At 36.4% G+C, this 126,835-nt stretch overlaps 22 protein-coding genes, 2 non-coding genes and 1 pseudogene across 35 annotated transcripts; 14 read left to right on the plus strand and 11 right to left on the minus strand.

The window, feature by feature from the left end:
* The first annotated feature begins 19,970 nt into the window (after positions 1–19,970).
* On the plus strand, positions 19,971–21,671 carry LOC125219554 (cytokinin riboside 5'-monophosphate phosphoribohydrolase LOG1-like). The gene is made up of 7 exons (XM_048121565.2): positions 19,971–20,231; positions 20,304–20,401; positions 20,475–20,505; positions 20,580–20,679; positions 20,824–20,894; positions 21,039–21,182; positions 21,344–21,671. Exons 1-7 carry the CDS (start codon positions 20,118–20,120, stop codon positions 21,437–21,439), a joined length of 654 nt encoding a protein of 217 aa, XP_047977522.1. The 5' UTR covers positions 19,971–20,117; the 3' UTR covers positions 21,440–21,671.
* A 1,493-nt stretch (positions 21,672–23,164) lies between these two features.
* LOC125218256 (endoglucanase 10-like) lies at positions 23,165–26,242 on the minus strand. The gene is made up of 6 exons (XM_048119892.2): positions 25,841–26,242; positions 25,135–25,418; positions 24,339–24,776; positions 24,114–24,255; positions 23,831–23,997; positions 23,165–23,704 (listed from the first exon to the last, which is right to left on the minus strand). The coding sequence occupies exons 1-6, from the start codon at positions 26,055–26,057 to the stop codon at positions 23,372–23,374; spliced, it is 1,581 nt and encodes a 526-aa protein (XP_047975849.1). The 5' UTR covers positions 26,058–26,242; the 3' UTR covers positions 23,165–23,371.
* Positions 26,243–27,430: 1,188 nt separating this feature from the next.
* LOC125219019 (L10-interacting MYB domain-containing protein-like) lies at positions 27,431–30,107 on the plus strand. Of its 6 annotated transcripts, none has more exons than XM_048120862.2 (4): positions 27,431–27,581; positions 28,706–28,764; positions 28,922–29,263; positions 29,331–30,107. In XM_048120862.2, the coding sequence occupies exons 3-4, from the start codon at positions 28,922–28,924 to the stop codon at positions 29,904–29,906; spliced, it is 918 nt and encodes a 305-aa protein (XP_047976819.1). In that variant the 5' UTR covers positions 27,431–27,581; positions 28,706–28,764; the 3' UTR covers positions 29,907–30,107. The 6 variants fall into 6 exon arrangements, with proteins under 6 accessions (XP_047976819.1, XP_088919212.1, XP_047976816.1 ...); XM_089063086.1 differs by having other exon boundaries at positions 27,434–27,581; positions 28,640–28,764; XM_048120859.2 differs by having other exon boundaries at positions 27,434–27,581; positions 28,648–28,764.
* Positions 30,108–30,266: 159 nt separating this feature from the next.
* Positions 30,267–30,347, plus strand: TRNAL-AAG (transfer RNA leucine (anticodon AAG)). Its single transcript has one exon. It is a non-coding gene; the product is annotated as a tRNA-Leu (tRNA).
* A 292-nt stretch (positions 30,348–30,639) lies between these two features.
* Positions 30,640–32,248, plus strand: LOC125222887 (translationally-controlled tumor protein homolog). Its single transcript, XM_048125754.2, has 5 exons — positions 30,640–30,771; positions 31,217–31,290; positions 31,390–31,518; positions 31,601–31,758; positions 31,968–32,248. Exons 1-5 carry the CDS (start codon positions 30,744–30,746, stop codon positions 32,083–32,085), a joined length of 507 nt encoding a protein of 168 aa, XP_047981711.1. The 5' UTR covers positions 30,640–30,743; the 3' UTR covers positions 32,086–32,248.
* Positions 32,249–32,387: 139 nt separating this feature from the next.
* On the plus strand, positions 32,388–35,066 carry LOC125222886 (uncharacterized). The gene is made up of 2 exons (XM_048125753.2): positions 32,388–33,285; positions 34,427–35,066. Exons 1-2 carry the CDS (start codon positions 32,607–32,609, stop codon positions 35,029–35,031), a joined length of 1,284 nt encoding a protein of 427 aa, XP_047981710.1. The 5' UTR covers positions 32,388–32,606; the 3' UTR covers positions 35,032–35,066.
* A 5,000-nt stretch (positions 35,067–40,066) lies between these two features.
* Positions 40,067–42,712, plus strand: LOC125219581 (AP-2 complex subunit sigma). The gene is made up of 6 exons (XM_048121599.2): positions 40,067–40,227; positions 40,312–40,410; positions 40,500–40,550; positions 40,922–41,095; positions 41,838–41,897; positions 42,337–42,712. The coding sequence occupies exons 1-6, from the start codon at positions 40,225–40,227 to the stop codon at positions 42,376–42,378; spliced, it is 429 nt and encodes a 142-aa protein (XP_047977556.1). The 5' UTR covers positions 40,067–40,224; the 3' UTR covers positions 42,379–42,712.
* Positions 42,713–42,975: 263 nt separating this feature from the next.
* Positions 42,976–43,094, minus strand: LOC125185705 (U2 spliceosomal RNA; annotated as a pseudogene).
* Positions 43,095–43,246: 152 nt separating this feature from the next.
* On the minus strand, positions 43,247–43,974 carry LOC125218226 (cypmaclein-like). Its single transcript, XM_048119859.2, has 3 exons — positions 43,829–43,974; positions 43,702–43,753; positions 43,247–43,633 (listed from the first exon to the last, which is right to left on the minus strand). The coding sequence occupies exons 1-3, from the start codon at positions 43,904–43,906 to the stop codon at positions 43,452–43,454; spliced, it is 312 nt and encodes a 103-aa protein (XP_047975816.1). The 5' UTR covers positions 43,907–43,974; the 3' UTR covers positions 43,247–43,451.
* Positions 43,975–45,565: 1,591 nt separating this feature from the next.
* On the minus strand, positions 45,566–46,198 carry LOC148933760 (uncharacterized). The gene has a single exon (XM_089063087.1). It carries the CDS (start codon positions 46,160–46,162, stop codon positions 45,713–45,715), a length of 450 nt encoding a protein of 149 aa, XP_088919213.1. The 5' UTR covers positions 46,163–46,198; the 3' UTR covers positions 45,566–45,712.
* Positions 46,199–50,724: 4,526 nt separating this feature from the next.
* LOC125218225 (uncharacterized) lies at positions 50,725–51,972 on the plus strand. Of its 2 annotated transcripts, none has more exons than XM_048119857.2 (4): positions 50,725–51,151; positions 51,264–51,326; positions 51,410–51,484; positions 51,561–51,972. In XM_048119857.2, the coding sequence occupies exons 1-4, from the start codon at positions 50,828–50,830 to the stop codon at positions 51,756–51,758; spliced, it is 660 nt and encodes a 219-aa protein (XP_047975814.1). In that variant the 5' UTR covers positions 50,725–50,827; the 3' UTR covers positions 51,759–51,972. The 2 variants fall into 2 exon arrangements, with proteins under 2 accessions (XP_047975814.1, XP_047975815.1); XM_048119858.2 differs by having other exon boundaries at positions 51,413–51,484.
* Positions 51,973–52,149: 177 nt separating this feature from the next.
* LOC125223470 (tubulin beta-1 chain-like) lies at positions 52,150–54,474 on the minus strand. The gene is made up of 3 exons (XM_048126633.2): positions 53,995–54,474; positions 53,293–53,562; positions 52,150–52,992 (listed from the first exon to the last, which is right to left on the minus strand). Exons 1-3 carry the CDS (start codon positions 54,386–54,388, stop codon positions 52,316–52,318), a joined length of 1,341 nt encoding a protein of 446 aa, XP_047982590.1. The 5' UTR covers positions 54,389–54,474; the 3' UTR covers positions 52,150–52,315.
* Positions 54,475–59,140: 4,666 nt separating this feature from the next.
* On the plus strand, positions 59,141–59,238 carry LOC125185780 (small nucleolar RNA Z161/Z228). The gene has a single exon (XR_007170278.1). It is a non-coding gene; the product is annotated as a small nucleolar RNA Z161/Z228 (small nucleolar RNA).
* A 4,606-nt stretch (positions 59,239–63,844) lies between these two features.
* On the plus strand, positions 63,845–65,536 carry LOC125219342 (thaumatin-like protein 1). Its single transcript, XM_048121292.2, has 3 exons — positions 63,845–64,009; positions 64,087–64,762; positions 65,141–65,536. The coding sequence occupies exons 1-3, from the start codon at positions 63,961–63,963 to the stop codon at positions 65,352–65,354; spliced, it is 939 nt and encodes a 312-aa protein (XP_047977249.1). The 5' UTR covers positions 63,845–63,960; the 3' UTR covers positions 65,355–65,536.
* Positions 65,537–67,487: 1,951 nt separating this feature from the next.
* Positions 67,488–72,501, minus strand: SHD (Chaperone protein htpG family protein). Of its 2 annotated transcripts, none has more exons than XM_048124249.2 (15): positions 72,345–72,501; positions 72,036–72,156; positions 71,798–71,951; positions 71,621–71,701; positions 71,225–71,336; positions 70,977–71,103; positions 70,747–70,885; positions 69,944–70,061; positions 69,586–69,779; positions 69,288–69,503; positions 69,026–69,191; positions 68,766–68,904; positions 68,541–68,691; positions 68,072–68,476; positions 67,488–67,981 (listed from the first exon to the last, which is right to left on the minus strand). In XM_048124249.2, exons 1-15 carry the CDS (start codon positions 72,409–72,411, stop codon positions 67,715–67,717), a joined length of 2,457 nt encoding a protein of 818 aa, XP_047980206.1. In that variant the 5' UTR covers positions 72,412–72,501; the 3' UTR covers positions 67,488–67,714. The 2 variants fall into 2 exon arrangements, with proteins under 2 accessions (XP_047980206.1, XP_047980205.1); XM_048124248.2 differs by having other exon boundaries at positions 68,766–68,907.
* A 1,351-nt stretch (positions 72,502–73,852) lies between these two features.
* Positions 73,853–74,526, plus strand: LOC125224011 (uncharacterized). Its single transcript, XM_048127340.2, has one exon. The coding sequence runs from the start codon at positions 73,995–73,997 to the stop codon at positions 74,319–74,321; it is 327 nt and encodes a 108-aa protein (XP_047983297.1). The 5' UTR covers positions 73,853–73,994; the 3' UTR covers positions 74,322–74,526.
* Positions 74,527–81,109: 6,583 nt separating this feature from the next.
* Positions 81,110–89,076, plus strand: CIP8 (COP1-interacting protein 8). Of its 5 annotated transcripts, none has more exons than XM_048122303.2 (2): positions 81,110–82,406; positions 88,566–89,076. In XM_048122303.2, the coding sequence occupies exon 1, from the start codon at positions 81,228–81,230 to the stop codon at positions 82,395–82,397; it is 1,170 nt and encodes a 389-aa protein (XP_047978260.1). In that variant the 5' UTR covers positions 81,110–81,227; the 3' UTR covers positions 82,398–82,406; positions 88,566–89,076. The 5 variants fall into 5 exon arrangements, with proteins under 5 accessions (XP_047978260.1, XP_047978259.1, XP_047978261.1 ...); XM_048122302.2 differs by lacking the exon at positions 88,566–89,076 and adding an exon at positions 83,417–83,676; XM_048122304.2 differs by lacking the exon at positions 88,566–89,076 and adding an exon at positions 83,241–83,407.
* LOC125220738 (uncharacterized) lies at positions 84,636–87,986 on the minus strand. Its single transcript, XM_089063091.1, has 2 exons — positions 85,370–87,986; positions 84,636–85,219 (listed from the first exon to the last, which is right to left on the minus strand). The coding sequence occupies exons 1-2, from the start codon at positions 87,933–87,935 to the stop codon at positions 84,888–84,890; spliced, it is 2,898 nt and encodes a 965-aa protein (XP_088919217.1). The 5' UTR covers positions 87,936–87,986; the 3' UTR covers positions 84,636–84,887.
* A 385-nt stretch (positions 89,077–89,461) lies between the features above and the next one.
* On the minus strand, positions 89,462–91,958 carry LOC148933761 (uncharacterized). Its single transcript, XM_089065838.1, has 4 exons — positions 91,323–91,958; positions 90,983–91,258; positions 90,348–90,893; positions 89,462–90,037 (listed from the first exon to the last, which is right to left on the minus strand). Exons 2-4 carry the CDS (start codon positions 91,247–91,249, stop codon positions 89,693–89,695), a joined length of 1,158 nt encoding a protein of 385 aa, XP_088921964.1. The 5' UTR covers positions 91,250–91,258; positions 91,323–91,958; the 3' UTR covers positions 89,462–89,692.
* Positions 91,959–95,852: 3,894 nt separating this feature from the next.
* On the minus strand, positions 95,853–98,848 carry LOC125224084 (synaptotagmin-2-like). Its single transcript, XM_048127434.2, has 12 exons — positions 98,735–98,848; positions 98,339–98,437; positions 98,217–98,267; positions 98,025–98,148; positions 97,848–97,966; positions 97,660–97,761; positions 97,494–97,568; positions 97,319–97,395; positions 96,980–97,226; positions 96,553–96,903; positions 96,340–96,474; positions 95,853–96,259 (listed from the first exon to the last, which is right to left on the minus strand). Exons 1-12 carry the CDS (start codon positions 98,843–98,845, stop codon positions 96,128–96,130), a joined length of 1,623 nt encoding a protein of 540 aa, XP_047983391.1. The 5' UTR covers positions 98,846–98,848; the 3' UTR covers positions 95,853–96,127.
* Positions 98,849–102,839: 3,991 nt separating this feature from the next.
* LOC125223367 (TFIIB zinc-binding protein) lies at positions 102,840–104,568 on the minus strand. The gene is made up of 5 exons (XM_048126489.2): positions 104,305–104,568; positions 103,753–103,793; positions 103,296–103,364; positions 103,150–103,209; positions 102,840–103,051 (listed from the first exon to the last, which is right to left on the minus strand). The coding sequence occupies exons 1-5, from the start codon at positions 104,423–104,425 to the stop codon at positions 102,974–102,976; spliced, it is 369 nt and encodes a 122-aa protein (XP_047982446.1). The 5' UTR covers positions 104,426–104,568; the 3' UTR covers positions 102,840–102,973.
* Positions 104,569–105,426: 858 nt separating this feature from the next.
* Positions 105,427–109,807, plus strand: LOC125218089 (Glutathione S-transferase family protein). The gene is made up of 6 exons (XM_048119688.2): positions 105,427–105,842; positions 107,717–107,851; positions 107,958–108,042; positions 108,201–108,295; positions 109,183–109,350; positions 109,442–109,807. Exons 1-6 carry the CDS (start codon positions 105,512–105,514, stop codon positions 109,600–109,602), a joined length of 975 nt encoding a protein of 324 aa, XP_047975645.1. The 5' UTR covers positions 105,427–105,511; the 3' UTR covers positions 109,603–109,807.
* A 4,699-nt stretch (positions 109,808–114,506) lies between these two features.
* LOC125222819 (GDSL esterase/lipase EXL3-like) lies at positions 114,507–116,198 on the plus strand. The gene is made up of 5 exons (XM_048125649.2): positions 114,507–114,809; positions 114,908–115,038; positions 115,111–115,344; positions 115,526–115,781; positions 115,853–116,198. Exons 1-5 carry the CDS (start codon positions 114,554–114,556, stop codon positions 116,041–116,043), a joined length of 1,068 nt encoding a protein of 355 aa, XP_047981606.1. The 5' UTR covers positions 114,507–114,553; the 3' UTR covers positions 116,044–116,198.
* A 3,138-nt stretch (positions 116,199–119,336) lies between these two features.
* LOC125222818 (GDSL esterase/lipase EXL3-like) lies at positions 119,337–122,710 on the plus strand. Its single transcript, XM_048125648.2, has 6 exons — positions 119,337–119,461; positions 120,984–121,278; positions 121,499–121,629; positions 121,698–121,931; positions 121,998–122,253; positions 122,322–122,710. The coding sequence occupies exons 2-6, from the start codon at positions 121,014–121,016 to the stop codon at positions 122,510–122,512; spliced, it is 1,077 nt and encodes a 358-aa protein (XP_047981605.1). The 5' UTR covers positions 119,337–119,461; positions 120,984–121,013; the 3' UTR covers positions 122,513–122,710.
* A 113-nt stretch (positions 122,711–122,823) lies between these two features.
* Positions 122,824–124,330, minus strand: LOC125222820 (uncharacterized protein C594.04c-like). The gene is made up of 3 exons (XM_048125650.2): positions 123,996–124,330; positions 123,659–123,922; positions 122,824–123,438 (listed from the first exon to the last, which is right to left on the minus strand). Exons 1-3 carry the CDS (start codon positions 124,236–124,238, stop codon positions 122,959–122,961), a joined length of 987 nt encoding a protein of 328 aa, XP_047981607.1. The 5' UTR covers positions 124,239–124,330; the 3' UTR covers positions 122,824–122,958.
* Between the last annotated feature and the right edge of the window lie 2,505 nt (positions 124,331–126,835).

Below are 126,835 nucleotides of genomic sequence, written 5' to 3' on the forward strand. Positions count from 1 at the left end.
CAAAATGCATCTGACAGATCAATTTCTCAAGAATTATTTACACGGTTGTACATATAGTCATGTACTGTACTACTATATTTTATGAAATTTTAGAGTCGCAATTGAATTATAATCCCAATTTAATTTAATTTTGTTCTTTTTGTTCTCCACTTGGAGATGTATGTGGGTTGTTTTTTTTTTTTTTTTTTAAGGAATTTGTAAACAAATTTGATCTCTGGAATTGCAAATGAAGAGAGAAATGATTTTCGGAGAGAGAAAAATCTTATTGAGCTAAGAACTTGTGTATGGATTCAATTACAAAATCAAGAGCTCTGATTCAATCGGCTATATGAAAGGGGAAAACCAAAAACAAACTAAATTAATTGACAGATCTAACGGCTACAATTCGATCTATCAACTAACTAATCAACGGTCCAGATTTAACCAAGCTATTAAATCCATTCCTCACAATTTGACTAAGTATTGAGCTGGGTTTGACTTGAGCAAATACTTCTACAAATCTCCACCTTGCTCAAATCATCCAGCCGCATCACATGCCTTCAACATGATCAAGTCTCTGCATAGCTCCACCTTATCTCTTGGCAAAGCCTTTGTAAGCATATTAGCTGGATTGACCTTTGTGCTGATCTTGAGCACTTCAACCTCTCCATCTTCAATCTTCTCTCTGATGAAGTGCAAGCGCACATCAATGTGCTTGCTACGTTCATGATATACCTAATGTTTAGCAAGTGCTATTGCACTGCTACTGTCACAGCCAACAACGATGCATCTTTGATTGACTCCAAGTTCTGCAGCAAGACCCTTTAACCAAAAGCTTGTGGATAATGCTACCACACGTTGCTGACTTGACTTCCAACTTATCGCAGAGCCAAACATGGTGAAAACATACCCTGTTTGTGATCTTCTATTATCAGTATACCCAGCATAATCTGAGTCACAGAAACCCCTCAGAGCATCACCAATATGGCCCTTATTTCCTCCATACATGATTCCCAGATTTGCAGCTCCTTTTAGGTATCTCAAAAGCCATTTAAGTGCCAGCCAATGTTCCTTTCCATGGTCTGCCATGAACCTACTAGTCAGGCTTACAGCTTGTGCAATGTCTGGTCTTGTGCAGACCATTGCATACATTACACAGCCAATCATGTTAGCATAAGGGATTACCTCCATTTCCTTCTTTTCACTCTCACTTTGAGGCTTCTGGCTAGCTGACAACTTGAAGTGTTGTGCCATGGGTGTTGCACTTTCCTTCAAATTATCAATTTTGAATCTTTTCAACATTTTCAATATGTAATCATATTGACCAAGCCAAATACTCCCCTGCTTTCTATCTCTGACTATGCTCATTCCCAGAATTTTCTTGGCTGATCCAAGGTCTTTCATATCAAACCCAGACCTCAGATCCCCCTTCACCTGCTCCACCTCTTTCTTGCAAGCTCCAACAATGAGCATGTCATCTACATATAACAGTAGATAAGCCACTGGCACTCCACCTTTCTTCTTAAAGTAAACACAAGAATCATACTTGGATCTGGTGAAACCACAAGCTAGCATATGAGAGTTAAATTTTTTGTGCCACTGCCTGCTAGCTTGCTTGAGGCCATAGATACTTTTACTCAACTTACATACCTTCAACTCTTCTCCAGGTGCTACAAAGCCCTCAGGCTGGGCCATGTAAATAGTTTCCTCCAGCTCACCATTAAGAAAAGTTGTCTTCACATCCATTTGCTCCAGCTCCCAGTTGTTCTTTGCTACAACTACAATTAACATTCTGATGGAACTGTGTTTTACTACAAGTGAAAACACTTCATTGTAATCAATCCCATGCTCTTGAGTAAATCCTCTAGCCACCAGCTTAGCCTTAAATCTAATGGATCCATCTGCCTCTATCTTCCTTTTAAAGATCCATTTGCAAGTGACTAGCTTCCTGGCCTCCACCTTTTCCACAAGAGTCCAAGTTTTGTTTTTGATCAAGGAGTCCATCTCTTCTCTCATTTCCTGCATCCACTAATCTTTATCCTTACTTCTCATGGCCTCTTTATACGTGAGAGGCTCCTCACCTTCAATTTCCTCTGCAGCCACTAGTGCATAGAAAACCATTTCAGAGTCAGAGAATCTATTTGGTGGCTTCCTAGATCTTCTGCCTCTATCCCTTGTTAGCTGGTAGTTGCTAAGATCCTCTTGATTATTCACTGGAGCACCAGAACCATCATTAGAACTCCCAGCTTGTTCATTAAAAGTCTGACCAGTATCTGTATCAGAATCTTCTTCACTCTGATCCTGAGCTATAGGCTGACTATCTTCAAACTCTACCTCAAAATCAGTCCCATCATCTGCTATAACTCTAACTCCATCAGAAGGAACCCCCTTATTAAGAAATGGCATGTCATTTTCCAGAAATATAACATCTCTGCTTATCACTATCTTGTGGTTCTCAGGCTCTATGCACCACAATCTGTACCACTTTACTCCTCTTTGGTACCCCAACATTACACACATTAGAGCATCCGCAATGGTCGGCTAGCGACCGGCTAGCCGATTCGTCGCGCTGGCCGATCGGCTAGCCGAACCATTGCAATCGGCCAGCGCAAAATCGGCGAGCGGATCGGCGTGGGCTCGCCGATCGCTCGTCGCTGGCCGAAACGCTAGCCGATCGGCTAGCCGCCATTGTGGAGGCCCGATCGGCCAGCGATCGGCCAGCGCCGATTTTCGATATATTTTTTTTTTTTTAAATCATATATAAACGCGATTTTCGTTTCATTTTCATTTGCACCACTTGTTTTAACGAGTTTTCTCTTTCTCTAACTTTCTGTTCAAGAGCATCATCGAGTGATGGATCACAACAACGAGTCCAGTCCGGCGACGAGCGGCTCTCAGACTCCCACAGTACCCGTGGGATCTGGATGGGGGCAGATGGGCCCGGGATTTAATATCCCTTGGAATCAGATGATGGGGATGATGGCTGGTGCGCCAGGGGGGGCGATGGGGGGGAACCAGGGGGGTATGCCGGGGGGTATGCCGTGGGGGATGCCGGGCGGCGGGCAGGGGAGCGGCGGGCAGTCAGCGCCTGGGTGGGGGGGTATGCCCCAGATGCAGCAGCAGATGATGCTGCAGCAGATGATGGGGATGATGTGGCAGGGGGGGATGCCGGGGGGGATGCTGCACGGCATGTATCCCGGGATGCCGGGGGGGGGTGCAGGGGTCACCGGGAGGGGACGCGGTATATCGGCCCTCGCTTGATTTTTTGACGGCTTCGTCTCACACGTCGACCCCGGTGGAGACGCAGTTCTCTGGCGATGACCTTCTGTCATTGCATGATATGGGGATCGATCTCGGGGACGATGATACTCCCGTTCGAGCGACGCCGGCCGCGCCGAGGAAGAAGACGAGGGGGAAGGGGAAGGGCAAGGCGGTCGGCGAGTCATCGCAGCCCACTGCCACCGGCCGGAGGAAGTGGACGGAGGATGAGTACGCCGCGGTGGCCAAGGGGTGGTTGGAGGTGTGCGACGATCCACTGGTTGCGAACAACCAGCGAGTCGTCAACATGTGGGCGAAGATCAGGGCTGCCTATAAGAACCACTGCCCGCACGGGAAGGACTTCAGCAACGAGGAGGTCCGGAAAGGGTGGGAGCGCACCAGGGCCGCAGTAGGCCGTTTTGCGAATTTGTACGCCAACGCCCTCCGTCAGCTCAAAAGTGGGCAGACTGAGGACGACGCCCGGAGGATAGCCGCGAGTCAGTTCCCCTTGGAGGGGAAGTATAAGGAGTTCACCTTCTGGGAGTGCTTCTTGTTGCTGAAGGATTCGGAGAAGTTCCGGGCGGGGTGCGACGCTGGGTGGCCGAAGAAGCAGCGACTTAACTATAGCGGCGACTACACCGGCAGCAGCGGCGGATCCCACGACCTCCCCCCGGATGCTGAGGAGTTTCCATCCCCTCCTTCATTTACTGGTCGCCCCCGCCCGGTTGGACAGAAGCGGGCGCAGCGGGCTGCGAGGGGCGGATCCCCCCTATCGCCCCGCGAGGTCCAGTCCTCCGCCCTCCCAGCCGCCCCACTCGAGTACACTCTCCATTCGTGTAACCAAACGCGGGCTCAGATGTTACAGGTCTTTCGAGAGTGGAAGAACGCCACTGACCCCACGGAGAAGAGGATTCTTTTCGAGATGCTCGAGAGCATGCGTGCTGATTTAGTGATCGCGAGGTCACGGCTGGGGGGTTCCGACGTGGGCTCAGATACCACGGGTGGCGGCAGCGGCGGCGGCGACGGCGGCGGCGACGAGGAGGGCGACGGCGACGGCAATGAGGAGTAGAGAGTGGCGGGGCTCGGGTGTTGAAGCCCTTTTTTTTTTAAAAAAAGATCATGTACTTTTTTTTTAAAATCTTTGTACTTTTTTTTTAATGGAATGGATTATTTTTCCCGTATATGTGTCGTAAATTTAATTCCGTATATCGCAATTTTAATTCCGTAAGTGTAGTATATTTTGAATTGTTTTTATTGCGGCTGGCCTATGGCTGGCCTAAATCTGGCGTGGCAGGTGGTTTTTTTAGTGTTGCTGACGTGGCAGAGGAGAGAATGGCTGGCCTATTAACCATTGCGGATGCTCTTAAGGCCCTGGGATCCAATTTGCCTTGCCTTATATGGGCAAAGACCTTGCAGCCACAAGTCTTCAGATTGCCATAACTTGCGTGTCTGCCAAACCATCTATAGTCAGGGGTATCACCATCTATGCTGCTTGAAGGATACTTATTCATCAGATAAACAGCAGTAGAAGCTGCTTCCCCCCAGAACCTTTTTCCCAGCCCTGAAGAGAACAACATACACCTTATCCTCTCAACAATTGTTCTATTTGCTCTCTCAGCTACCCCATTCTGCTGAGGGTTCAAAGGAACCATTCTATGTCTTTTTATACCTCTTTGCTTGCAGAATTCATCAAAGCTCTTGGACAAATATTCAAGTCCATTGTCTGTTCTGAGGCATTTTACTTTGCAGCCTTTTCAAGCTCCACCTCAGTGCACCACTCCTTAAACTTAGAAAATGCTTCTGATTTCTCCTTTAAAATGTATATCCAAGTTTTCCTTGAATAATCATCAATGAATGTCATGTAGTATCTACCTCCTCCTATTGTATTCACTGATGCTGGTCCCCACAAGTCACTATGTATGTAATCCAGAGGAGATGAAGAGGTATGCTTACCAGTGGGATATGGCATCTTTGTTGCCTTTCCTTTGATGCAGTCTTGGCAAGGTTGAACTTCTTGTGATTCATCAGCCGAGATAATTTGTTTTTTCACCAACTCTTTTACACTCCCCATAGCTGGATGGCCTAATCTTTCATGCCAAACTTTCAGAGTTGAAGCCTTCACCAAATTTAGCTGCTCATCCTTCTGTATTTTAACAACAGAAGCATACAGATAGTACAAACTACCCCTCCTCTCAGCCATCATGACCACATCTTCACCTTTCTTGACCAACATCTTTCCCTCAGAAGAAAAGAAAGAACACCCCTTCTGCACCAGGGAACCCAAGGATATCAGATTTCTTTTAACCTCGGGTATATACCTCACTTCACTAAGTATCTTAACACATTGATTCTGCAGCTTGAGCCTAATGGATCCAATCCCCCTTATATCACACACTTGATTATTACCAAGAGTGACTGTGCCATCTGCATCAGCCAAGGTCTCAAACCATTCTTTATTAGGACAAATATGAAAGCTACAACCACTATCCATAATCCAAGATGCTCCATCAATAGTTTCAATTACATTTAACACCTCAGTTGTACTATTTGATTCAGTGTAGTCAGAGGTATTAATACCTTGATTTCCAGAAGTGGCTTGTTTCTTTTTCCACCCGTAGCAATCCTTCTTGAGATGTCCCGGTTTCTTGCACCAGAAACATACTCTGCTCTCCTTTTGATCGTTGCACGGTTGCTTGGTCCCCTCACCTTTCTTCTTGAACGGTTTCTTGGCCTTAGATCCTTTGATGTTAAGACTCTCAGATGCAACTTCCACCGTTTTGGTTGCAGCTCCTTCGCCCTTAAGTCAGATTGCACCTCCATACATAAATGCATCACGCAAATGATCATACACTTTGGGCAAAGCATTGAGGAGGAGAATTGCTTTGTCCTCATCGCCAATTGAGATGTCGATGTTCTCAAGATCATCGATTGCTTTGTTGAAATCTTCCAATTGCTCCATAACACCTTTTTCCTCCAAGAATTTGTAGGAGTATAGCCGTTGTTTCATACAGAGTCGATTAGCGAGGGATTTTGTGAGATAGAGATTCTCCAGTTTCTTGAGAATTCCGGCCGCCGTAGTTTCTTTGGCGACCTCTCTAAGAACCTTGTCACCAAGGCACAACACCACCACACTGTGTGCTTTCGCCGCAATTTCAGCTCGCTTTGCCACGGCCTTTTCGTCAAGATCCGCCGCGGCAGTTTCTTTCTCTCCATCAAGCGCCGCCGATAGCCCTTGTTGTATAAGCATCACGCGCATCTTCATCCGCCATAGACCGAAGTCATTTTTCCCGGTGAACTTTTCTGCTTCCAGCCTCGCAGCCATCTTTCTTCTACAAATGCGATTCCCGAACAAGAACACAATCCCTTCCAATTACAAACTTCCCACAGACGGCGCCAATTTGTAAACAAATGTGATCTCTGGAATTGCAAATGAAGAGAGAATTGATTTTCGGAGAGAGAAAAATCTTATTGAGCTAAGAACTTGTGTATGGATTCAATTACAAAATCAAGAGCCCTAATTCAATCGGCTATATGAAAGGGGAAAACCAAAAACAAACTAAACTAATTGACAGATCTAACGGCTACAATTCGATCTATCAACTAACTAATCAATGGTCCAAATTTAACCAAGCTATTAAATCCATTCCTCACAATTTGACTAAATATTGAGCTGGATTTGACTTGATCAAATACTTCTACAGAATTAATACGTGGGTTGTTGAAATCTCCATTTTCCACATGCTTTTGTGACCAGGTATGTGACACATAGTGCCGTGTAGACCATAACTCAATATTTTTATTTAATTTTATTTTATGAAAAAATCATGAATATAATATGTTTATGGTTTCTATGATAAAATAATAGTAGTACTACTTCGTATATACTCCATAAGACTAAGAGTTGTATATAGTGAGACTTTTGTCCCTTGTGCTTGAAGAGTGGTACGTCACAAGTAATGTCCCAAAAGAGTATGTCAAGAATGATTGGCCTTTTTCAATTGGATGAAGTGAAAAGCCTTTATATATTTGAAGTATTTGAGTGGCTGAGACATTGCATCACAATATCTAAATGTTTTGATCATACTAGGGATCATAGGTTTTACTATAATTGGAATGTTTTTCGTTCTTTCCAATAGATTCTTGAATTGGGGTTTCCATATGGGTAACCACATCAAGATTGCGAATATTTTCTCTTCTGAATATTTAAAAGATATTTTATGTGCACACTTGTGAAATATTTGAGGTACACATCTATAAGATCGTGCAATAGTCGTCTAAAAAAAGGAAACATTTAAAATACTCCTAAACTCCTAATGATATAATTTATCATACTATTCATACGTCACGTTAATTGTTTTTTAATGCTTTAGAATAAACACCGAGAATCATCAGATCAGTAATAATACCATATAGTATTAATTATCATAGTCTTGCCATTTATTGTTTAGTTTATCTTCATATATTAAAATTTTGATACTTTAGAAATTAAATTCATTAAAATTATAGAATTGAAATAAAAAATTATAGAATGAAATAGACTCTTTATAATATCTATAATTCGACTTTATGCAAATAAAGTACATGGAGACGACAAATTAACGAATTTAGAAAAGAAGTGAAAATCCAAACAATAAATGCTCGTGACAATTTAGCAGTGTTTTTTCATATTTTTTTTATAGAATATGTATGTACGTGTTTATTGAGTATTTTTGCTTAAATTAGATTTCAACCCATATGGTGCATGTTATAAAGTATAAACAACTAGCCCGATATATTATCATGTATACAAAACCAATTTATTAATGGATTGTAACAATATCATAATATAGTGGAGTATCAAAAAACTAATAAACTAAAAACATAAACATGTATTATAAGATTTTAAACACTATCCCTTTATGGCCCAAACCTTTTATTTTCTCTTAATTAAAATCCGTTGGGCCCAACGTAACTAACCTTCATAGTTTTAGTGTCTCATTTGATTATTTTTTCTTGTTGCCCAATAAATATTTCATTAGAAAATATGAGAAATTACGAGATCCACCACTACTTGGGCCGGTAGAATAAAATTAGATGACCACATAAAATTGTTTTTATAGATGTTTTCCAAAAATTAATTTTCTCCTATTCCTTTCCTTAGTATTGTTATTTCTGGAGTAGTATTAAATAAAGTTCCGCTATTTGATTTTCTATATAATAGTATTAGACATGAATAAGATGTATGAAGGCAAATTATTAGAGGCAAAGAAGGCTTTATAATATTTTGACGTGTTATCATATCATGTAATCTCATTATCTCTCCAAACATATGAGCTTCTAAAGTTCTAATATTGAACTACTCAAGGGAAGAGACAATGAGAAGCCACAAATATGGAAACAAATAACCGGAAGCCAAAAAATATGAATTCATATTTTAAATATATTCATTCTGAAAAAACATGAAAACATGAAGTTTAGTCATATTATAGTTTATCCTGCAATTCTTAAAATAGGTGAGTGTAGGGATCAGATCACTCGGGATTCGCCAATTACTGGGACCTCTTTATTGATTGATCTCTGAGATGGCTAATCTCAGAAGTTACAAGCCTTGTACAAACGGTGATACAAGATTACAAGTAATCTAACCCACTGAGATATCTAACTATTATAGGTATCGAACCCTAATTGAAGCCCTAACTATTCCAAGATTTCAACCAATCTTGAATACAAGTCCTTGCCCAATTAGTACCTGCACACTCAAGTAGATAGATCAGTAAATCAACACAAGATCCTTTCGGATCTAAGTAACAACAAATAAATGCAACAAAGACAGAACAGTAAGGATATGGCTCAGGTCACAACAGTGACTACACTAGGCCAAGGACCTCCCCACACGCTTCTACCACAAGTCACACGATGAGAAACCTTTGAATACTAGGTCAGAAAACCCTAGCCACACCGAATGTCACCCAGACTATTAGAACACCCCACAATCACCAGGAACTCACAAGATCCTCTTAAGTTCTCACTTCTTGACCGCCGACCTTCACCAGATTCTAACCCTAAGTAAGAATCCTTCCACCACTCTAATGGAAACCGAGAAAGTCTCCAAACTCAAGATCTAAACCGATAGAACCCACTAAAACAAGCGTTAATCGGTGTATGCCAAAGATCAGAGGAGTTCACCGGCGAAGTTGCCTGAAAAACCAGAGAGAGAGAACGAAGAGAGAAGGCAGAGAGTTCTAGAGTAAGAGAGAGAGAAAATATCGAATAGCAGCAAGTGAGAGGTCAGCCTCTCACTTAACAAATACAAACACAGATCAACGTGCAGCCTAGGTAAGTAATGGGTCAAGCCAGGTTGGGCCATCATTACACAAGCATTCGGCCACAACATTTAATCAATTGGGTCAGGCCCAATACCAGACTAAATACTTAAGGTCCAATTAAAGTAGACCACAAATATTCAACATTGAGAAAACCATTAATATTTGATGTTCCCGATTATCTCAGGACTAAATTTTTGGTGGATTTGTATTTGATATGACAATCGGAAAATCAAACGTGAGTGTCTATTCATGAAAAACAATATCGTTTGATGGTAAAAACATTAACAATGTATTGCATGTTGATGGCTAGATTTTATCATCGTTGAGTAATTACAAACGTATCAAGCTTCATGTTTTTTTCCTAATTAACTTTTAAATTTACAAAATGGATCAATATTTCTCCACACCCCATGATTTTTTTGACAATTCATAGTTAATCTTCATTATTTGGTAAAGCCCACCTTATCTATTTCATTCTTATCATCCAACCGTGTGCATATGCCTTGACAACTGAGGTTGGTCGGATGGTGGGAATTTTAGTGGGCCATTTTTTGTTTCCCTTTTATTATTTGATGTGAAATTTACTTGTCATGTCAATTTTTGGGGTTGTACACAAAATGGATCTGGCAACTTCAATCATTCTTTCTCCTCTTCCCATGTTTATTACAGATTTTAATTATATTTTATGATATGATTTTTTGTCGGTCTATAATGTTATACTCCCTCCGTTTCATTCACATTTTAAAAGTGGCATAGATTTTAAAAAGAGCTTTTAGATCCATTCCATTCAGAATATTCACATTTTAAAGTGGCATGAGATTTTAAAAAGAGTTTTTAGATGAAGTGCGTAGTGAGAAATAAATTTTCCAAGACATTCAAGAAAAAGGTCAAGCGTAGTCACTCCACTTTTGAGCCTCGAAAGCAGTCCTATTTACAGTGATGAATATAGCTAGTAGGAGCAGTCCTTCACAGATGGTGATTTATTTCCAAATATAGAAAATGAGCATATTGAGTGGAATAAACTAAAAATGGAAATGTAGACATCCTGAATGAGGCGAGGCGGGAGTATTAATAGTCAAATTATTGGGGTTATTGATTAATTAGTAACTAATTAGGATTAACAAATTAAGACTAAATCTTCACTATTAGATTAAGAGGTTTTAGAGGTTGAAATAATGCCAAGTGAATTATATTTTAAAGTGAATGATTATGTTCATATTTCAAAATTTATTTTAACAAAATATTTATGTAAATTGCTAAATTATATCCAACGGGTGGATAACATGCTATTTGTTAGGTAGTCCCACACCAATGGAGAGGACTTAGCTGTGATTGCATTATATCTCCACTCCACTGGAAGATATTTTATGGAGTATGTACCAACAACACTTGGTATTTTATATTGTGTAAAAAAACAAGTAAATAGAACTCAATATTTGCTTACATAATTACATTATTGAAGCATACAAATATATATTTATAATCTATATATTTAATAGCTTATATTATTTAATTAAATCGTTTAATAATATTTTATACAGACATGCATCAATTTTTTTAAAATTTATTTACAATAATCACCTTCCCCCTTTTTATAGAAATATTATTTATTATTGTTTACTTTATATATTATAAATATCAACATCGTATTATATATACACACAAAATAAAATAAAAGGAATATAGTAAAGAATGTGTACAACACCGTACATGCTATATAGAGAATAAAAGAATTGTTAGGCGATTAAATAAATTGCAAGCTTTCTAATTAAGTTTTGATGTTTGCATGAGGATGATAAGCATGATTTATTTAAAAGGTGTAATATCCATACGTCGGCAATCATCCTTACACACTATTTTATGACAAAAGAATTATAAAGAAAAACAATATTTAGTGTACTATATTTGTAGATTGAAGGCGTCTTTACCAGAAACAGTTATACGGAGTACTCCCTCCGTCCCAAGGTATTAGACCAACTTTCCTTTTTGGGATGTCCCAACATATTAGACTCATTTCCCTTTTTAGCAAAAAGCATCTATCTTATTTTATTCTCCACCTACTTTTTTCTCTCTTCTCTCCCCTACTTTTTCCCTCTCTCATATTTTACTCTCTCCACTTTAACTATTTAAATATCAATTCCTTAAATCATGTGCCCAAAAGAAGTGAGTCTAATACTGCGGGACGGAGGGAGTACTAAATTAAATAATTTTAATTATTTTACTTCCTTCTAGTATCTTGTTTGTCGCTCTCTCCCTTCAATCTCATTCTTTCATAAATAGAACTAAATCAATAAATGAAATTATTTAATTTTAATATAATACAATATTGTTTTACTAGCTATAATGTGACATTGTTTTAATTAATAAAATCATTACAAATCAATAGTTCATATAGATAAATTAGCCTATATAGAAAGTCTTATGTATATCTAGTTTCAATTAGAATAGTCACGACGTATATATACACTATGGTATAAACCCAATCAATGAAAATAATAGAGTACCACATAGGTCATACATGACGCATTTTACAGTAGTCACAATTAAATATTTTAATTTAGTATGACAAATACCGACATCTAGTAGTTTATTACTATATCATGAAAAGCGAGGAAGCCTAATTTATTTAATTATTGTTGCAAAGCTTGTATGACTTATAAATATGGGTATTGCAACGAATAGAAGTGGTTGCTTTCTTTCTATGCTCTTTAATTAACTACACTTTCTTTTCAATGGTCGTCGAAATATTTAAATAGCTTTGATTAGGTACAATAAGAAATACTATAGCTAGTTGTTAGTGTTCACTTACGTCATGATTTAATTTTATTTTTTCAGTTTTGATATGACCATATTGTACGTGCGAATGGTGTGGAATTATAAATTAAGGTTATTATCAGGAATTGGTAAATAAATGATGATAACAGTTTTTGAAAATTAAAATTGACTACGTTTCTTAACTGAAGAATGGAGGTGGGGTTGGGGCTGCGTGGGTCCCAGACCCCATCATCCCGTCGTAAAACTTTATTAATCTCGACAATCCATATTAGCTCTACATAATTTGACCTTTTGATAGTTATGAATTCTTCTTATTTCAATTCTATTAGAAATTATTTATTTTTAATAACGACTCTGAGCTTATTAATCTCTTCGTTTAGATTTTTCTAGCTGTTTCGTTTAGGGACATACTATATCTATATGGTTGCTTTTAGATTTACAAGATTCATAAATTTCTAATTCGACAGTCTCATAGCTTTTCCTTTGAATCAGAAAATTCGAAATTATCGTTTTTGTTTTCAATTGCAATCTTTTTATATTAGTTGTCAAACTATGAATTGTTTCTTCTATGAATTATTATAACCGAAAGTGTTATACTATGTGTTTTTTCTCCTTTTTTAAAGTCTAATTTTTTTGTTAATTTATTTTATTTTGCTTTGTGTAAAGACAGTGTACCTTAGTTTCAGGCGATTCTTTCATAATTTCTTATAAAACTATTATGCCATCTCCAACCATTTACACCAAACTCAAATTTATTTTTGAGTATATGTTAACACCAAAAGTAATTTTACTCCAATCATTTTCACCAAACTCAAACCCGAAAAAATATTTCATATCCATCTATTTTTTATACCTTTTCAATTACACCTACATACTTATTTAAATTACACATTAATCCTACAACATTATATCAAAAAGATAAATTAAATTAAATAATAAAATAAATTTTCTTATTATAGATTAAATATATTTTATATTAAAAAATACACTAACTTGAAAATTAACATACACTTCACATGCGATAAAATTAAAATATAAATAAAAACATATTTAAAAATATCACAATTACAAAAAAAAAAAAAAAAAAATTGAAAAAAATTCAAGACTCGAAATTTGTGTTTATTCCAACAACTGATCAACTAGTGCAAGTCCAGGAGAGCATTTCATTTCTTTTTGTGTCATGTCAAGTACTTTTGAAATCGAGCATCTATATTTGTTATTGAAGTTGTTTTTCGTACGTTAATTCACATAATGAAATAATTTTCCATAAATTTTTGCAGTAACACCATATTTGGTGTAAATCCGTAGAAAATATAAAAAATGGGTTTGACTTTGATGTATGGATGGAGATGATTTTTACAGAAAAAATAGGTTTTGGTGTATGGTTGGAGTTGGTCTTAGTATCGAAAATTGATGGTTGTTGGTGGAAAGAAATAGAGGGAAAAATTCATTTTCTAGATCCATCGATTATGGACCGATCAACATAGCTTTTCTTGAATTGCCACATATCCCGGCTACTACTATGCATTATCAGTTAAAACAAAATAAAATATGTGGAAACTTCCTAAATGGACATACTCAAATGTTATACACTAACAAGGAACTAAGAAATGGCCAAATAAAGTGCCATGCTTCGAAGAATAATTGATGTGCGAGTCTAATTAATTAAAGTTGTGTAGCACATGTGGTCACATGAGCAACTCTATGAATCAAGAATGAAGAATCTCACACTTTTAAGGGAAAATACATTCGTTCGATCCTATTTATAAATCGAGGTTTAAATAGTTTTTTTTTTAAATTTATTGTAGTATTATTTGATTTGTAGTAGGATATAAAGTGATTGAGGAAAGTTGAAACAGTGTGACACAACATGACACGTGCGTTCGATCTGGTCACGGAATTCGGCGATTGACAATTGATAAGATATTCGGATGTGAGGTGGAATATGCATGCATACATTTTTATCCATTTATTCCTACAATTTTTGATGCAAGTTACTACCACTACTACTCTTAATATAATTTTATTAAATTTTAGTTTATTCTATAAATTTAAAAAATTATTAGAAAAATTAAAATAATTAAAATTATTCACAATTATTTTATGATAAAAATACGAGATCATCTACGTGTAAAATACTGTTCATAATTTGAATCGTTGTTTTCTTTATGAGTAAAAAACATTGATTTATTTATTATCGATGTTCATATATGATTTATAGAAAATCAACTTTATCGAACAAATTCAAATTTCATAATTGTTCTAACTACTACTACTAATTTTTTAAAGTTACGGACATATGAGAATTTTACCAAACATCATAGTTTTGTGACCATTTGTCCTTTTTAATTATAAATATTACTAGTTGTTATTTTAAAAATAAAATCCCATTTCGACTTAAATGTGAGTTTCAAGAATATTATAGAGAGTGAGTAGGAATAAATTAGAGAAATAGTAAGAAGTAAAATGTTAAATACTACTGTATTTCCACAAAAGTAGGAATGTGACAATTCTCCGAAGATACATTTATTGCAATTATTTTTTTTTAAATAGGTATTTATTTATTTATTTATGTTAACATCGAGTGAGTTCGTCGGTTTGATAGTGAAGCCATGCACCAGAAGACAAATATTTTACTCCAAGCGTACAATTCTCGTGAAAAAGCTTTGGACGCAAATCAACCAACCATAAATATTCAACCCATAATATCTAAATATACCCCCACTCTCATAATTTAATTATTTTTTTACAAACTAAAACTATTATTATTGCTTTCAAAGGAGTATATATGGAGTAAAATATAAAAATGATTAATTAGATAGTTCCTTGCACACTACGATTTGATTGAGTCAGCTCAAAGTCGAAACGTTGCAATTAAAGTAGTATTAATGTAATAAGTTGATTAACTGAAAATTAATTAAATACGTATCAAAGTATGAAGTAAGCATTGATGTCATGAAAATTGAAAATTGGCACGAAGATCTTGTGTTCGTTTGGAACAATATAATAGGATTCAGAGGAACACAATCTTATTTTCGATCCACATATATATTAGACATGTTTGAAAGAGCTCGAACATATTTCGATAACATTTTTGTAAGTATTTATTAAAATTTGTATTTACAAATTTTCATGAAAGTTTAGGCCACTTCCTCTACTTTACAACTTTAGCGAAAGTTCATTACTTATTCTTTAAAGGGTGAGTATGTCATATTTGCAAATTTATGATACATAATTTATTTATTTTATGAAAATAAAGAAAGAATCTTATCCTAGTGGGAACATGCATGAATGAATATATGATAGTCTTCATCAACCAAAAAAACAATATTAATGGGGTAACGTTTGGTAAAACAACTATTCATTTTTTCCTTTTTCTTGATGCATCATTTTCCACTCTTCTTTATTTCTTTCTTTCCAATCCCATTTTCAAACTGAAATGCTATTTAAAATTCATATTCCATTCCCCCTATCCCCTTTTGGATATAAAGTTTACTATAATCTCACTTATTCTATTTCTTTTCGTTTTCTATGAAAATGAAATAAATATATATAGTCATAGTCGACATTTTGTGGATGGAATATTCCTCAAAACTTGAAAGTCTAACGTAGTAGACTAATAGCAGTTGTGGCAGGAAAACATATGCCGTTCTTCACGCTACTTTTATGTTACAATAAAATTGAAAATGCAAATTGTTTATAGATATGTTTAGCATAAAAGCATAACCAGTTCCTATCATTGTCTCTATCAATTCTCTTACCTTTAGTAATTTTGTGGATGAGAATAATTAAGGGAAAGATAAAGGGGAAATGTATATCCACATTGTCCTACGAGAATGATCGAACCAGAGAGAATTTGCAGAATTCCTAGTTTTTCTAAGACCTAGTTTATCATCAAATCCAAAAACTGACGATGATATTACATAGAAAAGTACAATAAAATTAAATCCTCTCTAAATGACCTATGGCAGTTAAAATCCCTTGAATTAATGTCAGCATTATGCCGTATCCAAGTTTTCGCACGAATTTGAAGTCATCCTGAGACTGAATATATATAATTTACGTATACTCCCTTTGTCCCATTAAATATGCAACGTTTGCTTTTGCGCCCTTGTTTTGAAAAAATTATACTCTCTTCGTTCCACAGTAATAGAGACATTTCATTTTCTGCACTCGTTTTAAAAAAAATGATAATAAATAGTTCAAGCGGAGAGAGAGTAAAGTAAGAGAAAGAGTAATGTAGAGAAGAGTCTTATCTACAATATTCTCTCTCTTACTTTACTTTTTCTTCACTTTAACTATTTATAATTATTTTTTCAAAACGAGCGCGCAAAATGAAATGTCTCTATTACTATGGAACGGAGGGAGTAATAAATAACTAAAGCGGTGAAAAATTAAAGTAAGAAAGAGAATAATGTAGAGGAGAATATCCCCTTTTACTTTTATTTTTTTCCACTATTCTCTTTTTTACTTTTATTTTTTTCCACTTTAATTATATATTATTATTTTTCTAAAATATGTATGTAAAAACAAACGTTTCGTAGTATTTAATAGGACAGGAGAGAGTATTTACTAAACCCAGTTAAATTTTGTTCTTACCTCAAGAAAGCCCCATGAATTTGCATGTAACTAAAATGGGAGTCATTAACAACGTGATGTCATCACCTACTAAGATTTCCCCATTTGGAAAGTGGAAGATGAAGAAGCAAATTGCTATTTGAACACTACTTGGTATCTTGTCTTTAACAAAAAAAGAAAGATAATAATACCATAAAAAATTAAACATCTTCAAAAAAAATATCCATTTTGTTGAAGAGAGTATCTTCTTGGAAGTAGCACTGATCATACCTTTATTTGGTCCACCTAATTATAGTCTAATCACTGAAATCAATGGTTAATATCCGTGACACGTCTATTAATTTATAGCAACATTGTGTAGAAAACTAAAAGTGGTGTTTTATTATATGCAAAATTACACATTATTGAAATAATGATAAGTATTATTGGTGTGAAATGTGTTGCCCCAGCAACTTTAAGCCAAGCCACCTGGAAACTTACAAGCTTGGTCTTTATCCACTTTTGATGAATTAATTGAGTGGTCAAATTATATTAAAAAATAAAAATAAATAATTGGTTGATTGTGGGGCCATTAGTAATATATGTATATACTCTACTCTACAGGTGTACGTTTAGAAAGAAATAAAAATATATCAAATTTTATAAATATTTTCAAGTTTACAAGGTTTAAATGCAGTGATTATAAACGGAAAAAAAATAGAGTATAAACAACAGCAAAACAATAATGAAAACAATATATATATAGATAAAAATAATCGATTTATTCATAACTAAGTACTACGGGGTACATAAGAAAAACAGTAGACGAATACAAGAAATCAAAAATAAAAGATTAATAGACACTTAGATGTTATCTACCAACTAAATCCGCTAAATAGAAGTGGTTTCACAACAACTTCAAGACATATGAAAAGTTTCAAACAACAGTCACAAAATCATACGGCAAAATAACGAATTTCGCAACCTTTGTTGATAGCCTTGTCGGGTCAAGTCATTCTGATTTTATCACCTCTAATAAGAGGTGGGCATACTTTGTGTGGCAATAGGTTTAAGTTCCTTCATTCTTTTTTATTTAAATTTTATATAAATTGTTATGCACAAGACTCTACAATTACACGCGCATTAAAAATATTTTTTTGAATAATATATGATTTTTTTTTGTAATCCAAATGTACTCTGAAATTTTCAAATATGGGTCTGAAATCAAATAGTAGTTCATTTAAGTTACTGTTAAGAACACATTTTTATTGAGAATAAATGTAGTGGTAGGGTTGAGTAAGAGAAGAATTTTGGTCTGAATAGTTAAATTAAATGATCCATGTGGATGGAGTCTAATTTCAATTTCAATAATTTCTCAATATTTGGAGTTTAGCACGTAAAAGGTGTGGCCTTCAGTCAACTGCACGTGCACTAACCTCAGTACGCCACCGTTTCACGAGCGGCATTCATTCCTTGCCCCCATCATTATTCTCTATAACACTTGTATTAAAATTTATAATTATAAATTGGGCAAATTCTCATCAAAATAATTATGTTTAATCAAATTTTAAAATTTCTACGTGTAATATATGGTACTGTAATATTTTCCAACATAATGACGGGTTGCAAATAATGACCGTGAGATAATTACAAATAAATTCAGATTTCATAATTTTTCTACATGATTTTATCAAAACGATGTCTGGTTTTCACAACTATCACAATTGCAAACAAATGCATAATACTAAGCAATTAAAGCTTGTACTTAAAAGTAGAGACATGGCCGGTGATGTTTAAAAAAACAAAAGGCACAAATTAAATGAATCGAAATAGACTGACTTATTTGATCATTTTAATTCGTAAATACGATATTCGGCGGAATATTTAATTGATCAATTTTGAATTCATTGTCACGTAGTATGTGTGTAGGTGAAGTGTAGGTGAACACGAGTATTAAAATATATATTTGGATATTTTGACCACGTATTAGATTATATTGAACGACGTTATATTAATAATATGGTATGACACAATATCGATAACCAAAGTCTTAATATGTATTTTATCATACTAAAGTAATCAATAAAGGCCCAAAGAACTCATTAAAAAGATCAACTATACTCTTATACATACATTTAAGAGGATTAATCCATATCGCGTGGAATTACATTATTCAGTTTGCCATTTTTAAAGTGCATATTTGACATAAGAAAATAGAAATTGACTTGGTCTAAATAATGTAAGCATGAAACAATAAAATTTACAAGCATCTAGTTTTTTTGGCTAATTATTTTAAGGATAATTTGTCCTTAAATTCTTAAAGTTTCATTAAATTTTAATTTTGCATATTAACTTAAAAAATTTACTTGTAAATTACTGCACTATTAATTTGTTCCAATTTTCAACCTATCAAGATTTGGATTTTGGCAGTGACACATAGCTTCATGAACTTTTGTGGCACTCTCAAATATCAATCAATACGATTTCACATTGTATAAAGCAAAATGGAGTCGTATTATATTAATTTACATAATTTCATTTATTAAATTAATGTTTATATTAATACATCAAGGATGAAGTAAAACATAAAAAGATCAATAGGCCATCACTCTGCAGACATATTTAATGTGATGTAATGAAAATTTAGAAATTTATAGGAAGATATATACAGTACCTTATTCAACTCAATATTTTAAAATTTGAGCAAAATTATTTTTAAAAAATTAGAAATTGAGTCGGGCTATTTCATCTTTCGTTTTCTTGTATAAATGTGTAACAATCAAAAGTACTATAAACATAGTAATTCCTATTAAGATAACAAAATAGGAAGTAAAACACTGGTACAAGACAGGTAGTTTAGATGATAACACATGGATTGCACACTTGCACTGCATCAAACAAAAAAAAAAGAAAAGAAAACATAGGCCCGTTTGTTAATTTCCTGCGGACTTTAGGCTGAAAACGACACCAAATTGGCAAATAATATAGTTTTATTTAATCCAAAGTAAAATAATAATAATAAAAAGTAGTGAGAAATGGTTGTAGAGGTGGATAGGAATTGGATATAAAAAGGGACCAATTGCTTCCCAATATTCCTATGCAATCTCCTCATTCCTTCCTTCCTATTCCTAAACCATTCATCATTCCACAATATATTTCCACAAAACTCAAAGAAACACAAACACCTCTTTATTAACTTCAATCTTTTTTCACACCAAAAAAAAATCAGTTTGAATTATTGCAATGGAAAAGAACACAAAGGCATCAAGATTCAACAGAATCTGTGTCTTCTGTGGAAGCAGTCCTGGTAAGAAGCCTAGCTACCAGCTTGCAGCTGTCCAGCTTGGAAAAGAAATGGTAATTAATTTATTTCATCATTATTTCATCATTATTTTGTAGTTTTTCTAATAAAAAAAAAATGTGTAAAAGGTTGAGAGGAACATAGACTTGGTGTATGGAGGTGGAAGCATAGGATTGATGGGTTTGATTTCTCAAGCTGTGTATAATGGCGGCCGCCACGTGTTGGGGTAATAATCAGATTATTTTTATTTATTTATTCTTTTTAATTCTTTAATTTATTTATATTTTGTTATTCCACAGGGTGATTCCCAAAACTCTGATGCCTAGAGAGGTAAGCATATTTTAAAAAAAATATTGTACTTATATAGTAAAATGGCATGTAATTAGAATAAATGGCGATATCAGATAACAGGAGAGCCAGTGGGAGAAGTAAGAGCTGTTTCTGGTATGCATCAAAGGAAGGCTGAGATGGCTAGACAAGCTGATGCTTTTATAGCCCTACCTGGTACGTCGGAATAATTATGAAATTAGATGAAATTCTAATTCGCCCCACAATTTCAAAAATCAATTGAAAAACATCACACGCAGGCCACCACATATTTTCATAAAATCCAAGCACGATTATTTTTCTGATTGATTGTGGATGAAGGTGGCTATGGTACATTGGAAGAATTGTTGGAAGTCATAACTTGGGCTCAACTTGGAATTCACGACAAACCGGTAATTTCTAACCATTTTATTCAATATTTGAAATGTGTGATGTGGTTATTTATGACAAATTATAATTCCTTTTGGTTCTTCTTTGTTAAAAAGGATAAATAGAAATATCAACAATATGATTCCAATATGAATTATAATTTACAGGTGGGTTTGCTCAATGTGGATGGCTACTACAATTCACTGTTGTCGTTCATAGACAAAGCTGTGGATGAAGGTTTCATTGCACCATCTGCCCGTCATATCATTGTGTCTGCCCAAACTGCCCATGAACTAATGTCAAAGCTCGAGGTACAACACACCCCATGCATCAACTATAAAACAAATTTATAAATATTTTATTAACACTATAAATTTTATTTCATCGATGATCATGGTGGAGTAGTATTATTTTGTGGTTGGTGTTGCACGTTTTGTTGCCTGTAATTAATAAATTGGCATTTAAAATGCAGGATTATGTTCCGAAACATAACGAGGATACACCAAAGCTTAGTTGGGAAATGGAACAACAATTGGGCTATACCACAAGATCAGATATTGCTCGTTGACTTGGAATTTATTAAGTCTTAATTTATTTAATTAGGCAAAGTACATATTTAATTTTGACACACATGCAACGTCACATGATGCTTAGCTAGGCCTAGGGATTTACATAGTTTAAAATACTCCATTGATTTTAAATTTAGTGGAATTTTTATTCCATTATTTTGTGCCTAGTGTTGCATTGTTCCTCTGTTTGATCCTTTTTTAAAGTGATAATCTCAATTAAATTTGTTAGAAGATGTTTATTGTGTGTACTTGTTGCAAGGTGTATTATTATAAATCAAATAAATTATCATTAGATACTACGGTGTGTATACATAGGGAATGCATGTGTTGCTACATTGTTATCACACTAAAATAATGAAATAAATCAAATCAAAATAATACCAAAAAGTTGGAGCAAAGTAATAGGGCATTAGCGCGACATAAGTGACACAACAAGATTAATATTGTCGCTCTAATCCTATGTTCATGTCCCCCATCTTATCCAATTAATGCATTAACTAATCGATCTTCTTCATGCTTTAAAAGTATTCACATTTATTATTTTATCTTATAGTTTCACAATTAAGAATGCTGTGGGAGAAAATCAATAAGTCTCGACAGTTGGACGTACGTTAGTATGATTCAAATTCTAATTTGTCTCGCAATTAATTATCTTTCTTTGTCTACTTGTTCGTACCAATTTTTCTTCTCTAATAATTCATTCGCCCATAAAAAATAGTCTGTTATTTGAAAATAAAAATTATTTCATTAAGAAGAAAACATATCATAAATAAATAGAGACTAATTTTTGGTTATGGATCAAATTGAAAAAAAAAAACACTTGGGGGGAGTATTACTAATTGGTCAATTTCATCCAAATTAACTTTTGCTATGTGAACAAAGGATTCAAACTACGAAAGATAAATAAAACTAAGGTGCAACTTAAACTTTATATTGGTCAATCCATGGGAGAGAGAAGTGTTGTCGACAGAAAGTGATGTTGAAGTTATAGATAAGAACTGAAATAGAGTGTTGATTAGCAAGTAGGCTCTCCACTTTGTTTCATACTCATGTAATAATTAATTTAATTATGTAGTTGATGCCACGCATGGTTACCACCACATATGTATGTCTTAAATGGTGTTGGAGGTTGGGTGGGTTGACAACACTATATGGATACTTTTGACTACTGCCGATAATTTTTGACATAATATATACGAACACATATAAAATTAAAAGATTAATGTCAATATTTATTGTTTTCATTTCCTTATCAAATTGATCCAATAAGAATAATACTATAATTATTTGATTCATGGTTTATGTTTTTATTGTTTCACTTTTCACATGTCATATTCTTTCCACCCCGCCTTGATCATCAATTCAGCAAGCCCCGCTAGTTCAAGCCATTATATTGTGTCAACACAGATAAGATCGTGTCACTATAAATTCGTGTAGTGTACTGATGGTGTTCGAGTTTGAATGTAGTAGATCAAATTCATATTCAAATTAAGAGTTTCCCTAATAGATCGTGATCGAATTGGACCTTAACAGGTGGGTCGTCATCAGATTGACCCGATAACAACCCAACCCACACAGGCCCTAGTTAGACACTCGAAATCCATCGTAGCATAACCAAAAAACATACGTTGGTGGAAACTTGGCGAAGGGTACCCATACCCGGATCCGAATGGGCTTGATCCAGGTAGAGGCACCGTCCGGCCAGACGGTCCAACACAAGTTCGTTTCAATAACAATTAGGCACTTGTATGCAATCAACTAGCATCCATGTAAGCATACATATATAGAACAAGACAACAAGTTCAAGCATTTACTACAAAATTTACACTCAAGATGGATAGATATGCACATAAAGCACATTCCCTAAGAAGCACTCTAAATATGAAAAAAATCTAAGCATGAAATGGTGCAGCAAGCGAACGAACGGTTTTCTACGTGAAAGATTGAGTGACGGACGATGTAGTCACCAGAGCTGAGAGAAGGCCAATTATAACTGCGCTGTTGTAGGTGCTCGGTTCAGTTTGCATCGAGTTGTTTCTTGAATCCACGAATGACTCGTTGAGAAATGGCCCACCGACTAGCGCCCCCATCGCAACGTTAGGGTTTGGCTGTTCCGACTCGAGCCATTTGAAACCGTCCTTGCAACCGGTCGTTGCATCAGTTGGAATTGAGGCTCCTCTGTGATGGACATATTGGGGATACTTATCTCCATAGCCCACAAGAAAACTCATTTTCAGAGGGTTGTTTCCCAATACAAAATCTGCCTGAAAATATCAATATATATGTAAGCAAATAATAGTCACATCTCAAATAATAACTAAGAACTATTAACATCCATTTGAGTTAGATAGTGCTGATATGTATATATACATAATATTGATATATTGTACCTGAGATATTGCGAACTTTCGCAGATCTGACGGCCTGAAATCTCTTCCGTTACAAGACAACTTTGCTGTTCGGGACGAGAGCATGTAATCGCTGTATATGACCGCAAGAAAGGCTGAGGCGACGGGATGCTGTAAGGCGTTCCATTGACTTATCCATACTAATCCACCTGCATAGATAAGATTGAGTTAACATTATAAGCTCACACAAGTTTGTATTTGCTCGAGACTCATCGATGAAACGAGTTCAAGAACAAAACAAGCATATGATCAGAAGGAAGATTACTGTGTGTTCTGCTAGTGGTAGCAGTTGGAGATTTGGGTAATAGACCACACATGACTGCTTCTGCCGACTCTCTATACTTGTTGAGAACGTTGGAATTGGAGACGTCCTTTGATCCGAAGAAGGAGACTCGAGACAGGAGAACCTGCAGTAAGGTGCTTCGTTACTTTTTGGACTGTCAATAAAGCCTATTGAAATGAGAAATCGGAAAGCAGAGATGAAACGTGCCTGCACTCCCGCCAGCTTGTTGTCCCAGCTAAACCACGTTGGGCCGCCCCAATCAGCGAAATCTTCGCCATTCTTTCCAGTCAGGTATTCCATGTATGATCGATCCCGTGTTGCATGAAAGAGCCAACTTGCTGCCCACAAGAGCTCATCACCGAAGCCAGTGGAGTTGTAGAATGTTTGCACTTCGGGAATGCTGGCACTATACGATCCTCTGTATTTGTCCGCGAAAGTAAATAATTGTTTAGCATGCTTGAGAAGTGTGGCTGAGTACGCAGAATCGCTGCTCCTAAACACCAGAGATGCTGATGCTAGAGCAGCTGCTGTTTCTGCAGCAACATCGGTTCCTGGAGCAGACGTGTTCACCTGCGTGAGAGGCCTTGCCTCGTTCATGTCCTCGGGTCTCTCCCAACAGCTATGGTCCATTTTAGGGCTCCCCACCTTCCAAACCATTTCAATATCAAGAAATGGCACATAGGTGTTTCAAAGTCGTAATGCACTATGTGTCACGAGCAAATCACAAAAACGCACGAAATTGGCTAGCCAATTCGACACCACACGACTACATTTGAGGGCGCTGACAAGCCAGGGACTTTTCGATAACATTTTTGGATATAAATACATGAGAAAAGACAGCTATTTATATTGAAAACACTGCACTATGAGAAGGAAAATACTGCAAGATAAACTATGCAAAAGCACCTAAAGCAATGAAAGCAACAGCATTACTCTAGTAAACAAACTTGAGATCTATCAGAATTAGGATGAACTATGCAAAGCAGGAAAAAAGGCAATTCACCTGAATGTATAACACATTATCAGTAGGATGAGCGTTAATGAGGAAGTCTGTGATCCACTTAAGAGAGCCTTGGACGGGCTCCAACTGATCTACAGCCTTCATTTGGTCGCCATACTCGAGGATGGACCACGACAACACTGTGGCAGTGAAAGCCATGGGAAATCCAAACTTCATATGATCACCGGCATCGTACATTCCCTTGGAAAGATCCAATTTTGCCTCACTCCCGTCATCCAAAGCCGAATCCCCCCTCCAAGTAATCCGATTATCCTCCAGCTTTCCAGCTTCAGAATTCAACAAGAAAACTCAAAAACTCCAGCATTATTTTTGCTTTAGCATTCTAACACAATTGATCAAAATTTCATCTTTCTCCACTCTTCAGAAATCTCACTGTTAACTAAGGATAACCTCAAATCTTAGGAAACTATTCCACTTCCAAACCCAGTTACAGCATTATCTTTTCTATAGCATATAAATCAAATTAGTCCAAATTTAATCACTCTCCAGCCTTGAAGCTTCATAACTAATCATTTCCCAATTCCCCAGTTATTTTTTCTTGAGCATATTAGTCAAATTATTCCAACCTTATTACTTTATTTCGACACAGAAGTAACTAATAAGGAGCTAAAACCACTATCATTTTTCCAACAAGAAATCAAAAAAAGACACACACAGAGAGAGAGAGAGAGAGAGAGAGAGAATGTACATTTTTGTATGTCGAGAAACTGGGTTGCAACCTTGAGAGCATCAGCATATTTCTTGTCAATGGCGCCGGGAGGGCCAGGAACAGGGGCAGGTCCAGAGTCAGATTTGTGAATCTTGGATCTAACAGTGAAGAAAACAGCCAAAGCCACAACACCCGAAACTATGAAGGCTATAAACCAACTGCACCAACCTCCTTTCGAACTACTCTTCTCCCCCATTTTCTTCCAGAGAGAGAGAGATATGAGAAATGTATGTCTTCCCGACTGCAAAAGATTAGATTTTGACAAGACCCAAGTTCTTGAAATCTCTAAAATTCAGCAAATATTTTATAATCGAGGGAAATGAAAATGCGTATGCACAAGTAGTAGTAATTTTTAGAGGAATATATTAAAGAACAGTAAAGGTAGAATCTTGTGTGTATGAAAATGATATCTTTGGATGGATTAGGCAAATTGTGTCAACCGACACTCGCAGTTGTTAAACATGTTAGTACTATATTCCTACAATTTTTTTTTTTATCATTTCTTTCAATAAATAACGAAAAATTCGGAAACATACTTATACTAATAAGTTTATTAATTTTCTCGATCGAAACCATGACAAGTTAATTTATACCAACCTTGATAATGTGATTAGCCATATGATTGAGATTGCATTTGGATATGTGTCGGTCTTCTTTCATCTATAGTACTCCGTCTCCACTTAAGATAACACGTTTTCCTTTTTAGTTTATCTCAATTAAGATGACACATTTCATTTTTTGGAAACTTTTTCTCTCCAATTAATACACTCAACTACTCTTTCTCATTCCTATTAAAATATCCATCTTTCTTTATCTCTATACTTTAATATTTACACTCACTTTTTTCTCTCCAATTAAACACCTTAATCACTAACTCCTAATATCTCGTGCCGGCTAAGCAATGTGTCATCTTAGCCGGGACGGAGGGAATATTTGTCATGTCACCTTTGTCAACAATAAATGATAATTTATTAATATATTAAATAGTACTCCCTTCGTTCTATAGTAATAGAGTCGTTTTGCTATTTTGGTACGTTCCATTATATTATAGTCATTTCCCTTTTATTAAAAGTCAACATACTTTTCCACACCTCTTTTACCTTCTCCTATTTTTTTCTCTCTTCATCTCTCTACCTTTTTCATTTTCCACTTTATTTTCTCTTTTACTTAATTCACCTAACACAATTTTTCTTAATCTTCATGCCGAAAAGAACGCTTTCATTACTATGGAACGGAAGGAGTAGAATTTTGAATTTAAAATATGAAAATAAACTGTATTTACTTTAGTAATAAATGATCATTTTCATAAATTTAAATTATACTCCTTCGTAAAAGTACTTTCTATAAATATTTATTGTTTTTTTTTCTATTTACTTTTTTAAATTACAGGACAACCTAAATATTTACCAAATTTGTTGATATTTTTGGTAATTTTCCTGCAAAAATATATCGGCATACACCATTTTTAATTAAAATAAAAGTAGGAAATGAAAGTAAATAAAGAAATCCTTAGATAGCATTTTAAGAAAAGTAGTTTAAATTTTAAAGATTAATTTGGCCCCTTTAAAATGAATGTGGTGTGAGTGTGAAAGCCCAGTAGCTTTTCAATGACTAATGAAATGTGATGAAAATTGCTCTCACTCAAATCCTAATGCTTCAATGTTGATGCTATGGTCTGATTCTGAATAGTCTCGCTCTCTGATTATTTTTTTCCGATCAGGTAGATTTTCTTCCCGCCATACCTTCGTCTCCATTTTCAGCTGAATGGCGTTTAATTTTATTTTTTAATTGTAAGCGATTTATAAAGGTTTGGAATTTGGTGGGAGAAGATGGATTTCTCTAATTTGAATGAATCGCGAAAGGGTCTGTGATTTAGGGTTTATGGTTGCAAAGCAATTTCGGATTTACTCGCTTTCTGATTTTCCGGCGTTGAATTGTTAATTTTCAATGGCGATTCTTTGTAATGAGGCATGTCGCTTGCTTGTGTGTGAATCAACTTGTTTGTTTTTGTGATGAAATAGTGTGACCATGTTAGTACCTTTGCTCGAAGTATCTACGCGTGTTGATTAGGAAGCAGCAGCTGAACCTCATCAGTATTCATTTTCCCTTTCCTCATAGATTTAGGGCACTTAGGTGAATTGATCATTTATCATAGATTAGTGAGCAGCAGCTGTATTTGGCGTGATTATAATTACAGTGGCTTCTCCTACTTTCCCTGAGTCCGATTCCGAGTCCTCATCGTCCTGTTATTATTCATCCCGTGCTCATCTATGCAAGTTTTAGAAGTAAAACGGACTTGGTGCATTGTCGAGCTCATGTTTGTTGCTTTCTAAGATGGAGAACTTTATGAGGAGCAATTTGGTAATAGTATATGTTTTATCAGTGTGCAATGTTTAAAAAGTAGATAGTGATCAATATGAGTCCATTATACTAGTAGTATTTTTCAAACTGTTTGAGAAGCTGAGATTGGAGATGTGGCACATTTGGAAAATAGTTCATAATGTAGTAAGCAGTGAAATATGAATTCTCCTTTTTCTTAAGCAGATCATTGGTTCCCGTCTGTATTAGCGGTATTGGCCACTATGTTTCTCAGTTTAAAAACTCATCGTACAGGAACTTGGCATGTCGTTATGATGGTTTTAGCATATCTGAACTTAATTTGACCTTATCAAGACATTAAACGAGCATTTGGCACAGTTGCTTACTCACCGAGCCTAATTTTGTTTCCTCAAAGAATGATTAGTTTTCCTTGCATTTGAAAATTACTGATTGTTGAAGCAACCCAGTCTAAGGTGTAAATTCTACTACTTAACTGAGACAGTGTGATGTGGGACACACTTGCAGAGGAACATAGCCAGCATTTCAATTACATTGGTGAAATCTGGGGTGAGGATCTAACCAAGGTAAGCTCATCTCTTGCATTCAACTGAAAACATATTGATGATCCTTAGTCTGCTGTTGAGTAGTACCAGATGAAAGTTTGGTTATCTTCTTCAAATGGTTTTCTTTCATGCCTTGCCGAAAATATTTTTCTGATGTTATTCCTGTCTGATGCTACAGATGGATGGTGAATCTAACGAGCAACAAACCAAGCGAGAACGATTGAGGACGAGATGGACACCTGCTCTTGATAAAATTTTCGCAGACATAGTTGTGGAACAGATTCGACAGGGAAAGAGACCAAACAATATTTTCGACAAGAAAACATGGACTCAGATCCGCGAGGAATTCAATAGACAGACTGGTCTCAGTTTTAATAACAAACAATTAAGAAAGCATCTTAATGTTCTACGTACTCGTTATCATAGTTTCCAATCCATTTATACGCAGAATGATGCAATGCCAGATCCCTGCTACGCAGGTTTTGAGATGTGGGAAGATATCGGGGTATCTCTCTTATCTGTATGTATCAAGATGATTTTGAAGTTCTCAAAGAAATCTTGTTTGATAAATCCCAACTTGCGTGCAGGCACAAGCAAAGATGGAACCAGCGAAGACAAAGGAATGCCCTATTTACGAGCAGCTATGCACAATATTTGCAGATTCAGGCGTGGATGGAAAATACGCCCAATCAAGCCACTACGGAGGATTGAACAAGTCAGCTGGAATTGATCAGTTTAGTTCGGAAGGTGCAAACCCAAGTCCTAAAACTCCATCCAAGTCGAAATCTATGCTAGGAAATGGATCTTCGCCCCAAAACGTTAGCAAGAGCATGGCTGACAAAAAGAGAAAGCGTACTTCTGAAGTTGGATCCATCTCTGATCAAAGTCACGGGCTAATTGACACTATGGCTACAGCCTTCTTAGATATGATCGAGTCCTCTAGGCTTCGAACAGCCACAAAGCCTCAAATGGATGAAAGATTCACCATCACTAACTGCATAAAAGCGCTGGACAAGATTGAAGGAGTTCATGACAAACTTTACTATGCTGCCTTGGATGTGTTTGAAGAGAATCCTAATTTCAGGGAGTTGTTCCTTTCTCTGCAGAACGACTACCTTCGACTAACATGGTTGCAGGGAAAATGTGCTCCATTTAGCTATTGAGTTCTGGTTCGATTCGTCTTTTTGACTAAGGGTGCAGTATCTCTTTTGCTTGTAAAGTACACAGATCTTTTGATCCCTTGAAGCAGTGTATAGGAATGGGATTTCGTAACATGCTCAGGTGTATATAGCCCTTAGTTTGTAGTAGTAATTTGAATTGCGCTTATTTTTATCAATGTTCAATCATTTAGTATTTAAAGTACATTTCATGATAGAGATATTTCCAACAGTATGCTGCAAGAAAATCTAATTCACATTTCACAGTTTTTGAATTATACTCAATTAGAATTTAAACTGTAATTAATTTGGTATGTTATATAATTACATAACAAAATAACAATGTGCGAGGTTTATAATATGCAAGTTGAGATGGCCGAGTTGGTCTAAGGCGCCAGATTAAGGTTCTGGTCCGAAAGGGCGTGGGTTCAAATCCCACTCTCAACATAAGTATTATTTTTTTAAAGTTAAAACTTATTATTGAATAATTATATTGGACAAATAAAACAATTCATATTTTTTGTCAAAATATAAACCGACAAGGATATTACCATAAAAAATAATTAATGTATTGTTTTGTAATTTGAGATGTGAATCTAAATATACTTGATGGAAATATTTAATGGGTAAAAATATAAAATGGAAAGGACATTACCATTAAAAAAAAAAACAATGCAGTAATTGTGTAAATATGAAAACTTAAAAGGATTCAAACGTAAATAATGAAAAATCCGAATGACCAAAACCCTCACTATATAAACACCCTTTACTAAATAAAGGCTCCCTTTCAGTCTCTCTCTCTCTGTACTCCCTCGATTGATTGAGAGCTGAAATTCTGCAATCATGTTGGTTTATCAAGATCTGCTCACCGGTAATTTGCTAGTTTTGGGTTAATTTAGTTTTAATTTAATGGTTGTTAATAATTGTGTGTAGATCTGCTTGTGAGTTATATCCTTTTCCATTACTAGGTTTTGATTATTTATTTAATTTGGTTTTGTTAGCGGGTGCTTGATCTGTAGTGTTATGATTCTGATCTAATTGAATTTTGTTTTTAGAGGCTGGTTTCTGGTTTGTGATTTAGGTTTTGATAAAAATTAGATTTATATATTGGAATATGAATTATGATGTTGCCTTTAGTTTAGTGAATTAGTTATGATATTTTGGATTTTGAATATGATAAATACTGTAATTAAGATTTATTTGGATTGCTCTTGAAGTTCATAGTGTATTTTTTAATTTTTGTTTGTTAGTTGGTTGGGTGATGGATTTGTTGTGGATTTTTAGTTGCTCTAAGAAATACATATGGTTGTTTGTAGGTGATGAACTCCTCTCTGACTCTTTCCCCTACACTGAAATCGAGAATGGAGCTCTGTGGGAAGTTAACGGAAAGGTTAGAATTTGCACTTTGTAGGTCGATGTAATGTCATTATCTGTGACTGTATGCAAGTTTATTCTGTTTCTCATCTGTCTGAATTTTCTGTTACCACAGTGGGTAGTTATGGGTGCAGTTGATGTCGACATCGGAGCTAACCCTTCGGCTGAAGGTGGAGGGGAAGATGAAGGAGTTGACGACCAAGCTGTGAAAGTGGTTGACATTGTCGACACATTCAGGCTGCAGGTTTGCTCCGTGTAGTTTTATGTGTTACTCGTGTCAAAAATGTGATTTTTGATGTTCATGGTTTGAGCCTATTCTTTTATAGGAGCAACCTCCATTCGACAAGAAGCAGTTTATTGCATATATCAAGAAGTATATCAAGACTTTGACTCCCAAGCTTGACGCGGAGAAACAAGACGAGTTTAAGAAGTCCATCGAGGGAGCAACCAAATATCTTGTCTCTAAACTCAAAGATCTCCAATTGTAAGAATCCTATCTCTCTGTTTTACCATCCTTATAGTTGTAAATTATGTTGACTGTTGGGATTTTTTGGTTCATGTTTACACCTATGTATTTATTCATAAATACATCATTTCTGATTTACCTTGTAGATCTTCTATGTTTATGATGAAATTGTAGCATTTGCAATTGAAATAGAATGATGAGTGTGTATACATTTTCTGTTATCACAGTTTTGTCGGGGAGAGCATGGCTGATGATAGCTCGTTGGTGTTTGCTTACTACAAGGAAGGTGCGACTGATCCAACATTTTTGTACTTCGCCCATGGCTTGAAGGAAATCAAGTGTTGAGTGTCTGGAAAACTAGTCACTTACCCGAGTGTTTCTCGTGTTTATCTATTATAGTACTCTTTAAGACATTATTCGTGTTCGTCCGGATTTAACTTCAAATTTTCGTTATGTAATTGCATTTTTGACCTAATTACTTATATTTTGGTTGAATGTTAATTTCTTATGATTGTGATCAAATTAATTAGGACTTAATTATTTAGAATGAAAGCTAATGCCATATGTTTGATTTTCTTCAACGTCTGCAGGCATCTTTGTTTTTCTTTGTAGATATAAGGTTTAGTAGTACCATCTTTTGATTGTGGTATAAAGGATAGAGACAATTTATTATTTGGCCGATCATTTTACTGCGATGATCAAATTAAATTAATTCGATTTCATAATTTTCATTGGACTAATTTATTTGCCTGAAACTTGCAGCCAACAGTGGGTCAGACAACTGTCAATCACTCTCGAGATATGGATTGATCAAAATTGTTCTAACAATATAGTACTAGTGATATGAGTTATTAAGGCTAGTAGTCATGGTAATTTGTTTGAGCAGTACATTTTCTTGCCCACTCCTGACTGCTTTTTATTACTCCATGTTGGTGGGTTTGCCTTCAATATATCCCTTTTGCCATAAATACCAAATGAATACAGTACCATTACATTGCAAAAATAGAAAAAAAAACAATACTCAGATTAAAATTTTAAGTACAAAAACAGATTGCTGTCTAACCAACTCCAACCACACCACAAATCTCTTCACTTCCAACAAATTCTCTCTCTCTCTCTCTCTCTCTCTCTCATTGATGGCGGTCATCAAAGCTCCGAAGAAGGAGACTTCTTGCAACGGCTCCAAACAGAAAAAGAGACAGCCGCCGCCGCCGCAATCCAAACAGCCTTCTTCATGGGATCAAATCAAAAACCTAGTAACTTGCAAACAAATGGAAAATGCCAAAATCCATCACCCCTGCGCCAGGATTTGCACCTTCATGGACGTCGCCGCCGCCGATAAGTCGCCGGAGAAAGTCAAGAGAAGCAGCTGCGGCCCCCCTCACGGCGGTGCCATGCAGCTGAGGAAACTGTCGGGCTGCTACGAGTGTCGCGCCATGGTCGATCTCCCGTTGCCGAGAGCCAACGTGTTCCCATGCTCTCAGTGTGGAGAGATTTTCCCCAAAATTGAAAGCTTGGAGCTTCATCAAGCTGTTAGGCATGCAGGTACATCTCTCTCTCTCTCATCACTCCTATTAAATTAAATGCAAATAGCTGCAAAAGTTTGGAAGTTTGATCGAATTCTGGTATGTCCCGCAACTTCAAGAATTAGTCATAAAAATCATAATATTTGGTGTTGTCTGCAATTATTCAATGTCGAAATTTTTTGGTGAAATTATCTACTCCATGATCACTGATAAACTATACATGTATGTCTTAGTGAGTTAAACAATGTCTTCTATTTATATTGAAAGTGGCGTCGTTCGACTGAAAAATGTTAGCAGTACAAGTAGACAAACAGTTTTTTTCGCCCTACTCAGATTGCGAACAAATCCAAACTCCATAATATTTCTGCCTTGATTTTTAAGATTGATTGTTAAAATTAGAGGGACAAAACAAAATTTGACGAAACATAATGATTTTTTGGGAAATTTATCCATTAATATACCATGCATCTGAATATACTAAGTGTGATAGTATAAATCTGTTAATTCTATGTAAAATATCTAATTTTGGAATAAGATTAATTTAGAATCCCATATTCAGTCCTTTCTATGTCCATGATTGATCATTTTTCTTTATGGTATACATATATGTATCTCTGTAGCACACATGAAGGTGTGGAAATGTTTGATCACTTTTATTAATTTACTAACCAATGATATGTTTAATTAACCAACATATATGTTTGTATTTCGGTTGTTGGAAAATTTAAATTTGAACTTGAACTAACTGTTGCTCTGCCATTTCATTTGTAAATGGACCAGCTTATGTTAGTAAAAATATGCAGCTGTCATATCATATAATGCATAAAGAAATACATGGATACACGTGGCATTTGGTGATTGGTTTTACATGATTAAATTTGTGTATAAAAAGGGATTATTTCGACCCAAGCCAATTCTGTTTTATCATAGACCCCACTATCATGTACATGTTGGTGATGCTTTATGCAAACTTTATTTCTTTTACTTTCTTCAATATTTTAAATATAATTTTATGATTCGTATCGTTTATTTAGATAGTATTAGCTGAACTTTTACCAAAGTTTTTAGAGAGTCTTTATCAGTTCAAATTGAAAATGGTTGAGCATACACTAAAAAGTTTGATTTGTAAATTTTATGATAAATTCATACACTATTTCCAGTGTCTGAGCTGAGTCCAGACGACTCGAGCCGCAACATAGTGGAAATAATATTCAAATCCAGCTGGCTCAAAATGGAAAATCCAATATGCAAGATCGAAAGGATATTAAAGGTCCACAACACCCATCGCACCATCCAACGGTTCGAGGGCTACCGTGACTCAATCAAGCTACGCGCCAAGCGGAGCGCAAGGTGCGCCGCCGATGGGAATGAGCTGCTGAGGTTCCACGCCGCCACCATCACGTGCGCACTCGGCGCACGCGGCTCCTCGAGCTTGTGTGGCTCCGCGCCAGCTTGTGGCATCTGCGCAATCATTCGACACGGGTTCAGATGCAACAAGACTATAGGTGTCTGCACGACCGCCAGCAGCGGTCGTGCCGACGACTGCCTCGCTGTGGGCGGTGGTGGCCCCCGCAGAGCCATGCTGGTGTGCCGCGTGATTGCAGGGAGGGTGAAGCCGCGCGTTGAGGATGACGCGCCGGCTGGCTCCTATGATTCTTTAGCCGCCTCAAATACGGCTTATCCGAATATGGAGGAATTGTATGTGTTTAGTTCAAGGGCAATTTTACCTTGTTTTGTGGTAATTTACAATTTACAAAACGCTTGAGTAATTAATAGCCATATTTTACACCTTCTATTTAATTTATGTTCAATATGTTTTAAATATAGTAGTTGCATAATAGTATAAAACCGGGATCATCCATGAATATAGATTACTAATAGGTTTAATTTGTATGTGTGTGTTGGCCTAGTAGTAGAGTGATTAATTTTTGAAGTTAATAGTCTCGAGTTCAAATTCATCGTGATACAATCTTCAAATTTCTGATCACATACGTGTAATATATTATTGATGTTTTTAAATTAAGTGATGTTGTTTTATATATGAGTAAAATATATCAGTTAGTGACATTATTTTATAATAGATGACAAATTTCTTGATTTTTTTGTACTTTTATAAATAGTAAAAACCTTTTGGACTGTACACAAAAATAGACATACTAAACGATTATAATACAACTTAAAAAAGAATGTATTTTATTTAATTCTGTTTTTAATCAATCCATTGAGTTATGGTAGTGGTCGTTAAGCTGAATTTGGACACCTATCTTCAAGACAAGGACGCAAGTTTCAAATCACTACCTAAACTACATTAACTAACACAGATTCATTCACTTGATCCTTTTTGTAATGTTACAAGTAAAATTGCTTTATTTTGCATTTGATAATATGATTGTTGAATTAATTTATTAGGCTGCTTAATTAGATTGTTTAATTAATGGGTTAGGATTAGGAAAGTGATAGTTAGGAGACATGTCGCTTCGACCAATCGTCTCCATTGTTTTATAGTCTAAAGAGTAGGTAATCAAGAATTATTGTTTTAAACATTAATTAACATGCTGGAAGAGGCATAATTTAAAATTTGTCTTTAATGACTTGGTATTTAACCAAATTTTATGATTTAAATGGTTATGAATCTCTTAAATTAATTATAAACAGATTAGTGAATTTTAGTTAGTGGAGTAGGCTCAGTCCATTTGGTATTTGGGCTAAATTCGGATAAAGCCCAGTTGAATACTTGTATTTGGGTCCATTTGGAATTAAGCAAGGAAACTAAAATAGCAACAAACAAGAAGAATTGAAAGATTTCCTAATTTCAAACATGAGTAGGTCAATTTTGGTCCTAAATATATGGTCGAAATACCAATTATGTTCAAAATATTCACTTTTTGAAAAAAGGTCCATAACATATGAAATTTGTGTCATTTACGTCCATTTTTTACGGCTCCGTCAAGTTTTGACGGTGAACCGTCAATTAGTGAAATTTTGACCCGATTATGCTTAATCTCGGATTATTAGTCATATAATTATTTTGCTAATTATTTTTCTAATTAAATTGTTTTTTAAGACTTTTTTAATTTTTTTTCTATTTCTAATTCAAAAATATTTCTTCACACTACACTCCAAATACTTGGAAATGGATCGACTCCCTCCCAAGTCTCAACTCTCCAACTCTCTCTTCTATCTATCTAACCTCTTTCTCTCCACACAAAAACCACAAAAAACACTAAGTTTGATTCCGACCTACAACGCCGTCGAAGCCGCCGATTTTATCTTGTTGCCCTGAGGAAGAAGACGACGCAGGGAGGACGATGACGAACCCTAGTTCTTCCTACCATGATCGTGGAGCTCCGCCGTTCAATTTTCTAGAAATCGATTTTCCAGAACCCTAGTTCTTCCGACCATGACCGTGGAGCTCCGTCGTTCAAATTTCTATGACCGTGGAGTACTTCTGACCATGACCGCGAGCTGCCGCCATTGCCGGAACCCCTACTACACCTTGACTCGGCCATATCCGATGGGTCAGACGATTTATGGTGGTGTTGCAGAAATTAGGGTTCTTGAGAAAGAAAGGGAGAGATGAAATTTTAAGCTTTCTCCAATTTAGTCACCTCTGAAATTGATGCCTCAACATTTGTCCCACTGAAGAAGAAGAAGAAGAAGAAGAAGAAGAAGAAGAAGAAGAAGAAGAAGAAGAAGAAGAAGAAGAAGAAGAAGAAGAAGAAGAAGAAGAATTAATGGAATGGTGTTTGCCATTGTCATGTTGTCTATTTGTGAGGATGGTTGTGTTGTAATGAATACTCTAAATACTTGTTTATTATGTTGATGGTGTGTACTGGCTTTTTTATGGTAAGTACTTGTTGTTTTATGGTGGATACTTGATTTTGATGATGGTATTGATTGTGCCAGTCACACAGAAACATGTTTTTGACATCATACACTACTGACCTTTAATTCAGTTGTAAAATGTTTGGGACCGATTTGATCTTGATTATAAATATCATGGACTACTTTGACCTTTGCCTAATCGGGTTAAAATTTCACTAATTGACGGTTGACCGTCAAAACTTGACGGAGCCGTAAAAAATGGACCAAATTGACACGAATTTCATTTGTTAAAAGCATCTCCAATGCAAATAGGCCAGCCACTCTCTCTCCCTGCCACGTCAGCAGCACTAAAAATCCACCTGCCACATCAGATTTAGGCCAGCCACAATAAAAATAATTCAAAAAATACTACATTTACGGAATTAAAATTACGATTAAATTACAGAATTAAATTTACGAGACATATACGAGAAAATTCATTAATTGCATTAAAAAAGGTACATAGATAAAAAAAATTACATAATAAAGAAAAAAAACTATCGCCATGCAGTCCTCCGTGCCCACAACTCTTCAATTATATCCTTTTGGAGTTGAATATGAGCATCCACTTGGCGCATGTCGGCAAATTCCTTGAGGCGGCCGGCTTCATCGAGAGGTACCCCACGTCGTACGCTAGGGGTGGCCGTTCCGTGGCTTGGACCGGCTTCATCGTCATTGGCCCAACTAGTCAGTTGTACGCCTTCGTCTTCGACGATCATGTTGTGCAGGATAATGCAGGCGTACATTATTTGGGAAACGCATGTGACATCCCACAAACGCGTTGGACCCTTAATTGCCGCCCATCGAGACTGGAGCACACCAAATGCGCGTTCCACGTCCTTGCGCGCCGACTCCTATCGTTCCGCAAAGTAGGCCTTCCTTTCATCACTTGCGTGCCTGGTCGTCTTCACAAAGACAGGCCACCTAGAGTATATCCCATCCGCCAAGTAGTAGCCCATATCATGCCGGTTGCCGTTGGCCACAAACGAGACGGCTGGACCGACGCCCTGGCACTTCTCGTTGAAGAGGGGAGACGAGTTCAGGACGTTGAGGTCGTTGTTCGACCCAGCTACCCCAAAATACACGTGCCGGATCCACAGCCGGTAATCAGCTACGGCCTCGAGGATCATCGTGGGATTCTTTGACTTGTAGCCGGTCGTGTAGGCCCCCTTCCAGGAAGTCGGACAGTTCTTCCACTCCCAATGCATACAGTCTATGCTGCCTAACATCCCGAGGAACCCATGCTTCTCCCAGTGCATCTGCATCAAATTCTGACAATCTTCGGGAGTAGGGCTTCGAAGGTACTGCTCACCGAAAACGTTCATCACGCCCTCACAGAAATACTTCAGACATTCCAGGGTAGAGGTAGCCAAACCCAACCGGACCGGCGGTTAACCGTCGGTTCCCAACCGGCGGGTCGGAACCGGAACCGGACGACGGTTCCGGTTCGTAATCCAGTTTAGGGTTTATAACGGGCCGGTTACGGTTCAAAAAATATGAAACCGGAAGCGGCGGTTAACCGCCGATTAACCGGGAAAATGTAGCCGTCGCCGGTAGGTTCCTAGGATTGCAGGCGTAGGGCTGAAAACGGTCGGAAAACCGCCGGTTTGTGTCGAAAAACCGCCGATTTCTGACACAAAACCGCCGGTTCCCGACGGTTCGGGGCTAGGGTTGCAGGCGTAGACGTAGGGTTGCAGCGTAGGGTCTGAAAAGGTGTCGGAAACCGCCGGTTTTTGGTCAGAAACCGGCGGTTTTCTAACACAAACCGGCGGATCGGTCAGAAAACCGGCGGTTTTCGACCGTTTTCAAAGTCTCTTTGGATTTTACTATAGAATTTAAAAGTTATAACTATAAGATTTAAATAAAAAAATAAAAAAAAATAAGAACCGGAACCGGCCCGGAACCGCTGGAAACCGGCGGTTAGTAACCGGAACCGGAACCGGCGGTAACCGGCGGTTAAACTGGAATTGGATAACCAGTATCCGGGCTGGTTACGGTTCAAGCATTCGACGAACCGGAACCGGCGGTTTTTGAACCGTGGCCATGTCTATTCCAGGGCTGTCGACTCACCGATGTGGAGGTACTCATCCCACATGTCTGCCGCGCCTCCGTAAGCCAACTGCCTGATGGCCGCCGTGCACTTTTGAATAGGAGTGTGGCTGGGTCTGCCAACCGCATCGTGCCTGAAGCGGAAACACAGATATCGACGCTCTAATGCGCCAACGATACGCATAAACAACTCCCTGCGCATTCTAAAACGACGCTGGAACATGTTTGCGGGAAACTGCGGGTTCTCCGAAAAGTAGTCGTTGTACAACCGTTGATGTGCAGCGGCGTGATCCCGATCAATCACTGCTCGGCGGTGGATAACCCGTGGAGGGCGAGGTATCGCCTGCTGTTCCACCCTACGCATGTACTGCTCCATCTTGCGGTTCATGTAGGCATTCATAGCCTCGTTCATCCTCCGTTCGTACTCCTCAGCATCCCCACCACTACCACCACTGCTACAACCAGCGTTACTCATCGCTCGATGATGCTCTTGTACAGAAAGTTAGAGAGAGAGAAATCTCGTTAAAACAAGCGGTGCAAATGAAAATGAAACTAAAATCGCGTTTATATAGGTTTAAAAAAAAAAATTAAAAATCGTCGCTGGCCGATCGGGCCGCCACAATGGCGGCCAGCGCATCGGCCAGCCACACGCAATCGGCTAGCCTTGGCCGATTTTTTTGCCGAAATTCGGCTAGCCTGCTCCAATGGTTCGGCTAGCCGACCGGCTAGCCACGTCAATCGGCTAGCCGGTCGCTAGCCTACCATTGGAGATGCTCTAAGGATCCGTTTTTCAAAAAGTAATATTTTGGACCAAATTGATATTTCGGTCATATATTTAGGACAAAAATTGACATTTACTCTTCAAACATTCCTACATAAAAAAAAAAAAAAAAGGGGAGAGAGAGAAAAATTTGGTACTTTTCAATCAATTGATGATGGAATTGAAGTCAATATAGTGAAACGATTACCAAATCATCCGCGCAATTAATCCATCCCTCTTCAAAATTTTGTTATTGGAGCTCAGCTCACATCAGTTGTTGAAGAAATGGTAAATTCTCTCTGCTTGATTTGTATTTTAATGATGCAATTATCCTTGATTTCCTGAATCACGAATTTGTGTTGAATCTCGCAGATCCGGTTCATACTATTGCAGAACAGGCAAGGGAAAACTCGATTAGCCAAATACTACATTCCTCTCGAGGAATCCGAGAAGCACAAGGTTGAGTACGAGGTAATTCTCTTCAACTTGTTCTGTGGATTGATTCGAATTTGTGATCCCAAGCTGTGAATCTTGAGTTATAATTCAATTTTCTTTTGCAGGTTCATCGTTTGGTTGTGAATAGGGATCCCAAATTCACCAATTTTGTAGAGGTCATAATATTTTTCAACATATGTTTGTGATCCTCAGTTTCTAATTTTGCCTATTTCTTGTAATGTGAGTGTAATTCTTGTTGTGTGTGTGTGTGTGTGGATATATGGAATTGTAAGGTGAAGAGAGTGTCACAAAGTTCCTTTTTTTCTTCTTTCATTACTTTCATTGTTCATACTCTTATGAGGTGTTTACTTTGGAAGATGTCATAATAAATGTATAAACATGTATTTGAATGAACAATCCTTCAAATGCTCAATCCTATACATGTTAGTGTAATCCATAAAGTATCCCTTTATGAAATTTATTCGCCGTAGGGTCTTGGTTGTGTTATAACGGCACGTTAAGAAGCTGATGGGATCTTTTATTGCAGTTCCGAACTCACAAGGTCATCTACAGGCGATATGCTGGTTTATTTTTCTCGTTGTGTGTAGACATTACGGACAACGAGTTGGCTTATTTGGAAAGCATTCACTTATTTGTGGAGATACTGGATCACTTTTTCAGCAATGTGTGTGAGCTAGATCTCGTATTTAATTTCCACAAGGTATGCTGCTGAACCGTTTGGTTTCAATAAGAATCTGCAGTGAAACTTTTGTTCTTAAATAACTACAACCTAGTTGCTTAATATATTTATTTATGTTTTATCAGTTGTAGCTGTGCTTTGGTATGTTTTGTTTTTTTGAGGGGATGTGTTGTTTTTGTATCTGGTCTTGATTGTCAACATAGCAATATTTTTGAAATATGTGTATGTACTAAGGATGAATGATGATTTTGCACCTGATTACATACCGAGCTGGAAATCTTTTATTCATGTGTTGCCCTAGAGTATGATCATGGTACATCTCTCGTTGGCTGGCTGCATGTTACCAACTACTTGAACCTAAAATCGTGTGAGCTATGATGGCCTACAGAGATTGATTTCTAATTCTTTTTGTATATGAGAAATTGTCTCAGTGGTGATAATTGAAAACTTGGCCTCTCAATAGTGTCAGTGTGTACGCTGTTTGTTTTCCTTCTCTTTTCCCTTCTTAACCCGTTCTTTGGAGGTGTTTTGGTACTGACATTTTGGAGGGTAATTGAAACTGATCGTATAATCTGAAAATTGTGTACTTCAAAACATTGATGGATGCATGAATTTAGTTCCTTTGGTTGCTTCTTTCTATAATGGTGCTATGTGATTGTGATCTGTGTATTTCTCAGCGCATTATTCAGAATATCGTGTTTACCTTTGTTCTCATTTAGCTGGTTTCAGACCTGATGAATATTCTGTACTGTATACTGTACAGGTGTATCTCATACTAGATGAGTTCATACTTGCCGGGGAACTGCAAGAAACAAGCAAGAAGGTAATACATTTTTTTTTATAACTGTACCACAGCAATATTATCAAGAATCCTTTTGTCAAATTTATTTTGTGGGCTTTTCTAATCCGAACACTATATTTGGTAATACCCTTACACCAATTTCGGCAGTTTATGTTCGAGCATGACATACCTCATCTTAATCTCATGTGCACTTTAAAGTAGCAGTATTGTTAATATTTTGCGTGGATTTCACTGGATATAGCCGCCACTTTTTGTATACACGAATGGATGTTATTTGAACGTATTTAGCTAGACTGTAGTAGCTAAATCTGCATTGTTCTATTCTTTGTCGCGTGTACAGAAAATGTTTATTATTTGCAGAGAAATGAAATGAAAAATGTTCGTTTTTTCCGTTTTCTATGGAGAATGATTTGTCATTCAAGGAATTATCTCATTCCATTTTGTTAATCATGAACTGTAGGCAATCATCGAGAGAATGGGAGAATTGGAAAAGCTGGATTAGAGATTGCTAGGAAGAGCACAAACGAGGCTAAAGAATACCAACGTTCAGCTAAAACATACTCTTGCATCTCTCTTACACCGTGCATGCTTGCATCAGGTTATTATACCTATCATTCGTGCATTTTGCTGCATTTACTGCATTATCGAAAAAAAAAACTACCATTCGTGGTTTTTAACTTCTTATTTGTAAAGGTCCTAAAAATTCTCTTTGTTTGGTAAATTTTATTTGGATGCTTGTTGATTCAGCTTGTACTAAATGTAAAAGGATGTAGTCTGCACAGGGTTGAATTATTCATAATTGGTGATAAAATATCAAATTTTCTTCCAAGAGACAATGTGATTCAGTCTTGTTGGTCTCTTGAGGCTCTTGTTGATGATTTTTGATATTTGAATTTTAAATTATGATAGATATGTTTGTTTGTTCGGATAAATATGAGATTGTGATGGATTTTGGTCAATCTTGAACTAAATATTTAAGTGATTGTGGACTTGTGGTATATATTTGAAATGTGTAATATGAAGTCAAATTATCAAATTATTCATTCAGCGGTAACAAGCTAGTATCTTGATTGGCCTTCCCTTTTAAGAGATTAATTTAATATCGTGAAAAGAGATTTATTTAATATCGTGGGAGCCAATGACTCACATATCAAATACTATTAAACTCATAAGAACATACACTATATTTGATCTTAGTCATAAGGCCGAGAAATGTATGCTTTTTTTTTCATTCTTCCACTCCGCTATGTATTTTACTGGATCACCTCAACTACTTAGTGATTACTTCCAGTGTGGATACTCTACATGTTTTATTATTTTGAGATACTAAAACATGAGAGTTAGGATATATCATAATATTGCACTAGATGTATAAAATAACCGTATTTGCCAATAAAAATACACATAATAAATTAAATCTGAAAAACAAAATTATAGACAAACCGAGGATCTAGGATCTCATATGAATATCCTCTCCTCCTCATTATTACTTCATTCTTATTTCAAATAATGAGAATATAGTAGTATTTCTCAATAATGAAGTATATATGCAGGTAAATCCGTCTCTAATCCACATCAAGGGCACTTTTTGCGGCCGTTGTGGGTGGTCAACGAGGCATAACACGGGCAGGCATCCTGGTTGCCGGAGGTTCCCGGTGGCACACACTGGCACCGACTGCAGCACGTGCCACACGCTCGGTGACACATATTTTGCCGAGACGCTAACTGGCACCTTCTATCGCATTCCATCCCACAATCTGTATTCATTCAATTATTCATCATAATTTCACAAACAATATGTATGTAATTCATATATCTATTTAACCTATTTTTGCTTCATCCAGATTGCCTCCTCCAATCCCATCCACACCTACACCCTGCAGTTATAGCATACAAACCAAAGTATTGAAAATATAGAAAGAAAATTGTTGTGAAAATCATTCTATACATACCGTTTCATGTAATTGAGCAATGGAAACAAATAAGAGAAGTGTGATAAAGCAAACAAGAAGAGAAGTGGACGTAGGCATGGCTATTATAAGGCTAAATATATTTTGTGGGAGATCATATGAAATTGTTGAAGGAAAAATTATGGTATTTATAGTGTGAGAATGAATGTGGAAACGTCTTGGAATCTAAAACCTTTTTTTCGTAATATTCTTATTTGCCTTCCTATATCAACTTGCAATAATAGAGGAATCAACCAGCTGGAACGCCCCTTTGTGTGTAGCTTGTAACATCCTTTTCAATAAGGAAAATTACCAGAATTATCGACGTGGTGCATACATGTATATAAATGAAAGACCCGACTGACTAGATGTATTAAATGGCGTCTTATAAGTAACCGAACGTTTCAATCACATAGTAATATTTTCCATCCACCACAGCATACATAATTTCACCTTAATTTGACACAATATACATAATTTCGCCCAAATTTGAGATTATAGGATAATGAAGAAAAATATAAATATTACGATAGTAATTGGCTATGAATTCATTCTCCTATCACCGACTTAAAAATTTGTTTCTAGTTGTTATAGGTGATGGAGTGAGAGTGAGACATAAAAGAGTTTGGCAAGAAACAATTATAGCGGTAATTAGAAATAATTGTTTTACATTCCTGCACGTATATCCCTTTTAACTGCCCTTTTCATCATAATAATTCAGTAATCAATTACTTATGTAACCTGCGATGGATGCCTTTGGTGTTATTAAAAATAGTGTTTATGGGTTATCAATTGCATTAATACGATATAACATTTGGCTACGACTTATTAACTGTTAGCTATGATCACATTTGACTACAACCAAAATATAAAGCACAGATTAAGTTGTGAAACCTTTCTTCAACCAATATGTCACGAGTTTGAGTCACTACGACAACGATGAAAGTAAATGAAAACCCTCATCGATCACCACACAACAACTTTTACGCATACAAAAACTGTATAAAAGCATTCACAATAGTGGTGTACATGCCGGACAAAAAAATCGTTTTTAGTGGGAGCTATATGATCTATATTTCGTATTTGAAATGTTGAAAACAAAATCTAGTACTCCGTATAATTTATTTTGATAATAGGAACTTTTGTACAATCATTTTATACTAAATATTTTTATAGAAACTTAAAAGTTGATATAAATTGAATTTTATTAAAATAAAGATCCAAAACTGAATTTGGATCTAATAAAAATGATTTTTGGAATTAATTAAAAACCAAAATATACTTAGAATTTGAATGTTCAAATTTTGTAAAAAAAAAATAAAGGGCCTAAACAAGGCTCAACCACACAAAACGAGCGTGGTGCACACGAGAAGCCAATTGGCTCTCTCGAGTGTGCAATAGGCAAAGATACCCGCGTGCAAAGTTGTTTTTTACACATAACATCATGTGCGCGTACAGTTTGTGCACTATGAGGGTGTTCAGTTTGCAAGATTGTATTACGGGATTATATATGTAGTGTGTTTGGTTCATGAGATAACTCAACCATAGATGGATAATCATGAGATAATTAGTCATAGTTAATCCCCTATAACTAAAATAATCTCATAACTCAATCTTAGATTATATCTTGTTATTATTTTATCTAGGAAATCGAAGCCCATCTATGCGTAAATTTGTTAAAATACTATTTGCCAATCCTTAAAAACCAATATTATAGCTGGATAGAGATAAAGAGAGAGAGAGAGAGAACATATAAGTAGTTAATCACAACCCAAATAAGTACAATAGTAGGAGAAATCACAACATCCACCGTTGGCCATCCCAGCCAACCGTTTTTATTACCACACCATAACTAACTTTGTACTAATAATAGAAATGTTGTAGTAATCAAATAAATCTAAACCAAGAAGAGTGAAACGAGGACTGGTAATGAACCAGCACAAAAAGCAGGAGCAGCACCAGCACCAGCCCGGACGCTGACCCGGCATCATCCGCGTGGTGGTAGTGGTGGTGGTGCGCTCCGAAGTTGTAGCGCAGGAGGCGGTGGCGGAGCATGACGAGGTTGAGGACGACGATGAGGAGCAGAGGCAGCAGGAGGACGCTGAAGCGGAACCCCGTCTTCCGCTTCTCCATCCTCTCCTTGTAGTCCGAGTGGGTTGCCAAGTAGACAAGCATCAGCAGCACGGCCGTGAACGCCAGCAGCGGCGGCGGCGGCGCCCCGAAGGAGGCTATGGCTTGCTCCTTCCAGCTCATCCCCTTTTTCACTCGTAGAAACCAACCCATTGTTACAGGAATTTGATGGATTGGAGAAGAGAGAATGGATGATTTTATTTTCATCACCGACTTTGCCTTTTTTTGGCTATATATAAAGTTTGATGCCCAAGTTGAGTTCCTTTTTTTCATTCCAAAATTCCTTAACAAACACAGAACACTAAATCTTATATAATCGAGACGGAATATTCGGTTCCAACTAAATTGAAATTTAAAATTTTGTTCAATTTTGGTGTTTTCATTTAAATTTGTGATAAATTTTGATTTTTCGGTTCGTTCAAATGTATAGAAACAGAAAAGAAAATGAAAACGAATGCACAGTTGTGATAGTTTAGATTTCGATTTTTTGATGATTCAATTTACTAGTTCGGTTTGATTTTCAAAATGATCGATTTCTTGTTTAATTCGATTTGAGCAAAAAAATTAAACCAATGTTCATCTCTTGCCAAAAGAATTTTATAGTAAAGTATGTTTCACTATGCCAAACTTTGTAAAATGAAATTATTTGTATGTGACATTATATATCTTGAAAATCGAAGGCATATTAATTATGTTATGATCATATCATAGTTGCTACAGTCTTCTGGAATATACGTGGTGCAACACATGGACGATATATATCTACTTGTGAAAAATTCAAATTATGAATAATGTATATATGTGATTGATAGAGAGAGAGGGAGTATTATGGTTTTATCGCAAAAAGATGAATATTCACTCTTTTCACCATTCCTTTGGGTTGGCAATATTATTCCAAGAGTGGAGCAACTTTTATTATTCCTCACTCGAAAAATAGATTGCTGCGGGGTCCGAATATTAATAGTTTTTGATAAGTCATTCCTACCATTATGAAATGAATTATTCATTTAGTTACACTTGTATGAACATCAAATTTTTAATAATCATATAGTATGTTAAAGTATCTCTAAATTGCTTTACTGTTCTTTTTCTAGTAGTGTATGTTCACTCAATACATGACGTTCCAAAGATTTGAGTTAAATTAGAAGACTGAAAACAAAACTTATCCGAAACTTAATTGGATAGTGGATTATAACCTGGTGTTCAAATTTCCCAATGCAACAGAATTGATCAATTAGTGGATTATAACCTGGTGTTCAAATTTCCCAATGCAACAGAATTGTCTATTGATCAAGTGAATGATATCAAAGATTGAGTGAAGATTGATACTCCCTCCATTTCATAGTAACAGAGGCATTTCATTTTATGCACTTATTTTGAAAAAATAATTATAAATAGTTAAAGTGGAGAAAAAGTGAAGTAAGAGAGAAAATATTATACTAGATAAGACTTTTTTCTACATTATTCTCTTTCTTACTTTACTTTTTTTCTACTTTAACTAGTTATAATTATTTTTTCAAAACGAGTGTGCAAAATAAAATGTCTCTATTACTATGGAACGAAGGTAAGTTTGTTGTCTTGGTCCCTGGTCCCAGTTGTGTTGTGTTGTGATTTGAGTAAATTCACTGTACCGGAGTTGTACTGAATTGGAGTAAAGATTGATAATATGTTTCTTGTCTTCGGTGTCCAGTCGTGTTTTTCTAGCTTTTGCTATTGATTATATGGTGTTGGTGCCCGAGAGTTCGGTTTTATTATTGTGTTTTATTTCATTAGTTGTTCCTATTTGTGTTTACTTTAAATTGATTAGGTTGTTGGTGTTGTCAGATGTTTTGTTATTTTGTAGGATTTCTATTTTTTTTATTGGAATCTTAATCACTTGTGTGAATCTTTACTCATTTGTATGACTAGCTCAAGCGTTTTTCTCTAAATAATAAAATCTGGTTTTACAAATTACAATGATTACATCTTTAATCGAGTAGTTGTTTGTACTTGTCTTGACCAGTAACATAATAGTAATAAATCCTATTTTTTTTTTCTTCACTTTAACTGCTGTTTCTATTATTACTTCAAAACGAAAACAGAAAATGAAACGTCTCTATTAACATGGAACGTAGAGAGCAATATCTAAGAAGCCAAATATCAGCTAAAATTTAAATAAATAAAGGCCTATACTTTTCTCCACTTACTAATAAATTCCAATAATGGGCCGCAATATTCAACTAGGATACATCTCAATTTGAATTTGGATTGTCCATAAAACAAAAATGCATCTTAGGCCCAATCAACAGGCAAAAAGGGTTTGGACACTTTTGTTCACCGTTGACGGCAAGTAGAAATTGGGAATTATGAGATTAATTAGATTAAATAAGTTATTAATTTAGGAGCTATAAGGATATATCGGTGGGTTTGTGTTAAAATGACAACACCTCTTAAAGTGATATTGTGACATCATGTATCCAACAATATTATAAACGCTACACAGCAATAGCATAAACGTTATAGATTGTTGTCTAAACGCTACACGACAATAGTATAAACGCTATAGATTGTTGTCTAGCGTATTTGATATTGCTGGCCGAGAAAATTTACCATTGAGCACTTTTTATGATTGCCACATGATAGCTGATTATTCATCCCCATATACAAATGATTGGCTAGAAATGATGGTATGGTGTTACTTTAAGAGGTGTTGGTCATTTTAACGCACCCTTACATAGGTAATCTTATTTATTAACAATATTTTAAAGAAGAGGCTATAGTGGACAGAACGAGGACTCTTAATAAATATAATGGTTTTGAAGAGTTAAATTTCAACTATTTTCGTTACGTCACTATAGCAAAGAGAATGCACGATACAACACAACTCTGAACCATTTAAAAAAACTATAGCATGATTTGTTGGAGTTAAATCGTATTTAACCTAAAACGAACGAAATCTTTTCCCATTTTAAAGTAGTTAGAAATTAACCTTTAATTAGAAGACTTATAATTGGCAAATTTGAAAAATAAATATGAGCGAAGAGAAATCTAAGCCAATGGTCGCCAAGTGTAAAAGGTTATATAACAAGGCTCGTTTTTTCTTATGGTAACTACTCCATGATTAACCATAGTATATATGGCATATATTCTTGAACGTGCTAATCAAATTTTAACCAAAACAAAAACTTACCAAAGTAACCGAATAAATATCATATTTATTATTTAGTCTCTTGTGTGTGAGAGAGATTGTTTTACTGTAGAAAGTGCGAAAATGTTAATTAACATTGAATGCTAATTTATACGCATTTAAATTCTGAGTCCCTAAGTGATCTCCAGAGTCCAGACTCCAAATTTAGATATATATGAATCTTGACAATATAATTATAATTTAATTTTTAAAATTTTTCCTAATCTTAATTTACCAAAAAATAAAATAAAATCATTCTGGTGAATTTGAGAGTTGTGAAAGATATACATAAGAATTAATATAATACTATAAGATACGTAAATCTATTAGCATATATCCTCTTCTTGGAATTTCTTTAACATTATCTCAATGAAATACATATATATCTATGAGAGAAGAGGAGAAAATAAATGCATACTCTATTTATAACAAAAAACTCGGCCTAAATAAAGTCCAAATCTTGGCGCAAGTCGCTATTTTAGTCAAGAAATGTTTTCACCATTTATTGCAACCCAAAATTTCACTAATTTGGTAAAAAAAAAAAATCTCTAACTATTGGCAAATGCCAATTGTACAACAGTTATTGCGGATCAAGCAAAATGCAAAAGTTTGTAGAGATGACATGTTAGTTATTATCAAACGTAAGCAAATTGTATGTGGCAACACGACTTGGATCATAGGAAATTTACCACATAAGTAAATATTGGATTATGTAAATTTCAAATAAAGTAATCAATGGGATTGACGTTGATAAAAAAAAGTTGCTTTTGACAAGATGAGAGTGACTCATCGGTCGGTAACTTTGAAACCAATTTTGAAAAGGTATCAATTGATTAAGCTCTATATCTAGATAGTAAAAATGAATATTCTATCACAATAGAGAATAATTGATTCGACTAATTCAAGAAAACTGAAACTAAATTTGGTAGCAGACAGGCATCACAATTCACTACATTATTAGTCATAAAAGATGTCTTCCAACACTTCCAAGTCAAAAAATAAATTTCAAAACAATACTTAAAAAACAAGGGACCGAATAATCACAAATAGCAAGAAACAAAAAATACGCAAAGATTAACATTTTGTACCTTGTCATATGTTGCACCAATGACTAAGATAGATGCATCGCCATCTATGATAGTACAACAGCGAGATTAAACATGACCTGATGGCTAATACTTTGTTGTGGTATTTACCTTTCCATCTATTAACATTTGACCGACGCTACTAGTTGACCCCGTTAAGGTGTGTTACAAATCGCAATGAAAAAATATACAGCAAAAGTAAGTAACATAAGCACAAAATGATCAGGTAGATAAGTATAAAATCATTTTTGTTAGATTTTTTAGGCTTTCTTGATGAACATTTTACGTTGTAATATCGAATAGAATTTCCATTGAGTCTATGAAACAAACCAAGTTCAACAAACTAAAAATTTGTTTTATTATTTTCAATTTTTGTTGCAAGTAGGCATTCGGATGACCGGTGGGGACCATAGATCGCTTAAACCCTAGCAGACTCTCCTGCTCTACTCGAGCGACACGTGTCACAGCCACGGCATTCTCTCCCCCATAATTATTTTTCATCCCCAAAATAAAAGAAAAACAAAACCTTCCACTCTCCAGCAACTAGCTCTCTCTCTCTTCAATTCATCTCTCCCCTCAAATCCATTATCACCACCAAAATCGAAGTTCGTTCACAGAGAGATGGAGCAGAGCGCGGCTCCGTGCAGTTCTCTGATTTCTTCGCCCAATGAAGACGAATTCGCCGTTTGCCAAATCCTGCTCGGTCTCAGGAAGCTGTTGTCGCTATCTGAATCGCTCTCCGATCACAACTGGGGCTGCAGACGGAGGAGATCCTGCCTTGGCTCGCCTCCGAGCGCTTCATCCCTACCGGAAAATAAAATTGAAGAGGCACGTCTTCCTCTCAAAGCAGAGGAGGAGGCGGCGGCAGTTTCGAGCCCCGAAACGCCGCTTTCCTTCCCCCGCAGCGAATGCGATGATAGGCACAAGCATTCGTCGAAGAAAAGGGTACATACTTTCTCCTTAATCTGTTTCCTCTTTGATTTGTAAATGAATTGATTTTGACGATCCCCTGTTTTCCTGTAAGTCAAATTGACGATTTTAACCCTTGGATCTGCAGTTGAGGGAAGGTTACTTGGATATGATAAACAGACTGACTGAGCGGAAGGAGCTGCTGTCAAGGGTAAATTCGTCATAACATAACACTTGTCATTCTTCTCTCATCACCACCTTATCTCCTTCTCTCTCCCAATCTAAACAAAACAGCAGATTAAAAAGGCGAACAAGTTCCACAACCAGCTCAAGGCCTACAATTCCCAGCTCAAATCATTCAAACAAGCGGTATGAAATGGAATTATCCTCTCGAATTAATCCAAATTTTTTTTAACTTAAAATCAACATTTTGTTTGCAAATCAGGAGATGAGAAGAGATCATGTGCTCCGATTGGGAGGGGAAAGGGATATTGATCTCAACCGCCCCGCAGAAGAGGCGTTCGGCGACGTGGAGGTATGTCAGCCGTTTGATGCGGCCGCGGATAAACGGGCCAGATCTGCTGAAGCAAGGATGAAGAGGATGAAAATCATCAAAAATAAGTCTAGATTTAGGAAATACTAAATCTTTTCATTTATTGTTTTCTTTTTGTTCCACATTCACCACTAGTTCTCCAATAGAATTGGGTAGAATTAATTTCTTGATGTTTGCCAAAAATATTGGTTTGATTGAGATTGTAAAGCAGCAACATTTTTGGGTAAATTTTTGTACTAATGAATTTATCTGCGGAAAGTTTTACTTTTGGAATGGATGGAAGAGATATTTTGTTGTAGTACTACTGATTCTCTTGTGTCGTCATATTATATTTCCATTTATAAGTAAACAAACTTGATTTACAAGAAAAATATGGGTGACAAATTTGATCTCAAGATTTTTACAATGTTGAGTTTATGATTACGAGAATAATTATACCAACAGTGGTAGTTGCAGTTACAAGAAATGAATTTACGATGAATAGTCACAAAAATTAATCAATCACTAATACAGAACAAATCCAAACATATACGGAGTGCTAATTCTATCAAACTCTTATGTGATGAATGAATATAAAGCATAAATTCAAAGACAAACATTAATAAAAAGGTATCCTCTACTACTGTTTTTTCCACGGAGATAGTATATCAATTCTCATAATCTTGAGCACCGCCGTCGTCGTAGTCCTCCTCCTCGTCGGCGACGGCGTCCTGGTATTGTTGGTACTCCGCCACCAGATCATTCATGTTGCTCTCCGCTTCCGTGAACTCCATCTCGTCCATCCCCTCCCCGGTGTACCAATGTAGGAAAGCCTTCCGGCGGAACATGGCCGTGAACTGCTCACTGACGCGGCGGAACATCTCCTGTATCGACGTCGAGTTTCCGATGAACGTTGACGACATCTTCAACCCGGTAGGCGGTATGTCGCAGACGCTCGACTTGACGTTGTTCGGGATCCACTCGACGAAGTAGGACGAGTTCTTGTTCTGCACGTGCAACATTTGCTCGTCGACCTCCTTTGTGCTCATCTTCCCCCGGAACATGGCGGAGGCCGTCAAGTACCGCCCGTTTCGGGGGTCGGCCGCACACATCATGTTCTTAGCGTCCCACATCTGCAGGGACAGCTCTGGGACGCTAAGGGAAAAGTAGTTTTGGGATCCACGGGAGGTGAGTGGGGCGAACCCCACCATGAAGAAGTGGAGGCGGGGGAACGGGATTAGGTTCACGGCCAGTTTCCGAAGGTCGGAGTTTAGCTGCCCCGGGAACCTTAGGCAGCATGTCACCCCGCTCATCGTCGCCGAGATCAAGTGGTTCAGGTCCCCAACTGCCGGAGAGATAAAATGAGTAGAAAAGTGAGTGGCATGTGAAACTTACTTTCGTATACTTATTATGTAATAAAAGTTTTATAATAAAAGTAAGTTAAATGAATTAATTGGATATGAGGTTCATTTACTAAATTGTCAAAATGAAAGTATGTATTTAATAGGAATGGCCCAAAATGAAGTATTATGTAAGACATATATTAGGAAACATAAAAAATACTTATTTTCTAAAAGTATGCACATTATTTGGCTAGTGATCAAAATTGTAGAGTTTGGGTGGGTAGTTAAAAATTGGTACTTACAACTTGGAGTGGTGAGCTTGAGGGTGCGGAGGCAGATATCATAAAGGGCCTCATTGTCGAGGACCATGCATTCGTCCGCGTTCTCGACTAGTTGGTGGACGGAGAGGGTGGCGTTGTAGGGCTCGACGACCGTGTCAGAGACCTTCGGGGAAGGGAAAACGGAGAAAGTGAGCATCATTCTATCGGGAAACTCCTCTCTGATCTTTGAGATTAGGAGGGTACCCATGCCAGACCCCGTGCCCCCACCCAATGAGTGGCACACTTGGAACCCTGATCACATAGTTGGTAACAACAATTAATCTTTCCGGTACGAACAAATATGAGGCAATGAAATAGGATTAGTTGTCTCTAAAATTACGAAATCAAGCCAAATTCTGGATTTTTTCCCCAAAATTTTAATGCAAACACAAAGTTTCAAAAAATCGCAACTATCCCATAACATTTTTATTTAGCAAAATACGATATGGAGTTGGTGCATATGTATGGATTTTGGTGATACAGATAAACAGTAATGTAAATGTGTATTGACTTGACAATACGGCTAACTAAACTTTCATTTTCCTACAAATTTGATCAAATGAGACAATTCCAAACTTGAAGAACTTTTGATATGTAATTCAATTTTTGAGACAAATTAGAACCGACATATATTTTGTGATTTTTATAGACAATGAAGCCAATAAAATAAAAAGGGTTTTCAACCTTGCATACAATCGCAGCTCTCAGCCTCCTTCCTAACAACATCGAGCACCGAGTCGATGAGCTCGGCGCCCTCAGTGTAATGGCCCTTGGCCCAGTTATTCCCGGCCCCGGACTGGCCGAATACGAAGTTGTCGGGGCGGAATATCTGGCCATAGGGGGCGGCCCGGATGGAGTCCATGGTGCCGGGCTCGAGATCCATGAGGACGGCCCTCGGGACGTACCTCCCTTCGGAGGCCTCATTGAAGTAGACGTTGATGCGGTCGAGCTTCATGCCGTCGCCGCCCTTGTACTTTCCGGTGGTGTCGACGTCGTGCTCATGGCAGATCACCTCCCAGAATTTGGAGCCGATCTGGTTGCCGCATTGGCCACCTTGAATGTGAAGGATCTCTCTCATCCTTTCCCGATTTCAATCTAATTGTGGGATCAAGCTGAGGATGTTTTCATCAAACCAAAATGAGGTGGAGAGGAATGTGAGGGACTCTGATTATTTCCACCAACCGCTATTCTCTCTTCAATCTCCACACATTAATGTAATATTTACAATTAGAGGTAAAAAATTAGCTCAATCCACATGTGGTTCACAGTTAAATCGGCCAATCCTTTTCAATTTGCAATAGCTCAACATATAAACGGTTTTAACCCCTCAATTCTATTTTATACCATGCCATATGTTTTTCTCTGTACGAACCCTCTTCTATTTGTTCACAACTTTTTTTGAACTTATAATTTAGGAGTACCTTTATTAAGTTAATTTGTCATAAAGAATAATTTCAATTGAGAATATGTCACAAAATTAGTTGTGTTGTAATGCATAATTTGTTTTAGTAATCAGGAGTAGTACGAATTAGTAATTACTCCATTCGCCCATGAGTAATTGACACTAACTTTTTTTTCTTCGTACGTCCACAATTAATTGACACTCTTATTAAGAGGGGGATCCTCTGCTGTGATTAAAACCACAGCACCCCATGTTGTGGTGTAAAACGCATAAGTTTTGTAATCAAACGACAGCAAACTATTTAATACTTATTCAATTCATCCCACCACCCCCATCCCCCCTACCCCCACCACCCCGTACCCATACCTAGGGGTGAGCAAAATAACCGAAAACCGAATATCCGAACCGAACCAAACCGAAATTTTGAAATTCGGTTCGATTTTTTCGGTTTGGTTCGGTTTGGGCAAAAAAAAAACCGAAAAACCGAATTATATTTTAAATATATTATTATATATTTTTATCCTATTAATTTAGTTTATTATATCATATATATATATATATATATATAACATATATTCTTCTAATATATTTTTATATAATAAATATTATATATATATTATATTAATTTTATATTATATATATTTATATTCTATTAGTATATATAAAATAAAATAAATTAGATATATTAAAATATACCATCTTTTTCCGGTTTTTCGGTTTTGTTTTGAAATTTCGGTTTTTTCGGTTTATTTCGATTTTTTAAGTTCAATTTTCGGTTTTTTGATTTTCAGTTTTCGGTTTTTCGGTTCGGTTCGGTTTCAATTTTAACCTAAATTCGGTTTTTCGGGTTCGGTTCGGTTTGGGCGAAAAACCGAACCGAAACCCGAATGCACACCCCTACCCATACCCCAATTTCTTTGAATTCATCTACATTTTGTTTGGATATATAATTAAAGATGTGTACTACTAAATTCTTTAATTCTTTATTAAGATTTCTTTATTATACATTATGTTAAACATAATTCTTTTTTCTATATCTTTTTAATTATAAGTCATTTTGATAGCTAAACTAGATTTGTATTAAAAATATTAAAAGAAAACAAAAAGTGTATGTTGTGGTTTAACAGAAATTTACTTCCTCAATATTTTTATTCTTTTCTTTTATGGTATACTTTAATTTGTTTATTTAGTAAAAACCACCTTAAATTTAATTATCGATATAAGAAAATTAAAATGGCTAGCCAAAAAGTTACTTACTTTTAAATCAAATGCATATTATTGAAACTCAATCAATAAATAGTCAATTTACAAAAAGAATTATAATACGAAACATTAGTGTTACTAAATATAACTAAAAATATTAAAATAATAAATGAATTAAAAGAAATAGTTCATGGCAAGTTTCCTGCCAAATGATGTTAACTGTTAAGTGAAGATTAAAAGAATTGTTTATAAGGCCATCCACAGCGGCAAAAAAAAATGTCCCGATCTCGTCTCGGAGGGACGAGACGCCAGCGAGACGGCGTTGTGGGCGTCGTCTCGTCCCCATCTCGTCGCCAGCGCGTCCCGTCGCGGCGAGGCACCCCGTGAGACGTCTCGCCACGCGCTTGGGCGACGTGGCGAGCTCCGGTTCGTGCGTGACGCCCACTCGCCGTCCCGCGATTGGGCGTCGTTTATATCCATTAAAATTGATTTTTTTTTATTTTTTTTAAAAATCAGAAAAAATTCAAAAAAATAAAAAATATATATAAAAAAAATTCAAAAATTATACTAGCCGTTTATAGCCGTTTTTTACAAATTTTTAATTTTTTTAAAATTTTTTTTAAGCCCCAAATCACTTCTATAAATACCAAATCATTCCCACAAATTATCCACCATAAAAAAACTCTCTATTCTCACTCAAACACACTACATTCTTCATCTCAAAACATTTTTCTTCTCCCAAATTTAATCAATTCATGGATCCATTTGAGCAAATGCGTCAACTAATGGAACAATCGCTAGAAGAAGATCGACGTAGGGAGGAGGAGGAAGCCGCAGCGCGTCAAAAGCGAACCCGGAAATACATCCATCGTGACCGGGAGCAAGCCGCCGCAAGGTTGGTACGCGATTACTTCTCTAACAACCCAAGATGGGATGATACCTATTTCCGTCGCCGTTTTCGTATGTCACGCCCGCTATTTTTGCATATCGCAAATACATTGGCGGCCCGGGAAGAGTACTTCAAAGAAGGTTTCGACGCTACTGGCCGTTCCAGTCACACGACGCTCCAGAAATGTACTGCAGCAATCCGTCAGCTTGCTACTGGACAAACGGCGGATTTGTTCGACGAATACCTACACGTCGGAGAAACCACTGGGAGACTTTGTTTGATGAACTTCTGCAAAGGCGTCCGGGCAGCCTTCACCGACGAATTTCTGAAGAAGCCAAACACCGCGGATTGTCAGTTTCTGCTCCAACTTCACGAACAAGCACACGGGTTTTCCGGGATGCTCGGGAGCGTCGATTGCATGCATTGGCAATGGAAGAATTGCCCAACGGCGTTGAGAGGGTCATACACGAGCGGCCACAAAGGCACCCACCCCACCGTTATACTCTAGGCCATCGCCGACTACCGGCTATGGATTTGGCATGCGTATTTCGGGGTCCCCGGCTCGAACAACGACATCAACGTGCTCAACCACTCCGACCTCTTCACCGAAGTTCTGAATGGTAAAGCGCCAGCCATCAACTTCGTCGCTAACAACCGCCAGTATAAAATGGGGTACTATCTTGCCGACGGCATCTATCCGAAGTGGCCAACCTTCGTGAAGACGTTCAACAGGCCTGCGAACGAAAAACAAGCTCTTTTTGCGCAGAAGCAAGAGGCTGCTCGCAAGGATGTGGAGAGAGCGTTCGGGGTTCTCCAAGCTCGATGGAACATTATCAAAGCCCCGGCTCGACAGTGGTTTATGGAGAATATGGTCGACATCATGTATACGTGCATAATCTTGCACAACATGATTGTCGCCGACGAAGGACCTGAGGCGGGAAATTGGTTCGACCCTGAAACCCCGGGAAGCTCAACCGCAAGTAGTCCGCCTCGCAGTGGATTGCATCCGTCTTTGGAAGAGCGGATGTGTATTCGAGCTAGGACACGTGATTCTACCGCCCACGGCCAACTCCAGGAGTGTATTTTTATTTTTTTAGGATTTTAATTATGTGTGTGTTTTTTTTAGGATTTTAATTATGTATTTTTTTTTTTTAGGATTTTAAATTGTAATTTTATTTTATTTAATGAAGTGTGTTTTTTATTAGTTGGATTAGTTGAAAATAAAAATGAAAAATGAAATTGAATGAATAGTTAAGAGATGAGATGGTTAAGAGATGGATGGATGTGGGTGCTATCTCTTAGTTAAGAGATGGAGTGAAAAGTACAGTGGAGCCCATGAATAGTGAAGAGATGAGACGGTTAAGAGACGGATAAGAGACATTGCTGTGGATGCCCTAACTTACGGTGGGAGATTAATAGAAAACGTGGGTAGGGGTGTTGGGATGAATTGAATAAGTACTACTACATCTGTCCCTGAAAATTTGATACAGTTTACCATTTTGGTCCGTCCCTGAAAATTTGATACACTTCACTTTTATCATTTTTGGTAGTAGACCCCATATTCCACTAACTCATTCCTACTCACATTTTATTATAAAACTAATACTTTAAAAGTAGGACCCACATCCCACCAACTTTTTCAACTCACTTTCCATTACATTCTTAAAACCCGTGTCGGGTGAAAGTGTAGCAAATTTTGAGGGACGGAGGTAGTATTAAATAGTTTGCTGTCGTTTGATTACAAAATTTATGCGTTTTACACCACAGCATGGGGTGCTGTGGTTAAAACCTCAGCAGAAGATCCTCCTCCCTTTTGTTAAGACTCATTTTAATCATGGACCTCACATTTCATTATTTTATCATACTCACATTTTATTATAAAATTAATATTAATATTATATAAAAGTAAGACTCATATTTCACTAATTTTTTAATCAATTTTCAACTATATTTTGTAAAATCACGTTTTAAGTTAAAATGTTCAATTCATTATTGAGGGAGGAAGTAATACAATCCAAAAATTGGTTGAATCGGTCAACGCTTTATCGGCCCAATTTTTAATCTACAATTATTCAGGTTTGGATGAAAGCCCAATAGGTTTTTTAAGCTTGCTAAACTAATGGGCCTACTGGGCCGAGGAGAGTTTTACAAAGAAGGAAAGAGAAAACCCTAATTCAACAATTCTTCACCTATAAATCTGCTGAATTCAGCTGCTTTTGCATAACAGCTCCGATTCTTTGGTTATTCTCCACATCTCATATATTTTTGTTACAAATCTAAATTTAAGTCTTATTTTGAAGAATCTTCTATCACTTTTTGTTAACTTCAATTATATTCCCCCAAATGATGATTCTGGATTGAATATCTCACGACGGTCGTCTGAGATGCTCAGTGTCATCGTTGATGTAATCACAATCCTTTGTTTCTGATGGATTTTTTATTTCTTTGATTGTTGGTTTTTAATACCTTTCGATTCAAAAATGGATGGGTGGCTCAATGAGGATAATCCTTAAATTATTCCGATAGTATATGAATGGATAATTTACCTCCTACTCATTCTGAGAGCCTTCTGCCTATTTTTCTCCATTTTTCTTATATTTTTATTCCACTATCCAATTACGTTTAATTTCCAAATTTTGATACTACTGATTTCCATTATTTTACCTTTAAAAAAAATTGATTTTGTTTTGAAAATCTAATTTTTGCAATTAAATTGATTTCTTTAAATAGCACAATGAAGAAACGCATTTGATGAGATCAGCTGCTGGTCGCTGAAACTTTTATATATAATGCATAAGTCCTTTTCATTCAGAGTGCTGTTTATGAATCCGCACCTTTTTTGTGATTTTAGTTTTTATTCATGTTAAATATCTGAGTTTTTGACAGGCTGTCCTTCATAAACTACCTAAGTTTGGACATTTACATCCTAATTTTACTATCAATTTCCAAATAATGACTACTCTGATCATTACAAATTATCAGCTGGTAAACATAATTGACTTTTAAATTTTGAAAAAATGTTTTCGACTGTACATGAATAAACACACCATATCTGATGTTCAAACAATTATCTAATGAAAATATGTACAGTACATTGGAATATTACAAATTATATTCTTCGAAATAAGTACTAGTATATGACTATGATTCTGGTTTATTATTACAACAAATTATTATTAGTAGCTGTCTGTGCTTTTATTGGGCTTGGACTAAAAGCGAAATGCTATTGGGCTTCAAGTGTTTATCTTACAATTTTTAATTATAAAAATTCTAAAATTAAAATCTCTATTGTTTTATAGTACAACAATAAATTCGTAGTACATATCAACAAAACTCTTGATTCGTTTCGTTTGATTTTCAAAATTTGTAATGTCTTGATTAATAATCATAATGGCTAGTATTGCAAAATTACGTGATAACTAAAATTGTTTGAACAAGTTTAATAAATGTATACTGTATATGAAGTAATTAAAACAAAAGATGACTTCCAAAAACAATGTAGTTCGTTGTGACGTAGTACTAATTTGAATTTTGAGAATACGTTATTAATTGAGTACATAAAGAATCCATAATTATATACTACCTTAAATGAAACTTACATTGAATTGAATATACTTTTAAAAGGTGCGCAATAGTAAAAATTGGATAATTTTCGTGCAATCTCAAATTTACTAAGTAACCGTAATTGTGTTAATGCTGTCTGATTCAGATTAGATAACGATTACCAGTTTTAAAGAGGTAAGCAAGTTATATAGTACTACTAGTAATGTTATTATTAAAAAAATTAAACCTGCATGTTATTAACCTTTTCTTCAAACCCAATCAAATGGCTATTTTTTTGCCTTATGTGTGTATGAATGTGTGTTTACTTAAAAAAGGAAAGAAGCTGACAAGACGACAGATGACTTAGCTTAGAAGAAAATGAATTGGGTGATTAATTTACACATGCTTTTAACTATTATTGGGAGCAAAAAGTTATAGAGATAATATACTAAAATTATCTGGCATTTCTCACTTTGCTGACATATTCTTTGACTTCTTTAATTAATTAAATTTCTCCATGTTGTGATAAATTAACTACTTTAATTATCACTCTACATAGATAATTTGAAAAGTCTAATATATAAAAGTTTAAAAGGCTGTATAAATTGATTATATTTTTGAAGGCATATAGATCAACTGAAAAGGTCTAATTTAAAGGGGTGGATCTATTGATTAAAAATTTAAAACTGTGTAGGATACAATTGAACAGTTGGGATAAGCTGAAAGGTCTAATTATAAAGGTTAAATCTAGAGGCCTATAACAATATTTTTCTTTTTAGGATAAAATTTGACCAATCTATTTGGTTTGGTATGGTGCATGAAATGGATAAGATGTAGTGTTAAATTAATTAACTTTGTATTTGGATTAATTGATATTTTTCTACTGTATGATTCTTAATAGTTAATACTGATTGACGTGTAAAATCAACTAATTATATAGTACAAGCATAGTATTTTCTTCCAAAATACTCCGTACACTTTATTTGGTAATTATAGTCATTGCATATTTTGTAAGTTCTTAAAGGTACAACAAAAAAGAAATTCTCTTTTTTAATTTATTTAGACATAATTTTTGAAAAATCCAAAAATATGATTTAGTAGTGATGTTAATGCATTTATAACAAAGATCTAAGTAGTTCCATTAATAGTTTAAACTTTTGCAAAGAAAAACAAAGGAAGAAAAAGGGAAAATTGAAAAACATAATGTGAAAAGGGGAAAATATGTTCATGCACGTATGTTCTACGTGGTTACTTTCTGTCATACTTTGATGTATCACACTTCCATTTGTAATATTTCTTCCGTTCATTATCCATAGTTTTAGTATTCCTTCTCTCTCAAGTCAAGTGATTGATTTTCGTTTATACCATTATTTTGAGAACATAATAAGAAATAACTAAAATGAAGATAAAGTAAAGAAAAAGAGAATAATGTAGAAGAGAACATTATCATTTTCTTCAAACACGTATTGAAATGCAGTTAATAACTTGAAATGGGACAGAAAGTAATAAACAAAGCATATTTTATTACAAGATTAATGACGGAATTGTTAATTGCCAATCTTTGATGGATTACAGTTTCATTTATAGTGTTCCCTCCTTCTACTACTATCCACATGTGTTTTAATACCGAATTGATAATTAGATTGCAATAAAACTATTTTTTGGAATACCATAATATGATAAATTAATAACAATGTTCAATTACAAGTGTATATTGTTATATGAATGGGTCCAGGGTACAAAGATTATCCTGTTGAACAGTTGGAAGATTTGAAGATTAACAATATCGTTAGAAAAGTAGAAAAAAGGTAAAGAAAAAGAAAGAAAACAATCTTTTCCACTGCTCTTTTTCAAGATTGGTACAGCCTGCGTCATTCCTAACAAAATGTTGATCAACTTTTCTAGTAATCAATTTTAAAGAGGGTTATTGCTGAATTTATACAATGAATTTTGATATCAAGATTTTAATTGAATTTAAATACTATGAATACAGTAATGGGGTATGTATTTATCACATTTCTTTTAAATAGCCTGATTTTGAAGATTATTTTTTAGTATCGAAATCAGAATGTAGTCCAGAAACTCCTTTACAATGTCCCAGAAATAAAATACTATAAAACATTCTATAAAGTTAATTTGTGAGTGCACCACAATTAAATGAGATATATATGCATAAACATTATCAACATATATGCAATTCCTTTTGCTGTGTAAGCACCTCTACTTTTCATGTCACCACCTACTGATTCTTGACTTGTTGTCATGCTTTTTTCTTTTTTTATCTTTTACTAATATCTATACTAGTTTAAATTAAAAAAGTTTGCATCATCTTTATTGAAATTCTATGTTGTAAATGCAATCTTTCGTACACCTCCTTTATTCAAATCTTATCTTCAAAATATAAAGGCTATGCATCGAAACCAACTATACATGCATGTTGGCTTATTTAATTTTAATTTTAATTTTAATTTTTTCTGATAAGAGCTATTTCATTTTCAGTTCAAACCTCAATGTTTGAGCTACAACTTGTAGTAGACATTTTATGTAGATAATATTTTGTAAATGTTACACATTAATTTTAGCCAGCAGGTGGCGCAGATTCTGTGAGAGCCAGATTTTGTAAATTAGATGATGCAACTACAGTCAATTTCCTGAGGAATATAGTATAAGATTGGATGTTGAAAAGAAGCAAGAAATTGATGAGCAATGCATTGCTGCTTTACACGACAGAACCATGTGTGTTCATATTGATCACTACGATTTAATTAGCACACAATTTCTCTTCTTTTCTTTCTTAGAAAGCATTAGAAAAAAATATTTTTTTTAGCTCTGGTCCACTAAATCTGAGAGGATATTTTGACAAAAAATCATCAATTTTGAGTAGGCCCTTCAAATCTATTTATGTATATCGCCCTACCACCTCCGTTTGTATGAGACTGTTGCAAGTCAAAATATATAAGTTCTTATTTGATCAATCAATACATAAGACACAATTCAATCGGATATTACAAAAACAATGAGCATCTAATGATAGCTCTAATGCTCCTTTTTTTTGATAGAGAAATGCTCAAAGAATGTTAAACAACCCAATACACATATCGGATGGGAATAACCTAATTAACTCTGAGTAGCAACAAAGTCATCAATTGATCTTGATCTCTCGTGTATCTCCGAAACTCGTACATGTCATCTGTTTCGGATGGAATGGAAATTCCAGGTACCATCCTCTGTTCCATTATCCCAAGAGTCATAATAGCATTTTCTTCCTCTTAGAAGCTTACCTTATTGCGGATATTTCAATAAGTTCCTGATTCTCCTTTCTAAATTATGGAATGTTTTTAAAAAATATGTTCATTTAATATTAAGAAAATGACAGTGGCTGTCACAGTCGCACATGTGTGTTATAAACATGATGGACACGCACTCATAAATAGAAAAAAGGAATTAAAGAAACTATATAGCATGCCACAAGTAAATGTATATATATAGCTCTCTTCTTTGTCTCTTCATTCTCATTTCATCAATCACCCTTCTCTCTTCTCCAAAATTGTATGGGCTTTACACTTGCACTAATCCATCCATATTCTCAAAAATATTATTCAAAATCATCCAAATGTTTTGTACTCTCTATATCACCCTCACATTCCTCGTCATGATCCAAGGTACGTACTATCATAAAATCATAATTAAATTCGACTATATTATTAATCTATTAATATTCTTGTTTTATAATTTACAGGAAGTTTAGGGACTACATTCCAATTGGTGAATAGATGTGAGTACACGGTCTGGCCGGGTACACTATCCAACTCGGGCAGCCCCGGTCTAGCCACAACCGGTTTCGAGCTCCAACCCGGTTCCACCCGCTCCATCACAGCCGAACCGGGCTGGTCCGGCCGGTTCTGGGGCCGCACCGGCTGCTCGTTCGACCCATCCACCGGCCGCGGCAGCTGCGCCACCGGCGACTGCGGCTCCGGCCAAATGGAATGCAACGGCTCAGGAGCAGCGCCGCCGGCCACCCTCGCCGAGTTCACGGTGGGGTCGTCGGGGAGTCAAGATTTCTACGACGTGAGCCTGGTCGACGGCTACAACCTGCCGATGATCGTGGAGGCGAGCGGCGGACAAGGGGGCTGCGGGGCGACCGGGTGCGTGGCGGACCTGAACCGGATGTGCCCGGAGGAGCTTCGGGCAGGGGGCGGGCAGGGGTGCAAGAGCGCATGCGGGGCGTTCGGGACGCCGGAGTATTGCTGCAGCGGCGAGTTTGGGTCGCCGGATAAGTGCCGGCCGACGGCGTATTCTTCGATATTCAAGAATGCGTGCCCAAAATCGTATAGCTACGCGTACGATGATCCTACGAGTACGTTCACTTGTAGCGGAGCGGATTACACCATCACGTTTTGCCCTTCTCTCACAAGGTTACAAATTCTTCTCATAATAAATACACAAAAATAAAACCTTTTTTTTTTTATCTACCATGCATGGAAACTAGTTGCTTTTTATATCTAAATCATTTCTAAAACTTAACAAGACACTAATTTTTTTAAGTCTAAATTGGTTGCTTTGTGTTTGCATTCTCCATATTTATTTAGTTTTCTTGTACCCTAAGATAATAGTATAGTATATTGTTATAAACATTTACGATGACAAAGAATTTGATGAATTTTGTTAGTGCTTGAATCTCTATTTTTACTTTAAATGGACATTTCATTCTAGTGTCAACATGAAGAGTTTTATAGCAATGTAATAGCGGATGAATGGATCATGTACTAATATGTATCTATATTTTTTTGCAGTAAAAAATCTTCAAGTTGGTCACCAACTACAAATGGGCAACCGGCACCTGCGGTGGCCACTGCTGGTGGCTCACACTCTCATCCGGCTGAAGATAGTCTGTCGACGTGGCTCCCGACTTTTGTCACCGGTGGCTCAGCACATCTTTCACCGAACCCTAATCACATTATCTGTGTTGCGACGACAATTTTATTGTTTGCATTTCTTTTGTTGTAGAATTCGTATTTTAGTTTAGCAAATTGTTGTTAGGATTTGGAGCACATTGCCAAACAAGAGATTTTTTTATTTTTTTTTGCAGTTTTTTTATTTCTTCCTTGGGATGTGTTGATGATACTAGTTGTTGATGGTAGGTACATATTTAAATATTTAATTTAATTTTTGGTGATGTTCTTCTCACTTTCACAAGGAGAAATACCTATGATGCATATTGAACGAAGACCGTGCATAATATAGCATCCTAATTAGTAGTAATATTTTTTCTGTTCCACGAGAGTATGCATATTGAACGAAGACCGTGCATATATAAGTGCATACTTATATATGAGACGGACTAAATGGAAAAGATTCATACTCTTATGGGAATTAATCGATCTTATTAATACTTAAATAGTCTAATTAAACAACTATAATGAACCAACCTCTCAAAAGTATTTTACTTGGTTTTATATGGCTGCAGTTGGCATATTCCTAGACAGATAGGACTCCAACTCCTTATGACTGTTGTGAGTAGCTAATCACATAAAATTTTCTTAAAATCTTCTTTTGGTGCTCCTCTCGCATTGGTGATTTGATAGTTGTTTATAGGTGGACGGTTTCAAATTCCAATTAAAGGCATCGTTTGTGCCAAAGAAATTGCAAAACAAATCATTCCATTTTCACTAAAGTTGTCTCATTACTCTAAAGAGACTTTCCAGCTTCATCTCCTTATGCTTAAAACTTGGATATGCTAATTAAATGCACTAACTAAAGTTGGTAACATAATCCTTTTTTAGCTAAATATATGTAATTTTCAAATCAACGCGTCAAACCCGACAGATGTGGTAGATAAAACAAAAAAGGCAAATTACATGAAGTTGAGCTAAATTCTGAAAAAATATTCAGTGATCCTTCCACACCAAAGTGTCATGATGAGGTGGTGTACTCAACCATTTAATTCTTGACAAATGTCAAAATAAATGACTAGACATGCCAACTAATAGAGTTATTTATGAAAGATATTCATTAAATCACTTTTATAGTTTTATAGAAGATATGCATTAAATAACTTTTATAAAATAATGCATAATTATTAATATTGAAATTATCAATATTTTTTTTTGCCTCCTATGTATACACTACATACTTATATATATAATAATCATATTTTATATGTATTCATTATCTTTTGGCAAAAAAAAAAGTAGTATAATCACGGAGTGCAATACTTTGTTAGTATTATTTAAATTTTATGATTATATGTAAGTGAAAATGCACACAAATAAAAAGTATGATCATAATTTAATTTTTCTATTTTTGTATTGCATTTAAAGAGTTATATGTACTTAACAACTTGATATGAATTTAAAAACTAACTTATAACTATTTAAGTACGTAATTATATTTATACATAGGAGCAAAAAATATTGCTAGCAATTTTTAGATTTTAAAATTATACTGTATTACGTAAAAGTGGTTTAATAAATTTTGTAAGATTTAATGCATTAAATAGGTTATATATATGCTTAGTAACTTAATATAAAAATGAAAATTAAATTATAACTATATAAGTGTGTCATTATATTTATATATACTATAAGAAGAAAAAATATTGACAATTTTCATATTTTAAGAATTAAGAATTTAAGATTATGCAATATTCTATAAAAGTGATTTAATAAATATCTTCTAAAAATAACTCTATTAGTTGGCATGTCTAGTCATTTACTTTTCCATTTGTTAAAAATTAAATGGTTGAGTACACCACCTCATTATGACACTCCTCATTATGACACTTTGGTATGGAAGGACCACTGAATATTTTCTCTTAAATTCTGGTCCGTTCCGTAACTCGAAAAATTATCCGGAAGAAAACTACTACGAGATTTGGATTTATTCACGGACACCACATAACTGAAAAAACTGATAGCCTACCATTAATATAAAATGTTGGCTCGATGAATAGATGACATATGAAATCATTTTACTCACCAATGATAATATCTGAACATGATTTTCAAGCTCCATATCACATCTTATACAATTTTATCAAAATTCTTCAATGGAATTATTGCATTTATACTTTTTTTTATCTTTAATATTGCAAGTCGAATCAAAATTGAGGTAATACAAGTTCCCTAGAAGTAGTGAAAGTGACTGGAAGTTAAAATTTAGCTTATCCCAATGATTTTTCGTAAGTTGAAATACACCATTGTAGTAAAAGCACTCGCGTGTCACGAGAATTCGCACATCATAGCTCGGTTCAACCTCGTATTTGCACTACGTTACTTACTAGACAAGAGAATTTCTAAAGATAACAAAATGAAAATTAGAATCTCCTATCCAGATAACAAAAAAAAAGACAAAAACTTGATCACAGCCTACAGCTCATCCTTCACATCCTCATCCACTGCCTCTTCCTCAATCTTGGGAGAACTCTCCGTTTCTTTTGAACTAGTCTCTGTCTCCGTCTCCGTCTCCTCGACATCGTCCTCCTCCTCCACTGCTGCATCCGGGCTGATGTTGAGGCTGTTCTTCACCGAGCTGTATATCCGGGAAGCAAAATCTTTCGGTTCATTGAGAACGAAGCCGCTCTCCATGAGGGCTGTCTGGTAAATGAGCTTCGCTGTTTCTTTCACGGTTTCATCCTGAGCAAGAGGACGGCAAACCAACGGATTACAATCAGGAAGATGTTAAAAAGACGGAAGAAGCTATGAGTTCGTGAAATGTGGATATACCTCAGGATCCTTGGCTACTCTGGCCTGAAGCTCTTTGATGATGGGGTGTCGGGGGTTGATTTCAAGGACCCTCTTCCCACGCATGTAGGCTTGCTTGCTTGCGTCAGAGAGCGTTTGAGACTGCATAATTCTCTCCATGTTCGAACTCCACCCATATTTGGATGTCACCACCACGCACGGGGAGTCAGCCAGACGGTTGCTGAGCTTCACATCGTCAACGTTTTCACTAGCAAGAGCGCCTTTCCACCATTTGGTCAGCTCCTTGAACGACTCCTTGAGTTGCTTCAGTTTTGATTCCTTCCCGAGTTTGAGCCCCTCCTTGGATACATTTTGGAATTTCTTGTCTTCATAATCCATCAGGTATTGCATCAAGTATTCATCCACGGGGTCGGTGAAGAAAATGACCTGCACAACCCAGGTCAAATACAGTGCTTCGAGACGAACAAGGATCTTTCGGAGAGGAGCTTACCTCGTAACCTTTCTTTTTCAGATTTTCAAGGAATGGAGAGTTCTCGAGCTGTTCCTTGCTTGTTCCAGTAATGTAAAAGATATCTTTCTGTCCTGACTTCATTCTTGCTATGTATTTATCCAGTGAGGTTAATTTACCATCAGATTTGGTACTGCAGAAGACATTAAAACACCATTAGTTTACCATGCATCGAATTTTTCTCCATAATGTAGATAATATGCTTACGTTTCGAATCTAAGAAGTTTTGCTAGGCGATTTCTGTTGGTGGCATCCTCGATGATACCAAGCTTGATTGACTTGCCAAACTCATTCCAGAATTTTGCATACTGGCCCTTCTTTTCATTGCTGTCACCGGATTCTTCGACTTCTGGGATCACATTACATTCCAAAGCAAAAGCAGAACCAGTTAGGCACATAGGAAGAACTTACAATGCAGAAGTTAGCCTACATCGGTCAATAATAACATCTCTTTCAGATTACCCTACCTTTCTTGTCTGTGTCGCTAGCTTCATCAGGGTCCTCCTCAGCAAGCTTGCGGATCATATCAAGGGCTTTACGGATGAGTTTCTTCTTGATCGTTTTCAAGCTGCTGTGCTGTTGTAACATTTCTCTCGACACATTAAGTGGCAAGGTGTCGGAATCAACAAGACCCTGGTAACATGCACAAGTACTAGTTAGAACAGGTCCCATATCTTTATTATTACTCCATAACTTAATACTAGAAAGGTTCAAGGAGGCAAGATTTACCAGTAAGAAGTTGAGATATTTGGGCAGAAGTTCATCGAATTCATCTGAGATAAAGACACGCCTGACGTATAACTTCAAATTGGATTTGTTGGCGTTGTAGTAACTCTCATACAAATCGTGAGGAGCCTTAGGAGGCACAAACAGCACAGCCTTGAATTCCACATCACCTTCAGCATTGAAGTGACTCCATGTCATAGGCTTCTCTTCGCCAAAGTCCTGTCAACAGAGATTAATGTTAATTCAAACAATTAAATTGGTGTAGAAGAATATTAGGTTGCACATTGTTCATGGTCCCCACCTTAGCCAGAGAGTGATAGAATTTTGTGTATTCTTCATCGGTCACCTCCCTTGGACTCCGTAGCCATATAGCTTTCACATCATTCAAAAGTTCCCACTCAGAGGTAGTTTTCTTCACTGTCTTTGTTTTGGGTTTCTTCTCGTCCTCTTCTTTCTCAGCATCCTCTTCCTCTTCCTCGGAAGATTTACTTTCAGCTGTTACATTTCATATGTGGATTAGATGAGCACCAAGAACTATATGCATGGACACTTTAATTATTGTCTTGTAATGAACCAGTAACAAAATTGCACAGTTCGAATATCAAGAAGCAGCTTAAACATGCACGATTAGTACAAAGGGTCACAAATGATGCATGTACCATTATCCTCATCATCACTGGTATCATCTTCCTCAGCAGGGACCTCCTCCTCCACTTCTTTAGTAGCCCAAAGAGATATGGGGAAGTTAATGAATTCAGAATACTTTTTCACCAATTCCTGCAACAATAAGAAATATGGAGAAAAAAGATCAGTGTTCTGAAATAGATAGTAAATCAAACACAAATTCAATGTCACTTTACATCTCTTGAAGTAGTTAACTTGCGGCATTAAGCCCCAAAAAAGTGGATAAACAACAGCACCTCCTCCAACCCACTATAAAAAGAGATGTGAGATCTACAACGGAAAAAACCAAAACGAAATAGCTAGAGCCATTTACTCCGTGCAGGATGGTTATGATGACCTTCTTTGCATACTTAAGCCAGACCATCAAACTACCTAGGTAATACGTATCTCCTCACACGGGTGGTTTTAACAAATCTTCTATGGGATACTATATCTTAACAACCCCTAAATAAATAATGGGGTTACAAATCAGAATCAGAAACCACTAGAGCGCGCTCAGATATCCAAAGAAGAAAAAGGCAGGAGAGCAAACAATCATAGATCACACACAATGAAATCACTACACCTGAAATGCAGTTCTATAGAGGGCAAAAGCAAATTCACACAATTTTTAGAAAAAAAGAAAATAACTAGGGAGTATAGCAAGTCATATGGATAAAGAAAGGCAAGGTAATCAGGGATGAATGAAAGTAATCCTTCAAGCCACCTAGTTCAAAATATAAACAGACAGATAGAAAGAAATAAAAAAAACATATAGATCTTCATGTAAACTACTAACCTTCAATTTGTGCTCTTCCAAATACTCCTGTGCTTCCTCTCTGAGGTGCAGTCTAATTTCAGTTCCACGACCAAGTGGTTCGTTCCATGTATCTTCTGAGATTGCAAAAGCTCCATCTGCCTTCGACTCCCAAACGTGCCTAGAGTTGGTCATAATTTTAAACATCAGTCATGTTATTACATTGTGCATAGGAAATTAGTAGTATAGGATTATGGTGCAAAAGAGCATACTGTTTGTCATCATTATGTTTGCTAATAACTTCAACGTAGTCAGCAACAAGATACACAGAGTAGAATCCAACACCAAATTGCCCAATAAGGTTAAGATCTCCACTTGTCTGCATCTTTTCCACAAATGCTGCATTGACAACATATTATGCCACTTTAATAGAGAAAATTGATCAAACAGAGACACCAGCAACTCAAAGAGCAATTAGCTTTAAAACAATCACCCCACTAGCTGTAACTTGAAATTGTACCTGAAGTTCCAGATTTAGCGATGGTACCCAAATTCTTGATTAAATCCTCCTTTGTCATACCAATACCTCTGTCACGGATTGAGAGTATTTTCTTTTCTTTGTCCAACTTAATCTGCATAGTCACATGAAAATATTATTAATCTCATATTACAATTCACCCTTTAACTGCTCAAACATCCCAGTCACTAAAACAAAAGTCACTTTGCACTGAAGTACCACCAGTTAGTGTAATCTATTTTATTAGTTTACGATGCTCAACATTCTTCTTTGAAAACATTTAACTAAATTACTATTTCAGGTAAATCTAGATATAGTACATTATATCTTAAGTTCTTAACCCATATCAAAAGCTTACTACACAAAATTAGATCAAACATATTCTGCAACAAAGCTTACCTGTATCTCAAGCTTGGCATCATCACCTTCTCCCAAAATTTCCTTATCAGTAAGTGATAAGAATCTGATCTTATCCAAAGCCTGAATAATCATAAAAATCACACATCATTCTCGTACACTTCATTAGATCTGCTGACCAAATACCAAAAAACACAAAAACAAGAGAGATATACTCACATCTGACGCATTGGAGATCAATTCTCTTAAGAATATATCCTTGTTACTGTATAGAGAGTTGATGATAATGTCCATAAGCCGCGACACCTCGGCTTGGAACTCAAACTTCTCCGCGCTCGAGCGGAGAGATTTCCTCGACATCGATTCAGCTTCTCTGCACCACCAGAAATAAATAAATTAAAACGAAAATCACTAAATCATCAAATCACACACTACGAAAGAATAAAACGCAAACTACCTCTTCACAACATCGGAATCGGTGGACAATCCGTGCGGTACGGCGCCGATTTTCTCCTCCACCTTCGGAGGATCGACTGGCGCATCCGAATCAGCTTCGGCATTTGCGTGTAAATTCCTACCTAAAATATTCCACAGATTTATAAAGCAAACCTTCGATATTCGAAAATCACAATATTTCAACCAATCCTAGAGCATAAAATGATTAAACACTAGCTCATACGCCGAATCAACAAAATGAATCTAAATCAATAGAATGAGTAGCACATTTTTACCAAAAAATCGTGAAAAGGAATCAGAATTTAAGTACCTTGATCTGGTAGAAGAAACAAAAGGCAGAGTAGTAACAAAAAGGAGCAGATCGTCCATTTCCTCATTTTTGCTCGCTGCGGTATCTGTGAGTGAGGTTGTTTTTGCACTCGAGTGGAGAGTGAGATTTATTCAGCTCGGGGGTTTAGGAGACTGGTTGACGAGTGCCACGATATGGAGATTTCTGATTGGTTCGATATTCCACGTGTAAGTATCTCATTGGTTGGTTCTGCTTATTAGACGTGGAGTAGCTCTGGTTGTTCTGGAAGCTTCGTCTTTGCGTTTCACATAAGGCAAAATGATTGACGAGAACATTATTTAGACCTAGGTACACGTTATTTAACGCACTAAAATGAATTAAGTATGTAAATTTGCTTTTAAAATAATTAATTAACAGGGTGTTTGTTGTATATACAACCTCTTTTGCCCAATATTTAGGTATTTTATGTAAATTGGTATATAAAATCATCAATTTTGATTTTATGAGCAAATTTTTAGGACGAGTCTTTCCATTTATGGTTTAAATTGATTATAACTTATTTAAATATGTGGTGAACAAAATGTAGATCCACTTTTTCTTTGTATTTTTCTAGGTTCAAATTCTTTTTCTCCCGCTTTTAGTTTATCTATAACAAATGAAGGTAGAGAAACTTAAATAAAAAAAATAAGTTATACATGGCAATGATTGGATTAACACAACGAGTAAACAATCGAGTCCATAGTAATGGTTGTGCAAGCAAGGCGAAAGAGAGTTGCAGAGATGAGAGTTCGGTTGAGTTGGCGACCCACGGGTGGAGAAAAATTGGTCAATTGAGAAAGTTTAGAGAGAAGGGTACATAAGCTTAGATACAAAAATAAAAATACACTACTTAGTAACTAATTTTAAATTGTTGGTGGACAAAAAATGTCTTTGCAGAACAATATCTGTTTTTTAATTTGGGGAATATAAACAAGTCGGATCCGATTGAGAAATTTGCACAATTCGTTAAATTACTAGGTGACACTTAAAAATTACGAAAAATACAAATTTCACTCAAAGATCATGGTGTTTCCAATAAATTCCCCTTAATAATAATACTATTTTATTTTATTTTTATGTATTCAAATCTATTTTAAATTTTTGTAAAAAATAATTAAATAAGTACTCCAGTATCTTGTGGCTATTGACATAAGTTCCCTTAAACAACTAGCTTGTTGAAATCAAAGTATGTGAGTTTCTCAAAAGTGATTAATGATTAATTAACCAAAACAATAGTGAAATAATAATACAACTTACATATAATATGTCAATAAATCAAAGATAATGAAAGATGGTATTGAAGTGTGATGCAAAGTAGCTAAAGATTATTTTGGCAATATATACCATTGGGATCTCCTTAATATCATTTCAGAATTATTTTAATATGTTATAAGATGGGTAAAAGTAATTTAAAATTTACAAAAATATATCCATTTAATATTTTTGATATAAGTTGTGATGAATTGAATGCACCCCCACTCATCTTCTTGAATCGCCCCCAACCCAAGCATTAAATTGCGAATTCCCCCACCCTTACCCTTACTTCACCCCCAATTCTTCCATTTTCTAGGTCACTCCCAATTCTCTCTCAAACCACCAGCAAGCTCTCATGCTCCAGAACATTCCGAGGCCATGGCGATTTCCGACGCGGTCGTGGCTAATCTAACCACTCTCTACCTTGTGGTCATTGCCGCCATCAAGGCCTACGGCATGGCGGCCAGCCGGAGCTTCAGCGGCAGCTGCGTAATCGTCCTCTCCACCGCCGCCGTCGCCCTGATCCTCGTCGCCGCCCTCGCCTGGGACGTCTCGCGCAAGGCCACGCGCGCGCTGATGATGAGCGCCGCCGCGCCCGATCCCGGCCACGAAATGTGCCGCGGCGGCATCTGCTGGCACGGCGTCGCCGTCAAATCTCCTGCGTCTCAGGTCCGATTCCGCCTCCCTCAGCACCAAAACATATGATCAAAAATCACCTCTGCTGCTATGCTACTGCACACCTAAATTATACTTCCAATTTTGGTTTTTTGTTTCTTATCTTAAACATATATTTTGCATTTTTTTTGTAATTAAAAATGCAGTAATCCTTTTAGCCTTGTGTAAATTAAAGTGTAAAGATTTTTGGGGTGGAATTTTGTGTATATAAATAATATAAATAGTGTTTTCCTAATATTTTCACCAAACTTTAAATGTATTTATTTAGTTGGTTATTGTTTGTGGGGTATTATGGTAATTTTCAAAGCGGATTGCTTTGGGAGATAAGATGTCAACATTTATCCTAGTTGTTTGTTTGTGGAATAAGAGATAATTCCAAACATTATTTTAAGGAAAAAATTTCAACCATTATTTAAGTTGTTAATTCTAAAGTATGAGTACATTATTAGCATTTTATCTCTCATTCTTACACTTTACTTAATTAAAATAGATGAAGTTGACATTATAGTTTATTTGCTTGGTATAGAATATTTCTATGTACTTTATCCCTGAGATTGTGCAATACTACTATTCAACTAGAATTCGTTCAATTCACATGATGTTGTATATATTTGATTGAAGTGAAACTCATTCAATCCGGGTGAAACTTTGGTTAGCATGAACCATTTATTCTAAACTTGAAGTGAAAAATCGAAAATCATTCAATTCGTGTGATCATATCAACCTTTGATTCGTAATGAATTTGTACTATCACGCAAAAATAATCCTGTTCACATGGTTGCATGAAACTTTGATTTTGTACAAAGCTTTTCTTTTTGAGATATTGGCGCTTAATGTCATGAAACTTTTCAAAAAATTTATTTTTTTTCCACGAACTTTAAACTTAGCATATAATATCATAAACTTAAATAGTTGTATAATTTTTCTCACCATCGACAAAAACTAACTGCATTAAAATGAGATGGATAACCAAATTTGACTTCTAGGGACTTTGTAATCTTATCACTATAATTTTTCAGTGATTAGAATATCGTATTTGATGTAATAACAAATGAAATGTAGCTGAATTTTATTCTTAGTGGAAATAATTAAAAAACTACTATTTAAATAGAAGTATAAACTTTGCACTATCACTTGAAATCATTCAATTCGAACGATCGCATGAACTCTTAATTTGCACTACGCGAATATTTTTTTTTTACAATCACAAAACGATCAATATTGCATGTACTCATAAATTTTTTATAATTAACTTACTTTTTAGTAGTATTAAATTTTGACAATATTTATATATATCCAATAATCCAATAGCAAAATAGCTATTTTTTATTATTACTACATACTCCTACGTTGCTAGAGAACCAATCTCTCTTCATCTTTGGATAGGGCATATTCAAAACTCTAACATGTACTAGTACGTACTTTTTATATATTTGTCACATTACCAAAATTTAACAAACGAAAAAGCCATAATGTAAAAAATACACTTCTTTCTAAAAATCAGGTTAGGGCCTTACATCATATTTCCGAAAAATGTAACCAGATGCCTTCACATTTGGGTTAAATACAAGATTTTGTTTCCATACTTTTGTGATACAACTAACTAGAAGTGGAATGCCCCTTAAAAAAGGAAAATCAGTGAATGAAAATTCACCATAACAATGGTCGCATGCTTTAGTTTAGATTAGTAAATTTTAGTTAATTGTAGGTGTTTTTTTTTAATTTCTTTTATGAGTAAAATTAATAGGGTGTTAGTATTTATGTGAGAACTTAGAAATTGAATGGGTCATCGACGTGACTAATAAGGGATAGGGGACCAGAGTAGTGACACTAGGAATTAAATACTAGTAATTAAATAATTCTGTATATCTCTACTAAAATCTCATAGGTTACTTTTGTGTGCAATCTACGAGAAGTCTCTATTGGTGAGGATGTTAAATTATTAAGTTTGAACAAAATTTTGATATTGAAGTTACTTTGATATTATCTATGGCCTTCACTATTGATAATCTATAATAGTGCTGATTCATATATATAAATATAGTATAATGCTCATTGGTCGTGACTTGCGAGTATCCATTGGAAGCACCGTTAATATTGCTACATCCAAAACTGTGATAAGATTCTTCAAAAATATACTCCCTCGTCCCGGCTAAGATGGCACATTCCATAATCGGCACGGGATTTTAAGAGTTATTGGGTAAAGTGTTTAATTAAAGAGAGAAAATGTGAGTATAAGTATTAAAATAGAGAGAGAAAGAAAGATGAATATTTTGATATGAGTGAGAAAAAGTGGTTGGATGTAATAATTGGAAAGAGAAAAATTTCAAAAAAGGAAATGTGTCATCTTAGTTGAGACAAACTAAAAAGGAAAACGTGTCATCTTAAGTGGGACGGAGAGAGTACAAATTATACTCCACAAAAGTCTAATTTTAAAATTTTTTGATATGTTTGATCTGAATAAAATTGGTCACCAAATTTTATTCTATATTTCGTACGAATCACGAAAACACAATTAGATATTGTCTCTTGCTATAAGAAATGGATTGGATTACTTGTTGTTGCTGGCGAAGGCCGTCGATAATGTAATGAGATTTGCCTCCGCTACCGATTGTGACTCTCATGAGTTTTACCACTAAGGTTGATTTGTCTTCATGAGTTGGAATCATTGTAAGGGTGTCTCTACCGTCGCCCTTCCCATTCGCCCGTCGCGGACGGGCGACCTGACGGGCGCCATAGTGGGCGGGACGGCCGCCCACGCCCGTCCCTTGTGCCCCTGCGATGGCCTCGCCCCTCCCGTCGACGTCCGACCGGACGTCCAAGGTCGGACGTCCGACATTTTAATTTTTTTTTCTAAAATAAACTCTATAAATAGGGCTCCCCCAACTTCATTTCATTCACACAACTTGTGTTGACAAGTTTCTCTCTCTAAATCTACAAATTTCATTTATACTACAATGGAGTATAATAGAAACTCCCCCACCACGAGCGGAGGGAACACACCCTCGATTCCCATCGGATCGGAGGGAAATTTTGCGGGGATGAATCCCCAGATGGCGGGGATGGGCGGTATGCCGGCGATGACTCCCCAAATGTTTTACAATATGTACACTTGGATGAGTCAGATGGGTCAGATGATGCCAGGGGCAGCGGGTTTACCGGCAAATATGTCGGGGTCGGGTGGAACTATGCCAGGGGCAGCGGGTATGGGCGGTATGCCGCAAAATATGGCGTGGGTGGGAGGGATGATGCCCGGGGCGGTGGGGATGGGCGGTACGCCGCCGAATTTGTCGGTGGGTGGGTCGATGCAGCACAGGAGCCCGAGGAACCCTAGGGAATATGTCTATCGGCCATATATAGATTTGTTGGCCGATGATTCCCCTACTTCTGTTCCGGAGACTCAGTACGCCGGCATCGAGACTTTCTCCTTTGAGCAGCTGGGAGTGGAATTGGGGCTATCGCCAATCCATGAGACTCCCGGTGAGGCGGGGCCTGCTGCAAGGGGCAGGAGCAAAGGCAAGGCCAAGGCCAGGAGCGGAGGTAGGGGCAAGGGCAAAGTCCCGAGCTCTTCCTCACACACAGGGGCAGAAGATGAGGAGGGTGAGGATAAGACTGAGGGGAGGACAATCTGGACCGTGTGGGAAAATGCCGCGCTTGCGAAGGCATGGATCGGTGTTGTAGAGGATCCCTACGTCGGAGCGAACCAGTATGTTGACCGAATGTGGCATCGCATCAGTGCCGCCTACTGCGCCATCAAACCGCCTGGGGCGAAGCCTCGCATCCCCGAGCAATGCCGGAAACAGTGGCTCCGGTTGAGGCCTAAGCTCAGTCGTTTTGCCGCCCTCTACCAAAACAACATGCGCATGGTAAGCAGCGGCATGTCTGAGGATGATGTGCGGAGACAAACCTTCTCCCAGTACCCCAGCAAAGAGTTGGGGATCAAAGAGTTTGACCAGTGAGAGGCCTTTCTCGTGGTCAAGGATTCGCAAAAGTTTGCGATTGGTGTCGAATCGGGCTGGAAGCGGACGAAGATCAACTCTTCCGGTGAGTACAGCAGCAGTGCTCCCCGAAGCCGAGGAAGTGGCCCCGCTACCACGAACAGACTCTCGCCGTCGACGTCGCCCGATGGGGCAACAGGCTGCGCAGCGGATGGCGAGGGGAGGCGGTAGCGGCAGCGGCAGCGGGTCCTACGAGGTCGAATCGGAGGCCCCAGGAGCCACAGAGGACGACAGCCTCGCCCACGCGCAGCAAACGAAAACCCTGATGCAGAGCACTATGAAGTGGTATAGCACGCAAGATCCAGTGTTGAAAATGCTGTGCAAGGAGTTGGTCGACTAATGTCGGCGCGATTTAAGGCTGCCTCCCATTGATGATTATGGCGTCGAGATCGGGGGCGGGGACGTCGGAGGCGGCAGCGGCACGGGCGATGGGGACGAGGACGAGGAGGAGGAGTGAGAGCCGATGGTATTATGTAATTTTATTTTTAAACTATGTTTTTTTTTAAAAAATTATGTAATTTTTTTAATTATGTAATTTTTTTAAATGTAATTTTCGTATTTCCAGTTCGTATTCGTATCGGATTATGTCTTCCGTGAATTTTAATTTTAATTGTGAATTAATTTAATTGTGGGAAGGGCTAGTGCAGTGGGAAGGGCTAGTGATGTGGCAGTGGAATGGGAAGAGCTAGTGCTGACGTGGCATGCAGTTTTTATTGAAAGGGCTAGTGGAGGGGCGAGTGGGAGGGGCGCCACCGGAGTTACCCTAATATTCGTTCCTAGTTATTTTTTTTAAGTTATTTTTTTTAAGTTGCTGAATCTTCTAACATCTTTTTTAGTTTTTTAAAGTTTTAGGTATGTCTTGTGTGTGGCTGATTTGCTGCCTAATTACGTTATGAGAAAATTATTGAAACAATTATGATTTAAATATGAGTTTACATAATTGCAACAGGCTATGGTACCATATTGAATCGTACATTTGAAATGCGGTCATGCAGCTTAGATAGATCTCTCATTAGGTCGTTGAAGATGTCGAGCCCTGGTCTTCAAATTGGATCTAGGTGTTCTTTTTCTTCTATGCGGGGTTTGTATATATTTGCATCTTTGCCCGATAAAATTGGTTTAATTCGCTTCATTATATGCTATCTTGGATAAAGTTGACTCATTGCTCGGGTCACCTCTCGTTCTGTTTTATGGTCTCATTTTCTCTTCTAATCATCACTCTTTGTTTTGTGGCAAATGTTATCTAGTACTTGACTTGTTCGAGTCTCTATTTTAGGGTGCACATTGTATCGATTCTAAACTTTGCCTTTTTCGTGGAAGCATTACTATTATTGCTGTTAATACTACATTATCTGTCTAGCCGTCCTTATTGCCCGATGTGTCTCCAAGGCACTACAACCTATCAGTGCTACAATACATTTTATGAATAACTATTGTCGCCATAGAATGAGATGCTATTTGGCAATAACATCTATCCCAAAATAACTAGTGTTAATCTAGTCCTTTTTGTGTCAATTAACCCTAAAGATTTATGTAGAAACATAATTTGACGCAAAAAAATGAGGAGCATATATTTGAACATACTTCATTCTCATCGGAGAATGATTAATACTTTTATTATGGGGGGAGTGTTATATTGCTAACTCAATGCTTAATTGCTAACTACAACTCAATAATAGCCATTAGATATTCAAATTAAAGGCCTAGATCATTAACCACAAAATGTCAATACGATCAACAAAAAACGTCAATAAGGCTATAGGATTAATTCCAATAAAAATCAATAGGGGTATTAATGTCAAGTTAGTTATAACTAACTTTTAAAAGAAATCCCAAAACTTTAAATTCATATAACACATATCAAATTAAAGATAATTTTATAAGGATTCCAACGATATACTACTACATGCATATGTTCCGACGTCAAAATTTGAAAAAAAAAATCTAGAATTTTCGTATTTTTCGTACACAGGCTAATGTCAATACAACTAAGATAATATGTCAATATAAAGCATATACAATGTCAATCCTATATTTGTGTTGACATTCTCAAAGCATTGTGTTGATATTTTCGAAACACTATATTGATATTTTCATCCAAAACCCTAATTTGGCGTTTTTTTTAATTTTTTTTCGATTTAATTAATAAAAACGAAAATTACACGTGGCAAATTGTAGACCACTCGTTTTTTAAAATCACGTGGCCTTAAATTAGTTGTAGTTAGCAATTAAATGATGAGTTAGCAATTGATCACTCCCCTTTATTATGGAGTATATAACTTTTTCTGATTATATGATGTAATTTATTTATATTTTGTTATTTCAATTATATAAAATTTAAAAATATAAATGAAAGTCTTACAGTATTTTTTATTATTCATACATAAATTTAATTAATAAGAAAAAGTACTACACGCTCCATTCCTGAAAATTTGTCACATGTCACGTTTCATCTTTCACCTACATTCCACTAACTCTTTTACATTCACATTTTATTATAAAATTAATATATAAAAATAGGACTCACATGCCACTAACTTTTTCAGCGAAATTTCTATTACATTTATTAAAACTCATGCCGATTCAAATGGTTACGAATATTAGAGAGGAGGAAGTACTAAAAGATAAGACTATGAATAGGGTTGGTGATGATCTGGACGTCAATTAGGAATGCTGGGCTCCACCCGCACCAATCCTCCAATCACCAACACCCTCAACTTCGAACTACGCCTTCCACTCTAATTGCCGATAACTTGATCCCACCGAACCGTAGAGAAACCCGCCTTCAACAAATTCCACTTTGAAAAAAAAATATTAATGAAAAAATACGACGATCCATAAATTCCTTTTCACACACAGAGAGAGACGCTCTCTGCTCTGTTTTTTGGGCCCCAAAATTTTGTCGACGAAAACCTAAAATCATCGGAGAGCGATCTCGATGGCAGAAACCCCAGCCGATCAGTCCCCGGCCCGATCCCAGCCCGAAGCCCGCCCCGGATCGGGCAATCAGTACTGGTGCTACCACTGCGACAAGCGCGTTGCCGTCGAAACCCTCGGGGATCTGCCCGACGTCGTCTGCTGCGACTGTAAAAACGGATTCGTCGAGCTAATTGCCGCCGCAGCCGTCCCCTCCGCCGCCGCCGCGGTGCCGGATCCTTTGGAGGATCCGAATTTCGGGAGCCAGTTCATCCAGGTGCTCCGCTTAATCGCCCAGGCGGCAAGGGAGGAGGACGCGCCGCCTCCGCTGCCTTCCGATCCGTCCAGCAACGATTACCTCCAAATCGAGCTGGACGAGTGGGACAACGACGATGAGGAGGAGGAGGAAGAGGACTACGAGGATGAGCACTCTGTGGAAGTCGTCCGCGAAGAGGAGGATGAGGAGGTGGAGAATCGCGAGCGCGGGGCGGGGAATAACAGATCCGTCGGCAGCGGCGATGAGGATGAGGAAGGGATTGAAGTGGTTGCACGCGAGGACGACAACGACAACGAGGACGAAATGGTTGAGATGATGCGCCGGCGCCGCGATGTGCTCCGGCTCCGATTGAGGGATTTCGCCTCTCGCGCCGCCAGCAGGCGCAACCGTATTCTCGATTGGGCGGATGTGCTGATGGGGCTGGAGGACCACTCGATCGAGCTGACGCTGCAGGTTCCAGATTCGGATACCTACGTCGGGAATCCGGGGGATTACGTCGACGCCTCTGAATACGAGGCTTTGCTGCAGAACTTAGCCGAGAGTGACAGCGGAGCGCGGCGTGGGGCGCCTCCGGCTGCAAAATCAGTGGTGGAGGGGTTGGAGGGTTTTCGGATTGACAAAGAAGAGAACGTAATTGCCTGTGCTATATGTAAAGATACGGTGAATGTGGGAGAAATTGCGAAGAACTTGCCTTGTGGCCATGGATATCACGGCGACTGTATTGTACCGTGGCTTGGGGCGAGGAATTCGTGTCCTGTTTGTAGGTTTGAGCTGCCAACAGATGATCCAGAGTATGAAGAGGATAGGAAGAAGAGAGTTGTGTCGGCCGGTTTAAGGGTGGCTTCGTCCAGTTCTTCTCCCTCCTCTGCTGCTGCTGCTAGCGGTGGTGATAGTCCTGATTCTGCCTTGGCGTAAATTGTATTGGTATGCCGCTAAATTTATGCACTTGATTTACATTTGTCTTGTTAGTTGTAGCTCTGCATTTGGTGATGGGTTTTATTAGTTTTTCCAATTGGGACATTGGTTATGAACTAAGCTTATCTGTAAATAACAAACTTTCTGGTTGAAAAATTCCCAATAAGTTCCGTATGATACAGCATTTGTCATCATTTCTTGATTGCGCTCATCTGTGTTATTTGTGCTGCTAATTTGAGATAAGACTTAGATGTGCATCCATTGTGATTTACTTCTAAAATCACTACTTTGAATGGCTGTGCTGTCAGTGGAAAGCTATTTAGTTTGCGATACTTTACATTGGGTCAAGGATGTGACGCACTATGCCAAACTTTGGGAGTAGTTCATTATTTATTCACTATGTAGGTTGTATTATATGTTTGGATGCTATATGTTCTATGTACTACCAACCAACATAGGTGATTAGTGATTTAGATACTGTTTTATGGATTGAACTTGCTAGCTGAGTGAATGTAATAACTTTGCCGAACTCGAGATTTTTGTGAAATAAAGTTAATGCAGGTTTTGAGGCTTGCAATGGTCATAAGTGAATCGCAACTTGGGTAGGAGATTGTTGGATTGAGAATTTTCAGATTATAGTAGGAAAGGAAAAGCATGTTATGTTTCTTGACCTGAGTGATATTGGATATTGTTGGAAGTTCTTGTTTCAGTTTTATGTGTCAGAGATAGCAACTGAGTATATCTCCAAAAATAAATAGTTGGGACCTGACAGCTAGAGCTATTTAACATTTGTGAATGTCAGAGTTCTCTGTGGGATCTGAATCTGAAATTTTTTGAAACTAGGATTTTCGAGTAGAGGCTGAAATTGAGACTCTTTAGACATTATATATGTGAACATGGTCTATATATGCCATAAGTTACAGAAGGTCAGAAGGTGTCGTGGCTCAACACTTAAAGAGATCTCTATCTTGGTGTATATGCGACAGTTCAATTTGATCCTTGTTTTCATGAGTTTGCAGCTGCTGATGATGTTTTGTTGACTGGAGGGCACAAATCAGTCTAATATTTGTACATATGTGGTTGTTTATGAATTGATGAAAAGGGAGGGAGATAAATTATGGTGTGTTCTGAAGATAGATGAAACTTCCAATGCAAATCCTTGGAAAGCTTAAGCTTTGTATGTTTTTGATTATGTTTTCTGTTTGCCTATCGTTCTATGTATACACCCTTACTCTATATCTATTTTGCATTTACTATGGTAGTAGTGATTTGCTGGTTATGGTGTTCATCTAAATCTTTGGTGCTGGCATTAAAGCATAAGCAGATTTTAACATTTCTGTGTGGTTTGACATTTTGCTTTTGAAAATGAGTTCTTTTCTGGAGTACATAACACCAGAATCTTGTATGTGGCTGTTGTGTGAATTATGTATGTGGAAGGTGGTTTTCTTTCATTGCTTCTCATCTCAAATGCTAGCAGCAGGCATGTAATGTCATGCAAGGAACAAGCATATTCGTTTTATGAATGCTGCAATTAACTATGTGCGTGGTTTTGTTACAAGACAAATTTACTCTTTCACTAAATGAAATTGCATGCTATATCTTGTTGGGAATAAAAAATATTCTGTAGTACTCCATCTGTCATCTGTCCTAAGTTAATCGCATTCGTTTTTGGGATGTTCTTGGGATGTTCTGGAGTATTATATTATTTGGCAAACATCAATAATTAAATCTCACTCTTTTTTCTACTCCCTCTTTAATTGATTATCTACTACTTTATTTTCTCTTAGTTTATCTACTTATCTCTTTAATTATCTACTTTAGTATCTCTTCATTTATCTCTTGCACCTATTTTCTTGCCTCCACACTTATCTCACTAAATACAACTCTCTTCGGTTGTCATTAGATTTTAAGAATTGTAAAAGAATGTAGCTAGAAATGACCAGTGGAATGTGTCTTTTACTAGTTTTAAAGCTTTTTCATTGATTCCAAACAACTGAAAAATTTAGGACTTCTTTTTTTATTTAACGTAGTAAATGATACTTTTGGAAACACAAGTGTAAAATTCTAATTACAATATTATTCCACAATCAGCAATGAAAGAGTTCCAGCACAATTACTATGATAACAAATTTTATTGATGAAAAGCTAAAAAAGGAAATGATTACAGTATTTGATTGGTATATAGATTACAGTAGTACTAAATTTGGAATAATAGAAGAGGAAAAAATCATTCTATGATGAAAATAGAATAACCACCCCTTTATTTATCTTATGTACATAGCAGGTATACAATCCACTATAAAAAACATTTTATCAATCTAGAATAGAAGGGTGAGGGAAGGGGTTTGTTGTTGAGAACTCTAAAGCCGGAAAGAATTTTGAGAATTTGTAAGGTATGGAATCGTAGTCTATATAGCATTATGATAGAAAGGTATCTATTAACCCTAGTCTAAAAAACCTAGACCTATCAATCAGTATATAAAATCCGAATTATTGATCTATGTCAAGACTAGGTTGCTGAATTGTAGAAAGCAAGTTCACAATTTCCCTCATCGTGGGCCGATCAGAGCTCTCCTCCTCCACACATGCCATCGCAATCTTGAACAAATTCACCACTTCCGCCACCGGGTTTGCTGCCAGCCTCGGGTCCACCACTGCTGCCACCGCTTCGTAATCCGCCGTAGTCTCCTTCACCCACATAACTATATCCACCCCATCCCCAAACTCCCCCACGGGCTTCCTTCCTGTGATCAACTCGAGCATCACGACTCCAAAACTATACACGTCGCTCTTCTGGTCGACTTTCAATGTGTAAGCGTATTCTGCCATAAGAATAATAATTTAAGCTCTTAGAGGCAGACATGTCATTAAAATTTTAGGTTGTGATAGTAATTTGAAGTTACGACATTCTAATTCAATTTCAAATTCTTTATTAGATGATGAGATGAGTATTCGAACATTAGAACACACACCTGGTGCAATGTAACCGTAGGAGCCGGCAACCATGGACATACACTCAGAGGCGCCAGCGTCGCGCCAAAACTTGGCTAGACCAAAATCAGCGACATGAGCCTCAAAATCAGCATCAAGCAAGATGTTGTTGGACTTAACATCCCGATGAATGATTGAGGGCGAGCAATCGTGGTGCAGATAGCTGAGCCCTCGAGCGGCATCGAGTGCAATCTTGCACCTAAGATCCCACTGCAGATGAGCCCCCTTGGACCCATGGAGCATATCACCTAAGCTCCCATTCGGCATATACTCATACAACAAAAGATTTGTATCCTCATTCGACACGTATCCGAGGAGCCGCACGATGTTCCGGTGGCGGATCCTCCCCAGCGTCCGTATCTCCGCCCTGAAGCCACGATCGCTTCCACGCCCAACCACCCTCTTCACCGCAATATCCGTGCCATCAGGCATGGATCCACGGTACACAACACCGCCCCCGCCTTTTCCGACCACGTTCTCTTCCTTGAGGCAATCCACCACGTCTTCGGCTCTCATCATATCCACCTTTTGAAACGTGGTGAGTTTCCATCTCCGTCCCTTGTTCGCCTTCATTCTCCTCACCACCATCCAGATCGCCGATAGCGCGAACAAAGCCACTAACACCGCCGCCACTGCGATCAACAGAGTTAACCGCAGTGGTGGCGGTGCACGAGCTGCAGCAGCGCAACTTGCGTTGCTGCTGCAGAGGTGCGGATTCCCAGCAAAGCAACGGTCGTCCATGTCTTTCAACAACCCGGCCGTCGGCCTTCGCCCCGAGAAATCATTGTAAGACAAATCCAACAATGTCAAGCTTTTCATTAGCCCAATCTCACTCGGAATTGAACCAACCAACCTGTTCCTCGACAGATTCATCACATTTAAATTCTGAAGGACAGAGATGGCCAAAGGAATCTCACCGTCAATCTCGTTTCGACTCACGTCGAGGAACGTCAAACGGGAGCAACGGGCGACAGAGGCCGGAATCTTCCCCGTCAAATGGTTGCCGCTCAAGTTCAGCACCGATAACTTCTTCATATCAGAAATGGTCGCCGGAATGTCACCGGAGAATCTATTGGAATCTAATGATAGAATCTCGAGATTCCTCAAACCCCCAATTCCTTGTGAAATGTTCCCAGATAACCAATTGCCGGACAGTGCAAGAGTGCCGAGATTCGGAGCAGAGATTCTTGCCGGAAGCTGACCTGTCAGGTAATTACCACTCAACTCCAGCATGTCGAGCTCCGGCAAAGCGAAAAATCCCGCCGGAATCGTTCCGTTGAAGAAATTATTCCGGATTCGAACTCGGGCTAACGACCTGCATTCGCCGAGTTCCTCCGGAATCGGTCCGTAGAAATAGTTATCCATCAGAATCAAAGTCTTCAGCCTACCGCCTCTGCATAAATTCCTCGGGATTTTTCCGGTGAGATGATTGTTCTTGACGTCCACAAGCACCAGCCTCCCATTGCTGCCGAGATTCTCCGGCAGCTCAAGCGTGAAATTATTGCTCCAAATCTGCAAAACTTCGAGATTCGGCAGATCGCCGATGAAGCTAGGAAACGGCCCCTCAAATTTGTTCCCGAACAAATTAATCAATGTTAGTTTCTTTAAACCATCGAACCTCGCCGGAATCCTGCCGGAGAGGTTGTTGATCGATAAATCCAACGACATGAGGCTAACCAACCCGGAGAGCTCCGCCGGAATTTCGCCGGTGAGATTATTCACCTGAAGAAACAAGCTGTGCAGCCGTGTAAGCGACCCGAGGCTCGCCGGAATCCCGCCGCTGAGGTTGCATTTCCCTAAATCGAGCAGCTCCAGCGTCGAAATCAACCCGAATTCCGGCGGAATTCCGCCGGAATACGTGTTGTAGTATCCGAGAGAAAGTTCTAGAAGATTCGGAATCTCGGATAGACCAGGTGGAATCATCCCGGTGAGGCTGTTTCCTTGCAAGGACAAATGCGTGAGGCTCTTGAAGCCGGAGTAGACCGCCGGAATTTCGCCGGAGAAGTAGTTTCCGGCGAGATTCAGCACTCTTAATTTCTTCAATCGCACGAATCCGACCGGTATTTCACCGGAGAAACTATTATCGTACACGTCGAACACCTCAAGTTCCGTCAGTTTCGCCACCATCTCGTCGGGAATTCCGCTGCTGAAGGCGTTGGAGCTGAGATTGACCCGCTTCAACGACGAAAGCATGCCGAATTCCCTCGGCAGAGCGCCGGTGACATTGGCGGCGGTGAGTGTGAGATTCACGAGCCCCCGCAATAGCCCGATCTCCGGCGGAAGATCGCCGAAGAGGGGAGTGTTTGTGATTTCCAGAGAAATCACGCGGGCGTCGGCGCCGCATGTTACGCCGCTGAATGAGCAGTGGGCTGCCGGAGAAGAAGGAGAAGGAGCAGCCCAGTCGTGGAGGCCCGAGCCCGAGGGCCCTACGAGGGATGATTTGAGCATTAGTAAGATTTCGAGATCTGATAATGGATGAGGATATACAGGTTGGGATAAAATGAAGAAGAAGAAGATGGAAACAAGACTACACTTTCTTCTTTCCATTTTTCTTTTGTGTAGCAGACGAGATTCTGCTGTCTGTGTATGGCTGTAACAATCTTTACTTTATTTAGAGCAGGTTCATGACAAAAATACCAGTTTTGTCAAATTATGATTTGGCACATTTATTTAACTATTCAAATAGTAAAAACTAAACATGATTTTGGATTTGCAATTATTAAACTACTACTTAAAAATGTGGTAGTTTACTTGTAATATGTTTTATGTTAAGAATGGTCGACTACCACGTTAATGCTGCTCCCTTCGTCCCTGATTAATTGTTACTCTTTGATCGTGCACACATTTTTAAGAAGAGTGAATTACATAAATGGTACCTGATCTTTCACTTTCACACGAAAACGGTACCTGATCTTTATTTTATATCGTTTATGGTACCTCGTCACTAAAATACCCCCTTTCCAATTCAGAATGACATCCATGTCCCATAGGGTAGGTTTGTAATTCCAATTGATGTCATTATTATTGTGGCAGATTGCCTCACTACTATATTTGGATTTTAGCACCAAGTTATATCAAACTTTTTTTTTCCCTTTCTTATATATATTTTACTCAACTCACCTTTTGTCTATTTCTTCTCTCATTTCCTTCTTTCTTCTTTGTTTCTTCAATGTCTAGGTTGTCAAGTACTTAGGAAAGTTACTCGGGTGAAGGAAGAAACGGGTGTCGTTGGCTTAGAGTTGAGTACGAAAATTGTTGGTGTCGCCAAAGAGCAAGTCTCAAAATAGTGGCTGACGCACGACGAGAATCTTACGGTATGTTGTACTTCGTTTGCGAGAAGAAAGGTAAGGTTGGGGGTTGTCATTTTTTTCGATGGTGTTATCCAAAGTCGATGGACAAGGATTCTGTTGGGCAGATTCGTCGAGAAGACGTTGACGAAGTTGAATCACAAAGTTGTGAAGATCGAAAGTGTGGTCGGACAGTGGGAGCTGGATGTAAAGGGAAAGAATTTTTTCTTGTATGTGTTGCTTGTTGTTCTTTAGTTGTTGCAATTGCTGCTATGGTTATTAGTTTGGTAAATTAGATCCGTCTATTGGAAGCTTAGTGTAATACAATTATGTTCAGTTGATTTGGGGAAGACAACTACATTTGTTATTATTTTGGTACTACATTTGTTATTATTTTGGTAGTAATGGTGTTAATTAAATGCGAATAACATTTAGTACTATTGGTTTTGGTACTGCAGTTGTTATTATTTTGGCACTACATTTGTTATTATTTTGGTAATAGTAAACTACGACTAATTATTTTGATACTACATTGTTATTATTTTCGTATAATGGTGATAATAAAATGTCTATTGGTGTGTTAATATTTTGGTACTACATTTGTTATTATTTTATTACTGATGGTGATAATAAAATGTGAATTATATTTGGTACTATTGGCGATAATAAAACGTAAATTAAATTTCGACACCCTAAAATGATTGCGAAAAGTAAGACATATCAAACATGAAAGCCAAAAATATCTATGCAAAGTTCATAACCATAAACTGTAGATTGTTATGCTTACAACAAACGAAAGTTGGATCATAGATTCACTATAAACCTGACAAAAATCATCACCAGTTTGCCATCCCCATGGGGATACCATGTCCAAAAAATCAAAAACCACCTGAAATGCTAGGCTTCAATCGAAGTCCGTAAAGTTCAAAGTTCATGACAAAACAAGGCAGACTGCACGTGATTTTCACAAAATGAAACACAACACCACAACAAAATCCCACAATGACACCCACAAGTTTAATCTGCGTTTCTGCGACGGCCACACCTCTGAGCCCTCCTGGTGACGCTTATTGGACGAGGTGGACCTGCCGCTCCTGCTGTCCCCCGAGTAGGCTGCCCTCTCCCAGCTGCTAGTGCTCGTCTGGCCGGAGCAGCCCGCGGTGCGGCAGTTGATCGACTTGAAGATGGCCCCGCACCAGATTGCGGCTGGCTAGAAGATGCTCCACTCCTTTGACTAGTCGGTGTCGGGGGTCGAGGATCGTTTTGACAGGTTCTCCTGTTGTGCCCTATCTGACCGCATCGACTGCACGTGATCAAGGTTGACCGCATAAGTTCTTCGACCCCATTCTCACGATATTGTACCTGTGTTTCCCAACAAGCAAAATTATGGTAACTTAGTGGCATTACCTGATTTTTGTAGCATAACATAAGTACCTACTTATCAAATTAAATGTATCAACTGATTTTGCTTTCATTTAAAATTGGAAAAAAGTGGAATCAGATGTGAGAATATCACAATGATGTGGCATCAGTTAAAGGCTATAGGAGTGTAATATTGCAAAACTTGTTTGGATTTCACTTATTTGCAAGAGGATAGAAAGCATGCACTTATTTCTAATTAATTAAATTACTACAAAGATGTATCTGTATTATGGTAACTTAGTGCTCATACCTGATTTTGTTCTCTTCTAACCTTGCGTGGGCGGCCACGTTGCCTTTTTGTGTTAGGGGGGACCAACTCGAAACCAACTTCCGATGATCTAGGCCAATTTTCCATCCCGTTGATAGGATACAAGACATGCTCGTAGAGGGCAGTCATGCGGATCCGTGAGTAATACTCAGACACATAATCTGTGATGGAATCGTCGATCTTCAAAATGGAGGCTGCCGCATGCACACATGGGATACCTCTGAGTTGCCAAAGCCTACACGTGCATTTCTTTGTTTGCAAATTCACCACAAACTGACCATAAGGGCCAGTGACTTGGTATTCATGCTCACCGTTCCACAACGATCTCCACGAGGTCGACTCTGCGGCTGCTTTATCAATAATCTCCTTGATCACAGGAGGTACCGGAAAATCATAGTTCTTCACCCACTGACCTTTGATCTGTATGCGCTCCAGCTGCTGTGTTCGAATCTCCTCCAGCATGGTTATTATTGGCTTCTCTCGAGCAAGAACAATCTTTGAGTTAAACGTCTCACACATGTTGTTGAGCTACACGACGTGTCACGTATTAAAATCATTGACAATGTGAAGTCAATATAAAGGAATACCTTGTACTGTACTTGCAGTTAGTAGGTTACCTGTGTATCACAAAGAGTGTGCTCAGAGAAGAAGGCCTTAATCCATTTCTCCTTCGGGGCGACTCTAGTCAGATACTGGTGTGCATTTGTGTTGAACACTTGCATTGCATCCATATTTTGGTCAAACTCCACGACCGTTGTGCTAGATGAAATCCCCCACATCCTCTTCTTCAATATGTCTCCGGAGAAGCGCTTCTTGTAGTTGTTGTACATATGTTGTACGCAAAATCGGTGCTCGCTTTGTGGATATTTTTCACCAATTACCATACCCAAGCCCTGCATAAAGTAAATTGAAATAAATACAAAATTTATACTTCATATACAATAGAAAATGTTGTACCTTTTATTGGTCCGACATAAAAACATATCTAGGAGGATTAGCCGATATATCCAGATCCTCGTCTAGGAAATCCAGAAACCAATGCCATTGCTCGTAGCTTTCGGTCTCGGCAACTGCCCAAGCTATTGGCCACCATCCATTGTTGGGATCGATGCCGATAGTGGTGAAGAGCTGACCCTTGTAAATCAGTCATATGTATATAGATATAGAAAAATAGTTGTTCACTTACAATTGCAGCTACGGACTAAACTTTTTTTTTGCCCTCCTTTAACTTTGTTGCCAACACCAATGCCGAAGGGGAAACAAATATTTACCATGACTGTTGAATTTAAGATTACTGCAAAATCGAGCAATGAAACCAAAAAAACTCACCGTATTCATTTTTCGGGTTGAATATATTCTGTCCACGACCACGGATGTCCCACGTCTCCTCGTCTACATCTATTATATGCGGAGCTTCATAACCAACCCCGGAGCTAGAAGCTTTCGATTTTGAAGACGACGCCCGCCCTCTTTTCTTGGGGGGGCATTTCTCACCGTTTAACGTCAATAGCACAACACCGACGGTCAATTTCTTCAGTCGGCCGGACGTCAGATTGAGTGGAAGGGAGGTAGAGTGAGAGTGGTAGATGAAACGGTGGAGGTTTTAAGTGAGAGAGTGAGAAAGTGAGATGAAGTGGCATGGTGGAAGGATGTTTAGTGAAAATGAAATTGTTGACGTGTCAACCATCCATTGAAGTAAAACATAAGACAAAAATAATGTTACTGTGCATGAGATCAAATCATCAAAAATTCGCTCCTAACACTTTGCATCAAATCTTCAGAAATTCGCTCCTGACACCCTGAATATCTGCAAAAATCAGACATTTTTTATTTCCAAAATTATCCCCATCTACCTAATTTGTCCTTACGGGGTAATTTGGGGCGAAATTTATGCTAGGTACCGAAATTGTGATTAATAGATACCATAAACGATATAAAATAAAGATCAGGTACCGTTTTCGTGCGAAAGTGAAAGATTAGGTACCATTTATGTAATTCACTCTTTTAAGAAATATAAAGAAAAGTTAGTTGAAAAGGTTAGTGGAATGTGAGACCCATTTTTTTATATTGGTTTTATAATAAAATGTGAGTGAAGAGAGTTAGTGGAATGTGAGACATACTTATCATTTATGATAAAAATGAAGCGCGACAATTATTAAGGAACGGACCAAAATGGAAAAGAGTGATAATTAATCGGAGACGGAGGGAGTATAATATTGTCCGTTTTGGGTCAAAGCTGCAGAGAGTTGTTTTTGGGACACTTCTAATAAGCCTCAAACTAATTGGGATTGGACATGAATTATATATATCTTTCAACTTCTCTCACTCATCCAATGTGGGATGAGTTTGTATCCAACAAACCTCCCCTCAAACCGAGACCACATCGGGAACGCAGTCATCCAGGGCCCGACTCTAACTCGAGTCTCTCTGGGCCCGATCCTAACCGGGGATCATCCGGGCCTGACCCAAAGCCACCTTAGCTCTGATACCACTTGTTAGAATCGACGACTGCAACATTAGTTTGATATTGTCCGCTTTAGGTCAAGCCGCATATTCAAGCAAACGATATTTGTTTTTTTAATGAATTGACGATATCGGTTACATTACTCAAATTTTAAAATCAGATGAAAAAAGTATAAATTTGGATCTGTTAGCAATTACTCTCCCTTTGTACCATGTTAATAGATGCTTTTCATTTTCTGCAATTGTTTTAGAAAAAATAGTTATAAATAATTAAATGAAGAAAAAATAAAATAAAGAAATACATAAGGGAGTATCTAATGGAAAAAATTCTAATTATCTGATGAAAGATATTGTTGATATTTTTACTCAACATTTTATGTCCCAAAAATTTTAATATTAGTTAGGAAAACTATAAATTTAGTAAAGATGGATGGTTTTTTTTTGTGCCAATTTAGCCTTTTATTTAAACACTGGTTTCGCTTGTCTTGGTGTGAGGATGATGAGGCGAGTGGTTATTGGATTGCTGTCAATGAAACGGGTCGGTTGTGTCGTGACGTACCCTTACTGACTCTAATTTGGACGATAATCAAAAGTCAACTTTCATTTTTGTTTGTGTCAATCTTCATATCTTCTTGCTCAACATATTATTTATGATTTCATTATTACTTCTTGTCTCTTCTCATAGATTTGGAGCAATTCCTGCATGTGAATGCTCAAGTATGGGTTTGGTTGTATCCTCACTCTTAAATTTCAAAGTATTTTTTTACCGAGCACCAAATTAGTCAGTAAATAGACAAAAGTGCTCGTCAAAGATAACATATACCGAGCACAAAAAATGCTTTGTACAAGCCTAGCTCAAAAGTTACCAAGCACGAACTGAGTAGAAGCTCACAAACATACCGAGTATTGTCGGTGCTTAGTTATAAATAACACGACCATACCAAGACCGGCAAATTTCCGAGCATGGAATTATTTCCAAATTACTAAAAGAATATTTAAATAAAATTGAAAACAATTCAGATCACCCAAATGCTTAGAAAATTCTAAAAAATACATTTAAACTAAACTAAGCGTAATTTTGAATTTTTTTACAAAACATCTAAATGCCATTGTGCTATTAAAAAAAATTCCGACCATACAAGTGCTCGGGAAAATTTTAAAAAAATATACAATTAAAAACAACTCCAAGCACCCTCAGAAAAGTCTAAAAAAAATATTTAAATAAAATTAAAATTAATTCTGAAATTTATGAAAAATTATTTATATTAAAGTTTGGTCTTCATCTTCATGTGCCTATTATTTATGATTTCATTACTACACCTTGTCTCTTCTAATTAAATAGGAGCAATTCCTGCATATGAACAGTCAAGGGGTGGGATTTGGTTGTATTCTTCATTCTTAAATTTCTTATCTTTACCAATTTTACCAGCTGGAATTTTTATACGATTGTGAAACATTTTATAAAGCAATAAGGATTACATTTGTCCATTACTGGGATTTAATTGTATAAAAGGTTGGTAGATGGTTATCTTAGCTTTTTGATAATGTTGATTCAAATTCTGTAAAAAAACATTGCCAAAATAATCATGAAACTTATTTCAAATTTTGATATGTTCCACTGCTTTTAAAATTGTCAGAAAAATAATAAATTTTAGATTTATTCTAAATTATTCTATGGTGAAAATTTTTGGCCACTCTGTTAGTATAGCATGTTCGGTAGAATATATAACTCATCTAGGGATGAAATTCTATAAACAAAAATGTCATTTTTGCTCATAGAATTCCATCTCTAGATGAATTATCTACTCGTTTAGCACTTACTATTTTATTTATATTTCTCACTAGACCACTCTGTTTTCTTGAAGAATAGGCAAGATTATTTAATTCACCATCTTCGACATTCGCATATGATTATATAATACTCCCTCCGTCCCGGAGTATTAGACTCACTTCTTTTGGGCACATGATTTAAGGAATTGATATTTAAATAGTTGAAGTGGAGAGAGTAAAGTATGAGAGAGGGAAAAAGTAGGGGAGAGATGAGAGAAAAAAATAGATGGAGAATAAAATAAGATAGATGCTTTTTGCTAAAAAAGGAAATAAGTCTAATATGTTGGGACATCCCAAAAAGGAAAGTTGGTCTAATACCTTGGGACAGAGGGAGTATACAATTTCAAAAAAACTCACCATAAGATAACTATAAATAAATCATAATAGTAACTTCTTAGTTTTTGTGGCAGATTTCAAAATCGTGGGACATACCAATATTGTTGAAGAAGCTTTATCATTAAGAGTATGGAAAGGAAGTTTTAATCCCTGGATTGACTAGTTAACTGGAGTGGAGTAACTGCTAACTCAATTCTCAAACACGATTTTGTCATGATTAAGGGAAGACATTTTAATAGTTAAGAGTATGGAATGAAAGTTTTAATCCCAAGATTGACTAGTTATATGTGACGACATGTCTAACAAAAAGAGGAAAAAGTTGCATAGACTTCTGTGACATAACAGATCAGAAGATGGTCCAACGTTAATCCCTATGCACCAATCAATCTATTGCGTCATGCATTCAATGTTGACTATTTTATTGTACGTGTAATAATGATATGTGTCTTATTTTTGTTAGAAGATGATAAATATTAAATAGGGATTGCAAAAAATTAGTGAAACGGATCCATCCATTAAACCAGTATATACTTCTTCCGTCCCAAAAAGAAAATATGCACTTTGAGTTCGACATGGATTTTAATATGAAATTGATAAAATAAGAGAAAGGTAGTGAGAAAAAAGTAATTAAAGTATTGTTAGTGGAGAATGAGTCTCATCTCATTAGAGAATGAAGACTTTCCAAAATTCGAAAGTGCATATTCTTATGAGACGAACTAAAAATAAAAGAGTGCATATTTTTATGGATCGAAGAGAGTATAATATTAGCCATATCATATATAATTGGAATTTGATACCCACATCTATACATCTTCTCATGCAACCAACCTATCACATAAATAAACAATAAAGTGAGTATGTTAATGACACATTTTTCTCAAACTCCTATTATTGAAAATAATAAACAAATATCATGTCAATATATTATACACCATGTCTTAGACTACATTTCCTAATGGTGTAGGATAAATCTATAGAACTTAGATCAGCAACCTAATTCACATCTCCATATTTATCTAAACTAGAAGAAAAACTATTGCAGCATAAACAATATCTATGACCTCATTCAAACCAATTCCATCAATTCATACTTACTCGGATCATCAACTATCAAGCAAAACAGCCAAGAGCATCTATGTCGCGGTTCGCCACTGCATCTCAACCTGAATCCGGCCATTCCTTGAGTCGATAAGGTGGTACCTCTCGTTGATCCTCTTGTTGCTGACGACGTCTGCTAGGTTTATATCCGCGTATCCAAGTGTTTCCTGTTGATCATGTAAGAAAAAACACCTCAGCAGATGAAAAGCATCTCAACAAAAGCACTTGGAACGTCGAGAACCATTACCTTGGGGTATCGAAAGCCTCCCATTCTCTTCGAAGAGCTGGTTACTTCAATATGGATTCTTTCGTTGCTAGGCGGCTCTTCCAGTACGAACTGAAACTCCTCTTCCCACCTCGGATCTCTGTTTTTTCTCAGTCTCTACCACATTTAGAAATAGAAACACATCATGAAACTGCATATTCGAGGAGAGCTTAACAGATCATACTAACATGGTACCTTAGTTTTTCTCATCTCCCCACGAAAGTGTAGGCGTGCGGACGGATTGTTATGGTTCTTGCCTTCCAAATCCTCAGCTTCGTGCACGATAACAACAAGCACGCCACCACCCTCGGGAGTTCCCTGAGGAGCCTTCTCGACTTCGCCTATAGCAATATTGCAGCTAGCCAGTTCCTGTTCACCAAAAGGTTTGTAATTGACCTCGACTACAAGATGTCCCCGCGCCTTCTCATTCTGAGGGTCGTCCGGATTGAGATTCTTAAGCACGTCGAGAGTTACGAGCTTTGGCTCCTCAGGAGTTAGGTCCTTCAAGTGAACTACATTCAACCCCATCTTTTCATGCGATCCAACCTAAAGACGAGTGCAAGTAATCACACGTGTCGTGTCAAATCACAACGAAGAACAGAAGCAAACGAGCAAGACACACCTTTTCCCAGTCGTACAACGTGATCACCAAGTCTTGAGCTTGAGGGTCCTTGACAACGAGGCTGAACTCCTCGTTCCATTCGGGGTTCAAGTTGTTCTTCTTCACAGATGTCTGCTTCGACTGCATCTTGTCATCGTGTAGAGCTAACTTCACGTACGGATCAGCAGAGCCTAAGAGATCCTTCTTCTTAAGATTCATTGCTCGGATAACGTTCACGTGCACCATACCAACTGGCCTCTGCATTGCTCTGTCAATTCACACATCATAAATCCATGAATTAGGCAATAATAACATGTGATTAATTTCGAAATATAGGTAGAAAACAACATTGAAACTTACTTCATTGGATCCATTATTTGAACTTCAAGCCTCTTAGGCCATAAATACATGTTTGCAACTTGATCTTTGATGATTTCCTAAACAAGCATAATAAAACACTGTGTCACAAAAATCGACAGATCGCCTTAACATCAACTTCAGAAAATCGACAAATCGCCTTAACTAACATCTATACCTGCACCATTCTATACGCACCGGGGATGGACATTGCATCAGCACCGAAAAGCTTCACTCCAAAGTCGACATGAGGCTAGTAAACGATAAAACATAGCCGAACATCTGATCTTGTTACCTTTAGGAATCTAAATTTTCACTAATTAAACAAACTGATAAGCCCATACCTTCTCCATCAGAGAAACGAATATATTCGCGAAGCAAGGAAAGGTTGGGACTAGAGGCTTCATGGTGATGCGCGGAGAAGCAAAAACTTGAAAGTCGATAACCTAAAACACCCCATAAAGACAGGACAAATCACTTATGGATGGATATCAAACATATCAGTGAGAGGAATGACACAAAGGAACGATACCTGCGCAGTGGCTTTCAGCCCGAACGCCTTGACAGCAACGAGTATGTTAGGCGTACCTGCCCACTTCAAGCCTAGCTCCATCATCAGTTCCTTTTCCTCAGTGGTGTACACCTTCATTCCTGTGGATAAACTTCAAGTTTAAAACGACGAAGCAGCAAAAGAAATCCACGGCCTGACCTTGAAAAGTCGGAGGCAGGCCACCCAAAGTAAGCTGTTCGAATTCCACACTGTCGATTTTGTACTGAGGAATTTGCTCAGCTATGATAGGCTCCGCGATTTGCTTAACTGTCTTGCATATGGCCTGAGAGCTTCGTCGTGTCATCATTGTAATCGGATTGCAAATTAAGAGATGCAATGAACCAAACATACCTTATCTAAATAAGGCCACATACACTCAATGAATTTGTTCAACCAATCTAGCTGCAGCAGATGCCTTTATATGAGGCTATGAATAGAAATCTCTACAAATTTGACAGAGAAATGGAGCTCACTCTGTCATAGTCTGGATTTTTAATCCAAAGTGGTATTTCTGGAAGCAGAGTTTGGAGAAACTCGGATGATTGCTCGACTAATGGACGGACTTGGGGATCCTGTAGATTAACGCGCATACGATTGAGCATTCGAAGGATTACATATCAACACAATCTCAACACAATGTCGATCAATCCACGAGTAAACCCTCCCTAAACAACTGATCAGTTCCCCAAAACATAACTCTAAGAAATCAAGAATCAACAATGGGGTAGAATCCTAAAATAATTCAATCAAATCACCACCATGCACATTGCAATGCAAATTCACATTTCAGAAAGAAATCAAATCAAATTAACCACAACAAAAATGATATTAATCCTAAAGCAGAAAGGGGTTGAAAGCTGAGATTTCACCTTAACATCATTTGGTAGAACATAGATTAACAAGAAATATCCAGCCACAAGCCCAGCTGAAAAACCCATCCCAAAACCAATCATTCCCATTATTGTGCTCACAACACCCATATCTCTAATTTAATTTATATAAGCAAAAATCTCTCAACAATTATTGATCAACAAATTCAAGAACCAATTGCACGATACCGGAAAGGGTTAATTTATTATGTTTTTTATAGAAAAATTATGGAGAATCTGAGAAACGAAAGTTTGACAAATGGAGACTGAAGTGAGGGATTTGGAACAAAATTAGCAGGTGTTGTAATAAAAGTAGTAACATAAAAAAGGTTTCCTTTCTTGCATTGAACAACCCAGGATGGATCCATACTTAACGGTTTTCTTTTAACTAGTACTATTATAATTAGTAATCGGTTACAATGTATGTAATAAAATGGCATCATAGATGTGTGTAAATTGTAATAATGGGAACAATATACATTTATCTCTTTGCCAATGCCATTGAATAAGAGAAAGAGTGGGAAGTGTTGGATTATAATTTAACTAGTTGTTGGGCTACTATCGTGTCATCTTACTTCCTTCACTTTGATAAAAGGGAACTGGTCGTGGATTTTAAAACTATTACGTTAGGGACCTAACTGATGCTGCCAATTAAAGATTAGTTGAATTATTCTACGAAATAAAAATATATATTATTCATAAAAATAGTACTAGCTACAACATTCCTTACAAAACAACATGACGACGTCTCCTATAAAATTTAAATAAACATTCAACTTAATCAAAACTCAATGTCAGATGTAAGTTTACTATTCATTATATAGTACTACTAATCTTTATAACTTTAATAAAAGAAAGTGTGCATATCATGGAGTAGTATTTATTTTGATATAAAAAGATACTGTATGTTTCTTGTTATTTTTCTGGTTTATATAATTTGTTTGTTTTAATGTTCAATTTTTGCCATAATTTTTTTATATTATTTCGGTCTCATAAGTTAGCAGGAGATCACATTTTAATTTATTAAGGAAAATATATAGCGTAAGTACATAAAAATTATTAAAATAGTTAATATATTTTATTTATGATTAATATGAACTGTTTTCAGTAAACAAATTAGTTAATTAAAGCAATTGGGCAGTATATATTTTTCTTGTTTTTTGTGGAAATTTCAATATTTTTTCCATGAAACGCGAGGTCAGGGATTTCCCAAAAAGTCCCTAGAAGAAAATCAACGGTCAGCATCTGCATCACCGATATTTCTATAAACAGCCAAAATCCAGTGGCTTCCATCGCCTCGGCGGCGCCGCCCCACGCCATTCCACATCACTAAATCTTTCATCACCAAACCGCCTACTGTTGTCGGCTCATTTCTGTGCGACCACATTAAAATATACTACATCTCAATGCACCAATCAAATTGCTCTAATTTTAATTTATACTATACAATTCCCATCTCTCTCTCTATATAAAGGCCATCTATGTATGTGTGTGTAAAATTGTAAATACAAGAGTTATGAAACCTTTTACTAGTAATTAGTGTTCGATTTGTCTTAGGTTGTAGTAGTAGTAGTAATGGAAAGAGATTCATTGCACGATCATGTAATGGATCTCTACAAATCCCATCACAAAAACACAAACCCTAAACCTAATCACTACACATCCAAAGGCCTTCTAAAAGCTCCACCTCTCTCTCTCCTCCACTCCGCCGCCTTCTCTCTCCCTCCGCCGCAGCTCCCCCGCCGCGCCTCCTCCTCCCCCTCTAAAAACAAGAAGAAATCGACAAAACCTTCCACTTCCAAAAAAGAATTGAAAGAAATTACACCACCAAAGAATATTGCAAGATTTGATAATTCAGTGAGAGATGTGGTGAAAGACCGAGTGGATATGCTCTTGGGTTCCGTGATGTTTGCTATCTCTCCGCCGCCGCCTAGCAGCTTGCCGTTGCCCAGTTTTTGTTTGAGGCCGAAGCTAAGCTGCAATGTGGATGCCGGAGCCACTGATGATCTCCGCCGCCTTCTACGCCTAACCTAATTCATGCAAATGGATCAATAATGATTTCTCGTTTACCTGCTTTCACTTGAATCCTGATATATTGAGTGATTGAAAAGGAAACGTCTTATCAACTAAGTTGCATTTCCTCGTTCCTCCTCCTGATTTGTTGTTTTTAGAGATATATAATTAATACTACTATCTATGTAGTTTTAGAATGAGATGTAATATTCTGATTATTGTTTTAAGTTGTTTGATTGAATACTATGTGACCGACCAGGTCCACTGCCTCTATTGTTTTTATTAAACGAGGTGGTGTCCAACGGTATTGAATGTACCAAATTACATTTATATAATGCAAATGATATCGTTTTATAGAAGCTTTGTGTTTATAGAGTATATATCTCTTGTTAAAAGACGTAAAGTTTTTTTAATTGGATGAGTTCAAGCGACCCTTTCTTCTATCTAGCTAAGTCATCTTTTCCTTGATTCAATTGGAGGATCGGATTGATTATTATTTATACAAACACGAGTTTAATTAGTCGATTTATTAGTGAATATGAAAAAGTATTATCTGGACGAGTAAATATGTTGACCATGAAATACTACAACTATTAATTAGAATTGCTGTACACAAACTCGTATTTGAATTAGAAAGCATCATTGCACACCATGGTTGCATATAGACTAAAGTAATATTGATATAAGAAATTATAACTATTTATAGTGTATTAATTGATTGGTGATTCTAAAGGGTTAATACTATTTACTTATTATTTCAATCTTCGAGCATTTTTATGTCTATATTCCAAACTAAAAATAATCATACACTGATATTTAATCTTTTCAAAATTCACACATTAGATTTTGGGGCATTCGATCTCGTCCCATGTTTGATTTGCGGAATTGTATTGTTGTATGGAGAGATGCATATTCACAATTAATTAATTAGTTAACATTTGATTTACAATTTTTTAGTTAAACAACTTTTTTTATATCAATTTTGCAGTTTACTAAGTAGTACTACTATACATTTGGACTACTAAACACATCACTACAAATCTTAATCCTATCCACCAAACTACATACAAAAATATAAAGAGGGAACGTCTTTTTTGGTCTACGAACTTTGCTACAGTATAATTTTAGGTCCGTGAACTTTGATAATATCATTTGAGGTCCGCCAACTATGAGTTAATATCATTCGAAGTACTTTTTTACTATTTCCAAGATTTTATGGACGAAAATACCCTCAATACCTTGAAGGGTACATATTTTTAATTAACTTATCGCATACTCATATTTTTCGACTATTTTTCTAAATATAATTTGGCCTTCAATATTATCACTTAATTTTGTGACATGTAAGAAAAGTTTATTCAACATTTTATAATTAAAGAATTTTAAAAATATTTTTGAGGTATGGATACATGTAAAATACCAAGGTCACGGTCAATAGACGATACTTGAATGTTGATATATTATTTAAAAATAATATCAATATATCAATATTCAAGTATCGTTTATTGACTGTGAAATTAATTTTTACGAGTATTCACATCTTAAAAATATTTTAAAATTCTTTAATTACAGTTGAACAAGGAACTTTTCTTGCATGTCACAAAAGTGATATTATTGAAGGTTAAATCATATTTATAAAATTCGTCAAAAATATATAGTGAAGATATTTATAAAAAGATATGAGTATGTGATAAAGTTAATTAAAATACCCTTCAAGGTATTGAGGGTATTTTCGTCCAAAAAAACTTGGAAATAGTAAAAAAGTACTTCAAATGATATTAACTCATAGTTGACGGACCTAAAATGATATTTTCAAAGTTCATAGACCTAAAATGATACTTTAACAAAGTTCGTGAACCAAAAAAGTTGTTCAATCAAATATAAATCAATACTATTGAATCTTCATTTTTATCTCTAACACCAATAGAGCACTATTTATGGTATAATGAGTCTATAGTCAAAGGTCGGTGTTCTGCCGGCAACCTAAGAAAATAACCATGATATAATAGTAGTATAATTTATGCAATAGATTGGATAGTTTTATACGGACATAATTGTATAACTTGGACGGTTTAGAGCTTCTTTGACAATGTAATATAATCCTCTGAATTCTCATACCCAATCAGTTACATTGTCAAAATCTAATACATCACCCCAAAATAAAATGGGAAATCATCGTCTGTCCAAAACTACTACTATTATGATACATACAAGAGAGGGCCTCCTTTACGAGTTCTCAGTCTGTTTGTGGGCGCATACAGGGCAAGAATAGAAGATCGTCTGTCCTTCATCAGCTGATCGAATCTGAAAAGGACAAAGAAAAAGAAGGCGGCAAGCTGGTCAAAATAGAAATTGTGATATAAACAGCTAAATGTGCTTGTATGTAATAGCTGATAGTTTACCTGTCTAGCAACGTAAGCAAGGCCCAAGTGCTGGCATGCTTTGCATTTTGCATTGTAATCCTGTATGACGAAGAAAAACATGACATGAGCACTAGTAGTTTTATACGTACAACATAAGAGACAGCACGTATATGAATATTTCTGACCATTTGTTTCAGTTCCCTCTCCTCTTCTACATCCTCAAGGGTAGACACTCCCATCTCCCTCCTCAAATCCTGCAACATATATGGTTTTTCAATTGCATTTAAATGATACAGGAAGATTGTTTTCTGCAAGCTATATGGTTTGACAATTGCAGATAAGCGATGTAGGAAGATTACTATCCTATGTTTTCAACATCCAACTAAATAGAAATGAAATGAGGAACTCTGTAGCAGCTCGGAAGTAACAAAATCTAGCATATCCAAGGCTATTCGCACAAAGCACTTCTCTTTTTAGAAAAGAGCATCAAGTTCTTAATTCACATAATTACTAAAGACCATACGCCTGCATCCTTTCACAGCTAATTACAACACTGAAAATGATCAAACTCTTTACTTCTTAAACCACAAATCCTATGACATTAATGAATGACAACCCACACAATCAAACCAAACATCATACCTCAGCACTGACTGTATAGCGGATCGTTTTTCTCTTCATATCTGAAGACAATATAAAGGAAACATTCAATCAATAGGCAGAAACTACTAGCTCCAAGTTCATAAATGAGAAACATAAAACTCAATAATATATCTGCCACTCTTAAGAAATCAAAACTAATTATATTTCTCTCTGCAGTTAGTACACCAATTCTATAGCCAGTACAATACCACTAAATCATATCATCCTTAAACTCATGCACTACTATATCAAGTATAAGTCCAGCATCAAACCACTATGTTCAATATTTGCATCTACCTGTAAAGTGATCATATCTAAAGAGTTTAATAAGGTAATCAATCTCCTATTATATTATTATTAAGATCACTTAAATTGATCATCCCCATAATTCAATATACAAATTTCGAAGTTAATTAAAGCTGCTGTTTTATTGATTCCAATAGAACTCAAAATTCAGCAAAAAGAAACTAATTACAGTAAAACTCCAATCGTTCCTCAAGAGTTAAGACGATATAGTGGCAATGGAGTATGAAGAAAAGAGAAAAAATTGACCTTTGAGACGCTTCTGGGATTTACACAATGGGCATCGAGCATACTTGGGCGAGCTGAAGGAGAGCATTGTCCCGCACAATTCGCAGAACATGAAGTCACGCTGACGGCAGTACTCCGACATACTTTAGATTTTCCGAACGAAAATTGAATGATAAAAGTGATGTGTTGGGGAAGAAGAGAGCGCTGGGAGAAGGGATTTAGGAATAGGGTTTATCAGAAAAAGGGGATGACTGAATTCTTCAAGAGAAAAAGCGGCAATGGCCCCAATTACCGGCCCATTTTTATTTTAGCCCATTTTGGATTGATAAAAGACTTTTATTTATATGGCCTCTAAATTTATCAATTTATTTGAATCGACGTGCTACTTTGGAATTTGGGATTTAAAATTATTTCTTCATCATACTTCTATCCTTATCTAAATACCATAATTATAATTATACTACTTCTTCAAATAGAAAAATATATTAATGCTTAAAATAGATAGATATATTTCCTCAAACATTTTGTTAATTTGGTTATTCAGTCATTCGTGATTTTATTTCACTCATATAGGAAAAATCTTTTGAATGCCCAATATGCGTATGCGCATTGTGCACCTGTCACGCCCCCTCCTCTTCCCTCACTATCGCCACCTACATTCCTACCTCTCCATCCTCCCTTTCCTTAACAACCGTCTCTCACCTTCTCATTGTCATTGTCTCTCTGCAAATCCACCGACATCACCGCTGTGAGTGTAATTGTAAAACTTAGAGTACCTAAGAGTGATGTTTACATTTGATTAATTTTTTCAGCCACGCTCTTTTGTTTTTCTTAAATTAAATCAGCAAAAAGTGACACGTTTATTGATTGATAGTCATAGATCATGTACTACTTCTTCCGTCTCATTAGTGTTGAGTCGTATTTCATTTATAGATCATCTGTCAATTTTAATTGCAAAGTTGTAACATATTAATAATCTCTCTTATTCCATTCCCACTTCACTAATTCACTTAATATTTTTGTTAAATCTCTAAGAAATGTCGCAACAAGAACATTTAAGTCCAAAATGAAAATAAAAATAAAAAGGGCCAAAGCCAAAACCCATAAGCCATTTGTAAGGTGAGGTGAGGTGTACAGAATCTAAAACCCTTGTATAAACCACATAATTCTAAAAACCCTTTTCTCCAACTTTCTAGTTTTTTCATTTCACACACCAAAAAATCTCCCCATGTTTCCTCAGATGCGAAGGGCCGCCGGACTCGCCGCCGTTCGCCGCGCCGCTGGAGGCATCGCCTCCGCGGACCAGCACCACCGCCTCTTCCAGGCGGCGCTCTTCACCTCCAGCAGCGCTAACTCCTCCTCGAGATCTCACTGGTTCTCGTACAACGGCATCGCAGGCGACAAGGCCGCCACACACGCTGTTTTCGGAACAATGCTCTTCTCCACGGCCGCCACTGCCATCGTCGAAGAGGCTCACGCCAAAGAGGCCGTCAAATTCCGCCCAAAAGATGTCGTTCTCTACCAGTATGAAGCTTGCCCCTTCTGCAATAAAGTTAAAGGTATTTGATTTCGATTCTGCCTTCAGCGGTTTTCTGTGTACTGTTTCCTTCAATCAATCGGGAATTATCCATCAATAATGTTAGAATTGCAATTTGGATCCGTTATTGGTGTGACTTGATTAGTTTGTGAGCCTTCGTTATATTATACTATTGCTGAAAGTCAAACTAAGCAATTGTTAGTTTTGATTATCTGAAATTCAAAGATCGGCTTGATAGGTGTTATACGATGTATTAATTGTGACACTGTCGAACTATTTGAGCTCGATCCGTGTTGTTTATTGAAATCCAGTGTATTGAGCACCAGACAAGCTCAAACCTAATTTTGGAGCTCAATAACAGTTGAACAAGCATGTACAGTGTATTTTCTGTCTTTGTTAGAGAATGATGGATCGCAGGTTATAGACATGTCATGTTGAAAATTACTAGAACTGTTTGTGGACTGAATGTTAATATAATTCTCCTTACACATGCAATTGTTTAAGTTTCATAGAATCTGGAGGTTTTCGTCGATTGTTTTTTAAATAAGAACTTTTAATCAAGTTATTGTTCATATTTGCTTTGCCTACCCTTCTGGCTGGTGTCTATTTGTAGAACTATTTGTTACCATTAAGCATAATCACTGCATCTTGATGAGAACATTCTTTTGGTTATGATTGACCCGGGTGCAACTTACTGGTTATTGATCTCTTTGGTTAGTTATCAACATTAGACAGATTTCATGTGTGTATCAATTCACATGTAAGTACTTTTTACTAGTTAGTGATATGTGGACTTAACAAAGGGGACCCTGTTTTGTTTCTTACATTCGAGTATATTTTAGAGAACTAAGAGGCTTGATGAACTAGACAATCACAACTTTCCTGATCTTGCTTGATATAGCTAGGCTTCTCTAGGATATTTTAACCAGTGTTGTTAGAGGCGCGTGGCACAATGGGGCGATTATATAAAAATCCGGAGGGTGATAGAATGCTTCTTTTCTTGCTATACTCAAAAGAATTTGAGCAAAAGAAAGAAGAATTAATGGGGAAGAAAATAATAAGGAATAATTAATGTCTTGAGAAGAGGAGAATAGCGGTTTTATTTTTGGAGAAATTATAAAATTTGTTATTTTTGGCAATAGTTTTGTTGATTTGAATGGATTAGGATCAGATTAAAAGGAAAAGATTTCAACATTAATTATGATTGATTTATTTTAGGAAAAGAAGATTTGATAAGATTTGAAGTCTTTAGGGCTTTCTTATTTAAAATTTTCAGCCGCCCCAGGCCGGCCCCGTGAATATGGGTCACCTAAGCTAACTCGCGGCGATTCAGTTGGCGCCCCGCCCCCCAGACACTTTTTTAACAACACTGATTATAGTTGAAGTGATTCTAGCTTGATAAAAGTTTAGGATATCTCTTCCTCATTTTATTATGTAGTAAGATGCATCTTGGTGTCTAATATGAGTGACGGGTTTTGATGCACTATCTTATCGATTCTGGTGCTAATGCACCTGTTGCCTAAATTTTATCAAAGCAAATCCCTTTAAATACGTGCAAGGTTAAAAATTTAAAATTAATGCGAAGGCCAACAGTTGAAGCTAATAAAATTTTATGTACATTCAGACTGTAAATCTGCTTTCTGCCTAACCCTGATCCAAGAAAATGTGCGTTAAACTGAGGTGTGCAAGTGCAATTTAACATAATGATATAAATGACATGCCAGTTGTTGATAGTATATATGAGCAAGGAAATGACAATCTGTGCTGTTTTTAAGTCATGTAGCATCCTTTTCTGATCATTATCTTGTTAGCTGCTACTCCCAATCATATTAAGTATTCTCTTGTGAGCATGTTGATATTCATAACACGGGTACGTTTCTGTCCTTTACTTTCCAGCATTCCTGGATTACTATGACATACCATACAAAGTTGTGGAGGTCAACCCTCTTAGCAAAAAGGAAACCAAGTGGTCTGAATACAAGAAAGTACCCATATTGATGGTTGATGGAGTACAAATGGTTGACTCTTCAGGTATTGAATAAGTAGAACATGAGATCAGTATGACATCTGGTTTCAATTAGTTTATCAAAAAGGTGTGTCCTAAGTTCCTAACTCTCTTCATGTGTTTTCTAATTAGAAATAATTGATAAATTGTACACAAAGATCAATCCTGGCGCGGTCATTGATTCTGCTGAAGAAAGTGAGGAGAAGAAGTGGCGAAGGCATGTGCTTCTGACTCTTATAATGTCACGCTTTTTCTATATTGCTCTTTTCCATTCATGCCCAATTTTATTAATATTGTTATTTTGTCATTTGGACAAGTCTCTCAAGTATGACTATTTGATGAGGATTAACTGTATCCCAATTACTATCATTGCAGATGGGTGGACAATCACTTGGTGCACATTTTATCTCCTAATATATACAGATCTATTTCTGAGGCTATTGATTCATTTGACTACATCACTACAAAGGGTAAGATCTTTTTAAAATTTGTTCAGTTGCTTGCGATATTTATTGAATTTGAAAATTATGTCTCAGTTTGTCCATATTTGAGGCAGATTGTGTTGTTGTTTTCAAATTTTGTAGCCTTTTTCAATTTGCGGAATTGCGTGCAAATTGATGGTTATAATGTATATAAAAAGCAGGTGCTGAATAGGGCAGGCACATTGTAAGAGATGCACAAGATGCTTATTTTAACGTAATAGTTTCACCTACTGTGGAGAAACAGAAACAGAGATTAATAATAACATTGCTACAGCAGAGACATAATTCATAATTCATAATGTCATGAGAAAGAACAATCATCTCAGTCATTTCCTTTCACTACTATCATGTACCACTATAATTTAGTAGTATAACAAAGCAAAATATAGATCTCCAAGGTGCCTGGCTATGCAGGAACTACCTTTTCCTGATAAATGTTTATTTGTTTCTTATAGTCATGACAGTCTCTTGTGTTGATGTGTATCTTATTAAGCTCATCCCCCTATTATTGATGCTAGTAGTCTTTCTTAGCTATCATACTAGCCGTGTTAAAGAATGTGTGTTAGTGCACGTTTGGACCTTGGCTTTTGAAGTGCTTTGAGGTACTAATAATCTTACTTCCTATGAGAGGCAAAACTATTCATTGGCTGTTTTCGCTGGTTGTTACTCGTTATCCTTTGTCTCAAGATTAATGCTGATTGAACCGTTTAATGGCTGGTTTTGCTGGCTGTTACCAAAATTTCTCTTTTTTCTTTCCATTTTTTAAAAAAGAATAAATAATATTTTAGCTGGTTGTTACTCCTTATCCTTTGTCTCAAAACTTGACATTGCTTTCTTTCTCTATTCTCTTAACTGCGCTGGTCTGTGGTTTGCAGGCAACTTCAGCTTCATGGAGAAAATGAGTGCAAAATATGTCGGAGCTGGTGCGATGTATTTTATATCGAAGAGGTTGAAGAAAAGACACAACATTACAGATGAGAGGGCGGCCTTGTATGAAGCTGCCGAAACATGGGTAGATGCTCTTCAGGGTCGAGATTTTCTAGGTTCGTCTCATGACCAAGTTCGGCTGTGCTGATACTAGATTCACCTGTGCAACATTACAGCTTATTCTTATTCATAACCTTCTTGCACCAGGTGGAGCAAAACCCAACCTAGCTGACCTAGCCGTCTTTGGTGTCTTGAAATCCATTCGCTACCTCAGGGCTGGTCAAGACATGGTACAGCATACACGCATTGGTGATTGGTATGATCGGATGGAAAATGCTGTCGGAGTGTCTGCCGGATTCCGGGAATAGAAATAGGCTATTGACGTTTAATTGAATGATTGGCTTATAACAATATTGGTATCATAGGAGTCTTGATATCTCCAAACCGTTATTGCCATTTTCTCTTAAAAGTTAATTTTTTTTGAAGGTTTTCAAAATATAAGAAAATAATGTTCCTCCCATGCTTGTTGAAGTGTGGTACGGTAAATGATAATTATTCTTGGTTTTTAGGTTACCAAGTTTGTGTTTTGCGCATTTTATAATTATCAAAGCATTGATTAGTTCTGATTTTGTAGCTAATCTAGATATGGCTTGATTATTAGTGTATGTGGCATTATTGAACATTAACTAAAACGATTTCACACTATAAGTAGCGAAATGACATTGTATAAATATTAAATTACATAATCTAGGTTTATATCAAGAAGAATGGGACAGAATGGAGACGATGAAAAAATTATGAACAAAATATTTGTATTCCTTTTTGGTATGTACAATTTAGTTGCGTTATTTCATATTTTGGCTATAAGAATGACATCTAATCACTCTTATTTTATTCTTTTTCTACTTTAATGTCTCTCATCTTTTCTAAATATTGTATTCTCTTTCTTATTTTTATTTATTTCATTTAATACAATTTTCTAAATATTTGTGCTCAAAAGAAACATCTAACTCAGTTAAGACGAAGGAAATACAAAGGTTTTCACAAATGAGATGATTTAATTTAGTGGAGTATATTACAATATCATCTCACTTACATCTGATAACGCTATATTAAAATCATTCAATTATGTTAGTGACAAAATCTTGATTGACTCTAAAAGTAAACAACCTAGTAGGTTGTTAATTGACATACATGTATTGTAAAGCTAATATGTAAAATTAAAAAAAAAATGTAAGTAGAAGATTAAGGATTTACACGTACATACCTAAAAAATTGACGAAGAAATCGAATATGACATGACAATTAAATTAACGTAGTTTGATGTTAGATTTTTGTAACGAAAAGACCAGCCTTTGTTATTACGGCTTTTCGTGAGCCAGCAATTGAAACAGCCGATTCTACCTATATTGTTATTATTATATTAACAAAACAAAACCAAAAAGGAGATAAGGCCGATTTAGCTTATTAATAATGTGTGGTAGTGAGTTTCAACATTATTTGTAATAAATGATGTCACAGCGACATGCTATACATTAATACATACCACATGCAATATACAACAATCATTCAACTCTATTGAAAGCAACTTCTAGTAGTGAAGAGTGAAAGACAATCATCAAATCATTCTTTTTGGACTTCAATTAAGTAAAACAAGATTAGGTGATGGTGACCAAATTAGTGACAAATGTTAGTACATTTTTAGTTAATGTTGTGATAAATACTTAGCTAACATGATTAACACTTAGCTACTATGATTAATACTTTACCATCTCATTAATTAACACCATTAATATTGTACATAATTGGTTCGCACATTTGAGATCAACTCATCAACGCGCACCAATTTTCTTCCGATACATATAGGAGCAGACAAAGAAATTTGTTTTGGTAGAGATATATTTTAGATTTTAAATTTGGAATTTATGTCATAAACTTAATAGTATTTCAAATTTCTAGTATACGTATTAGTTATGATCTAAAATTGTACTAGCTAGTATTATGCATTTATGTGGAGTACTCACTTTGTCCTATTCTAATAGTACTATATACTAGTAACACAGGAAACAAAATAAAACAGAGATATACTAATAATCTCACATTTCAATAAATGTATCAAGCAGAGTGGACGTCCCAAATAAAAAAAAATAGTAATATCAAATAAAATGACCAAAGGTGGTATAAACATATAAGTTCAAAATAACTATTTTGGTCTAAAAATTATATAAAACTAGCCTAAGATATCTTTTGGTACGCGAATAATACGCGTGACAGACCAAAATTAACTATTATACGAATACATATAATACAAATTTATTTATTTTATATAAAAAATAACTATATATTATACAGTATTTATATTAATAACATTTTTTTAATAAATACCTAGTAAACATAATTAATGTGTATACTTATGGAGAGAGAGGGCAGTTAGGAGTTAGTTGATTGATACGGCTCGTGAATCATTTCATGTTAATGCAAAACCTAATAACCACATTTTCAGGCCTACAATTATAACGATTTTTATTCTATTTCTTGAAGATGAGTTATTTACGAAAATTTGTGAAGGCATTTGTTGACTTTTCTATTAATATGTTTGGTTAATAGTACTATTCATGATTATTCAAGGTATTATAATCATGTTTCCAATTTCGTGTATATTATCAATTGACCCAACTTTCAGCGAAATTATATAGAATATCTCATTATATAAAATCTGGTGATAGTAAGTTCATTCATAGGCTGAGGTGGGATATTGATTTATCTTATGATTCAAATTTTGTTGATACTATAATATAGTATCTCTAAAATAATGCAATATTTATTTTATCTATATATTAACAAAATTTTGTAGATAAGCCGGTGTCTTATGTTCAAAATGATGCATATATATGGACTTGTGACGTCTCACCAATATCACTAATTAAAATATCCAACGGAATTAATTGTAATTAAGTTTACTTAAATCGATCGGTTTAAAGAGCACCGTATAGATAGCAGGTTTGACAGAAAGTTATGGATCTCTTTGGTATATGAATCATATTATTATCCATTTAATCCAACTCAGAATAAAAATGGCTATTTAAGGATTCGAATCTAATTGACTTGGAGAACACAATGTTACTTTTGCATGCATCTTCATTCGTGGATTAAAATTGGTGCCCTAGTTGTTTTCACTGTCAATCACCTTATTGATAGAAGATCTGCAGTTATCAGAGATTTGAATGTAGACTAAAAAAGTGATTGGTACGTCGCTTAGTAAAATCCGGAGATATGCTTTTCTTCTTCCACTATTGTTTTTGTCTGATTTCTTGAGGTGTTCTGTTGTTTGGGTGCTTTTGTGTTGTTTGGTCAGTAGGCCTTTTTTTTAAAGATTTTGTTTGACTATTCACTCGTCATTCCTTAGTTATTAGCTTAGTCTTATTTTTGTCTGTTGTTTTTGCGGTCTTTTGAACCTTAATTTTATACACTGGACCATTGATTGCTACAATTTTTATATTTGAGCTTTTCTAATTGCCTAAAATAATGACATGAAAGAAGAAAAAAAGGTACACAAATTATAATGATTGCACCTCTCAATGCTATAAATATAATTGTTTGAATATTATTAGATACTAATTGATCAATCTTAAATATAACGTTACACCCTAGTTTATACCTTTCTATTTTTAAATATCTAATTTAACTAAGAAAATTATATATTTACATTTTTGGATTTTGAAATCATGTTTTTAGATCAAGTTTTGTTTTGACACTCCTACTAGTGGTAACATTTAGCACTAATGAAAGGTTTAATATGAATCCTACTAAAAATTGTATCAATATATTATACTCTGACTTATCTCTTTGCGAAAATACGGCAGATTTGTATTGAAAAAAGCTAATTCAATGTGGCAGTTTACCGAACTAATTAATTTCTAGAATCTAGTAAACGTAACAACTAGTATTGCAGAATTTGAATGAATATAAAAATTTAGTACTACTACTAACTAGTATTGCTGAATTTAAGGTTTATTTTAATGTTTGGGTAGTGGAAAGATATTGTGACTCATCAGATTTTTTATTATTAAGCATATAAGAGGTGTTAGCTTATTATTGATGCACTATTTTTTTTATTAAATTTATATCTACCAGAAAAATTGATATTGGGAGTTGGGACATGTTTATTAGCATTATGAAAATTCTTGTATATATTAAATATAATTATGTATAACTGGTGATATTTTTCGCATTGTGTATAGTTCAGAATACTTCCAATTATGGCCAATAATTCAGGGTATCAAATTGTAATAGTATTTCAAACTTTTTTTATAAAAAAATCCACAAAAATGAATATTGTTTAGTTTCATCAATAAAAAATACTAGTATCTCAAACTTTCTGCAATTAATAAATTTAGTGGTCTGTAGCTGAATGGAGGCAGATCACCAAACTACGTTTAATTATTACTAGTAATTTATTATGGACCTACCCTAACAACGACTTAATGATGAAATGTGGATTTTCAGACTAATTAATCAAATCTTAATTGGATTTCGAACCGTATCATAATTCAAATCTTGGATATTTTTAGATTACGCCTAAATATTGGAATATTATTTGATTTTTTCATCTACTAGTAATTAAGGCTAATATATTCATTTGATTTATCTAAGCAGTCTGTTAAAATTTTGGAGAACTACTTGACTAATTGCTTATGTAAATGAGTCAATAATAGTAATTATAATAATAATTGTTATATCAAAAAATATATAAAAAAAATATTATTTCTCGTGAAGCAGAGATCAAAGTATTATGCATGGCTATCCTTAATGAAATTGTCACATAGAATTAAATTTTGTACACCTAACTTGTGTGCAAGTGGAAATAAAGAACACACGTATACATATACAACAAATACTTTATTACTTTCCACTATTCATTTAAAAAATACAGACACGTATATGTTACTAATACTATAAGAGAAAAGATAAATTTACATAATAATATGTTATGTCGTAATTAAATATCCCCTATTAATAACAAATATAACAAATTAAGGTAATTTAAAATACAAACACAAAATTCTGTAGTTGGAAGCATAAAAAGCAAAGGAAACAATAAATAAAAAGAAAGGCATGCATGGAGTTTAGAGTTTAGAGCAATTAAAGGCGTACAACAATATATGTTTACAAGTTACTTTTGTATTAATTAATGTATTATTCCATAGTAAAATAATGTCATGTTCGGAATTAATTAGAGGCACGTGAGTATATATATATAGATGCATTTTGGAGGGCAAGGCAAAAAAAGAGAGAAAGAAAAGGAAAAAGGTTGTGAAGATGAGGAGGAATTCATGGAGTGGGTTTGGTGTAATTGTGTATGTAATGATGAGTTTTTGTGAAGGGCGTGTGGATCTCCCGCCAAACGTAACGGTTCCGGCAGTATTTGCGTTTGGAGATTCGATCGTTGATCAAGGCATGAACAATCATATGGCAACACTTGTCAAATGCAATTTCCCGCCCTACGGAAGAGATCTCAACAACGCCGTTCCCACCGGCAGATTTAGCAACGGCAAGACTCCTCCGGACTTCATCGGTATGTTTAACAACATAGCAAAACTGTGATATCTAATGACACACTTTGAACTCAATCAAACCATCTGATTGTAACAAAAATTGATTTCTGCATTGCAGCCTCAGAACTGGGAGTGAAAGAACTGATACCAGCTTATCTTGATCCCAATTTGAAGCCTCAAGACCTTCCAACTGGAGTCAGCTTTGCTTCGGGAGGATGCGGCTTCGACCCGCAAACTGCTCAAATAGTGGTACGAGTTTCCATATGTGATGCAACCGTATATACGTACAGTTTTGTCCTAATGTTTGTGAAAAACGTGCAGTCAGCAATACCTCTGTCTGATCAGTTGAATCATTTCAAAGAATACATTGGAAAGCTGAAAGCAGCAGTTGGGGAAGAAAAGGCCAAGTTTATCTTGGCCAACAGCTTATACCTGGTGGTGGCAGGCAGTGATGATCTTGCCAACACTTACTTCACCATCGGCATCCGTCGCCGGCAATACGACGTCAATTCATACACCGATCTCATGGTGTCCTCGGCTTCCAACTTCATTCAGGTAGTAGAAAAGATGTTGACAAATAAACACACATAATCATATACAAGTTGTTAAGCCAGCTATAATATTCCACTGCAATTTACAAGAAACAGATCATAGTTATAACAGGATATTGGGCCTACTAAAACACTGAAAAACATCCTTCTTGAATCATGAGTTTTGATTTACCAATAAAACATAGGAACTATACAAGCTTGGAGCGAGACGAATCGCTGTTTTCGGCACCCCACCAATAGGATGTTTGCCGGCTCAGAGAACCCTTGCAGGCGGCATAGCGAGGATGTGTTCCGAGGAAGAAAATCAGGCTGCCCAAAAGGTTAACGAAAAGCTCTCACCGGCACTCGCTTCCCTCGCCAAACGCTTGCCTCAGTCCAAGATTGTTTACGTCAACATCTACGACCCTCTTCTTGATCTCATCCAACACCCTCAAAACCACGGTTAGCCACATTCGATCATTTCTTTCCAACACATATGCACATACATACCTTACTACTACTGTCTTTCTCAGGGTTCGAGGTTAGTGACAAAGGCTGCTGCGGGACAGGAAACATAGAAGTGGTCATACTGTGTAACAAATTGAGCAGAACGTGCAGCGATGACTCTAAGTACGTGTTTTGGGACAGCTACCATCCCACTGAGAGAGCATACCGGGTTCTCGTTGATCTAATCCTACACAAATACATCAACGCCTTAGAATGAGGCCTCCAACTGCCTAAAACAATTTTATTTATTGGGACCAATGTTTAAACAGAGGGCTTTTGTTTAACATGTTTTCTTTCTTATGTAAATCATCTGCCTCAACTCATATGTTCTACTTCTCAATCAATTCAGTGTTATGATTAATTTGCAACAAATTGAACAAGCATTTTTTATATGAATGATCTCAAGCTCTACCAAACATTTGAGGACAGTGTAATGCCATAATTCATCCACTATTACGAAAGATTTATTGTTCTAAAATCCTCTTCACAACTTCAACCTGCAGGCGATTATGAAATGAGATCTTTTCTAGCAGTACAATATAATATCTCAAATGAAACAGAGCAACTTTCAAATTTATTGTATATCCTATTCTAATCGTAGTAGATAGTAACATAGGAAAAAAAATAAAATAAAGACATATACTAATAATCTCACATTTCAAGAAATGTATCAAGCATAATGGACGTCCCAAATAGAAAAGTATAGTAATATCAAATAGAATGAACAAAAGTGGTATAAACATATAATTAAAAATATCTATTTTGTTCTAAAAAGTATATAAAACTATTAAACTAGCCTAAGATATCTTTTGGTACACGAATAATAAGCGCGACAGATCAAAATGACCTACTCCCTCCCTCCGTCCCACCACTGACGGATCCAGAAAATCGAACTCGTGGGATCGAAAAATAATTAATAATACATAATATAATATTTAAATAAATATTATATATATTAATAAAATTAAAATATTGCATTATTTTTGTTAAGCACGGTAATTAAATAATGCTAGTATCCATATTTTTGAAAATATAAAAAAAAACACATCATACAATAATTTAATTTTATTTGTAATTTTACGAATATTATTGTTGTGTAACTACAAAAAAGTTACAAGTCAAATTAAATCAAATTATTGAATCATACTAAATGACAATTATTTTTAATATTTTACACATTTTCAATTTACTTGGACTATTAATAAAACATTAATTAAATCAAACAAACTGCAAATACATATTAAAAGTATTTCGGAGTAGTACTATTTAAGTTTACAGTTAAAAGAAAGAAATAAAATAAATTTGTATTAAAAAATTCCCTTGGTTTACTCAAACAAATTTACGGTGGTGTGCCGCTTTCTTCTTCGTCTTTTTGAACTTCTGCAATTTTCTTCTTTTTCAATTTTCTCATGAAGCTTTTTCTCTTTGGTGAGACTATTTCACCTCTCTCCTAATCTTTTTTCTTCAAATTCTCTTCCTCATTTCTCTTTCGTGGACACGAAGCAGCCAAAGCGTGGGGTCGAAACTGATGCAGTGCTGGGTCGACGAATGATTTTGTGAGGTTCTCGGAGGTATTGACGGACCGCCGGTGGGGTCGGCCGACCCCACCCGACCCCACCTGGGTCCATCATTGCGTCCCACGTTACTTGAGTCACTTCTTTTTCGCACTCGTTTGAAAAATAATAATAAATAGTTAAAATGGAGATAAAATAAAGTAAGAAATAGAATAATATAGTTAAGACTCTTAATTATATTATTTACTTTTTTGCTTTACTTTATCTCCACTTTAACTATTTGTTATTACTTTTTTAAAACGAGTGCGAAAAAGAAGTGAATCAAGTAACATGGGACGGGGGAGTATTATACGAATACATATAATACAAATTTATTTTATATAAAAAATACTCCCTCTCAGTCCCCTAAATATTGTCCCACATTGATTCGGTACGAGTTTTAAGAAATGTAATGAAAAGTGAGTTGAAAAAGTTTATGGAATGTGGGTCATACTTTTATATATTAGTTTTAGAGTTAAGGCCAAAATTGGTCCTAAACATATGGTCATTTTATCTTTTTGGTCATAAACTTTATCTTTTGAATTTTTTGGTCCTGCACATATTGAAATTTGATCATTTTGGTCCTCCGTCAATAATTCCGTTAATTTTTTAACAGTCAACGCGTTTTGCCCAATTTTGACCGGATTAGAATCATTTTAGGTCACTAATTATTTCCTAATTAAAGTGGCTCAAATCACATATTCTCATTCCCATCAAACCATCGACCTCTTTCTTCATCATTTCACATTTCCCCCAAATTAGGACCCTTAATTGAATCTGGAGAGCAGCGGCGTTGATTCCTCCCCTCGCCTCCTCCGGCGAGTTTGCGACTTTAATTAGGAAATAATTAGTGACTTAAAATTATTCTAATTCGGTCAAAATTGGGCAAAATGCGTTGACTGTTAAAAAATTAACGGAACTATTGACGGAGGACCAAAATGATCAAATTTCCATATGTGCAGGACCAAAAAATTCAAAAGATAAAGTTTATGACCAAAATGGTAAAATGACCATATGTTTATGACCAATTTTGGCCTTAACTCTTAGTTTTATGATAAAATGTGAATAAGAATAAGTTAGTTAATATGGGGTACACTACCAAAAATGGTAAAAAGTGAAATGAGACAAATTTTGTAGGACGGACAGAAATAGAAAAATTGGATAAACTTTGGGACGGAAGAAGTAATTATTATACAATATTTATAATAATAACTAATTTTTTCTAATAAATACTTAGTAAACATAATTAATGTGTATACTTATAGAGAGAGGGGATTTAGGAGTTAGTTGATTGATACGGGCTCGTGACTCATTTCATGTTAATGCAAAACCTAATAACCACATTTTCAGGCCTACAATTATAACGATTTTTATTCTATTTCTTGAAGATGAGTTATTTACGAAAATTTGTGAAGGCATTTGTTGACTTGTCTATTAATATTTTTGGTTAATAATACTATTCATGATTACAGTATTCAAGGTATTATAAACATGTTTCCAATTTCGTTTATATTAGCAATTGACCCCAACTTTCAGCGAAATTATATAGAATATCTCATTATATAAAATCTGGTGATAGTAAAGTTCATTCATAGGCTGAGGAATGAGGTGGGATTGATTTATCTTGTGATTCAAATTTTGTTGATACTATAGTATCTCTAAAATAATGCAATATTTATTTTACCTATGCTAGTATCTCTAAAATAACGAATTTCTAGTAGATAAGCCGGTATCTTATGTTCATAGTAATGCATATTGACTTGTGACATCTCACCAATATCACTAAAATATCCGACGGAATTAATTGTAATTAAGTTTGTTTTAATCGTTCGGTTTAAAGAGCACCGTATAGTTCGCAGATGTGAGAAAGTTATGGATCTCCTTGGTATATGGATCAAATTATTATCTATTTAATGCATTCGGATAAAATGGTTTTTTAATAATTCAAATCAAATTGACTTGGATTACACATTGTTACTTTTGTATGCACCTTCATTCCTGGATTAAAATTGGTGCCCCAGTTGTTTTCACTGTCAATCACCTTATTCATAGAAGATCTAACGGAGACTAAAAAAGTGACAGGTATGTCACTTGGTAAAATCCGTAGATATGCTTTTCTTCTTCTACTATTGTTCTTGTCTGATTTCTTGAGGTATTTTGTTGTTTGGGTGATTCTGTAGGCATTCTTTTTTAATAGATTTTGTTTGGCTATTTGCTCATCATTCCTTGGTTATTGGCTTAGTCTTATTTTTGTCACTTGTTTTTGCTGTCTTTATTAGCCTTTTGAACCTCAGTTTTATAAGTTGAGCCATTAATTACTACTTCCTCTGTTCCATAATAGTAGAAGCGTTTCTTTTCAGCACTGAATTTAAAAAAAATTGTGTTAAGTGGGTTAGTTAAAGGAAGAATAAATTAGAACATAAAAAAAGGTATTGAGATGAAAAAATAATAAAGTAAGAGATAGTAGAAAAGTAATTGAGAATAAATGTGTTGACTTTTTTACTAAAAAAGGAAATGAGTCTACTATTATAACACCAAAATAGCAAAATGACTCTACTACTATGACACAAAGGAGTATAATTTTTTGCTACAAGGAGTATAATTTTTGGGTTTGAGATTTTCTAATTGCATAAAAAATTACCTAGAATAAGAAAATAAGTACACAAATTAAAATGATTGCACTTATCAATGCTATAAATATAATTGTTTGAACATTATTAGATACATATTGATCAATCTTAAATATTATTTCCTCGGTCCCATAAAAATATGGGCAATAGATATGGCATGAGAATTAAGACAAATTAGTAAAATAAGATATAGGAGGAAATAATGTAAGAGAGATGAGGAGAGTGATAGTTAAAGTAGTATTAGTGGATAGTTGGACCTACATGATTAAATTGATATAATTTTTCAAAAATAGAAATATGTGGAACGGATGAAAATAAAAAGTGCACATATTTTTATGGGACGGAGTAATAATGTTACACACTCATTCATTCCTTTCTATTTTTAAATATCTAACTTAACTAGGTAAATAGTATTAGGCATGAATAAATTAGTGTAAAATTAGTCCTATTTATATATATTAATTATTGGAATATGGGGTCTATCAACTATTTATAATAAAAATAAAATAAAATTTTTATTATGTGACTGACGGAAAAAAAAAACAGAACTCTTGAGAGTGTATATATATTGCCTATTTTAAGGTTTATTTTAATGTTTGGAAAGTGGAAAGACATCGATCGTGAGTTCGTGACTCATCAGAGTTTTTTATTATTATGCATATAAGTGTTAGCACGTTATTGATGCACTATTTTTCATTATGTCAACCAGAAAATTCAATATTGGGACATGTTTACTAGCACTAAGAAAATTCTTGTATATAATAAATCATACAAACTGGTGATATTTTTAGCATTATGTATAGTTCAGAATACTTCCAATTAAGGCGAATAATTCAGGGTATCAAATTCTAATATTTCACCCTTTTTATAAGCAATAAATATATGTTTACAACTCACTTTTGTACTATTAATTGTATTATTATTCCATAGTAAAGTAATGCAGAATGACGTGATGTTGTGAATTAATTTTAGAGGCAGAGAAAGAAAAGGAAGAGGTTGTGAAGATGAGGAGGAATTCCAATTCATGGAGTTTGTTTGGTGTAATTACTGTGTATGCAATGATGAGTTGTTGTGAAGGGCGAATCGTTCTCCCGCCGAACGTGACGGTCCCAGCGGTATTTGCGTTCGGAGATTCGATCGTTGATCAAGGCGCGAACAATCATGTGGCAACATTGATCAAATGCAATTTCCAGCCCTACGGAAAAGATCTCCACGGCTTCGGTCCCACCGGCAGATTCAGCAACGGCAAGACCCCTCCGGACTTTATCGGTAATGTGGCTCGCATGTTTATTAATACGATTCACCTTATTTTCTTAGTTTATAGAGAGAATTTTTTTTCTAAAAATGAAAATGTGCTAAAAAAAAAAAGTGTGACATCTTTTTGGGACGGAGGGAGTAGTAAAATTCCCACTTGGATGACATAATTTAAATAAAAAAGCAAAGGTTTGAAATAAATGTAACAAAATTGATAGGAGTATTTGCATTGCAGCCTCAGAATTGGGAGTGAGAGAACTGATACCAGCTTATCTTGATTCCAATTTGACGCCTGAAGACCTTGTAACTGGAGTCAGCTTTGCTTCGGGAGGATGCGGCTACGACCCGCAAACTGCTCAAATAGTGGTATGATTGTAATAAAATTTGAGGAATTTTTTGTCGTAATAATCGAATACTATAATGTACTCGTGCAGTTAGCAATATCACTGTCTCAGCAGTTGGATCAATTCAGAGAATACATTGGAAAGCTGAAAGCAGCAGTTGGGGAAGAAAAGGCCAAGTTTATCCTGGAAAACAGCTTATTCCTGGTGGTGGCAGGCAGTGATGATCTTGCCAACACTTACTTCACACTCGGCATCCGTCGCGCCCAATACGACGTCAACTCATACGCTGATCTCATGGTGTCCTCGGCTTGCAACTTCATAGAGGTATGTATGTTAGTACAAATTAATAAACACAGATGATGTATACTATATAATAATATTCCAATGCAGGACATATACAGGCTTGGAGCGAGACGAATTGCTGTTTTCGGCGCCCCACCTATTGGATGTTTGCCGGCTCAGAGAACCCTTAAAGGTGGCATAAGCAGGTTTTGTTCCGAGGAACAAAATGAGGCTGCGCAATTGGTTAATTCCAAGCTCGCACCCGCACTTGCTTCCATACGCCAACGCTTGCCTCAGTCCAGGCCTGTTTACATCAATATCTATGACCCTCTTCTTGATCTCATCCAACACCCTTATAACCACGGTCAGCCCCTATTTTTACTTGTTCATCTCATCATATATATTCACACTATCTCCATGCGCTTGTTTTAGGGTTCGAGGTTAGTGACAAAGGCTGCTGCGGGTCAGGAGCCATAGAAGTGGTCTTACTGTGTAACCGATGGAGTAGAATGTGCCGCGATGACTCTAAGTACGTATTTTGGGACAGCTACCATCCCACTGAGAGCGCATACAAGATTATCGTTGATCAACTCCTACAAGAATCCGTCAAGTACTTCGAATGAGATTGGGAAACAATTTCATTCTTAATTTCTTATGTGAATCATCTGAGGATGCCTCAAGTGATGATATGTTCCACTTGTCAATAATGGTGTGTGCTACCTAGACTAAGGGAGATGCTGTAACAACCCTATAAAAGGGGCTTCACTAAATATTCAACATACACAATAAAACAATCAAATATTCATCTCTCGATTACCAAAGTTCATTTACTGATTTTTCCAGGTTGAGGTATATCACAAACTAAATCATCAAGCTCTACCAAACATTTGAGGATGAACTATACTACTACTATAATTTAGATACAAACATCAGATTCACAAGTACCATAGCACATTCAATTTCACTCACAATTCGAACAACACTTAAACTTGAAAACATAAGACAAATTCATGCGATAGCAAATATTAACATTCATTTTCATACGATCCCAAACACAATTAAGAGACGTTCATATCTCCTTTTTTTGTTTCCCCACCAAGGATGCCTTGAACCACGGCACCCAAAACGACGTCGTTTCCTGATACTCCTTGTAGGCTTCAGCCCTATAGTCCTGTTTCGACATTCGCTCCTCCACAAGAACAGTGACGATGCCCAAGCACACACTATTGACCAACGGCCCAATAAACCACCAGCTATAATCCAAATTCCAGGCGAAAAGGCCGACTCCCGACCACCACAACTGCTCTCCAAAGTAGTTGGGGTGGCGGGAATAGCGCCATAGCCCTTCATCCAGAACCGGCACTAGTGCCTCACCGTCCTTCTTCAGCCTCTCATTTCGACCGATAAAGTTGTAAAGCTGCGTGTCGGCGAAATATGCGATTGTGACTCCGGCCAAGCATGTCGCCGCCGCGACCGCGTCCCAAATACTTAGTTGCTTTTGGTTTGAGTGGATCACGTAGAATGGCATGGTTATTGCCATCAGAAACGCCTTCACACCATAATATAGTTCGTTACATTATTCATAGCAAGTAGTAATAACTCAAATATAGTCAATTAAATCATACTACTACTATTAAATTATAGTAAATTTTAATTCTGACATCGCAAATTTTGGAATAAATTTTAGAAGTGGCATGAATTTTGATTTAACTGTTGAAATAAGTTGATAGTTAAATTTTGATTAAAATAAGAAACGAAAAAAATAATACCTGCTGAGCAACATAGACGGTGAAGAAAGAGAGCCACCAAAATTTAGCGCCATACTGTTTCCGCATGTCGTTAATTCTCCAGTCTTCTCTCTCTCCCAACTGCCATTTCTCCCGCCGTAAGTAGTTGTGCGTCATCCTCACGAACCACACCCACGTCAGCACCACCACCAATCCCGATCGCCGCCCCTCCCACTCTGCCGCCGGGTGGTTCCTGTAGTAGTGAAGCGCCAGCACCGGTATCACCGTCCAGTACAGGTCGATCAGCTGAAAAATTAAATTGAGTCAAATCAAATTAGGGCTTTTCCGATTTGGGGGAAAATTGAGGGGACGAACGAACCCAGTTGCTTGACTGGAGGAGGGCGAGGGCCCAGAAGAGGACGTTGATGTTGAGGAAGAAGAGGAGATTGGCTAGGAGGACGGGGTGGTGGTAGCACCACGCCGCCCACGGAGAGTCGGGCGATCCGGCGTAGTGGCGGAGGAAGGAGTGGTAGAAGAAGATGGACGGGAGGGGAGCGAGGAATGCTAGCGCGGTGCAGAGCATGTTTTTGGCGGGAGAGTGGTTGCTGGTGGAATTCGCCATTGGCGATGAATCGGTGATGGTGAAGATTCAGAACGGTTAAGGTTGTGTTTAGAGAGGTAGCTGGTTTTATAGAGCTACTGTTCTTCATCTTGCTTCACCTGTTTTTGTTTACTTTTATATTTAACAATTCTTTAGATATTCTATTTTGATTTTGGATTCTCTTCTTCTAAAGTTGGTACACATCTTTCATTAATACACTCTAAATATGAAAACTCATTTTCAGAAATTCATGTTAAATTGCAATTGGTCCTCTTTAAAGGTTAACGTCACCCTTGGTCCTTTCCACAAACTCTCATATTTCGTGAGAACGTAACAATCGGTCTTCCTTAAGGGCCAATGTCACAATTGGTTCATTTTCCGAGCCATCATTAGATGGCACTGCGATTTGTCATATTACCCACATTTACATATAATTCAAACTTCAAAATATTTTTTTTACATTACTTACTTCCAATCTGGGTTTGATTTGTTACATCACCCGATTTGAAATCGTGTACTCGTGAGTATGAGGGTCAACTCCGTTAACCACCATTTTTGACTAAAAATTAGTATAATTTCTGTGCACTGTTATCCTATTCTATTTTTTTATAGCATTAATTTTACCAGTCTTGGGTTGATATTGACTAATTTTGCCAGAAGTGGACAAACTACGTCGACTAATAAATACTTTATTGCAACGTCAATATTATCAATAAAAATATAGTAGTTAAATAATAAATACTCTTACTTCTACTCATTTGTGTAGAATTAACTAAAAATAGAAAAAATCGCCAAAAAAAATATTAGCAATTGAAAATATTGACAAATTGCACTAACTTTTTTTTATCCTATTTTTCTTTATATTTTTAAAATCTTAAAATCCTTACCGAGGAAGTATATTTGATTTCTTTAGCCTCACTAATTTTATGGCACGGTTGATGGGCCAAAAAATATATGAACATCAATTTAACTAAAATGTTAATGAAATCGGAAAAATAATGTTAACATGTTATATTTATTCGGTAATGTGGGGGATGTTTTAATCAAGATAAGAATTTTAATTAATAAATATATTATGAAATCGATGGCGCCGTCTAATGGCAGTAAAAGTAAAGGGGTTGGACCACAGAATCAATTAGTTGGATGGTTAGTGGGCTAATGATTGTAGTTAGTGATAATTTTAATCCGGTGCTCCATGCCGGCATAAATCATGATCATCATCATATGCTTTATTCCCAAATCAAATGTATCACACCAACATTTTTTTTATTTTTTTTTAACCAATGAATGATCACGAGTGTGAAGCGCAGATCAAAACCCAATTCGCATTGAGGGGTAAAAGTTATTATAGTTATATGATATGGAAGTTGTCAAATCTGCTAAGTACTTTACAGGATATGAGATTATGTTTCCATTTTTCTGTTAGTCATATTAAGCTGTACTGTATTCATATATTATTTTCAAATATACATTGTCTCAAATAAAATATGTTGGGATAAACAATTGCAATGAGCTGAGTCATTTCTCTAGAATTGGGCCTCAATTGGGCCAGTATATAAAAGCTATGCCCAAATGAGATGTACTAGTAATAATTTTGATTTTGGTGAAATTAGCAAAGAGGTTGGGCTTTGATATATGTATTGTTTTGCACACACTTAGCCCAAAAGAACTGAGAAAATAGAGATAGCGCATGAGATGGAGACAATAACAAAAGTAAAAAATTTCCAATTTCTAAAGACAAATGTCGACAAACGAAGCTGGCAATTCGACAACGACTGACCTTCGATAACTTACTTCAACTTATTTATTTCCCAAACCAACGACAACAACGACCTTCAAAGTTTTCGACACTGTAGGTTTTATTTTCAGGATTTGTCTGAAGTTAACAGATTATGAAGATTTATATACATGGTACAAAGAAATGGCAGTTCAAATATCAAAATCTTGAGTTGACGTTTTGAGGTGGGCCGAGAGCTATCAGGTCATGGGCCAAATTTGGCCCATCATTTCCAATTTTCAGTTCAGATTTGAATTGAATCGGCCCATATAGTTATCTGATTTAATATGATACAATATGAAAGTAATTAATATTTCATTCAATTCTTTATTTTACCGGACGTACCAATTAAATAAAATAAGTCGTTCCAGTCTCACCTAATTAAACAGTCATACCTATGCTAATATGCTATAACCAATCAATTCCTTATGGAGTACTAGTATTAAATAAACAATTTTCAACGCATCCCTCCAAAAAATCAAATGCCTGATAACTAGAAAGAAATGATGATATAGAGAAGTAATTAATGAAACAAATAAGTAATTAATTGACAAGCCCTAATATCTTCACAACTTGGCTCGAAACATGTCGTTACATGTAAAGTTCTCATTTCTTAATACACCTTGTTTCTGAAAAGGAAAATAATCACTTGCATAATCCCATATAAAATAAATTTTATATGTGTTTTTTGATAAATTAACATCAAGATAATTAAATAAACTGAAATAGAATCATGATCGAAAATTCAAATCCTCTCATGGACTGTTTCCGGTTGGCCCAAACCTAAACTAGGCTTCTAACAAGTTTGGGCCCAAGCCGATCCTAGATTCCTAGGTTTACA

This window comes from Salvia hispanica, chromosome 1 (assembly GCF_029641045.1).
Source record: "Salvia hispanica isolate PSC_SH4W2 chromosome 1, Shi_PSC_v1, whole genome shotgun sequence".
Taxonomy (NCBI): domain Eukaryota; kingdom Viridiplantae; phylum Streptophyta; class Magnoliopsida; order Lamiales; family Lamiaceae; genus Salvia; species Salvia hispanica.

What these genes read in the sequence shown, in the direction of transcription:
- LOC125224011 (XM_048127340.2), top strand. Translation starts at nt 73,995, where the DNA reads ATGGCGATTTCCGACGCGGTCGTGGCTAATCTAACCACTCTCTACCTT.
- LOC125219554 (XM_048121565.2), top strand. Translation starts at nt 20,118, where the DNA reads ATGGAAAAGAACACAAAGGCATCAAGATTCAACAGAATCTGTGTCTTC. An exon ending in TTGGAATTCACGACAAACCG is followed by an intron (nt 20,895 to 21,038) that starts GTAATTTCTAAC and finishes TATAATTTACAG; the next exon opens with GTGGGTTTGCTCAATGTGGA. An exon ending in AACTAATGTCAAAGCTCGAG is followed by an intron (nt 21,183 to 21,343) that starts GTACAACACACC and finishes TTTAAAATGCAG; the next exon opens with GATTATGTTCCGAAACATAA.
- LOC148933761 (XM_089065838.1), bottom strand. Translation starts at nt 91,249, where the DNA reads ATGGTAATTGGTGAAAAATATCCACAAAGCGAGCACCGATTTTGCGTA. An exon ending in ACACTCTTTGTGATACACAG is followed by an intron (nt 90,894 to 90,982) that starts GTAACCTACTAA and finishes CACGTCGTGTAG; the next exon opens with CTCAACAACATGTGTGAGAC. An exon ending in TTAGAAGAGAACAAAATCAG is followed by an intron (nt 90,038 to 90,347) that starts GTATGAGCACTA and finishes TGGGAAACACAG; the next exon opens with GTACAATATCGTGAGAATGG.
- LOC125218089 (XM_048119688.2), top strand. Translation starts at nt 105,512, where the DNA reads ATGTTTCCTCAGATGCGAAGGGCCGCCGGACTCGCCGCCGTTCGCCGC. An exon ending in TGACTACATCACTACAAAGG is followed by an intron (nt 108,296 to 109,182) that starts GTAAGATCTTTT and finishes TGTGGTTTGCAG; the next exon opens with GCAACTTCAGCTTCATGGAG. An exon ending in TCAGGGTCGAGATTTTCTAG is followed by an intron (nt 109,351 to 109,441) that starts GTTCGTCTCATG and finishes TTCTTGCACCAG; the next exon opens with GTGGAGCAAAACCCAACCTA.
- LOC125222819 (XM_048125649.2), top strand. Translation starts at nt 114,554, where the DNA reads ATGAGGAGGAATTCATGGAGTGGGTTTGGTGTAATTGTGTATGTAATG. An exon ending in GACTCCTCCGGACTTCATCG is followed by an intron (nt 114,810 to 114,907) that starts GTATGTTTAACA and finishes TCTGCATTGCAG; the next exon opens with CCTCAGAACTGGGAGTGAAA. An exon ending in CCAACACCCTCAAAACCACG is followed by an intron (nt 115,782 to 115,852) that starts GTTAGCCACATT and finishes TGTCTTTCTCAG; the next exon opens with GGTTCGAGGTTAGTGACAAA.
- LOC125218226 (XM_048119859.2), bottom strand. Translation starts at nt 43,906, where the DNA reads ATGCCTACGTCCACTTCTCTTCTTGTTTGCTTTATCACACTTCTCTTA. An exon ending in TTGCTCAATTACATGAAACG is followed by an intron (nt 43,754 to 43,828) that starts GTATGTATAGAA and finishes CTATAACTGCAG; the next exon opens with GGTGTAGGTGTGGATGGGAT. An exon ending in TCTGGATGAAGCAAAAATAG is followed by an intron (nt 43,634 to 43,701) that starts GTTAAATAGATA and finishes GAATGAATACAG; the next exon opens with ATTGTGGGATGGAATGCGAT.
- LOC125219342 (XM_048121292.2), top strand. Translation starts at nt 63,961, where the DNA reads ATGTTTTGTACTCTCTATATCACCCTCACATTCCTCGTCATGATCCAA. An exon ending in ATTCCTCGTCATGATCCAAG is followed by an intron (nt 64,010 to 64,086) that starts GTACGTACTATC and finishes TATAATTTACAG; the next exon opens with GAAGTTTAGGGACTACATTC. An exon ending in TTTTGCCCTTCTCTCACAAG is followed by an intron (nt 64,763 to 65,140) that starts GTTACAAATTCT and finishes ATTTTTTTGCAG; the next exon opens with TAAAAAATCTTCAAGTTGGT.
- LOC125222886 (XM_048125753.2), top strand. Translation starts at nt 32,607, where the DNA reads ATGGTAATTTGTTTGAGCAGTACATTTTCTTGCCCACTCCTGACTGCT. An exon ending in TCAAGCTGTTAGGCATGCAG is followed by an intron (nt 33,286 to 34,426) that starts GTACATCTCTCT and finishes CACTATTTCCAG; the next exon opens with TGTCTGAGCTGAGTCCAGAC.
- LOC148933760 (XM_089063087.1), bottom strand. Translation starts at nt 46,162, where the DNA reads ATGAAAATAAAATCATCCATTCTCTCTTCTCCAATCCATCAAATTCCT.
- LOC125218256 (XM_048119892.2), bottom strand. Translation starts at nt 26,057, where the DNA reads ATGGGGGAGAAGAGTAGTTCGAAAGGAGGTTGGTGCAGTTGGTTTATA. An exon ending in GTTTCTCGACATACAAAAAT is followed by an intron (nt 25,419 to 25,840) that starts GTACATTCTCTC and finishes TGAATTCTGAAG; the next exon opens with CTGGAAAGCTGGAGGATAAT. An exon ending in ACAAGCTGGCGGGAGTGCAG is followed by an intron (nt 24,256 to 24,338) that starts GCACGTTTCATC and finishes ACCTTACTGCAG; the next exon opens with GTTCTCCTGTCTCGAGTCTC.
- LOC125219581 (XM_048121599.2), top strand. An exon ending in AATTCACCAATTTTGTAGAG is followed by an intron (nt 40,551 to 40,921) that starts GTCATAATATTT and finishes CTTTTATTGCAG; the next exon opens with TTCCGAACTCACAAGGTCAT. An exon ending in TGCAAGAAACAAGCAAGAAG is followed by an intron (nt 41,898 to 42,336) that starts GTAATACATTTT and finishes CATGAACTGTAG; the next exon opens with GCAATCATCGAGAGAATGGG.
- LOC125222887 (XM_048125754.2), top strand. Translation starts at nt 30,744, where the DNA reads ATGTTGGTTTATCAAGATCTGCTCACCG. An exon ending in TTATCAAGATCTGCTCACCG is followed by an intron (nt 30,772 to 31,216) that starts GTAATTTGCTAG and finishes GGTTGTTTGTAG; the next exon opens with GTGATGAACTCCTCTCTGAC. An exon ending in TCGACACATTCAGGCTGCAG is followed by an intron (nt 31,519 to 31,600) that starts GTTTGCTCCGTG and finishes ATTCTTTTATAG; the next exon opens with GAGCAACCTCCATTCGACAA.
- LOC125220738 (XM_089063091.1), bottom strand. Translation starts at nt 87,935, where the DNA reads ATGGAAAGAAGAAAGTGTAGTCTTGTTTCCATCTTCTTCTTCTTCATT. An exon ending in CTACGGTTACATTGCACCAG is followed by an intron (nt 85,220 to 85,369) that starts GTGTGTGTTCTA and finishes TTCTTATGGCAG; the next exon opens with AATACGCTTACACATTGAAA.
- LOC125218225 (XM_048119857.2), top strand. Translation starts at nt 50,828, where the DNA reads ATGGAGCAGAGCGCGGCTCCGTGCAGTTCTCTGATTTCTTCGCCCAAT. An exon ending in AGCATTCGTCGAAGAAAAGG is followed by an intron (nt 51,152 to 51,263) that starts GTACATACTTTC and finishes TTGGATCTGCAG; the next exon opens with TTGAGGGAAGGTTACTTGGA. An exon ending in TCAAATCATTCAAACAAGCG is followed by an intron (nt 51,485 to 51,560) that starts GTATGAAATGGA and finishes TTTGCAAATCAG; the next exon opens with GAGATGAGAAGAGATCATGT.
- LOC125222818 (XM_048125648.2), top strand. Translation starts at nt 121,014, where the DNA reads ATGAGGAGGAATTCCAATTCATGGAGTTTGTTTGGTGTAATTACTGTG. An exon ending in GACCCCTCCGGACTTTATCG is followed by an intron (nt 121,279 to 121,498) that starts GTAATGTGGCTC and finishes TTTGCATTGCAG; the next exon opens with CCTCAGAATTGGGAGTGAGA. An exon ending in CGGCTTGCAACTTCATAGAG is followed by an intron (nt 121,932 to 121,997) that starts GTATGTATGTTA and finishes ATTCCAATGCAG; the next exon opens with GACATATACAGGCTTGGAGC.
- CIP8 (XM_048122303.2), top strand. Translation starts at nt 81,228, where the DNA reads ATGGCAGAAACCCCAGCCGATCAGTCCCCGGCCCGATCCCAGCCCGAA.
- LOC125223367 (XM_048126489.2), bottom strand. Translation starts at nt 104,425, where the DNA reads ATGTCGGAGTACTGCCGTCAGCGTGACTTCATGTTCTGCGAATTGTGC. An exon ending in ATCCCAGAAGCGTCTCAAAG is followed by an intron (nt 103,794 to 104,304) that starts GTCAATTTTTTC and finishes TATTGTCTTCAG; the next exon opens with ATATGAAGAGAAAAACGATC. An exon ending in TTGCTTACGTTGCTAGACAG is followed by an intron (nt 103,052 to 103,149) that starts GTAAACTATCAG and finishes TGTCCTTTTCAG; the next exon opens with ATTCGATCAGCTGATGAAGG.
- SHD (XM_048124248.2), bottom strand. Translation starts at nt 72,411, where the DNA reads ATGAGGAAATGGACGATCTGCTCCTTTTTGTTACTACTCTGCCTTTTG. An exon ending in CGCTAAATCTGGAACTTCAG is followed by an intron (nt 71,104 to 71,224) that starts GTACAATTTCAA and finishes TTGTCAATGCAG; the next exon opens with CATTTGTGGAAAAGATGCAG. An exon ending in TCTATCACTCTCTGGCTAAG is followed by an intron (nt 69,504 to 69,585) that starts GTGGGGACCATG and finishes CTCTGTTGACAG; the next exon opens with GACTTTGGCGAAGAGAAGCC.
- LOC125224084 (XM_048127434.2), bottom strand. Translation starts at nt 98,845, where the DNA reads ATGGGTGTTGTGAGCACAATAATGGGAATGATTGGTTTTGGGATGGGT. An exon ending in TGTGGCCTTATTTAGATAAG is followed by an intron (nt 98,149 to 98,216) that starts GTATGTTTGGTT and finishes CGAAGCTCTCAG; the next exon opens with GCCATATGCAAGACAGTTAA. An exon ending in CGTTGTACGACTGGGAAAAG is followed by an intron (nt 96,904 to 96,979) that starts GTGTGTCTTGCT and finishes ACTCGTCTTTAG; the next exon opens with GTTGGATCGCATGAAAAGAT.
- LOC125219019 (XM_089063086.1), top strand. Translation starts at nt 28,687, where the DNA reads ATGTGGGACACACTTGCAGAGGAACATAGCCAGCATTTCAATTACATT. An exon ending in GGGGTGAGGATCTAACCAAG is followed by an intron (nt 28,765 to 28,921) that starts GTAAGCTCATCT and finishes CTGATGCTACAG; the next exon opens with ATGGATGGTGAATCTAACGA. An exon ending in TCGGGGTATCTCTCTTATCT is followed by an intron (nt 29,264 to 29,330) that starts GTATGTATCAAG and finishes ACTTGCGTGCAG; the next exon opens with GCACAAGCAAAGATGGAACC.
- LOC125223470 (XM_048126633.2), bottom strand. Translation starts at nt 54,388, where the DNA reads ATGAGAGAGATCCTTCACATTCAAGGTGGCCAATGCGGCAACCAGATC. An exon ending in GAGCTGCGATTGTATGCAAG is followed by an intron (nt 53,563 to 53,994) that starts GTTGAAAACCCT and finishes CTATGTGATCAG; the next exon opens with GGTTCCAAGTGTGCCACTCA. An exon ending in CAAGCTCACCACTCCAAGTT is followed by an intron (nt 52,993 to 53,292) that starts GTAAGTACCAAT and finishes TCTCTCCGGCAG; the next exon opens with TTGGGGACCTGAACCACTTG.
- LOC125222820 (XM_048125650.2), bottom strand. Translation starts at nt 124,238, where the DNA reads ATGGCGAATTCCACCAGCAACCACTCTCCCGCCAAAAACATGCTCTGC. An exon ending in TCCTCCAGTCAAGCAACTGG is followed by an intron (nt 123,923 to 123,995) that starts GTTCGTTCGTCC and finishes TTAATTTTTCAG; the next exon opens with CTGATCGACCTGTACTGGAC. An exon ending in CCGTCTATGTTGCTCAGCAG is followed by an intron (nt 123,439 to 123,658) that starts GTATTATTTTTT and finishes TATGGTGTGAAG; the next exon opens with GCGTTTCTGATGGCAATAAC.